This window comes from Phaethon aethereus (assembly GCF_964289735.1).
Source record: "Phaethon aethereus genome assembly, chromosome: 4".
NCBI classification, from domain to species: domain Eukaryota; kingdom Metazoa; phylum Chordata; class Aves; order Phaethontiformes; family Phaethontidae; genus Phaethon; species Phaethon aethereus.
In genome coordinates this window covers 59,765,520-59,909,698 of record NC_138578.1, presented here as the reverse complement: position 1 = coordinate 59,909,698, position 144,179 = coordinate 59,765,520, and the positions used below count along the sequence as shown (strand labels likewise).

The 144,179-nt window shown below is 40.3% G+C and overlaps 2 protein-coding genes across 4 annotated transcripts in view; both read left to right on the top strand.

Annotated features, from left to right (window-relative positions):
• PGM2 (phosphoglucomutase 2) overlaps positions 1-11,194 on the top strand; it is a gene marked incomplete at its 3' end in the record, with an annotated part of 21,459 nt that extends 10,265 nt beyond the window's left edge. The window contains exons 6-14 of the mRNA XM_081999588.1: positions 641-834; positions 1,991-2,180; positions 2,873-2,970; positions 5,467-5,647; positions 5,767-5,860; positions 6,718-6,847; positions 9,380-9,569; positions 10,183-10,316; positions 11,092-11,194. Of these exons, the coding sequence (XP_081855714.1) occupies positions 641-834; positions 1,991-2,180; positions 2,873-2,970; positions 5,467-5,647; positions 5,767-5,860; positions 6,718-6,847; positions 9,380-9,569; positions 10,183-10,316; positions 11,092-11,194 (1,314 nt within the window). The remainder of the gene's footprint in view (positions 1-640; positions 835-1,990; positions 2,181-2,872; positions 2,971-5,466; positions 5,648-5,766; positions 5,861-6,717; positions 6,848-9,379; positions 9,570-10,182; positions 10,317-11,091) is intronic.
• Positions 11,195-29,183: 17,989 nt separating this feature from the next.
• Positions 29,184-134,132, top strand: TBC1D1 (TBC1 domain family member 1; the record flags this gene model as incomplete). 3 transcript variants are annotated; one of them, XM_081999582.1, is made up of 21 exons in its annotated part: positions 29,184-29,600; positions 76,678-77,211; positions 80,251-80,340; positions 84,040-84,144; positions 84,799-84,931; positions 86,358-86,449; positions 88,075-88,185; positions 90,762-90,890; positions 93,688-93,774; positions 95,479-95,729; positions 97,409-97,537; positions 99,912-100,031; positions 101,212-101,351; positions 112,162-112,347; positions 113,506-113,667; positions 116,580-116,738; positions 123,510-123,754; positions 124,200-124,359; positions 128,600-128,769; positions 131,655-131,825; positions 133,932-134,132. In XM_081999582.1, the coding sequence occupies 21 exons, from the start codon at positions 29,184-29,186 to the stop codon at positions 134,130-134,132; spliced, it is 3,792 nt and encodes a 1,263-aa protein (XP_081855708.1). The 3 variants fall into 3 exon arrangements, with proteins under 3 accessions (XP_081855708.1, XP_081855707.1, XP_081855709.1); XM_081999581.1 differs by having other exon boundaries at positions 95,479-95,768; XM_081999583.1 differs by lacking the exons at positions 97,409-97,537; positions 99,912-100,031.
• Positions 134,133-144,179: the final 10,047 nt, after the last annotated feature.

Sequence of the window (144,179 nt, the reverse complement as noted above, 5' to 3'; positions counted from 1 at the left end):
AGGAAGTGTGCAAACAACTGTAAAAAAGTAAAACATAATAAGTACCCCTCTTCCTGGATATGACTTGCTTATCATGGATGTGTAAGCAATCAACAAAAAGGCAAAGACTACAAATAATGAACATCTTGAAACTTAGTTGAATTTGTGTTTGCTGTTGTGGCAACACTGCTGCTATAGGCAGCTGCAAAGGTTTTGTGTCTTTCTCCTTCATTTTTTCTCTTTTGTGGTAAATGTGTTTCACATTTGCACACTCTTTTCCTCTTAAGAATTCTTCTATATATAATGATTATACCTAAAAATCTGGAAGAAAGTATATGAAATAGCATGGACAAAAATCCCAAGTCTGGCAGACAAGCTCATACTTGAATCTTCTCAATAAATGAGCTGGGTCATGTTTTGTGTTTCATTATGGATTTTTGATATCTTCTGATAAAATTAAACAGCTTTTTTTATATAGAACAAAAATGGGTTGCAAGAGAAAACACTGAGAATATGAACAGAGGAATGCTCTGGGTGTACTTAAGCCTAATTTACTGTAATACTCTACCAAATGTAGTGCAACTTAGCCAACAGAAAAACCCAACAAAGCTATCCTACAATGTTAATGAACAAATACTCACTTACCCTATTTATTATTTAGGTTTACTGGGAAAATGGTGCTCAGATCATTTCCCCTCATGACAAAGGAATTTCTCAGGCTATTGAGGAGAACCAAGAGCCGTGGCCTCAAGCTTGGGATGACAAACTGATTGACAGCAGCCTGCTACTTCATGATCCGTATGCCATGGTCAATAAGGAATATTTCAAAGACATACAGAAACAATGCTTTCACAGGTAACTGGTGTTAACTCCGTTAAGAACATGGGGTTTTCCATCTAGTATGTCAGTGGGGCAGTTTAAATTGATGGAAGTCAGGGCAGCAATGATCCGGTTCTGTCTGTGCCTTCTTGTCATCTTTTGTGGTGGCACCGGCAGCTGCGTGGTGACGTAGTAAGCCAGTTCATGAAGCTGGTTTGGCAGAAGTCCAATCCAGCAAAGTGAGCGATTAGTTTCTGATTATATCATCTCCCTTTATTTGCATGACTACACATCAACCAAATGCCACAGCAAGACTGGGGCTATCTTGTGCAGCTGGGGGTGAGCTGACACTGATGGTCCAACAGACCAAAATGGGCTTCTAAGAGAGAAGGTGACCCAGGCTGTTAAGCGAGTTCTGGAAGAAGGAGTCTTGCTCTGTCATTCTAACCTTGCATGTGCTCCTGGTGGCCCTGGGTGCCTTGCATGAGCCTATTCCTGCCACTTGCTCTTTAAAAAGCTTTACTCAGCAAAATAAAGTGAGATGTTGCTCTTTGTGATTAACAAGTAGAATTGTTTATGGATTAAACCATCATCTAATGATGAGCAGTAATCTGTTAGATCTGCTTATTTACATCAAAATTTTAACCACCAGTAACCACGTTCTTATTCTCACTAAAAGTCAGAAACTAGGAAATTTGCGCTACGTGAGAAATTATGTGGCTTTTTCAGAATAGGATTTAAATGGCTCCTTACGAGTTTACATGCCTTTAGGTATGTTCTACACATTCAGTAACATACTTCATAAAAATGAGTGTACTCAAATGAGGCAGGCTGCTGTCGGTTCACTGTGTTCACAGTCTTTGGAGCTGGTTTAAACGCCAGAGTTGAGGATGAAGAGTTGTCTTAGTTGTATTTGTTTTCTACTCGCCTCCTCTGGCATGCATAGAGCATACTATCTTTCTAATTCCAATGATTTGCACCTACCAGGGCATTAGATATCAAGAGTGACTCATATTGCTAGAAAATGAGGCGAAGCCAATTTTCAAGTCACTACCTTTAAAATCTGACCTACTTTAATCTATAATTTTAATAATGATATAGAATACTGAGTCATATCTGTTTCCAAACATCATCAATTTTGTGCAGAATATTCTTCCATATCCAAGTTTACTGTTAATCTGTTTTATTTCAGGAATATAAACAAGAAAACAAACCTGAAATTTGTTCATACTTCGGTGCATGGCGTAGGTCATAAATTTGTGCAGTTGGCCTTCAAGGCGTTTGACCTTAGCCCTCCTTTTGCTGTTCCGGAGCAGAAGGATCCTGATCCAGAATTTCCCACAGTGAAGTATCCAAATCCTGAAGAAGGCAAAGGTGTTCTGGTAAATAGATTTAAAAAAAAAAAAAAAAAAATTAATAGTTGCAATGTCTTTCAAACAGTGTTTCCTTTCTGGCAGTATTCATGGCTATTAATACTGGTTGAAGGTCTATTTTGTTTCTCTTTCGTAGCCTTACATTTAGACAAGAGTTAGCTGGTATCCTTTCATTGAAATTTATAACTGTTTTTGAACCAGGCAGGTAATAATTAACTGTCACTTTAAACTACTTTGTCCTGCACTCTAACAGAATGGGCAGCATCTGCACATACAACATAGTGATACAGTTCCCTTAAAAAATAAAATAATAATAAAGAAATCTTCACAGTTGGTTTTGGAAAGTTTGTACAGTTTACATCTGAAATACAAGGACTAAATTGTTCTGATATGACACCAGGACCGGGCAGGGGAAGTCCTGAAAGGCAGTTAGAATTTCTGCTACACTTTGTTATTGAAGAATCCTGTTGAATCTAAGTAGCATTTGACTCAGGTTGCAGAAGTGGAATGATGTAGGTGAAGTTAAATATTCTGACCTGTGCTCTACTGCTGCTAGGCTTGAAGTTTTGGGTTTCTTTGTAGAGATATTTTGGGTGTTTGAGATTAAATAATTTTCCCAATTTATTTAAAACCTATAAAGATAGTGAAAATATTTTTTGGGAGTATTAAAATTCACCTGGTCTTGCTTACCACTTTTCCAGACCTTGTCTTTTGCTTTGGCCGAAAAAGATGGGGCAAAAATCATTTTAGCAAATGATCCTGATGCTGATCGACTTGCAGTGGCAGAGAAACAAGAGAGGTATGGTAATAAAGAAATGCAAACCATTTTCATTTTTTACTTAAAGGCTAGGCTCGTTTGGGGGATTCTTTCTACCCATGTTGCAAAGGAAGGTAGAATAAGTTGCAGTAGTAATTTTTGGACTGAAAACACATAGAAGTGTGAGAGGACTGTATGAAGCAGACCACAGTAGGGGCAGCAAATGAAATAATGATTAATATTAGACACTGTAGAGAAGCCTGAATAAATACTTGACACACTGTACTTGAGGCATGCACAGAAGCATGTGAATTGTTGTGATTGTGCTATACCTTTTTAAAGGTAGGTTTTCAGTTAGCAATTTTTCACAGAAGACAGATAAACAGTCTTTCATACTATGTTTATTAAATAATAACTTGAATATTCAGGAGGACTTCTGTAGTTCCCTGATAATCTCAGGAATAGGGAACATCCCTGTTCTTTAGTATGAGTTCCTTCTTTCTCAAATACTGTTAGACGAGACATTTTACTAACCATTAGATGATTTGGGCCTCTCTCGCTCAATTCCCCACTTCTGTGCAAAATGATAGGTACCTGCATTTCACCTTAAGCTTTGTCAGTGTTTGGTACTTTTCAGTATAGCCATTTGCACTCTCTCCTTTAAGGACCAGCTATACCTGCATGATTTATCTATATATATCGTGTCAGAGAACAGGATCACAAAAAGTAAACTTGCTCAAACAGGGGCTTCTCAAATTTTTCCATATGTATGGAATGTATGACCTATAGTTCTGACCCAATATTGCCATCCCCTTATTTCATGCCCCCCCGGTATGCTGTACTTCTACAATTGTTTGCATTTCTGTATTGTGGTTATATTTGATGAATGAAAATAAGCTGAAGTACTGCACTTGTTATCATCTACAGATAGTGGTGTTTCTCTTTTATCTACCTTGATAAAGCAGAAACTAATCTGAGCTGTTAGAAACCATAAATCTCTAATAAAAGGAAACGTCAAGGTTTTTAGCTCAGAGAGGAGCAGAACAAAAATCTGCCTCTAGGCCAGCAGCAAAAATGATGTAAGTGAATTCCCTGTGCATGAGAGCCAGAAGAAGGACATAAAATCATGGCAACAGCCCTTGGTACCCAAGGGATAAGATGGGCACCTACTAGATGTCATCAGTGATTGTGGATGATGCAGATATTTGAACCTGTATCACTTAGGCAAATTCCAAAAACCCAGTAAAAGGAGACAGTACAAATATCCATTTTTGCTCACCAGATAATGTCTTTTGGTCTTGTGGCAGCTTCAAAGGTGGCACTGTTTTCTTTGGGGCTTGGGGTTTTTTTTTTTTAACTCATTAGCCTCACAGCATGAACTAAGGAGGCTTCTCTGCCTTTAAAAGAAGAATGAGCTAATTGGCCCTCTGCTGTATCTCGGGCAGTGTTAGCTGAAATATCTTTATTTTAATGTTTTTGGCCTGTGCCAGCCTCAGTTGGCAATTAAGCATTGAGGAAAAGGCTTAAAAAGCTTCAGTTTGTGCTAGTTATGATGGGTTAAAACAAGAATGCAAAATCACTCCTATTTTTTATCTAAAAACTTACACCTCCCTTCAAGCCTTTGGTAGCTGTAAGTTTATTGTATTTATTGCCATTGAGAGCGTGGTGCTCTCATTCTGCTACCTCTTTGCTAATTGTTTAGCCAGTCTCAGTTGTCTCCTAAGTTTCAGTCCTGCGTCCCCCTCTCAGACTTCTGCTGTAGCTGTTCATACACTAATCAAATATTAATATGGACTTCTACAGTATCTGTACTTCTTCTTTGACAGAAACTCCTGCTAGAGCACACTCTCTCAGCGCTCTTAAGCTAAGTTGTCGCTGTGCATTGCTTTGTGCCTGTTGGCATCAATAAATGCAGGAGACTGAATCTGCTTCTCTTTCACAACAGGTACTGTTTCTGTAGGTCTTGGTTTTTGTCAGTTTGGCGGTGTCTTTGTCCTCTTTTGTGACTGGGAATTTTTGGGCAATTTTGACATCTGTCTTTCCTTTTTTCCTTCAATTTTTTCTTGTTCTAGCAACACATCAATGTTAATCTTTTTTTACCTGTTTGCAATTTTTTCCAATCTTCTCAGTGTATTTGTGATTACATAAGAAGTATTTGTCACTGAGTCAACTCAAAATACTGATCACTTGAGAATTGTATTTTCGTGTCTCTGTGCTTGTCTTAATCACTGATTTTATAATTTGTCTGCTGAATATGTTTGTTTTACTTAAAATATACTGGAAATATCACTGTTTCATCTTTGGATGAACTCAAAAGCTGGGACATCTGATGGAAGAGGAAGGCAATCACTTCAGATTTTTTGGGGGGAGTAATTTTTTTGTTTGTTTGTTCATAACGAACACATGATATCTTGTTATTGTTACTTGGAGTTCAGATGCAGTGGTTTATATGGAAGAACCAATAGATTTATTTTTTCTCCCTCCAGTATTATCTTTTGATTTCATATACTTTCTAATTCTTTTTTTTTCCCCCTTCAGCGGTGAATGGAAAGTGTTTTCTGGAAACGAGCTGGGAGCTCTTTTAGGCTGGTGGATCTTCACTTGCTGGAAAAATCACAATAGGGACACTTCTGCCATTAAAGATGTCTACATGTTATCCAGTACTGTTTCTTCCAAAATCCTAAGAGCAATTGCGCTAAAGGAAGGCTTTCACTTTGAGGTAAGCAACATGTTACATGTTATTCCATGCTCTTTTATTTGCTTTCCTACACAGTGTCATATCTTTGTAAAACTTTGCTTTTATTTTTAATGCCTTTTTTTTCCTCCTCACTGCTGTAGGAAACACTGACAGGTTTCAAGTGGATGGGCAACCGTGCCAAACAGCTCATGGACCAGGGAAAAGCTGTTCTGTTTGCATTTGAGGAGGCTATAGGTAAGAAACAGAATATTATGTTCTGGTATCCTGTAAAATAGTGAAAGTAGGACTGCTACAAAAAATGGCAAAGTAAAAGTGTCCTCAACACAATGGGTGTACTTCCCATGAGTAGTCAATAATCATCCATTTGGCTGATTGGTATCGTTAGTTTTAATCCCTTTGTATCTCTGCTTAGCACAGACTATGTTGATGTGAGCTAGGTGTATATATCTTCAGTAGTATGGCTGTGGAGACTTGGACTGCAAATTCTGCACAAGCTATTTAAAAAAAACAAACACATTTTTCAGACTTCAAATTGAGTATGTTTACCTGACAGTTTTAAGCTCAGTTTAAATGTGAATAAAATAAGTAAAAACTCCCCCAAATTATACTTGTAAACTGGAAAGCCCTGAATAAAAGGTATGAGTTCGTGAGAAGAAAATTGTAAAGCTGTAATGCTATTTCTTGAATATCTTAGTACCTGAAAAACAGAGAAAATGTGAATAATTTCACAGTTAATTATCAGTGTTACCATGTAAGGGTAATCACGTTTGGGACAAAGTGCTATACTTGCATTGTTCCTGCAGTGTGGCATTTCTCTTTCATGAGAGCTCCAAAAGTACTCAGGAGCATCTGGCACTGATATGATACAAATCTGTCTCTATCTTGAAATTCCATTAAATACCTTGCTTATCTAAAATTAACACTGATTAGTGTGATTTCCACTTTTGGTTAAACTCTAAAATGCCCGTACTATGGTAATGTGCATTTCTCCTTTAAAAGACGTTGGTTTGATTAACTCTGCACAACCTCTCCCCATTTGATCTTATTTCTTCATAAAAATATATCAACTATATAAAATTTTCTTTGTTTAGGGTATATGTGCTGTCCTGCTGTTCTGGACAAAGATGGTGTCAGCGCTGCTGTTATAACTGCGGAGATGGCTAGCTTTTTGGCAGCCAGGAATTTGTCTTTGTCTCAGCAGCTGAAAGCTGTCTATGATGAGTGAGTTTGATTATAATTGTTTAATTTTCAGATTTGCTCCATTCCACATACTGGGGTTAATAGGGACCCAATAGCAACCTATAGTATATGAAGAAATAAAAATTGGGTTATTAATCTCTTAGAAAGCGCTCCTTCCTCATAGGCATGAACATATTTATGACTTTGTTTTCTGTTGTTTTAAGGTATTTTAAAAATAATAATATTACCTTAATAATTCCCTATCAGTTAATGAGATTTTTGAGGTATTTTTGCCTGCTTGTCTAAACGGGTTTTTCCCTTTTGGGGAGTTTTGCTCTGGGATCCTTTTATGGAAGATTGGCCTGGTTTTGGCTAGCAGTATTGCTGTGTTGTAGAGATCATAGTACTTCCTGCTGCTTAAATGTGCCAGACACCCAAAAATGTTGATGGCAGAATGGGTCTAAGTAGCTCTGTCATATTTATGCAACTCATAGAAGCCAACTTGACTCTGTCCTGCTTGCAGGGCTGCTTGTGATTAAATTAATTCTAGCTGACTCTAAAGTTAGGCCTTTTATTATATTATTCTGTCTTTTTTTGATGAATAGTATATGTCAGTTGTTGGTTGTTCTTTCTCTTTCTGCTCCTGAATACTAAGATTTCAGCTGATTATGCAGAAGTGCTGTGACTGGCCATAACTATTGGCTATATGTAGCTGGGTATCCCTCTGAGCGCTTTTAATATGAAGGACGACTTTTGTTCTTTTTTAATGTGTTCAAAGACCTACAAAAAGTCAATAGCAAAGATGGCTATTGGATTTCATGGGGCAGGGAGTGTTTTTGTGGGGGTTTTGGGTTGTTTGTTTTAATGGAGGGAGCAGCACAAGCTGGCTGATGCTCTCCACCTCTTCATGTCTCATAGACACTAACAAAGGAATGGTGGAACCTGCAGAGAGACTCATGGAAAACTCCAGCCTTGGTGCTGCTTGTTTTACCAGTCCTCAGAGCTCCCATTTGTGTGGAACACTAGCCATGCTTGTTTCACCCACTGTTTAAGAAGGAATCCAATAGCAAAGACTTTCTAACATGCTGCATAAACAAACTGTGGTATTTATCAGCTGTTGTACATGGCAGAAGCTTAGGTGGGTTCAAGCAAACAGTAATATAAATGCATGGAAGAGGAATTAATGCCTAGAGCTGCAAATATAGCATCTGACATGAGAATTCCCTTAATTACTCATAGCTGGAAGTGTATATTCAAAGAATTACCCTTCTCTGGCTCATGCTTTTTTTTTTTGTTTAAAAAACACCTGCTTCAGGTTGCCTTCAGAAAATTTAACTGAGTGGAACTCATCTGTGCCCCAGTGCCACTGTGTACACAGCCACTGAAGAGGACTCTAAAAGTCAGAGCTCATTTAGCATAAAAGTAGTAGTGCAGACTGCAGATGCACCTCAAAGTAAAATGTCACTGCACATAGTCTCTCTTTGTGGAAAAGCTACAGGTACAGGGAAGGATACAAATCTGCCTTGTTAAATGGATGCTTGATAACTAGAACTGGCGCAGGGGGTTCTTGTTTTGGGGGGTCATTTTGTGTGTTTGTTTGTTTGTGGCTAGTATAGAGTTGCAGTTTTCTACTCCTTACTACTTTATTCTTTGTCAGATTTGTCTTGTGAGTTGCTGTTGAAGCAGAAGAAACTCTACTCTGTATTTTGGAGGTGTAGAAGCGGGGTCCGTTCTCAAAGAAGTAAATGCGGATCAGGAAAAGAACACCATCCTAGCAGGCTCATCACTTCTTTCAATTATAGGATATGTTTTGTTAATTCCCTTGCTGGATTCTCAAGACTGTTATAACAACTATTGACCTTCATGATATCCATTCTGGTATAAACACGACCCTGTTTAAGGAACCTTTCAGGTTTCTAGTGTGAACATTCCAGTACTAGTGAAAGATTCTTCCCTTCAGATTTTCTGTGGCATCACGGATACTCATTGGGTGTTGATCTTTAGTAAGAGGTCACTTAGACAGCCAGTCCAGGCTTCTGTGCTTCTCAACAACATGCTGTTTTGAAAAGTCAGTGTTAGCAGGTGATTTGTCTTTTGATGCAGATTCTGTATCATATTACCTGGCAGCAAACACATAAGGTAAAGAGATGATGTTCAGAACAGTTTGGTTTGGTAGAAACACTTTAATGCGAGAGCAGCTTCTGAAGTGTGATTGGAAAAAAACAGTCTAGAAAAGATCAGCTGGAATCCAGTCAAAGAAGCTATTTAGATGTAGTCTGTTCTCTTCCTATGGTGGTTAGAGCTCTTGAAGGCAATAATGGCATCTTTTTCCTTCTGGTTTAGCAGTAAACTTTCTCATTTTAAATCATTAAAAGAAAAAGGTGTCTGCACAGAAGTTTCTTTAAACTATGTAAAATAGGACAATTAAGCTGTTGAGGCCTTTTTAATGCTACAGTTGGGTGAGCATGACTACAGTATATATTCTTGCTTTATAGAAGTTTGTATAATGTATATGGTGTACAACTCTTAAGAAGAACATTGCTTCTTCCATTCATTAATATTGTGTCTTCACAGATATGGCTTACATATTACCAAAGCTTCCTATTTCATCTGCCATGATCCTAAAGTTATTCAACAGCTTTTCGACAACCTTAGAAACTTCGATGGAAAAAACACATACCCAAAATCTTGTGGTAGATTCAAAGTTTCTGGAATAAGGGATCTAACTACTGGGTATGACAGCAGCCAGCCAGATCAAAAGGCTGTAAGTATATTTTTTTAATTATATATAAATCATATAAGTATGTATATATACATATATGAAAAATTCTATGGAGAAACACTCTAAACATTATGTTACACCCTGAGTCTTAAAATAAGCTAGATTGGGGATGATTGTTTTGTCTTGGTGGGAGGAAATGAAGGTGGGGTGGGGAGCTGGTTTGGTTTTGTGGATGACAGTCTGTAAAGGGAGGTAGGAGGATCTTGCTGTTTTGCTACAGCAATCTCACATTATTTTCTTGTAAGCTAAACTCTCTGCTGAGATGTGACTTTGGGTTCTTTAGTTTTGCACAGTCCATGTTTCTTTTCCTCCCAGGAAATGCCATCACAGAACAATTTCTATTTGCAGTCAAAATGTTGACTAGACTGAAATGAGCTACCTAGCCGTCATGTAATGCTGCCAGATTCTAGGCTGAGGGTAAGGCTGTCATTGGCCTGCTGTGATCTCAAGTCCACAATGATGAAGGAAACAGAACAAAGCTTAACTTTAGTTGATCCTTTAGTTGCATTCTACGACATCATCATGGGTTTTGTCTTAAATTCATTATATATAGTCATGTTCCAAGCTTCTAAAAAATTGTTCTTGCTATTTCTAGATACTTCCCACTAGTAAAAGTAGCCAAATGATAACGTTCACTTTTGCTAATGGAGGAGTGGCCACAATGAGAACCAGTGGGACAGAACCAAAGATCAAATATTATTCTGAACTTTGTGCACCTCCAGGAAACAGGTATTGTCACTTACAGCAGTAAATGCCATGTAATAGGGGCTGTGTGACTTTCTGGTATTGTTTTGGTGGGGAAGGGGCTCTCCATGATCAAACAATATTACTACAGTCATTGTTTTAGTGAATGTATTTGCGTAAAGCTTCAATTCTGCAAAACTTGTTGACGCATTCTTGTCACTGAAATTCCTTTGAAGTTGGTTTCACATTCAGTAAAAACAATACCAAGAAAAACATTCTGCCTTAAATGAAAGTAGACATATTCACTCTCTTTTTACAGACGTAGTTGCTTTAAACTTGCACAACTATATATAAAGTGTTCTAATATATTTTAAACCCTTTTATGTTTAGTAATTATATCCTTGACTAACAGCCTTGGAAATCGTATCATCTTAAAGATAAGCTTAACTTATGTAATGAAAATAATGCTTTCTCACAGATGAAAATTAATCTGAAAATACTGTTACAAGTTACATTTCTAATCATATACATTTAGTAATAGAAGATCTTCTGAACTCAAACTGGTTGTTCTATTTTAGTTTATATTATGGGTTTATGCTTCTCCATAGTCTTAAGTGCCTTCATGCATGCCAGTTGGAAGTGAACATCAGTGCATTACCATAAGAAATCAAGTGTATGTACTTCTAGCAGTAAAAGAAAATGTTTGTCTAAAACAGTGCAACAGACTTAAAAATGCCTCCGACTGAAAATGTGCTTTTCAGCTTTTTAGCTTCTCTACTGTGACATTGTTTTCTGTATTTGTGTGGATTTTATTTCTCAGTGATGTTGAGCAGCTGAAGAAGGAGCTAGATGAATTGGTCAACGCTCTTGAAAAACACTTCTTTCAACCAGAAAAAAATAATCTTCAACGAAAGACTGAGTAAAATAACAAAGTTACTACCTTAATTGTTTTTTGCAGCATTAGAAGTGCATTATTTAAGAAGTAATGATTTTTAGGACCAAACATCTGAGAACTCAGACTAAAAAGACTTCTGCTTTTGTTAAGAGTTATTCTGGGTACTCTTGGATCTAGTATCTTATTTTGAAAGGCAAGTACCTTTACCCTTAAAGGACCAAAAAACCCTGATCAGTTGAACTAAAAACTTTATGAACTAAAAGTTGACTGCAAATGTATTTCGATCAAAACTTGTTTTAATTAAATATTATAAGTAATATCCTGATTTCTGAAATGCAGCCTGTTTTGTGGAGTTTATTTCTTTTGTGTGCGTGTAATCTGGTAATACTATGCAACTTTATTTAGGTTTAGATTTGCAAAGCAAGCTCTTCCATTAACAACAGGTACTGAAAGCCTGTGGTGAGACTTTGACAAACTTGGGGCAAATGTTTCAGAAGTGGTGATATTTCTTGGGGATTTTGGCCCAAATAAACAAGAACATCACAGTGAATTGGCTGAAGAGCTATTTGCTGTGGGACTATATACATCATATTTGAGGTTAGAGATACTAAGTGTACTAAACTGCCTTTTAATGTCATGAAATACTAAGATAATATATCTACATACAGCACCTTTCTGTTGCCGCATTGAACTATGGATAGTTAGTTCGATGCATACCTCCATCTCAGAGCCTGTCATACTGTATGCTACCATGACTTGGTGCATAACTCTGCATGTCTAGTTTAGAGCAGACATTGCCATTTTGTTGCATGCTGTTCTCTGCACTTGTAGAACCCGAGAGGTTTATTTGGAGGCTACCAGTTGACTTTGATACAAGGGGTTTCTGCATTTTCAGTACTTGTTTTGGATATCAGTGTAGCTCTAACAGCCCCAGTATGTGGCAAGAGCTGAGAAGAGAAATTAAGCAAGAACCTTACCCACTGCTCCCTAACCCCGCTATTGCAAAGGTTCCTCTTTTCTTCTTTCCCTGCTCCTCAGCACATGAGGTCGTGCTTTTCCCTTACCTTCATTTCACATCTCCCTACTGCCCCTTCATAAATGAAGGAAAGATTAAATTGAGACAGCTTGTGGAGATTGTATACTCTAGTACTGAAGTAGGAGAACAAAGCTGAAAGGAAATAGCTCCCGTGTGCTATTGCTCTGTCTCTTACGCATTGGTTAAAAGTAAAGAGCAGAAGGATGAGAAGCAGAATGGAAGATTGGAGCACCTGATTCTCCTAACTTGTCCTTAATTTGTTCCTTCTGCCATTCCTGGTAAATGCCTTTCTATGTGGAACATCCTCCCTCAAAGGAATGCTGTCTTTTGGGTGTGTGGGATAATGGTTGATGTAGGGTGTCATGTTCAGCTGCACCAGTTCTGGCAGAGTAAGTAGAAGGATGAAGCCTGCAGGGGAAATGGAGTCTGGTTTGGTAACTGTAAATTATGACTTGCATACATTCATAACTATAGCTACATACTTGTTAGAAATGCAAAACTTTAAAGTTTTTATTATCGTCCCAGAAGTCAAGTTCTGTGTCCTTGTTATTTTCAGTACAACTTGAAGATTGTACCAGTTGTGCTGCTGGGTACGGGCAAAGAACCTCTTGGAAAGCTCAAGAAACTTCTCAGCATCATGACAGCAGGGATGCAAGTGCCATTCGTATTCAACTGTGACTTGTTTCACCCTGCATGCAGATGTGATTGCTTCTTCAAGGAGTAGCACTTTTTAGCTGGTGGCATTGGGCTTTTTGGCTTCTTGGTTGTCATCTACTGCAATCTAGTACCAGTCTGTCACTACCAGCCTGGCATATACACTGCTGAATGTCCGTGCCTGTCTCTTCCCCTTTTCCCCCCAACCTTCCATGGGGCTAGACACAGGTGTGTGGTCCCCAAAACAGAGAAAGGGGCCTTATTTTGAGGTACAGGCTACGTGAGAAGTGGAAGGGTAAATGTTGGGCCTATACGCAAATTTCAGTCTTGGTAAAGCTGAACATGTGGCTTGTGACTTAACCACAGGCCACCCTTGCAAAACATTGTTTCCTGCACTGCATCGTAGCCTAAGCCTCAAAGCAAATGGCTTTTCACAAGTTCCCAACCCTGGCTGCATGCTGCCTGGTTAGATGATGTTGGTCAGTGCTTCTGAGACTGACTCGTTTGTGGTATCCAGCCTCTGTGTGATCACTGTGGACTGAAGGTCAAGATGAAGACAGGCCACCCAGCAGCAGCACCTCTGCCACAAGATACAGCAGTAGTGGGCATACCATGCTGGGGTGTGCATCATCTTCTGGCATGCTAAAGACAAAAGCTTCTTGAAAGAAAAATGCTGAAGCAAGAGCTGTAGTACACATATGATAAATGTAAAACACTTTCTTGGCAGCTTAAGTAGGCAGAGAACAAGCGGTGCTACAAACCTGTGGCATATGGTGTGGACTCTGCAGCTTCTACCTGTGGTCCCAGTTGTATTTGACCTTAAACCACAGTGTAGATGGATGCACTGCAGCTGGCTGGGCCAGCTGTGTTACTCAGCTGGTGCGATCCCCAGGAGTGGGGGGGTCCCAAACTGGAGGGCACAGGCAGAGGAGCAGTTCTGCAGGAGGCAGGCTGGGGCAGCACCTTCAATTTGGGCCCTGATGAGCTATGCCCAGGGCAGGGGAAGCTTTGTGGATTGGTACAAGCCTGCAGCCCTGGGCTTCGTCAGGGGAGCTGATTCTCCCCTTGTGCTCTGGTGGGACCCCACCTGCAGTACTGTGTCCAGCTCCAGGGTCCCCAGCACAGGAAAGACATGGACCTGTTGGAGCAGGTCCAGAGGAGGGCCACAAAAATGGTCATGGGGCTGGAACAGCTCTCCTATGAGGACAGGTTGAGAGAGTTGGGGTTGTTCAGCCTGGAGAAGAGAGGGCTCTGGGGAGACCTTTTTGCAGCTTTTCCATAAATAAAGGGAGCTTGTAAGAAAGAGGGAAAGACACTTTTTATCAGAGCCTGCAGTGACAGAACAGGAGCTAACAGTTTTAAACTAAAATAGATTTAGACTGAATATAAAGAAGAAATTTTTTATCATGAGGGTGGCGAGACACTGGAACAAGTTGCCCAGAGAAGTTGTGGATGCCCTATCCTTGGAAGTGTTCATGGCCAGGCTGGATGGGGCTTTGAGCAACCTGGTCTAGTGAAAGATGTTGCTGCTTATTGCAGGGGAATTGGACTAGATGATCTTTAAAAGGTCCCTTCCAACCCAAACCATTCCATGATTTTTTTCTATTTTCATTTGTAGTGTGGGAAGTCTCGCATTTCTTTTGTTACAGAATGTGGTACAGGATGCTTTACTGAATTCATGGGGAAGGTCTGAAGACAGTAGGGTTACAGGTTCTGAATTTTTTTATTGTTTACTTATCTGAACATCTCCACAGGCTAGAGATGTTTATTTCACATCTGCCTCTACACGGATTTTGCTAGTGTTTCCTCTCCCTAGGAAAGCCATCTGTGTTCAGCCTTCAGACTCTGTCAAGGTGCTTCACTCTTGAGGGATGCTAAGGATAACCACCTGGCCTGGTCCCTCCCTCATGTTCCTGTGACAGGCTGGGTTTCTGCTGAGCTGTTGCTGTTATTTGTGGATCAATCTACATGAATTAATTACTACTTCTGTCCTGCCTGGAGATCTAGAGCAGGCAGTCCCTGGCAGTGCTGGGGTGGAGGTGGCTGCCTGACTGGTTCTGCTAACATGCTTATAGTAGGGCAGTGATGATGTTGCTGCACCTGTTGCCACTGTCTTCACCATTCTGCTTCTATCCCTCTCTCATCTTCCACCTAACTGATCCCCTAAACTGGTTACATCTACCAGGTACTGGTACAGCAAGACTGTCATTTATTGTCATCAGGTTGAGAACTCCTTTTTTTAGGTTATACAGAGGGTCTTACAGAGCAGGTGAATGTGGTATAAGGCAAGGCAGAAGGGCCTTTACAGCCATCCCACAAAGGTGTGCTGTACAGCGTGGATGCACTTGGAGAGCTCCGCAAGTGTCTTAAGTCTGGCAGTGGGGCCACCAATGAGTTGATGTATACTGAGACATCCTTAAGACGGCTTTAGAGCATCCTCAGAAACAAGACGGATATGGTCAAGATGATGACCCAATCTGTATTATTCTGTCTTTCCAGGGCAAGGAATTTACTTGCTCCGTTCCCTGCTTTGTTCCAAACAGGAGTTCACAACAACAACAACAAAAAAGCCCACAGTGGTTTATCAAGGTGATTGAACAATTACAACAAACTGCAGAATTACAAGATGAAACTTGTTGCTAGAGTCTTTACTACCCTTGTCTTGCATCAGAGAAAGAGGATCTAGAACTGAAATAAAGAACCGAAACAAAGGCAGTAAGAGTATACCAAACAGAGAAGTTAGTATTGCAAGTTGGAATGGGTGTTAAGCTACAGCTTCTTCACAGCTGGTCTAATTCTGCCATTAAAATATTGTATAAGATAATGAAGCCAATTTAGAGATGATTAATCCCAGGACAGGCATTATAAAAACAGACAAATGTAATTTGTGAATAACCAGCCTTGAACTGGGAGCATAGGCACTAATGCTTCATGCAGAAACAGGTATTGCTGTGACTAGAATAAAGAATGCTTGCAGCCTGGACTGAACTCAAGTGTAAGGGAATCCCTGGCTACTCCTAGGGAAAGACACATCCCTAAGCTACTAAAACCATGTAAAATGAGCCTGGGTTTTATAACAGATGAATACACATATTTCCAATGAAAGTTGTAAACATTTGATCCTATAAGGAATCATGCCTATGGGGCTAGGGGAGACTGAGGAGAAATTAGCATAGCACTAAAAGGTCTGCCACCCCCCACTCCCCCCCAAATATAGTAATGCTTTCAGAGTAGGCTGATGGACTTCACTGGAAGGTTATTAGTTTGTTTAACTAGTCACAACTTAAATCCACCCCTGACTTTTATTTTTTTCAGTAAATTTTATGAAACACACTGGCTGGAAGGAAGTAAATACATTTCATCTTCCTTACAGGCTGTGAATTTAGTCCACAGCATATTATGAAAACCACAAGTATTGTACTGCAGCTGCAGAGGATTTATTTGAGATTTTTGCTACATAACAACAAATCATACAAGGATAACTGGAATTCACTATAAAAGAATATTTACTATATAAGCAATTATTTTCATATTATACAAGTATGTGTTTAAATCTGTAACTAATTCACCTACAAAGTGAATTTACCTTTCTGTAATTTGCCTTTCTGGAAATGAAGTTTCCTGCTCGCTATTGCTTTTCAAAGTTACAGTATTCATGGATTTTATTTGGACACACCTATAGGCAAACCTTATATCCTTGTTTAACGGTCACTGTGAATAGCAACATTAAAATCATATTAAATTAACATTTATTAAGCACTAGCATAAGTCTTTACAAGATTGGGGACTTTTAGGATTCTGTGGCTGAAGGCACCTAGATGCCATACATAAATCTAAAAATCTAAAAATTAATTGTAAATAAAAATAATCACCAACAGAACTGTTCTCTGCCCCTAAGTACAAAAGTAATCAAATGAAACTAAGCTGAATTACTTTCCTTCATGGTGTTAATATGCACTATATAAGCACTCAAATTCATCAAGGATAGTATTTCTGCTCAACTTCCAAGTGGAAGCCAACATTTCTCTTTTGTATAGCAATTGCCAGGTAACTGAAATGAGGTCACGCACCATCACAACACTGTGCGCAATGGGATGAGCCTATTAAACTGTCCAATCATATCCTAACACACACCTAAATAAAATGTAATATAAACGATGGCATAGCAACAGCATCTTCCAAAGAAAAGAAAAAGCTTAAAATACTCACACAATCACTGGGAAGTAATTTTCAAATGTATTTATGGGAATAAAGGGGGGGAAGGATTAATCCTGACATCTGAAATGTGCAAAAACACAGAGACAGCAGCAGACAGGATCTGTAACAGTAGCTCAACTCTTTCTTGACTCTTTACTCATGATTAGTGATAACAGAAAGCCTCTTGTCTAAGAAGATAATCACTAATGTTGCTGGCATGCATTCCTACAGCATATGAAGTAGGCAAATGTGCTATAATAACAGTTATCATTTAAATTTTGTTTATGAAATGTCTGGAACTATATATAAATAGCATCTGGACATACAATGTCATTGGATAAGAATGTAGTACTTCATCCAGAGCTCATTTAAGTCAAAGGACTGCAAAGCAGTTAGTATCGTGCCCTTAATAAGGTACTAAACAGATTTACATGAAACAAATCACAAAGAAAGACTTAGACTGTTTTATGTGACAGCAAAAGAAATTCATCATTATGGGCAATCCAGAGGGAAAAGCACAGAGGCTTATAATTCAGATGAAGCACAATGTAGGTACCTGCATTCAAATTCATAATCCAAAACGTTCCTGCTCAACTGCTGCCCAACTATGGAGCAACTTGAACTCTGAAAGCATCTTGGGTGGAAACTTAAAACCTCCCATTTGTCTTGTGGTACTTCAAAGGGTGAATCCACAGTCACAGCAGCCCCGAGTTCTGCCCTCACCTGTGGCCAGGCACATTCAACCTAAATTTGTACTGATCGACAGTCCCCCCCCCAACTGGGATCAAGTGAGTAGATGATTCTCCTCCTTAGCCTACAAGAGAGGCTTCATTGCCTGCATGTTCTCATAGTGTGCCTCTGTATATTCAGGTTCTGTACAAAAGGCAGTACAGAAAGGCTTCCTTTCTACTCGGGCTGAGTGGAAAACAAACTGGTCTTCCTGCCTCCTGGATAAACAGACATGAAAGACGGAGTGACCTTTTTGTTCTTCAAATAAAGTACCTAAATACCTATCTTCAGGAAAGTGTGGATGTTGAGTCATGAGAATGGGGGACTATACCTTCCAGACCTGATAGGTTCTAAAACCAGAAAGTGAAGGTGACTTTATGCACAATCCCATCATCTACATTTCTGTACCACCTTACATAGCTCATGAGCTACATGACATTACAGTACCCTTCTGCCAGGACAGACCATTGTCGTGGTTTAGCCCCAGCCGGCAACTAAGCACCACGCAGCCGCTCGCTCACTCCCCCCTCCCCCAGTGGGACGGGGGGGAGAATTGGGAAAAAACTCATGGGTTGAGACAAAAACAGTTTAATAGGTCAGCAAGAGAGAAGGAAACAACGATAACAACAACAATAATACCGACAAAGGAATGTACAAGAACAAGCGATGCCCAATGCAGCAATTTCTCACCACCCAGTGATCGATAGCCCATCTCCGAGCAGTGATTTCCGCCCCTCGGCCAACTCCAGTTTATGTACTGGGCATGACGTTATACGGTATGGAATACCCCTTTGGCCAGCCTGGGTCAGCTGTCCTGGCTGTGTCCCCTCCCAGCTCCCCGTGCACCCCCAGCCTTCTTGCTGGCAGGCCAGCATGAGAAGCTGGACTGTCCTTGACTGCTTAGCAACAACCCAAAACATCAGCACGTTATCAAGAGTTTCTCATCCCAAACCCAAAATATATCCTCACGCTAGCTTCTGCAAAGAAAACCAGCTCTATCCTGGCTGAAACCAGGACAACCATAAGGAACGGTTGCAGCTTTACCACATGGCTGTTCAGGAGCACTCTTTGTCCCATGAGAGTTTTTTTTTCCCCTTGTTATCACCAGTCACACCAAAGTCTGTTCTTATCTAAATGCTTTTTGTTTCATCTGATACAGCGTTAAACTCTTTCTCATGCATTGTTTCTCTCTGCACACAAACTGATTTCTGTCATAGCACTGTTTTAAATCTGTATTACCAGCACTGTAACGAATGGTTACTCACATGTACACTGCTGGAACATGGTGGAGTTTGCTCCAGATGCTTCCTGTGACCTGTGTGTTTCTCCACTCTATCTCATCGGTAATATGTTGTTCTTATTATGACATTTTCATCTGTTGTTGAGCTGGTGACAGACGTGAGACTAACACCGTCTAAAACCGTTGACATATCTTGTATTTTTATTACTTGGACTTTGTAGTTAGTTTTAATAAAAAAGCAAAATAGTTGAAAATAAATTTATCACAAAATGTTGCAAATGTTATACCAAAATTTCCTTTCTTTTTGAGGCACTTACTTAGATACTATATTTTTACCACACCTTACCAGTTAGCATTATAGAAATTGGCTGGATTAAACAGATAATGAGTGGCTGTTCCTGAAAAGTTTTTCAAGGTGTTTGTCAAATATAAACACTTCAGGTTTGTTTTGTCTCCTATTAATTGTAAGGAAATATCTTACATCTACTTCACTGAAAAAAAAGGGACTTTTTTTCAAAATTAGAACAAATGGAACTATTAAGCCAGTATGTGTAGTTCTTATAGTATGTAGTGAAATCCAAGGCTTTTCATTTTGCTTATGAAATACTGTATCAGAACATGAGTAATTTGACAAAAAGTCTCTGCTAGGCAAAGAATTAAAACATATGAGCCAGAGATAACAGGAAAAATAATAGAGGGCCCCATGAATGAGTTTGAGCACAGTCTGATTTCTTTCCCAGGTACCGAAAAGGAGAAAGAAGAATGGATTTGTATTTGTATTTGTGGTGCTCTAGTATTGACTTCTGTTGTTGCTCAGGGATTTTCCAAGCAGCAAGAAATAGTCTTGTAGGATCCTTACCTGTTTCATTATCATCTTCTGAAAGGCAACAGTGAAGTAGTAAAAAAAGTCTTCCTAACATCATTGGTTGGTAATTTGGGAATGCATGAACCTTGGCTGTCTGGGTGGGGACTGCAGTTCACTGTCTTCTAGAACATGATCACCAGAGGCATGTGGTGCTCATGCAGCAGGCTTAAAATGAGCAAAAGGACACACTTGTCTTAGATACTGAGTTTGGCGGGTGATAACTGGAGTAAGAGAGTTGTTCTTAGATGTGATGGTTTAAAAACGTGAGACTGGCACGGCTTGCAGAGAGGTGGCATTCCTATAGCCAAGGAGCGTAAAGGATGTCACTGAAATACTATTCCCGTGGCTGAAGGAGAAGCAGCAAACATGAACCGTGTACAGATTGGGAACATGCTGCTTTCGTACTTCGATTGACGCATCAATGATTCGACGGAACTACACCCAGCAAGCACAAGCCATGTAGGTACAACCACCATACACTTTGCAAGCAGGGGATGTGCTTACATTCCTAAATGTGTCTTGTTTTTCACAATCTGGGGCAACACTGTGCTTGCATTTGGCAGCTTACTTGACTGTTTCCCTCACAGCACAGCACATGTGCAGCAGCAGGGCAAATTTTCTTCAGAAAGCTCTGATTCTACAAATGCACACAGGCTTAAAAGCAAATCAGTGGTCTTACTGCCAAGAAAACTTGAAATTAATTGAGTGCAAAAGTGGTTTGCGGAAGGGGAATGTAGGGTGCCTTGGATCATCTGGAAAATGCACTTGCAGAGGAGTGTAATTAAGTCTTCGGATCTGTTCATTCCTTATCCTCTCTGGCAACTGAAAGACCAACCAGTGCCAACTCTTGCAGTGATTTTTTATATATATATATGCGCGCATGTGTGGCTTCTCGTGCGTGGGAGAAGCGGGAGGAAGGCGGGAAGGTGATCCGGAGAAGGCGAGCCCGCAGAGGCCGCCTCTCGGCCAGGGCCGGGCCCAGACCCGAGGGGGGACTTGACCACTTCAGATTCCAATTTTGTGAGCAAAGTCCCCTTTGAAAAGCGGTTCCCGCCTTAACCTCTGCGCTCGCAACTTCGGCTGGCATCGCGACCCGCCCGCGCTCGCTACGGCGAGGCGACAGCGACGCGTTTTCTGCGGGAGATGGAAGGTGGTGGCAGACACGCGGGGCAGCGCCGCAAAAATGCTCCTCGAGAGGGACGAAACGGGGGGGGAGGGGGGAGGGGCCTCAGCTGTCCGCTGTCGCGACATGGGCGCCCGCCTGTCGCCGGCTGCCTGCCGCCGGCCGCCTCTGGCGGTCGCCTGTCCCTCTCCGCCCCCGCCGGGCCGGGGACCCGCCGCCTGTTGCTATTTTTGCCCGCGCTGGCGGGCGGGAGGAGGGAGGCGGCGAGCGGCAGCCGCTGGGTGTCCGGCCCGGCTTCCCCCGCCCGGGCCGCTGGCAGGTAGGGGCGGGGCGGCCCGGCCTCACGCCGGCCAGCAACAGGCGCCGGCGAGCAGCCCCCTGGCCCGGCCCGGCCGGTGCCCTGAGGCGCCGGTGTGGCCTCTCCTCCCTCGGCCCGGCGCCCGGCAGCGGCTCTCTGTCCCCCCTCTCCCCTCAGCGGGAGGTGGGCAGGCGGCGCCTGGCAGCCCGTGGCCGCTGCCCGCCGAAGGCACTTCCTTGCAGCGAGCACATCCTGCGGCGGCGAGGCGGCGGTAAGCGGCAGCCGCTCAGCCCCGGCTCCGGGCCTGGCGGGGGGTGGCCGGGGCCGGGGCGGCGGTGGGGGCCGCCGGGCCCCTGCTGCGGGCGGCGTTGGTGGGGTCGAGCTGCATTTTGGTGGGGGGGGAGGAAGGAGGAAGAGCCGTTTCTAGCTGTGAGGAAGTGGAAGAGTTGAGGCGAGAAGTGAGGCACCCCGCCGCGGGGGGCGGCTGCGGGCTGGCGGGGCGGGTCCCTGCCCTGTACCCAGGCCCTGAGGCGGCACAAGCCTCCGGCCGGCCGAGGGGAAAGGGCCGTGAGGCGGGTGATGGGTCCGGCCCGGGGCCCCGCTCCGCGCTCGCGGCGTGCGTAGGGCGGGCGGCCGCCTTCCCATCTTTCGCGACAGGGTCGCCCCGTCTGTCGTAACGGAGCCCCCGGTGAAGTCGCAGCAGTTGCTGTGGGGATGTGGGGACGGTGTTTCGGCGGGACGGGACGGGGCGGGGCGGCCGGGCGGGAGGGAGCGGAGCGGGGCCGGCGGGTTCTCGGCTCCCAGGGTCCCGGGAGAGCTGGCTCCTCGTCAGAGTAGCCAAAAAAACCCGCTTGAATTAAATCTGCGCTTGACCTGATGCGCCACGGTCTGCTTTTAGTTCTTCTCACTCTTGCCTGCACCTTCCTCGCCCATCAGTGCAAAACCGCTGGCTGTAACGCGTCGCGGACGCTGCGCCTTCCCACAGCAGCACATAGTAGAGTAGAGGTAGAACTCACCTTTCCTACAGTGGCACGGTTGAGTTTAACCTTAAAAATCCCCACACTCTGGTGCAGTATTTTTATGGCCCTTTAAATTCGCGTCCTAAATTAACAAGGGAATGATCTCTTGAAACCGCGCTCGTGAGAGGTATGAAACAAATGTGGTTATTTATAGTGCAGTTTGAAAAGATTGAGACCTTTGTGCGCTGGGTTGTATTTGGGAGAGAGGCTAATATGGCAGATCTGCTGTAGGAACCTTTAGTATTGCAGATGGTGGGATTTGTGCCTGCCGTTAAGCCCGGAGATTGAATGGAACATCGTGGGTCAAAATTAGTAAAAAATATACATCTCCTGAATAGCAGATACCTCCAAGCTGATGCATATGATTATACTTCTAACACTTGTAAGTGCCGAGATAGAAATTCATCACAGCTTTTTTTATAGAAATGCTGACGGTCATAGGCAATATGCAAAAGTAGAAATGCCTGCAGGTGAGAAAAATGACAGGCTGGAGGGAATGTGAAGCACATTTAATTATATGTGGATGACTTGACACTTTTTTCACTTTACAATTCGGTTAACTGAAAAGTTGGATGCAAGTATTTTGGCTGTGGATGTGCGATTGAATATAAAGGGAATGGCATTCAGAATGTAATTTACCTAGCAAGCCCTCTTTTACAAAGACTTTTTTTAGTGCATTGTGGTGGTAAAACAGCCCAATATTTTGTTCAGGTATGGATGAGGCTGACTCAGAAGTATCCAAGTTCTAGCCTCAATCATCAGCATATTAATTTCTGTGGACTCTATTAGGGCAGGAACATTGAGCTATTTTCTTCATTTGACAGTTGATTATGAACTTGTATGTTTATAATCAAGAACATATTACCATTTTGCTGGAATTTTTTAATTAATAGTCTGTTTATTTTTTTAACCTATTTGAGGAGTGATATAAATGCTGGCTGAATCGGTAAATATTTTAGGTGTGATTATTACCACAAAACCAAATTATTTGCTCAGAGTACATGGTGGAACATTATTCAGGGCCACATCTGAAGCTGCTGACGGCATTGAAAAGAGTCCTTTAAATGTTAACCTTTAATGCATACGAAAAAAGAATGGAAATTAAAAATAATTTGAGGCGAATTGACTTCTGGACTTGCACATGCTGTTGCCCACAGCAAGCCATAGCTCCAGAAGGAAACAGCATATAGTAAGTAGCTATGAGGTAAAAAGAACATCCTTGCAACAGAAGCCTGTGTCATGATTCCAAGTGCCAGTTTGAGTTAAATTAAAACTATTTGAAAACTGAGAGCAACCTGTTGTATGATATCTAAATAATCTTATCTACCTATAGAAAACAGGCCAAAAATGTTGTTTGAAGCATCAAGAAAAAAGAAAAAGCTTGCAGCTAGCTACCCCATAGAACGATCTAATGGATACTGTGTTGTGATACCAAAGAGAGACATTTCATGCATATTGATGGAACTATAAGAGGACCTCTTCTCAGCAGTGACCATATCATGACATACCTAATACATATTCTCATTTGTGTTTTATAATGTTTCCTGCTAGGTGGATAGAGAAATCTGTCAGCATGAGTGAAGACAATGTAAATCTCAGTCAGGGATCAGACGGAGAGGGAGAGGAGTGGTATTTAGTTCTGGCTTGCGTTCCAGAGCTCTGGCTGCAGGCCAGGTCTCCTCATAATCCTTAAGTAGTATGATATTTCTGCTAAAATAATCAGCGGTGAAGTGCAGTCGGTACCAGCGCCTCTGGTTCCATTTTTTGGCATGGTTCAGCACTAACGCCATGCAGAGAAGAGCTGAACAAACTTGTGCTCTTTAAGACCAGCTGTTTTTCATGACACCTTGCTATATGGTTGGAAGTTTTGCTTAGCTTCTGGAGGGGAGAAAGAAAACTAACTTACAGAAAAAGATTGCTGTCATGTCTGCAGCCTGGTGTGGAGTAACTGCAGAGTTGTCTCTCAGATGAACTGCAAAGGTTGAGGAAGCTGGGGTTTTTCTGTTCAACAACTCACGGGTCAGACTCCACATTTAATCATTGATGCATGGAAATTCTGACTGCTTCCTTGTTTGACGCATCTTCTAAACTCAGGAGTTCTGCTGCGGCTCCTGGCACTCCAACTGCTACCAAACCAGGTGAAGAGCTGTAGGAGAGTGAGGGATTGCTTAGATCAATAGTTATCTATGCTCTGAACAAGAGCCTGAAACTTTTAGCCACATCTCTGTATTGATTTTAGTCCGGGCCAGAAGAGACAACAGAGGAAAGATATCTCTTCACCACTACTTTTTTTTCTGCCTTTTTTTTTTTAAGTTGTGTGTATTCTTTTGGTTTAGAACAATCTCTCTCCCTTCTTTGCCTTTTTTTCTGTATTAGTTTGAGTCCATCCCAAATCTCCCTGGTTTTCCCCCAGCTGCCAAAATCTGATTTCCAGTACCCTACCCTCCCAGGTTAGTAACACAGTCTGTTCTTGGTACCCCATAAGATTTTCCTTCTTAACCTTGAGAGAAGGTGAATTTTGAGGAATGCAGTCCTGCATGATGCACAGCAGCTTAAGCCTGTACCTTCATGCAGGAAGAACCTGGGGTCCAGAATGGCAGAAGTACCAGTTTTTGTAGCTGTCCCCTTCACGCTGTCCTGCCATCACCCTGACTTCTCTCTGAAGTGTCCCTTTTAGTTTCTGGTAACATAAAAAGATGAGAATATAACTTAATTTGGGAGAACAAGAGCCATATATATATATATATATATATATATATAAAATTTAAAACACAGTATCAGATTTTGCTAGAACAGGACTATCAGCGTAGTGTTGCATGCTTTCTAAGCCTGCTCCCCAGGCTTGGGGAAGTGGCTGGGTTGATCGCAGTGTGTGAGAAGTTGAAGACAAAGAGCACGCACATGTTCCCATGTGTGTCTTTCATACTAGTGAGTCAGTCTGGCATCTCCTAGTATAGAAGGTGGGGTTGGATTTATTAGTGTGGTTCGTATCATATGTGTGACAGTTTGCCTGGCTGTTTTTATGCCTGATGGAGCAAATACAGCTAAATCAAAGCACGTTAAACAGTGGCAACATTAAGATACGGTTTAGAGAATTTTAACGTTTCTCAGACAGCAGCAAAGCTGTTAGCTGAGGAGTGCCACTCAAGCTCTTCTCAGCTCTAAGTGCAAGGGCAACGCAGATCCTTCAGAAGATGCCGATGGAGGGGAGAAAGAGGAGCTGTCCCAGTTACGTCCCTGAGCGCAGGGAGAACAACCGGAGATGTTCAGCCTGTGTGCGGAGCAAAGCCTGGCAGTCTTCTGCCAGCCCAGGGTGGCAGAGCTGAAGGGCACTTAGAGCTGTCAAGGGAGTATCACAGTTTAGGTGGAAGGAAACAAGTGGGCAGGTTTATTTTTATACCTCTTCTGGTCTTTCTTGGATTGCAGGTAAAACAAACGTTGGCTTTGAAGGAGCTGTTTGTGAGTTAACCAGTCAGACACTTGGGAGGAAGAGGAAGCATGTTCAAGCCTACTGTACTAATATGGACGGTAAACTGGTACAGCACCTGCAGAGCCAAGTTTCAGAGGGGATGAACTGAGTGGTGGCAACCAGAGATGGGTGGAGGAGCCAAAATTCCAAGTGGTGGAGTCAGGGCAGACAGAGACAGGCTCCGAGCGTGGACAATCTTTGGTTATAACGTGTGCTTAATTTTATGGCTGGGAATAGGCCTGTTGAGATGAACAGAACTATTTTTAGGTGTAAATTAAGCATGTACATAAACACTTCATGGTCTTGAAGTAAAATCTAGTCCTTGGTGTAAACTTAAAGGACATTAACACTGGCAGCACAAAATTGGTATAAGTAAATTCTGGTGGGATTTGCATGTAGATTAAGATAAGGATGACAGGAGGAGGAACCAAAGAAAGAATGGCTGGAAAAGGGAGATGGAACATGCAGAACGGTAACATACGGAAAGATGTGGGTTAGATAAGGAGACCTTCTGACGTTGCTAAATTTGTGCTCTGAGAAACTGCACTTTTAGTCCCTCTTAATGTTGGGAAAAAACCCTAGCATTCTGACTTCTAGTTAACTGTTTTGATTTAGTATTAACTGTTTTTCTTTAGAAATAACAAATGCAGACATTGGAGTATTTATGCTGTTGACTTTGCAAGGTGTTTATTTTGTTAAGAAGAGATGAATGCCAAGAATCTTTGCATTGATATTAAATACATTCCAGCAGTACAGTGTTTGTTGAAGTATGAGAGAGTATCAATCTGTTTTTTTAAATACTGTTCAGTGTTAGCATGCAAAATAATGTATTATACTGTGATATTTATTCCTATTTGAGACTGCAGTGCCTTGTAGGTCTGGGGTAAAAAAGCATGGTAGATGGTGGTACTCCAAATGAAATTTCTCTTCCTTGAAAAGTTGATTTCAATGAGGATGTTGTATTTTTACGTGCACTTCATTTAATTGCATTTTTTTAAAAAGAGTTTTGAGAAAACACAATTGAAAAATTTAGTTACAAAAAGTATGTGTCTAATAGGTCATCATCCGTGTGATAGCTCGGTTCTCCTGTTTTCAACTAACAATGGAGTTTTCTTAGGCTTTCTTATCCTGAGATTATTATGCATGCTACTAAATGACGAGAACACTAGAAGCTAAAACCTCAATTTTTATGTGTTTCAGACTACACACCATTGTGGTTATGAATGAATCCAATCTTTCCTGCAGTTGCTGAACTATTTTTCATTGCTATAGTTAGGGAGAAAAAATTTGTAATAGTGCCTCAAAGAAGAGACAACTTTGATTCCTGACAGATGCAAAACTATAATGATAATTGTGTTTAGCACTCTGTGTTGATAAGGTCTAAAAATGCTTCCTGAAGCTGGTCTCCATACGATGCAATGCATTTATATTAATCTTAAACATGGTTGTTTTCTTGCTTGTTTGTAAAACCAAAAAAAAAATTTGAAAGAGAGTTGTAGCATAATTGAAGTGAGGCACACAAATTCTGGATTTTCTTGGCCCTTTTTCCCACACCTTCCATACACAGAGGTTTATAAAAAGGCTTGTAAAAAAATTGTCGTACAGATCTAGAATGCTACTTACGATGATTTCTTCAAATAATGTCTTTAAAACCTGCACTATTGGATTCTCTTGCTAAATTTGGCATTCTTGGAACTGGTAGTGTTGCCACAGAGTTCATTTATCAAAAGATGTGAAAATTACAAAAAAGTAAATGTACCCAAACACGTGGTTTCTGCAGTTCTCTTGTTTTTACAGTTTGCCCGTCACTGCAGGAACATTTTTCACCATTCAGATATTGGTTGCATTTTAAACACTTGTTTAGTTTCATATTAATTTGCATCTTGAAATTTTTTTTAGTGTTCTTTTTTTTTTAGTCCTCAAGTTTCCTTTCATTTTCAACAAGGTGAAGCACTGCCAGAAACTCAGCTTGAAAATACTTTTACAAGGACAAGTAAAGGTTAAAGTTTAATGAAAACTCATGAGAAAAATACTGCTATTTTTCATCATGTTTGTAGATGAACAGAGACGAGAAATAATGTTGCCACAGTAAGCAGATGCCATTTAATAAATTACTTGTTCAAATATAATTTAAAATGTTTTGTAAGGAGTTCTTGAGACTGCTCATGTTGTTTTTAGTAGTTTTTTTGGTGGGAAACTCTCAGAGGGCTGAGGATAAACTAGTCTCATGGTATTTAAACACAGGCAATTGTAGGCCTGTCAGCTTCTTATCAGTCTTGCACAAAATAATGCAACAGCTGAAACCAGGTTCAATTAATGAGGAGTTAAAACATGGTAGTATAACAAATGCCAATCTGTGTGTTTTTATAGACTATATTTTGCAAAACAAAATTGATAAATGCAATTATTGAATTTTGTTACTGAAACTACTAATACGTAATAACAGTAGTAGTAGTAGATGCTGAGTATAACAGTGTTGTATGTAACTTGGTTCCACTTGATATTTTGAGAAATTAAGATGATATAATACCAATGTGGCAAACCTTAAGTGTTCCTAGCTGGCTGACAGGCCTTAAAATGCAGTCATGAATTGTGAATCATCATCTGTTTTTTAGTGGGATGCTGTAAGGGTTGTTGCTCATCTGCTATTTGACAGGTTGATCAGCCATCAGCTGATTGCTGCTACCTTTTTCAGATGATAACGATTTCTGGGGTGTTACTTAATGAAAAGGGTAACAACCTCATGGGGTAACAGCCCATGACCACTGGCAAACTCAAAGAAACAATTCCATGTTAGTAGCCAAATTCAAAGTCATCCGCCTATGAACAAGGAAGAAGACCTTTTTTTTTCTTTTTTTTTTTTTCCCCCACATGTGGAGGTGTCTCAGCATGCAGTGACTTCAGCTGTCATAAAGGTCAGAATAGCTCAGCTGAGTTCTTTCTGCGATAATAGGATTGAAATAGGCCAGTGTGATCCGCTCGTGCCTGCCCAGACACAGCCTAGAAAGAATGTGTGTTTTTGAGTTTAGTTACTCATTAGATAGTTTAGCAAGGGTCATAAAGCAACTTTTTTAAGTCAGGACTGACTTTATTCCAAGCAATGTGTTTAGTGCTATTATGTTTGTTGGACCTGAAATAGTAAGGCCCAATGTAGGAGAAACATGCTAGGTAGGTCGTGGTAGATGATCAGTACGTCTCTTCTGATGTTAAGCTATTAAATATTTGTGTTACTGACAGTTCATTTTTAATAGGATTCCAGCACCTACATAACTACTTCTTTTCCTTTCAGAACTCTTCTCTTCCTTAATCAAAGGAACCAACTAGATACTGTCATTCCATGGAACTGAAATACTGGTGAATAAATCCAGGTTCCCTAAGGACTGTAAAATGGAGCCAATAACATTCAAAGTTAAAAAGTATCAAACACCTAGTGATTTCTCGGCAAGTTTCAGTCTCCAGCTCATTGGTTCTCTGCCAGTGCATTCCCTAACTACCATGTCAATGCTGCCTTGGATTGTGGCAGAGATCCGGATGCTCAGTACAAAGTCTTCCAAAGAAGAACCCAGCGTCAGCCAAATCCGACTTTATGTTTCACCAGCGAGCTTGCGATGTGAACCAGACACGGGGAAAATCCAGCAGTGGGATCCCTTGATTTGTTCAAGTTTGTTTGAATACAAGCCACAGCATGTCCACAAACTGATTCACAACAGCCATGATCCAAGCTACTTTGCTTGTCTGATAAAGGATGGAGCAGCAAATCAGCAAAGTATCTGCTATGTATTTAAAGCTGATGATCAGACAAAAGTAAGTAAAAAGAGAAAAAAACAAAACAAAGCAAGCAAACCTCAGAATCATACTGCAGAACTTGTTCTTCTACTATCATGTGTTTTAGAGTATGATGTAAATATGGAAGAGTTGATGCTATTGCTTTTAAAATGTAGTTGCTTTTGTGCTGTTTGAAACTTTTCACTGCAGTGTAAGATCTTAAGCTTCTATTTGCAATTAGAGACTGGATCTCACTAAAAGTTACTGACAAGCGTCACTTTAATTGATGTTAGTGGTTCAGTTGAATTTTAACTGCTCAGTATGTGAAGCAAAAGGTGTGTAAATCTCCTGTAGGATCAGAGCCTGAATTTCATCGGCTTAAAAAACACTTTGGTTTGGGATATGGGCTGAAATCTTGGCCCTCAAGTAAGTGAGAGTTATTCTGTTGATGTCACTAGGGCTAGGATTTCACCCTTGAGTCACTGTGAACTTTATCTAATCCTACGGTCAGACCTCTCAAATTTCTGTTTTCCTGAGTTGAGACCTATGTGACTGGGAAATAGAGATACCTCCTTTCTCAGAAGGAGGAGGGGGGGTAGGGTGGAGCTTCCACATGTAGCATACCTCCAACCACAGGACACTGTGGAACCTCTTCCTAGCTCTGTAATCCAGAGAGCCTGGCACGTGGTCTCAGAGAATGGGAGAGAGGCCGCAGAGCAGTGCTGTGACTCTGTGACATGCAGGCTTGCAGCTTGCTCAAGCTCAGTTTTGGCTCAGTATGCATTTCCTAGGAGCAAGTTGTGTCTTTGCTGAAAAGGTGGAAGCATTAAAAATAGACGATTTTTTGTTAGAGAGTAACGTGAGACAATAGCTGTCATGAATGAGTAAGGTGAGTAGGATTTGGCACATAGCTATTGTGATCTACTGGGGACAAAATGGTGATGTATTCTTCACCTCTTTAGGAAAACAGCATCTTGCTACATGCTGCTTGCTTGACTCATGGGAGATATCCTGCTGAAGCACCTTAGAAGTATTATGTGAATATACACCGCCCATGGGATTTATGCCAACCTGCCCAATAGCAAAACATTGTATAGTTCCAATTCCGTAGTCTCAGGTTTAGAGCTCAAAACATATGGAAACAGCTTTAGTTAAATTCTCTGCCCGCACCCCCCCCCCCCCCCCCCCCGATAAAAAGGCAGTTCTGGTAAATTAGAAGACAAATACATTGTAAATCATAAGCATTCAAGTGAGAAATCCTGTCAAGTTAAAATGTAGAAATTTATATATGTAAGGGAGCAGAAATAAAGGATGTTCCAGGACTTGGCATTGAATAGAAGCTGGTAAATGCATTTTGCAGTTTGCTTATGCACTTATTTTTGTGGCTTGTCATTTTACAGGATTATGGTTAGTATGTAACACTGATCACCTCCAGTACATTTTCTTTTGCAACAAAAAATTGAAGTACTTTTTCCTCATGTTTGATCAAATTCCTAGACGTTTTTGAAATGAAAGAGAACAAAGTAAGTCTCTAGCTAAATTTACAGCCGCATCTACATGTTTTTGGAGACAACACACAGAATTTTTGTATGCCTATTTTAGCATATGCCTAGACCCAGATTCACACAGCTGTCTCTCCTTTCAAAAACTACCCTCCACCTCAAAAGGAAATTGAATTCTTCTCTCTTGTTTTCATTGCAAGGCTTGTTTCTCTTCCCTTTTGCAAGCTAGGTTCCTAATTAGGAGGTAGATACCTAATTGGCATTTGCGGACCTATGTTTTAAAAAAAGGATAATGAAAGTGCCACGTGTTCTTATCTTCTAAAGTGAAGCCCTACCTGTTTTACTGAAATTCAGTGTGGTGGCTGATTAATCTACTTTTTAAGTAAGTCCCTTATGTTTTATAGGATATTGTTACTCTGCCCTGGATATTGTCATACAGTGCCTTGTAGCTAGTATCAAGAGGAGTGAACCCCTACCTGTTTTGCAAAAAACCCAGCTTGAAAGCACAGGAGAGTACTGTAACCGTTGTTACAATTTGAGGGAGCTGTTTGTTAAAAGTGAATGAGCTGGGATGAAGCATTTAGCACTATGTTGCAGCAGCTTATGTTCAACTTCAGAAGACATGAATTTTAGGATCATAGAATCATTTAGGTCAGAAAAGACCTTTAGAACATCAAGTCCAACTGTTAACCTAGCACTGCCAAGTCCACAACTAAACCCTGTGCTTAAGCACCACATCTACATGTCATCTACATACCTCCAGGGATGATGATTCCACCACTTCCCTGGGCAGCCTGTTCCAATGCTTGACAACCCTTCTGGGGAGAAATTTTTTCTAATAGCCAATGTGAACCTTCCCTGGTGCAACTTGAGGCTACTTCCTCTTGTCCTATCGCTTGTTGCTCAGGAGAAGTGACCAACACCCCACCTGGCTACAACCTCCTTTCAGGTAGCTGTAGAGAGCAATAAGGTCTCCCCTCAGCCTCCTCTTCTCCAGACTGAACAACCCCAGTTCCCTCAGCTGCTTGTCGTAAGACTTGTTCTCCGGACCTCTCACCAGCTTTGTTGCCCTTCTCTGGACGTACTCCAGCACCTCAGCATCCTTCTTGTAGTGAGGGCCCAAAACTGAGCACAATATTTAAGGTGCAGCCTCACCAGTGCCGAGTACAGGAGGACCATCACTTCCCTACTCCTGCTGGCCACACTATTTCTGATAGAAGCCAGGATGCTGTGAGCCTTCTTGGCCACTTGGGCACATTGGCGGCTCATATTCAGCTGGCTGTCGACCTCCAGCCCCAGGTCCTTTTCCACCAGGCAGCTCTCCAGCCACCCTTCCCCAAGCCTGTAGCGTTGCATGGGGTTGTTGTGACCCAAGTGCAGGACCTGGCACTTGGCCTTGTTGAACCTCATACAGTTGGCCTTGGCCCATCAATCCAGCCTGTCCAGATCCCTCTGTAGACCCTTTCTACCCTCAATCAGATCAACACTCCTGCCCAATTTGGTGTCATCCACAGACTTACTCAGGGAGCACTCAATCCCCTCATGCAGATAATCAGAAGCAGCGTGGCCAGCAGGTTGAGGAAGGTGATTCTGCCCCTCTACTCCACTCTAGTGAGGCCCCACCTGAACTTCTGCATCCAGCTCTGGAGCCCTCAGCACAGGAGGGACATGGACCTGTTGGATAGGATCCAGAGGAGGGCCACAAAAATTATCAGAGGGATGGAACACCTCTGCTATGAAAAAGGGCTGAGAGAGTTGGGGTTGTTCAGCCTGGACAAGAAGGCTCTGGGCAGACCTTATTGCAGCCTTCTAGTACTTAAAGGGGGCTTATAAGAAAGATGGGGACAGACTTTTTAGCAGGACCTGTAGCAATAGGACAAGGGGTAATGTTTTTAAACTAAAAGAGGGTAGATTTCCACTAGACATAAGAAAGAAATTTTTCCCAATGAGGGTGGTGAAACACTGGCCCAGGTTGCCCAGAGAGGTGGTAGAAGCCCCATCCCTGGAAAGATTCAAGGTCAGGTTGGATGGGGCTCTGAGCAACCTGATCTAGTTGAAGGTGTCCCTGCTTACTGCAGGGGATTTGGACTAGATGTCCTTTAAAGGTCCCTTCCAACCCAAAGATTCTATGATTCTGTTTTATGATATTAAACAGAACTGGCCCCAATACTGAGCCCTGGGGAACACCATTTGTGACCGGCTGCCAACTGGATTTAATCAACTGCATTCACTACAGCTCTTTGGGCTTGGTCTTCCCTGCAGTTTTCTACCCAGTGAAGAGTATGCTTGTCCAAGCCATGAGCAGCCAGTTTCTCCAGGGGAATGCTGTGGGAAGCTGTGTCAAAGGCTTTATTAAAGTCTAGGTAGACAACATCCACATCCATCCTCATTCACTCAGCGGGTCACCTTGTCATAGAAGGAGATCAGTTTAGTCACACTGGCCCTTTGCAGCCGATGAGACTCGGCAGATTCCTGTGTTGGCACTCTTGGTCCTGAGGACTTTTTTTTTTTAATTTGCTTCAGCCCTGTAAAAGAGACACAGTAGTCCAGATAGGTTTAGTCACAGAGTTTATGTGATCATGACAACTCTTTTTCCAGCAATCTTGGACATCCAAACTTTTGTTACAATTGCACTTCATCTATTTTTATTTGGAAAAAAAACCGCACCACCCATGGTTACTAATTACGATAGTATTGTGAACTGCAAGAGCCACATTTCTCTGTATCTGCATAGATAAATCTGTATTAGGGCTATGTTTGACAAAGATTTCTCAGATTAGGTCAGGTCTGACTGAGGATTTGAAGTAGAAGGTATTTTATGGTTTTGCAAGTAAGTTCTGAGTATATCCCCACCTTTAGGATAAGTAGAATAAAAGAGGGCAGAAGGATGTCTGTGGGAGAAGTATACTAGGAAGATTAGTATGTTAAGGCAAAAGCGAATGGGTAGAAGTCTAAGCAGTGAAGGCCTTTGAAGAGGAGGACAAGAAACTTGAACTTCGTGCAGACAGTGAAATAGCACTGGAGGTAGTAGAAAGTACAGAAAACCAGGAATGGTTAGGCTTTTAGCATCAGCATTGCAGATAGACAGCAGACCATTAACTGAGTTGTACTCCTTCATATGTACAAATTGCGTGAGAACATATACTTGATTAGTGAGGGATTATTTTACTGTTGAATGTGAAAGCATTTTGTAAATGGGAGGTGATTTTTTGCTGCATAATATGTAGCTAAAATCTAGAATTGATGGGCGTGTGGCAATGCATGCAGTGTTTTTCCTGGATATGAATACATGGCTGTTAGGTTCGTTGTTGCTCTATTACCAACATATCCACTTTAGAGAACAAATCAGTAGACAGGTAATTAATGCTAAATAATGTCAGGATCCTTTGCAAGGAATTCTTTGTTCTGCTTCTCTTTAGAAGTGAAAGAAAAGGAAGTGCCCTGTTGTGGTCTTTGTCTTCGCTCTGTAGGGGATGTATAATTATTTCTGTTGCAACATCATGGCAGTATACAGATCACTTTCCCTGCTGGTGTGGCAGTAAGTAGGGAAGGATGAAGGAAGCTTTTCTGTCAAACAGCTTATTGGCACATTGCTTGAAAACAAGCACATGCATATAGAGATCATTTCACTCCACTTAGTACTAAAAAGACATGTTTGCACTGCCTACGGGGAGCTTCTCTTATGGATTACAGTCCCCTTTCTAAGCAGATCTGTCAGGTACGGTATCGGGAGCCTTCCTTCCTTCTTCATGTATGGAAACTTCCTCAGTAAGTTTCCACTACTTACAGATACTGGAGTTTCTTATCCCTTCACCCTCATTGTGTGGAGGTTCTGATGGGGCCTCATGATTGAGTAATTTCTGCCTGAGGGTGGGGCTGAAGCATTAATGCATATTCTTTGTAGGTGCTCAGGAATGGAACTGGATTCAATTACATTGCTTGCAGGGAGCTTATGAAGACTACTGATAGGTCATATATGGGGATTACGCATACTGTGTTGAGTAATGGTGGTGGAAGCTGAGGAAAAATTAACTTTCCAGTAAATCTGTGCTTGCAGGATAGTACCTTCATCATAAGAATGTAGCCTTGTTGAATGGCTTGGCCAGAGTCTTGGGTACTGTAGGAGTGTGACAGTTTAAATGAAAACATATATGCTACCAGCCTACGTATCGTCCCAGTGGCCGCTGGTCTGACATTTGCTTACGTTCTACAGAAATGTGATGCTATTGACATCACTGTTGTTGTTGAAAACTATATACATTAAAAGTTATTGGCATTTTTGTCCTACACTTTAGATGTGGTCATTCGAAAGTGTTTGGGACTGTAGGTGAGGTGTGCTCCTTCCTTCACGAGCTTGTTCTCCACAAACACAGCACCACTCCTTCTGTAGGACGCCTCGCTTTAGCACATCATGAAGCTAATGGCATACTGTCACGGGATATCCCTCTCCAGCAGATACAAAGTTGCCAAAACATTACAGAGGAAGCCTAATTTCTGTTCTTATTTTCGGTTTGGAAAAGTAATCCCACGTGCCATTATGTTGATCTTTGGTGTATCAAATGATTTATTTTACTTAGGTATGTTTAATCTTACTTGATGGATGTTTTGGCTGGCAAATGGAATACTTGTCACTAGTTTATCTGATAATGCCCTGGGCTAGTTTAGATTTACGGCAGGTTAAGGTTGTCCTGTCCTTTCTTATACTTTTATATTTATTGTTAATAAAGAATAACAGTTCTAAAAATGGTTTCACAGAAGTCTGAGTCAAAGAGGGCATTCAACTTCAGGTGGGCTTTGGCTTTCCTAACCATGTCTCTGCATGCTCGCGCAGTGTCTGTATATTCCTCTCAGGTTTTCTGTCCTTGCTTCCACCCTGTATATTCTCCCTTTTTATGTTTGAGTTTTGCCAGGAGCTACTTGTTCGTCTGTGCAGGCATTTTTACCTGACTTCCAGGTCATTTCAATGGACTACTCTTGAGCATGAAAGAGGTGGTCTTTGAGTAATGATTAGCTTTCTTGGACCCTCTTCCCTCCAGGGCATTTATTCCATGGCACTTTCTCAAGTAGATCCCTGAAGAGGACAAAATCTGATCTTCTGAAGTCCAGGGTTGTGATCTTCCTTTTTGCCCTGCTTCTCAGGATCCTGAACTCCACCATCTTGTGGTCGCTGCAGCCAAGGCTGCCTTTGACCTTCATACCCCAATAAGCCCTTCCACATTGGTAAGTATGAGGTCCAACAGAGCACCTCTCCTCATCACCTCCTCTGTCACTTGTGTCAGGAAGTTGTCATGAATGCTCTCTGGGAACTTGCGAAATTGATTATGCCCTGCTGTGTTGTTCCTCCAGCAGATATGTGGGCGGCTGAAGTCCCCCATCAGGACCAGGTATGTGAACATTAGGCAACTTCTAGCTGTCTGTAGAGTGCCTCATCCACCTGTTCTTCTGGTCACAGGGTAAAATAAATTCCTGTATGCAGAGCAAAAGTCAGCAGACAGTACTGTCACCTTTTTTTAGTGAAGCAGATAGTCAGAATGTTTTAAAGTTTCTTCTTTTTTCTTTCTGTGGTAAGAAGCTGAAGGCTTAGAGGATTTGAGGGAGAGCCTAGAAACCTGAGCCTGACATCTTGTAAGGAGAAATATTTCTGTGACGTTATCAATGACCAATGCAGAACTGGAGTATGAAGAAATGTAAAAGTTCATTTCAGATTTTGAAACAGTTTAGTTCTTTTTTTTTTCTTTGTTTTTTTCTCCCCAAGAGTCTGGACACAAGTTGTCATAACAGCCTGTGATCCTGTAATATATGCTTGTGTTTACCAGAGCTGTTAATGTTATAGTGGCAAAAAACTGGATAGGACTGTTCTTTTGTATTTTATAAAGAAATATTGATAGCAATTTAAGCAGGGTTATAGCTGCACAAGACAAGCACAAGTCTACTTGCTTCTTCTAAATCTTCCTTTCTGTAGTGTCATAAATCAGGAACAGCTTTTGGCCCGGGAACTGGGCTTCTGGCAGCTGCAGGCATGTTGCCATGAGAGTTGCAGTGCCCGTATGGTTGCAGAAGACTGGGACACCTGCTCGAGACCTGACCCTGCTCATTGGCTTTGTTTGTGCCAAATCTGCCCCATAGCAGACACAGATAAGCCCCATCCCCTTACACTGAGGCACTTTTTAAAATGTAGCACTTGCCCTGTTGTTGAACTGTGTGGTTACAGCAGTGATCTCTCCTTTTGTCAGAGGTCTTCATTTTTTTGCTCCACCAATTGCTTTAACAGTTACTACGTTTTTAAACAACCTTCACCTACTTTTATGAGTTATAATAGCTTATGCACTTAAGTAGATCATGCTGTATTACCTGGAATGCAGTACTCTCTGTTCCATGTTGTTTGTGATCTGATTATGTGCTGGAGAAGCTGGTTTCAAATAATCAACGCTCTCTGTGAGGCTGCACAGAGCTGATGTGAGTGAACTTCACATTATTCGTCTATAAAAGGAATGGCAGAGGCCCAGTGAACTCCAAAACAGTTGTTGTTTTGAGGCTTAGCTTCGTGACTGAGGATTCTTACACAATTTGTTTTTACATTAGACTCTAAGATACGGCCTTACTAAGTATCTAATTTTTAATAGCACCATTTTCCTTTCTTAAAAGAATTCAGGCAAGATAATTTTAAAGACAGAGGTGATTTTTTTTCTACTGTATATTACTGCCTGGTCAGTCTATGGAGGTTAAAACATGGTGATTCTTTTGCAAAAAGCATAAAGCACTGAAAGAAAATGAGGTAACAACTTACTTCAGTGCAACTGAAAGCTTAATTTTTCTGTTTTCTGCCTCCTATTCATACTCACCTTTAGGTTTTTTAATGGAATCTTTGTAATTGCAAACTGCTAGCACTGCTTTTTGGTTTAGGAAGTCTTTCCTGTCTCCCAAATGCTAACTGGAGAAATTAATATAAAAAACAGAGGGGAAAAAAATCCAACAGAACGAATGAAAAATCAAATACATATTTGTGCACATACATAGTTTGTGTATAAAGTAGGTCAAAGTTTACCGGTGTAGATAGAGTGTCCTATGTAACGCAAATAGCTGGCTGTGCTTTAGACACTCTCGCAATTAATCAGGCTTTATGCTTGTCCTGAGCCTAGAGCATAACTGTGACTACATCAGCTCTATCCTGGGATCTGTTCAAAGGATTCATGTATGTGAACTCTTCTTTCAGGGAGCTTTAGTGGCCAGTGACCCTGTCTCTAGCAGCATTATTCCAAGCTTTTATGGGGCTCTTGTCAGACCCCAGAGTGACTTTGTGACATCCTGGCTCAGTGAAGTGCTCCTTGTGTTCACCTTCATTTTATAAGAAATATTGTGTGATTTCCCTCTGCCTCATGTGTGATTGCCACATGGAGGAAGTAATTTGTGCAATACCAGTGCCATTTTCTGTCTTAAAGTCAGATATAATATCTTACCAAGGAAGATGAAATTAATCACATGGTTTGTAACAAGAGATGCCTATTCCATCTTGCAGCGGCAGCAACATAAAAAGTTATATTTTCTTGTGATTTCTTCAGTCTCCTAAATCATACAGAAATTTCTGCTACAGAATGACTAATAAGAACTCTTACTGTGACTTCAACAGTATAGTATTCTATATCAGATGACATTGTTAGCGTATTTTTCAACTTAAATAATATTGAAAGTAGCTGTGTGTTACTTGTGCTGTCATGTGCACTTCATTTTAGAGCCAAAGTTCATGCCAAGATTATTTATTATTCCTTCACTTTTTCTGTTGGAGATTGTAGCAGAAATACAAAACAGTGGAACTGGGGCTAAAACATAATTAGCGGATTTGTGATGGCTTCTCATCTGACTACTAACCATTCCTTTTGCTTACAAGGTCTGATGCTTGTAGCCTATGAAGTCCAGTACAGGTAATTTGAGCCATAACATCCAAGCATGCTCCAGAGTTACAGTAGAGCTTCCTTCAGAAACTTCTTCTTCCCATAGAGAAGAGGTTCCTTACATATTTCTGAAGAGAAGCTCTCTCTTAACATCTTAGCCTAGTCTGAGTCTAGCTTTTGGTGGCCTTGCACTCCCTTGGTTGCCGACTTGCACATTCCCATCCTTTCCCCTACTCTTATATTATGCTATGGTATCACTCAGTGAGGCAGTTGAGAGTAATTTAAATATTTCAAAAGGAAAAGTGATACAGTTTCAATTAAATTAGCATCCTAACCTTATCACAGAACAGTTTCATGAGCGCCTTTGTGAGAGTCAGGGAGGAGCAAGGCCACACTGTCTAGAGCAGAGATCCCCGATTCAGTCAGTCTTAAACTGCCACGGGGTTTTAGTTCAAGTGTAATATCTGATGATACACTGAGGAGATCTAATAACTGTTCTCTGTCAAAAGAGGCAGTTCTGTTACTCTTTTATCTTCTGATCCATCCTTTGATGTACATTCTCAGTGTTTTCCCTTGTGCTGGCATTGATGTTTGTCCAGCTCTCTGTTGAGCTGCTTTAGGGGCTAAGGTGGTAAAAAAGATGAATTGCATTCTGCTCCAAACCAACTCAGTGCACCTCACTAGATAACCTTAGGTGTTTTGTTAAATTCCAAGTTGACATAAATTTGGAAACTAAAGTGAGAACATAAGTAATTTGGGACAAATTTTTCTTGGTACTTTCACAGGTAGAAGGTATAAGTAGAGTGCAGCACCAAAGGAATTGGGCTGTGCAAGGGAAAACCTAATGTTGTTTCTTTGTATGGTAACATAGATCCAAAAAGTAGGGCTATGAGGATGGAGGTGCACAGGGAGACTTGCAGGCTTACTTGGCCTCTGTACACAGAGCCAGCTATACAAAGTGTTACAGACTTTGAAGTCTGGCCTGCTAGCATTGTGTGAGACAAAAGATCACTGTGTACCTGCACAGTGAGTCCAAAGATGGAGTAGCCTTGCTCTAAGAAGACATAAACAGCATGGGAACAATCTGTGTGCTGGTAAATATCTTCTTACAGTCTTGTGTCTGCTGCTGTTATGGGAGTGGGAATGGAAGGCTTTTAGTACGTTTCCATGATTTACACCTAATTGTCTTAAAAGTACTAGTGAACCTGCTCCTGAGGGGTTGAATATGTTGTGAAATGCTGTCATCTGACATTTTTACATTTTTGTAGCTTCAATCTTACTCTGGCACTAACTTTCTGGTAGTCATCCTGTGCTTTGTTTAATTTTCTCAGCTGGAATAATTTCTTTCTGCTTTGCTGAGCAATACCTTCACCAAGAAATAAGTTAACCCTCTGTGGCCAGCTTCCTAAACTTTGAAAGAGTTTGGTGATGCTCTAGTCTTCAAATTTGATTGAAAAGCTTGAAAGTAACTTAGTGTGGAAGATGAATGTGAAAATTTGAGGATTTGTTGAGTCCACACAGTTCTCCAAGTACAGTGTAGGTCTTCAGTTGAGAGGCTGTTTATCCATGTGTTACTCCAGCACTAAACATGTTAAATTCCCCAGCTTCACAAGTGGTAACAATAGCAAAATAGGTAACAGCAAAGTTATTCAGCTCGCCTTACTGTAGTGTAGTAAAGTCCACCTTCTGCAAAGATGTTGGATGCAATACGCACAAAGTAAGTGAATGGGTCTCCACATCGCCTTGCAGGCTAGTCAGACCTACGGCTTCAAACCAACTCACAGCCAGCAGAAAATTCTGGACAAATTAAAAAAAAAAAGTATGAGTTGCAGCTGTGGAAGAGTCCTGAGTGAGAATGAGTCTAGAAACCCAGGTTGCATATACAGAATTAAGAGTTCAGAAAATACTGTTTGATTTATGTCAACGTTGAATATTAAGCTGAATGTATGCTACTACAAAGAGGAGTAATTAATCGTAAAGCAACTAGAATATATTTGCTGCAGTTACCCACTGCTGTGGCTTGCTGAAGTTAATTTAAGACTAGGGGACATTTGAAAGAATGCTGCCGTACTGAGCTCCAAACAGAAGTGAGAAAGTTTAATCTAGATTCAGTAGATGTTTTTTATTTTTCATGTAATTAATTAATGATCTTAAGTAATATAAAGTAGGCACAGTTGTGATGTTTTAAAATTAATTTTGTGGGTACCTGGTACAGTGATAGTTGTATACAATTTAAAGCCAGAAGGTATATTTTAGAGTGGGGGAAAAAAACCTGCTTTGAAAAATAACAGTTTTTATAAAAAATCAGTTTACCTAATACAGTGTTAGTGGCACATAGAACAATAACATATTGAGGACAGTGTAATTTAGTTAGTGAAAGAGAACAGTCAAAGCATGTACAATCTGTTTCTAAACATGTGGGAAGATAGCTTTTGTCAAACATATAAATAAACAGAGGTCATATCTGTCATGTAGGTTAGCACAATCTCTCCAGACAGACTGAAGACTGGTTCTGGCATGAATCAGATTGTAGGACTGGGTCCTACGTTGGTGATCTTTCCTCAAGACCAGTAGAAACAAAACTTTTCTATTTTCTCTGCTTCACAAGTCTCTCTGAAAAGCTTGGGCTTTAGTTCACTTGGAGCTACTTAAACATGGACATTCACATTCAGGCAATTGTATTTTCTTTTTTTCAGATTCTAAAGTGGCCTTAATGGACAAATTCAAGCCATCCACATCTAAATATGAAAATGCCAATTCATAAATTATGATACTGTGTAAATCGTCTTCCTGAAATAGCTCATTTTTTTAACATGTAATCGGCCTTTCATTTAGAGTTTTGCCTGCATTGGGCTGACATTTATGCAGGGCCCTCAAGGTCATCAGATGTGGGCTCTTTGGCTGTAGTGGAGCAGAAACCAAAGCAGAGGAGGCATATATAACTGCTGTATTTACTTTAGCAGCACAATCTCCCATCCTGTTATATGTCAAAATGAATAATGGTAACAAATCACTGTTGTAAAATCAGTGCTTTCCCTTAGCTGGTGTAGACACAGTTGTTCTATATTTCTGTTTTTTTACCCTCTCTGTGGACATCAAGTTATGGGAAGGGCTGTGGGAAATATTTTCCTAAAGAATGATTTGTGTGACTGGACAAATACAGGCTTAAATGGATATGTGTGTCTGCCCTAAAGGTTGATCATTGAGGATCTGATACAAGGATTGAGTGGATAATGCCAGTTTATACTTGATTTGTCCTTTGTATGAAACTGCTGGTTGATGTGGCCTTCTCCTTTCTTTCCCACCCTCCCCCCACTTTTCCCAAAGCAACAGTAATTGAGATCTGTTGCTGGTCATAAAAACAGCTTCATTGTTAGTGATTCCTCTTGCATTGGGTTAAGTTTGATCCTTCTACATAACTGATGGAATGCTTTTCATTTGCAAGCTTCTTGTTTCAGCCTTTAAAGAGCCGTATGAAACTAGTTTCACACATGCAGAGTGTGCTTAAAAATTGTATCCTTAGTAATCATGATGTACTGTGGCTTGCTGAGTTGCTTTGTTGCTTATATGCTGTACTTCTAACGTAAAGAACTTTCACAGGAAGAGAGAATAAAAGATAAAATTCACAACTCTTAAATAATTTGAGATTTCTGGAGGCCACATTCAGCACAAAGGTGAAAAGCATAGCTTGCAGCTAGTAGCTGGTGGTGTATTTTACATCTAAACCTGAAGCTAACTGAAATGGAGGTGTTTCTTTGAGCGTCTAAAAAGCAAATTGTACATAAATATTACTTCTGAGTCTTCGATGCTGAAAACCTGTATGCACTTTAAGTTCAGGCTAGTTCCATTGAAGACAACAGAAATATTTGCAATAATGACATTGAATGTGCTTATAGATACTTGCTTGGTTAGCACCTAAAATACCTAATACATTATTCTGCTTGGTTTTAGCTTCAGATTTTTTCCAATGACAGTTATGTTGTTCATACAGGGAAAAAATGGTTTCAAATTTCTGTAATTAATTCATTTAGAAAGATTTTTAATGGAACAGAAGCACTCTTAAAACCAGATAAAAAGAAAAATGGTAACTATAATGCATTAACATATTCAGGATGATTAACATAGTTGATTCAACACCACTATTAGGAAAATTGGGTTCCTTTCTTTGATTAAAAATGCAAATGAAACTATGACGTATGTCTAGGAAGCAATAGTGTACTAAAGTCTTAAGAAGAGCAACGCCCCATTCATGACTTTGATTCTCTGCTGACTAGAAAACCCCGTTCTGACGTGCATCTGCAAGTACAAATAGCATCGGTCCCTGCAGAGATCTCTAATTGAAACTGAACTCAGAGGCATTTCTAGAAGCTGTGTTAAGACGTTAGGGCTGTTTTAGTTTGACCTGCAGTCCAGCAGCGATGAGACATGTTCTTTTTCCTGGTTTAAGTGCATATTTCAAAATGGCACAATAGTGGGCAATGATCTGCTGGAACGAGGCACTCGGATTCCCAAAGCAGGACCGGGATTTAAGAGCAGCAGTTGCTTCTGCGGAGCTCTGTGCAGTATTTCTGCTTCCGCAGAGCACTGTACGGCATTTCTGCCAGTACCATTTTCATACATAACCGGGCTCTTAGAAAGTTTCTTTAATTGCAGGAAGTGAAACTTCGTCGTTCTTAAAAGGCGTTAGTCACCAGAGTGCGTAACTCCTTCCCGCCCCCCCCCCCCGCCTCCCTTCACAACAGTTTGCATAGTCACCGCGGTTTAAGATGAGGTGTTTAAGTGCCACTTAGTGGCTGTCCAGAGCAAATGTAAGATACTGCTGTAGCTGTGATAGTTTTCGCCTCTCCTGCTGTTGCTTTCCACCAGCCGGGGAATTTCTCTCCTTACCTTAGAGGTACTGAAGGCTTAATCTAAGACTGGTTGAAATCAATTAAAAGACCTTTTCTGTAAGAATTTCAGTATCGTCATTTCCATTTTACTTTCTTTTCCCAAATTGTCCTTTTGGAGTTCTGTTTGGATTCTTCTCATGGTTTTTTTTTTTTGGCAATAAATGCCCATAAAAGTAAAAGTATTGTAATGAGTTGATATTTTACTATGCAGTGAGCTAGCACAAGAGCCAACAGTAAGTCAAGGTGCTGTCTCTAGAACTGAAATACTACTGTTCCTGGAGTTTATTCTTGGGTACTAAAGTTCACAAAACAAGACACATGCTTAACTGGGGTTAGTGTTTGGCATCAGCTGATACTCTGGGATGTCTCAGTTCCCCTCTGCAGAATATCTGATAGAACATGAGCTCTCAGTCATTCTGAGCTTAATGTAATACATCAGAGGACAACAAACCTCAGAGTGTGTGCATTGCTTGTGTCCAGGCTTCGTTTTTACGGGGAGGAGGTTTTCAGTGGACATTCTGCTTGGTAGGTGTGTACTGCAGAAGGCATGCTTCAAGTTTTTCTTTAAAATTAAGTCTTTTTTTTCCCCTCTATTTCAGTTTTTGTGTTTTAGTAGACTATCCGTATGCAAGCTAGGATTGGAAGAGTCAGAAAAGTTCCAAGGAACCTCAAACGAAACATAGGTTTTTGATTTATAGGTATGTTTCTTGTTTAAAGTTACAGAATACAAACTGTCAAGGTCTCAGGATAAATTCCTTCAAACAAGTTGAGACTGTGCACTTCCAACAAGCTGTATAAAAACTACATATGTGACAAATTTTCCTTACCTGGATAACACTCAGTGACCTGACTTTTACACACACACATATGCACAAGGCATGTCATCAGCTGAATCAGACTTCCAGGCAGTAGTCTTAGCTGGAGTTCAGTCCCAACTGGGTTGTGAGTGAAATTAAAGCACGTGTATGGGGATTACATTATGGATCTCCAACGAGAGAATGTAATACTTGATTGTTATTTTTTTAAGTTCTTGCTGTATATTACAGCTTTTTGCATGTTAGAAACCAGCTGGGGGAATGAATTAAAGCTGGCCTACATTCTACTCATAAATTATGATTGAAACCAACAGGACACTTGAGAATGTATTACATCCTGGGGTAAAAGACCCTGCTCAGCTAACTTCTGAGGTTCACTTACTCATTTGGGTCTTTGTGTCTGTGAACACATTCAAATATCTGAGCTCAGACTCACGAGTTGCAGTGGTATCTGAACTTACCAGATCGCTTGAGTGAAGAGTTCAGCTGTTCAGCCAATCTGTCCAGCTGTGTGCAGGTTTCTCCTGGAATGCCAGAATTCCCTGTTGGTACTGGCAATACCCAGGAGGAAGGAAATGGCAGAATTAACCCATGATTATTTTACTGTAACTTTATTTATTTCAGTAGTATACCACATGTCACAGTTTGGGCTTTCTTCCTGAAAATGTGTGCACATTTCCCAAGTTTCACCTACTCCAGGAGTCTTACGTGACATGACGCAGCTATCTAGCATTCTCAGTGATAAGACACAGTTAAGGAAACCTGCAGTGAGGGAATGCATTTGGTCTGCGTGGATCCATGGTTGTGGGAGAGCTGACTCAGCGCGTAAAGGCTTCCATTGTTCTGGCAGAGGAGCGGAAGCGTAGTCAGCACATGTGGCCAAAATATGCAGTGGTGTCTTACAGTAATATATCCTCAGCCCTTTGAAGCGATGCAGCTTTATCAAAACCACAAAAGAGCCGTAAGAACAAATCCTGTTGCTACATTTTAGAAGTGTCTCTATTGTGTGTTATATTTCACAAATGTTTTCCAGTGTGTTTGTAGGAGTCAACTGAAATTGGCTTAAAATAACTAAATGTGGAGTGTTGTTTATAATGAAACTGGGGGCTACAAACTTGTGAGTGGAAAGCTAACTCATTTGTGGGGAAAGTGTTTTTTTTCAGATCAGCAGAGGCAGTGTTTGAATCTTGGTTTTAAAGATGTTTTATTGCCATTTTCTGGCTTTTGCTGTTACTGAGAGACAGTATGACTTAGCCAAAAATATATAAAATCACAAGACCAAAAAATCAACATCACTGCTAAAGATACACTTGATGGGTTAATAAGCCCTAAGGAGAGGGTAGGAAAGGGAGAGATAAGAAACAGTAAGTTAGAAGTGTGTGCAAAGGAACATTGCTGATAAAATTTGCCACTCAAGACCACTGAGAAGGAACATAACCAACAGCACAACACATCAAAGTAAAAATCCCAGGTAATTTAATAAAAAGACAGTTTTATATGCACCACACCAAAGTACCATACATGCAAATCATTGTATTAGTAGGTTTCCAGCAGTATTCTCAATTCCACATGACACAGGAAATACCTAGGGAAGGACTGTGCTGCAGCTTGTAATCAAATGAAAGGCTGGTGATGAGAAGCGGTGCAGAGCGAGGGCCGGGCGGTTTGCTGCATGCACTTCTTAATCAGCTGCGAGGGGCTGCTGCGGTTCTCAGCGGTCTGCTGCAGTTATCCCACCGGAGTTTTGTCCAAGAGCACTGGAGCAGGGAGGCTTACGATATGAGGGCAACATTACAGAAATTAAAACTTCTTCAGCTTGATTCTGGAAAAGAACAGGACAATACGGTATTTGTTTCCTCTTTTTGTTATCTATGATTAAGATGCGTAAGGATATGGTAGCAGTTTGGTCTGTGATTTTAGTGGAGGGAGGATTGGATCCATCTCAGATGAATAGCTCTTACACCCACCTGCTCATCATGTGTAAATTGCAGTATAGCTCCATTGATTGTAGGTAAGTTCTGGATCCGCCACCTGCTGAGAGAGAAACCTGAACTGATAGTTTTTTTATTGTTAAGCTCTTTCTGGCAAAATCGAGAATATTATGCGTTGGGGCTAGAATGGTTAACACTTGAAGTTTTATTCTAATTTGCTTTTTTTCAGTTTACTGAAATGGATGTTGCTTTAGAGTATCTGAACTACAGTAAAAGTCCAATAGAATCCCTGTACTGACTATGGGGACTGCAGCTGAATTTGGTTATGAGAAATCAGTGTGCTTTTGGCATATGTCAATGCTGTTCGAAATAGATTTATTAAGTTATTTAATAAGTTGTGGAGAACTGAGAGGACTGGCTACTTTTTATAGCTCTCCATACAGTGGAACTTGATACATTTTCCTAGTTGTCTCCTGTTGCAACTGAAGTACACAAAATAATATGCCTAGGGCAGTGGGACTATTTTTGTGTTTATAGTTAATTATGTGAACAAAGAGCTAATTATAACTCTGTAAAATTATGCATACAAAATTGCTTATTTTATATTATTCATTACAAGAGTGTTCTAATAGGATAAAGTGAATGTGGACATCTTAACTAACATGAAGTCTCATGTCATGGAAATAGGCATTCATAGTATATGTATCTCCCGTAGCACATGGGGAATCAATAAATTTTATAATTATATTTTGATTTTAACCAGTCAAGTGAGAGTTGTCATCTTCTGTTCATAGTCTGGTTTTCCTCAACACTTTCTAAGACTTTTTTATACTACGTAACTTATCCATTATTGGAAGTGCTTAGTATTTAAATTTTTTTCCCAGTGTGAGGCAGTGCTTCTCCACAAAGGAAATAAGACATATTTTCAAATTAATTGTCTTTCTTCCCATTTGAATGACTTGGGTTAACCATATAAGTTTCAACATCAAGGAACTCTTTAAGTATAACCTTTAGTTAATTGCATTTCAGAAAATACTTCTTAAACTTTGAGAGTTTGTTTTTTTTTTTTCTCCTGAGATCTTTCAGTGCTTGCTGCAAGGAAACAGTGGGAGGCTGGAGGAAAAGGGCACAAAGTCTTTCTATGGCCATATAGAATCAGAGGATCTTTGGGTTGGAAGGGACCTTTAAAGGCCATCTCATCCACCTCCCCTGCAATAAGCAGGGATCTCTTTGACTAGACCAGGTTGCTCGGAGGCCCGTCCAACCTGATCTTGAAAGTTGACAGGGATGGGGCATCTACCACCTCTCTGGGCAACCTGTGCCAGGGTTTCACCACCCTCATTGGGAACAATTTCTTCCTTATATCTAGTCCCAGTCTGCCCTCTTTTAGTTTAAAACCATTACCCCTTGTCCTATTGCTACAGGTCCTGCTAAAAAGTCTGTCCCCATCTTTCTTATAAGCTCCCTTTAAGTACTGGAAGGCTGCAGGAAGGTCTGCCTGGAGCCTTCTCTTCTCCAGGCTGCACAACCCCAACTCTCTCAGCCTTTTTTCATAAGCAGAGGCGTTCCATCCCTTTTATCATTTTTGTGGTCCTCCTTTGGACTCTCTATATCTAGTGCTAGTGGACATTAATCTCCATTTAATTGTCACGTCCTTCATGTCCCATTGTCAGGGGGATTTTTAAAATAAGCCGTCTTGCATCATTAATATTTTATGGTTTATCCAGTTGTGTCAGAGTGTGTGTGCAGATGCGTGTCATCCCTGTGGCAGATGCTGCTCTCCCCCAGAGCTGCCTCAGCAGCCTGGAGAGCTCAGCTAGTTGTCCCTCAGCTTGGTGACACGGAGATGACCAAGTAATATTGCCCTGCAGGGAGAAAGATGGGAGGTTTCCAACTGTTTCAACCGCAGCCAAGGCCTAGATGATGATCTCAATGGCTCAACCTGTGTCTTTGTCATTGCACAGTGGGAGCATCCCCATTTGTTTTGCGCTCTCTAATCTGCTTCTGCAGTTCGCCAGTTTGCTTTGCTTGTGCTCCACTCTTCCTGCTCCAGTTTCACAACTGCCAGAAAACCCTCCAGTGCAAAACAGAATAAATGTGTGGAACGTCTGATGTCTCTGCGTGGCAATTCCCCACTATGCACTGACTTACCCCCATTGTTCATTTGCCACATTGTCCTTGTGGGGTTTTTGCCTCAACTATGCAGATCGAAGTGATCACAAGTCTGACTGGACTTACTGCAGATTCAGGCTGTGGGTTTTTTGCTTATTTATAGAGATCTGATCAGTTGATCACAATTGGATCACTCAGCAGTGCACATTTGATCTTGGTCAGATGCAGACATACAATCATGCTTGAGTGGAGTTAGTCAGAACCCATGGCAAAGTTCCTGACAGCTTTAAGCTTTTTGTTTGCTGTCTATGGGAAGACAAAAAAATACTCAGTCCAGCATAAAGCTTGCCAATCCAAAGTTTACTCATCAATGTTTTTGGAAGTGTTTGAAGTGGCAAGATGATTTCAATCCAGATGAGCGTTTCGCATCAGATGGCCTTAATGTTTATGAATGGGCACGAAGACCCTAAAACTACACTGATTATGTATTGGTTATCTCTCTTTCTTTCTGTGTAATGTCAGTTTCCCTCTGTACTTGGATTTTGTGGGTACCTTTTGCATGCATCATGTTTGTTGATCAGATACTGTACGTCTAACAGTGTCCTTTTATCAGCTTCTCCTGCTGTAGCCAACTTTAGGTGTTGAAGGTAAAACTACTTTCCTCTGTTTTAGATTCTCTGTAACACTCATTCTAATGCAAAGAAAAGGTCTCTTATGGGAAGATGGGTTCTGCATTCTATGAGTAGTATTTTCTCCAGTCCTCTGATTAAGGACTTCACCCAAACCTTTCTACTCTGAACTTTCTGAACTGAATGCTAAGAGATGATCCATTCCATTCAAGACTGGTCAGCCCAGCATCTGCTGTCTCCCAGAACTGCCTTAGAATAGGGCATAAGAAAAACAATCCATTTTCACTAGATGGACCTTTCCCAGGGAAAAAAACAGCATCTGAACACTTCTTTGTCCAAAACAGACCCACAGGGAAGAATCTTAAGGCAATGGTAGCAACTAGGAAAACTACTTCAATCTCATGATGCATTTCATCATCTAATACTCTCATGACCTCACTCTAGTTGATCTAACCTTGCCTGCAGGACAGCACTTGCCCAGGGAGGACTTTATTCCACTGTCAGCTGAGCAACATGATCTTTGGGCTCTTGTGCTTCTCTGTTACATAGCGTAGGATCACCTTTCACTTCACAGATCCCTCCTTCCCTCAGTCCTCTCACTGAGATCCAGGACCCCAAATGAGCCTCAGCACATGGTAAGCCTCTTATGCTCTGACACTCTGTTGGAGACAGGATGGATACGGGGAAGAGGACAGATAACCCATCACCTGCTCTTCATTCCTGAGCAGGAAATGCTAGTCACTTGAATTGAAGCATTTTAGTAGTGAGAAATTTAGTGGCTGAAAAGATAATCATATAAAAGCTAAAACCTAGAGGAGAGGTTGCAAAGGGCTCCACTACTGAGTCAGTGCCCAGCACTGGTGAGGAATTGTTCTCTTCTGGCTGCCACGCAGGGAGTGAATTGCATGTTATCTCTGGGCACCCGCCCAATGTCTTGCGTTTTCCGTATTTGCTACTGGTTAGCAGATAGGCCAAACACTTCAGTCTCCACTTCTAACTCACTACAAGTACAAAGAAGATTACCCAAAACATTGTCATTTCTGTTTCCACTGAGTATCTGGATACCACCAAGAAAGTCATCCCTACTTGGAATGGGAAGGGTTGAGACAAGACTCAAGGAAATCCTCACGAACAGTGAAAACTAAGTAATAAAGGATGAAAATTGTGGGTGTTTTCAAACAAAGGCCAAACAATGGATACTGGTAATCACTGGTGGGCATATTCTTTTCTTGCATTTTTTCAACTGAATTTATGAAGACCTTCTCGTGTACAGAGAAAGAAGAGAAATGAAACTTGTAACAGTGAATGTGGGCAGAGGGCATAATTCATGAGAAGAATAGCTGCCGAAACATGTTTAGGTACAATTCAGTGGAAAAAGCTTCAAAAGGGAATGGAGTCTGCTGTAAACTCACCACCAGAGTTAACACAAAAGCAACAGGAGATGACAGTTCTCAGGTAATACAGTTGTGGCTATACCCTAATGCAAATTCTTGTGAGACTCCATTCAGTGGTGACATACTGTGAAAACTCGTAAAAATATTTACAGCCATTAAACCTAAAGAAAGTTGAAATTGGAGGAGAGTGAGTCAGAAAATACTCCTCTTGAGTTAAAAGGTTGCCTGTAGTCTCCTTTCTTCTTAATATTTCCTTATATCTCACATCTCTCCTTATCTCCAAATGGTTTCTTTTAATACAGAGAGTTTTGTTGGAGGAGAAATGATGGGGGTATTTGTGTATGTGTAAATGTATGAAGGACATCTGTAAAACTGAAAGATCATCTTTCTGACAATGTCAGCTCTAAGTTGTAGCTTTGAAGTATTTTAATTGCTGGTACTTTAAAAACACCCACAAATATCTTGCTAATATTTTCCATGATAACACGGAACAGTTCATAGGAACGAGAGGTTTGTTTTGTTTTTTAAAAGATCATACACTTAGATAAGGTGGTGTCAAGTGCTACTTGCTGTTTATGCAATACAGATGTCATTCCCTGGCCCCGAATTTTTCCGTTTACCCAAAATGGATATATAGTATTTTTGGAGAGACAGTTATTTGCACAAGCTAAACTTAAAATAGAAAAATACAGAGGTTCTGTTTTTAGAAAGTTGAACATCCTGAAAAATGAATGCAGTTATTGTTCCTACTACATTGCTAAATCTATCGTTTTTTGGAAGGTGAACAACACAGTGACGTTTTCATTTACACTGAAGAATTTCACACATTACCAAACATTTTTATATCTGAACACTTAAGGCTAGCTGCCAGCTGTTTCCTAAATGCCAATGAGTGTGCCTACCCCTTCTTCCTTCAAGGCTGGCAGATACCATCTCCATTTAATAGATAAATTAAAGCAGAGCAAGCGGTGAAGTAGCACGTCTGAAAGTCATGTTAACAACAGAAGTTGGAGTTCATTTGCTGTTACTCTGTCTCCTAATTCAGTGTTTTCACTCTAGGAAGGTGGAAACCTTCCTTCTAGGTTTCAGAGTACATTTAAAATCATACAAACATGACTGTAACAGTTGCATGCAACAGGTTTATAAGCTAATGGTGTGAAGTAACACACTGGGCATGGCTCCTTGAGCCAGTTGCAGTCAGGGCAAGAAGCCAGATCTCCTGACTGACATCAGTGTTTAATGTGGACTCAGAGGAGATGCGTGTGTTGTTAGTTTAAAACTGTGGAAGGGTGCCAGTCAGGAAGGGGGAGCTGGAAAAACTCACAAGCAGGCAGGATCTCGTCAGAGAAAGGGAAGAAATAATTAATTAGAAATAATATTGTTCACAGCCAGTGTTAGCGAAATGCAACTCTAATGCTACCACCAAATGGTGGATGTGCTGTCCAATTACAAGCAGCACATAATGAGGAACATTCTGCCTTGCTCTTGCCCGCAGTTGCTCTATGAAATAAAAGCAGACGCAGTTCTGTACTTCAAATGGTAATACTTCTAGTGTTCGTGTGAGGTGCCTAGTTTAAAATCCTGAGAACAGATTTCATTTATTCATGTATGTGCTTTATACATCATGAACAGTAGCAGCAGTGGAAATTTCTTCCCTCTATCATGCCAATAAACCTTTAGAGACCACCATCAGAGTGACTGTCAGTCATATTTAGTGATTTATTGGGCTTATGGCTAAGAACATCTATGCAATCAGACTGCCAGTGACTGCTATTGTAATGACAGAATGAGCCATTGGCCGTCCTTGTGAATCACCTTTACTTTAATCTGCAGATCTATTAGAAAATGGATCTCTATTCTCCGTTTATGAAAATATGCAATGTATTTGTTACAGTTTTAATTCCAGAAACTGTAGCATAGATTGTAAGTTGATTAAAGACCAGGTCCAGGCAGGCTTTGGTCTCTCTAACCACGAGAAGGTCACCGTAAGTAAGTTGCATGCTGGTTTATTAGCTCATATTGGTTAGTTTTTTGTGGCTCCCTGGCAAGTGTTGCTCAGGAAAAGGATTTCAAATTGCCGCATCAAATTTCTTCCCCTGATTATCTGTGTGTCTTTGAGCAAACCAACGAAACTGGTTAAGACTTAGTTTTACACATAAACTAGTATTTAGCTAGAGAGTGCTAACATCCAGTGGCAGCAGATTTCCCCAGTCCCACCACTGCCAGCTCAGCTGGGCCATGGTGCTGGCAGGCCAGGCCAGGCCAGGCCAGGCCTGCATATGCACTGCCATGCACCAGCTCACACGTCCACCGCTGTCGGATACGTCCATTCTCAGACTGTCAGCAACGCGTCGGTTGTGACAGAGACATCACGCTTCGCTGATGCAATCCTTTGCTTCATGCCACCTTTCCTGGGTAGCTGTTGCTGTTCTGCATCATCGTTCTGGTTTGTTGTTTTGTGATGCTCTGTTCCTCAGGAGGAAGTGGATGGAAGTGTCATGCTTAGGTACTCAGATGCCACAGGTACAACCTGAGAAGAACTGCTTTTGTGTTGCCCCCTCAGCCCACCGTGGCCGGTTACCAGACACACAGCTGGTGCTGCGGCGCTCGCCAGCACAGCGTTAGGAGGTGGTACAGCTCTCGGCGGCTGCCTCCTTTGCTTTATGTGAACCAAATCCAGGGCCACAGGCTCATGCAGTCTGGGACAGGGGACAAAACAGCCCCTTTTCTGCCTCAGCGTGCTGTGAGACTGGCTCTGCTTCTCCCCAGCCCGTGTGCGTGGGTGCCACTCTTGTGCTCCAGTGGACATTTAATAACTTAAACGATTGGGACAGCGTGGGCTCAGTCTAAGCCCAGAGGTTACTCCTTCAGCACTGAACGTGCAAGTGCAAGCACATGCAGGACACGCTGCTAGTGGGGTGACTGTCTCGGTGAGAGTGTGTTTGGGCAAGGTGAAGAGCTGAATTTGGCACTCCGACATCTAACTTTGAGCAGTTGAATTTTATTGTGAAGAGGTGCAGAACAGACCCCTATGTTTTCCTGTTACAATTGTGCCAATCCAGTTCTTCACTTTGTTTCTGTGAGGTGATGGAAAATAAAGGGCTTTTTGTTTGGGGCCCAATGAGTTATTTCCTGTGAAATACAAGCCTTCTTTTTCCTAATTCTGTTCCCTTCCTCCAAACTGAGGAAACTGAGTTGTTTTCAGGCAGCTGTACAGCCACCGAGTGGATGTGTGTTCACAGGCAGTCCAGTCGGAGTGACAGCAGGAATGAACACCCGTGGCAGGTAACATCCCTTGACCTGCCGGAAACGTGCGTACCAGTGCCTTGTGCCATACTGTTTTTTTTAATTCTGTTCTTCGACAGCTTCTCTCTGGAATTATTGCTGCTAGTGTATGGTGTCAAATGCCATTAACGGGTGAGCCTGACTGAAGTGTGACATTTCACAGTGCTTTCAAACAGATGATTTTTTTTTTTTTCGCTTGATCTTTTAATGTTAAGCCTGACTTCGGCGCCAGCGTATTCCCGGGAAGGTACACCGACCGCGTGGGATTTGGTTTTAGGGTTTTTTTAGTGGTTGTGAATCCTGTCTTTTGCGCTGCGTTACGTGAAGGGGCACGGCAAGCGGGGGTCCCGGCGCTTCTCTGCGGGGGCCGGGCGAGCGCGGGCCAGTCCGCTCCCGGCCTGCCGCTACGGGGACGGGCGGCCGCAGCCCGGCGCGGGGCGCCCCGGCGGAGGCGGAGCGCGGCGGAGGCGGGACGCGGCCCCAGCCCCCGGCCCGGCCCGGCCCTTTCTTCCCTTCCCTCCCCTTCCCGCCCCGCAGCACCGCAGCAGCAGCGCGGCGACCTCCCGGTCCCGCCGGCCGGCGCCCGGGGAGAGGCTTGGCGAGGTCGGGCGGGCTGGCCCCCGCTGCCGGCGCATGAGGCGGCGGGGGGAGGCGGCGAGGAGCGGCCGGAGCGCCAAGGATGTCACCGTTGTTCAGCTGGGTGGCTAAGGTAGGCGGTGCCGCGCCCGCCGTCCTCCGCTCGCGGGAAAGAAAGTCCGGCCTAAGAGTTTGCAGATGTTCGCGTTTCGTTTCAAGGCAAGTCACCCGTGCCTGGGAAGGGAGCAGAGCCCCGCTGCATTGTTCGGCCGGGGGCGCGGAGGCGCGCTCAAAGCCAGCAGGGAGGGCAGGCTGATAGATCTCGAGGCTTGGGTGGAGGGGTTAAAAACGAAGCTGCAGGTCTTGGCCGGCTGCTCTGCCTCGCTGCGGAGCTGTAGAAGGGGAGTGCTGTAATTAAAACCGCACAGAAGGTGTGGTCTTACCGCCTGCTCAAGTCCAACGCTTCTGGTGTGCTCCGGCGAATGCACAACAGCACTCTGAGTGTTTGTTTTGGACTTTTTCCCTGTTTTTTTGTCATACTCTGAATTATGAAGAGCAATAAGTCAGCTTTCAATGGGAGACTTGTTTAAGTATGACAACTGTGTGTGTTACGTGCAGGCTTCTACATCTGCATGTCTAGGCCCTCAGTTGGATTTTCGTCTGTAGCTGCAACTACATGTGGATGTAAAGCAGTAATAAGTGGTTAAAGAAATCTAGAATATAGTTTTTAGCTGATGTTTCGAAAAAATCTTTTTTCCAAAGTAACAGTATTCTAAACTTAAATTGGGCTGTGTATGATACTCTGTCATAAGGCACAGTAGAAAGTGTAGAAGAGGACAAACAGGTGAAACAGCTGTATCACAGGTAGGAATCAGGGGTTCCTTGGAGGAATTATCTGGGGGGAAGTAAAGACTTTATCTTCAAGCTTAACAGGCAGCCTAGCCTACTAGGCAGACCACATAAAACCTGGTTCTTCCTTCTGTTTTGCCAGGTGTGAATGGTCAGTTGCTTAATCACTGTTATGCATCCTTCTCCCTGAATATGTAACAGGAGAAGGGAAGATAGTAAGAGAGAAGTGCTTGATGAGTGACTGTGTTAGCTTCGTGCAGATTGTTGGATAGAAGGATGTGCTCTATTCTGTCTTAGAAGGACCCCGCTTGATTTTAGCCATACCCTGAAAAATAGAAATGTATCCTTTCCTTTTCCCACTTGGCTTTTTTCTCTGTGTAAAGAGGTGCTCAGTGGAACGCTTGTTAAAGTAGTTCCCTCTCCTGTCATCGCAGTGGCTCTGTCTTGTGGGTGCCGTAAGGCCTGATTTGCCGTGTTATCTGAAGGAATGCTGCTGGCTGATTTCCATGCTGACTTTTACAAACATGCCAGTGTCCTATACAGGTGGCTGCTGTCAAAATGAGTGATGCTGTTGAGTAAATACTTTAGGGATGCCACCATGGGGTCGCCCGTCCCCCCCCTCGCTCCCCCCCTGGCTGTTTGCTTGTCAGCTGGACAAAGCAGCTAGTCAGAGAGGAGTTAGTCTTGGAGGAGGTACAAGGCAGAATGTGTAGCGCACAGACTTGGCCACGTTTTTAGAGGGAGTAACAGAAGCTCTCGCAGAAACAGATTTCTCACTCTGCTTTCGGGAGTGCTTTCTGGGCTTTCAGAACTAATTATCGCAATGCTGGTTCATTGCAAGTGTTCAGTTTTATTCTTTCAGTGGCCGTTAATCATCACTGCTAATTTGGGAGGGAAGGCAAAGCAGTGTATTCAGAAATATAAAATGAGGCTTGTTAATGGAGAAAGCTTTCCTGCCTGCCAAAGTCTGATCAGTAAAAATGTGGGAACTACTGCTGTAGGCTTTCAACACAAATGCAAGCCTTTCCAGTTTTTATAAGATGGTGGCCTGTTCCAGAATGGGGAATGTCCGCAGGACACAGCGGGGAGGAAACTGCCCTCCCTGAAACAAGGCTGTCCCCCTGCATCTATTACTTAAAAAGGAGTAACCCCCCATCCAGTAACGTGTTTAGTGTCACCATGCAAGTCCCCAGGCCCACAGATACTTACAAGCGAAGTAATTTACTCCCACATGCTATGGAATTGGTCCCTAGTGTTTGTATAAAAATTACGTTTTAATATGTCTTCATTACAGGTTTTTACGTGCTGCTTTACCCAGCTTGTCTCCTACCTACACGCAGGCTCCTTGGGGATGAGTTTTGTGGTGCTGCCAGGCCAAGTCGTGGGGCCCGTTCTGGGCTGGAGGATAAAGCCCTGCTTGTGTCGTATGCGGGTCGGTGCTGCCCACATTGGCCCTATGGACGCTGGCTAAACCAGTTGCATGATGACTCGGTCGATAATGAGTTCTTACCTGTTGACTTGTTTTAGTCTCCTAAAATTATTTAAATAGAAAAGTATAGTTATACCTGTTTTTCCTGCATGGTTTTAAACAAAGTCAGACAACTGACTTGAGGGAAACTTTTGACTAAGCACCTTAAAATGTGGTTTGTTGGAACTGTAAACTAACTTTGCAACCTTTTGGATGGACAATACAGTCACTTTTGTAGATCTACAGATACCTTAATCTGAATTCAGTTTAGTTCACTGCAATAACTGTTACTAAAAGTAAAGAAATAATTTTGGAGTAAAAAAACCCCCAAAACTTTCAGTCTGCAAATAAAAAAAATAGCTAGAAATGCAGATTTTTACTGATCTATGGTGTACCTGCACACCATTAATTCATTAGTAGGAGATAATAGTACAATGATAGTTGTTAAGAGTAATTTTATTTGTTTCCATCGTGTTTAATACAGCTTTAGTTTAAGTAAAAGAAAAAAGTTGAGTGTTAGTTGTCTACAATTGACTTAATTTTATAATGCAAGTTTCTATTCAGAAGTAGTTTGGCAGAAACCAGAATGAAAGAATTGATTACTGAAGAAATAGAAAGGAAGAAACAGTTCTTAGTGTAATAAATTTTAGAAATAGAGAATTTGAGTAAATGTGTCTTCAGATTCGCAGCTATACATAGTGTGTCTTTCTAGTTACAAAAAAGAGCACCATATATAATATAAAAGCTGTGTTTAGCTTCAGCTTATTTTGTCTAAAGCATTATAAACCAACAAGGAACCAGTAAGGAAAATGACTAAGGTAAAATGCAAAGCAAGGTTACATTATTTAAATCAATATTCCTTCTATAATGATTTTGCTGGTATGGATCAATCAACCCTGGTCAGCTGCCTCCAATCTGCAGGACAGCAGGTGGGAAGTGGATGCTCCCAGTTCCCTCCTGAGGGGAACTGAGAGGAGCAGGGTTTCTCGCTGCAACCCAGGGAACCTCTGAGAATGGGCCACCAGGACTGGCCAAAGAGGGTGGGTTTACAATGTAGCTGTCCCCAGCTGGCTTGGCTAATCTTGGACTGAGAAGCTGATCGTTTGGATTTCTTCTGCTCTGAAGATCAGATTTTAGGGTATATTCACAATAGATGCTGTGAAATTCCCAATAGCAAAGGAAGAAATAGGTTGGGTTTGTTGGGTTTTTCTTTTTTCCCCAAGCACTCCTGAGTCAGAATTGCTTGTGAGCTTTCTTCAGTTTGGGAAGCTCTAAAGGCAGCAAAAATTAAGTTTCTACACTACTCAATGCAGCAAGGCTTGGTGACTCGGCTTGTGCTGTGAAACATTACTGAATGGAAATGCCACTTATTTCTCTTGGAATCGCCATATAACTTAATATGCTGTGTTTGAATTGATCTTGCTGATGTTTTGCTGTTATTTCTACTATTTTCTAAATAATACAGTGCCTAGTAGACTTCTGGGGGAGGATGCATGGGAGTGACAATCTACTTCTTAGTTTCAGTCAGAAGCTACAAATAAAATTAATTTGCCTCTGGAAGAGAATGGGAAGTAATGAGAGACTGAAAAATCAGGAAGCCCAAGAAACGCCCCCCCCTCCTTTCTTTTCCTTTTTAAGTGTGTTCTAAAAGGGCGACCTTGGCTTTTTTCCTGGTCTGTTTTAGGGTATATCACACTCATTTATGAGGATATTTCATTCCAGCTGTACTAACATGTACAGCAAAGTTGAGCACCTTTGGGTGTCTTCAACCTCTCACTGAGTGACTAGCATTTTAGCCAAATGAATCAGGATTTGGTCTCTTAAGGCACCCTCATAACTAGGCATTTTAACACTGTCTAAAGCCCAAGAAACATTGACATTTATTAAGCCTGTCTTATTTTTAAGCCCATCTTACTTCTAAGTTGGTAAATTATTTGGGGAGATGAATAAACGGTGGTGGTATCCTGTGGTGTACTACACTTCCTTGTGCTAGTGCATTTACCCCCAATAACACTTTTTATAAATGAATTTGAATACTTGGGTACGGCGTGAAGAATCAGAGAGTTAATAGAGAGCTAGTGTAAGGGAAGAACTGGGAATCATTGGGGAGGGAAGGCTCAAATGCCATGGCTTTGCTTGTAGACGCATCTCCTTGAAGCCACTGAGGCTGCGGGTAGGGCTGGAGGGACAGACCCTCGCTTGTCTCCCAGGCCGGATGCCGGCAACGCAGCAAAGAGAAAGTTCAGCTTTCTGGCAGGGCTGGGTTTTGCTGCCCGCCTTTGCACAATGCCCCCGTCAGAGAACACGAGGTTGCTGCGCAGTGTGTTTCTCCAGGTCGGTTTTTGATCGGGGGGAAAAAAATTGTTCTTAGCAATTGACAGCTTTCAGGTAAGTGCAGATTATCACAAAATGCCGAGCAGCTGAAATGCAGTTTTCTGTATGCCAGTCACTCCCTACCTTCCCCCACAGGGGTCTGGGCGATGACCGAGGAATACGCACTCAGCATCTGAAATGAAGTCAGCCCTGTGGTGAAACCCCTCTGTTACTCAGCAGTTACATTCCCTTCGGAGCCGTTTGCTTTTATTCTTCGTCCTTCCATTTCTTTCTCTGCATGCCAGGCCTGAATTGCACCCGCTCTGCTCTAGACATCCCCAGTTTGATGGGAGAGGCCCAGGATACAGTCTGGCTCACATGGCTTTTATGTGGCTGGGCAGATGTAGTAGGGCAGTCCCCTCTGCATTTGTAAGGTACGTTACAGGTGCTGAGCAAAGAGTAGGGCTTTTGGTAGTGAAATTCCTGGCCGTGTAGATTGCAGCTTACCAAGCTTTTTGTCTTGAATCATTTATGCCTTTCTGAATTAATTTCTTATGAGTATCTACTTTCGGGTTCATGTTGACCTTCAGATTTAACATAAAGCCAAGCCTCACGAGGTAGCTGAGCTTGCTGTTTTGTACAGGTCCTGCCCTCTGCAACTGAAACGGGACTTTTAGGCTCCAGTCAAAAACTGCTTGCTTTCCTGTGCTGAAAAACTCTCTGGAAATTAGTGCTATTAGCTGTCTTCATGTGGTTAACACGTTTTGGGCCAAACCAGTAGCAAAATTATTAGTAAATCCTGCAGGATCAGGGAAAACTCCAGGTCCCGTCACAGATGGATGGTACAACTAAGGGTTTGTTTGGGTTTTTGCCATATGTATATGTGGCACCACAGTTTAACTTTATTTGCTTTACATTTGATGATCTAAAATACTGTTTCGCATCATAGCCTGCTTTTTTGGAAGGCTGCTATAATGAAACAGTCTTTTATGTGCACTAGAAGTGTTTCTGAGAACACAAAAGCAGCAGTTTGGCTCTGGGTTCCCCAAATAGAAATACCTTTAAGGGAAAAGTTGGGCAAAGCACCTCTTTCTTGATCCTGCGAGGTCAGCTTGCAGGGCTGGAAGACAATTTCAGTTTGTAATTTCCTGTCATCCTGAATATAGAAGCTGCAGCATTTCTGAGAAACCTCTGCTTTAAGGGGATGTTGGAACATTTTTACTGTGCCAACTGACAAATACTTAAGATTTTAAAATAAAATGGTTTAAAAGAATTCGTAAAGTTGAAGGAGCTGAGGTTGTGTATGGCGTACAGAGGTTGACTAGTGACTGAGCGAGTAAATCTTCAATAGAAACACTGTTAATTGAATTACAGCTTGGTTATATGGTATTTTTTTTAATTAGAAGCCTTTACAGCGTAACTCTTCAAGCTGAAATACTCATGGTTGGCAATGTCTGAGGAGGAAAAAAAATATCTCCACCTTAGTTTTGTTAGTATTTTACATATCAGTAAAGATATACAAAATATCTCAAGTGACATGCCCAAATAGGAGCTTTCTTACTAACTTGTATGGGGAGGTAAGGCAATAGACCTGGAAAGAGCAGCTGGAACTCAGAGAGCAGAAGCTGAGGCAAGGACTGACGTTAACCACTGTGTATCGGTTTTATCACCGAGTTATTTGTAGAGTTGTATCTGAATTTTTGGTTATTCTTGCTTTCTAACCAAGTTACAATAACAAATCCTGAGATGAATGAATGCATAAATAGAAAATTTTAATAGGAGAGATTTAAAGTAAAAATCTTTCTGAAAAACATGGTTTGCTTACTGAGGAGCAAGAGGGAGGTTCAGGCACCTTTACCCTGTCGAGGTGGACTAGAGCATAACAACTGGGTTTCTGATACCTCTTTTCTCCTGTGTCTGCAAGTTCCAGACCACTATTCCCAGATCAGTATTCCTAGGCCAGGTGTGTGAAAGCTGCAGTTATTAGCTTGGATGAAATCCCCTGTAGGTTGCATCTATGTTAGTAAGTAGCGTACGGCAACAGATTGTTCAAGGGAAACTGCTGGGGCTGAGGACAGGTTGTGTACCTAGTTCAGGGAGGTGGGTTTTTTACTTTGGACTAGCTCCAATTTGGTGCTGTCAGCCGGGTGTCTGTTTGCAGTGAAATGCATCACGAAATGAAGGTTTAGTTCTATTTAAATGGACATCAGTTTGGGTGCTTTGAGACCACTCCACAATGCAGTCCGTCACACGAGAAGTGGATTGGGAGAATCCACTCTCGAACATGTTCCTGGTCCAAATTAAAATAGTGAAGTAGTCACATGTATATAATACTTGAGAATCCAGTTAGAGAAGCTGAGCAAACAGCATACACATGGCTTTCCATTAGATGGCCCTGATGCCAGGAATGGGGGCCCATCAGAGAATTTTTGTTTTATTGGGATGTTGACATTTTGGCTACTACTTTGTGAGAATTTCAGGCCTGAAGAGGTTGTCCAGAGTCTCTATGAGGTAGACTACTGTCTGTCACTAACTGAAGCACTGTAAAGAGAGTAAAAAAATGTATTGCCTTCTATTCTCAGGGCAGTGTTCATGTAAACACATTTAAAAAACAAAACAAAAATTCATCTTGGCTGAAATATGGGGAAGCTTCTTCCCAACTCAAAAGTTGCTGGCTTTGGACATGTGAATGCTTCTCCTTGTGCCTTTACAGCATCATGACTGTAATCAAAAACATATGTTTTTTCCAGGGGGAACCTTTGATATGCAGTAACCAAACAGGATTTTCAGGTACAGATATCCTTGTGAAATTGCAAGTTTGGGGAGATGAGACTACTTGTACATAGTTACGCAGGCACACTCCCAGCTTCTGAAAATGGCAAAGCTGAGCTAAACTAAACAGCCCCTTTCTCCTTCAGTCAAATATTTTGGGGGTTTTGTGTGTTAATTTCAAGGAGCTCTGTAACCAAATATCTTACTTTTATTAGATCTTAACAGTTGCCTCTCTGCATTTACTGGACCATTGGTCTGCTGCTATAGTACCAATGAGGTGAGCTCACTGAAGCCGTTGTCATGGAAATTTGGATGGTTAACACTAAGTGTTTCATGCTGGTTTTGTTTCTTTGGACTTTTTTATAGCTTCCAATCTCCTCAAATGCAAGCTGTGAAAAAGAAGGTTTGTAGAAGTGCTATGGAGTTTTAGACAATTATGTACAAGAGGCCTGTCTTTAAAACTTTTGTGGTAGTTACCCAGAACCTGAACCAAAACTATGTGTTGGAATTTCAGATTTTGGTTAAGTCCCACTGGAATATAACCTGTAGGATTTAGCACTCTGTGGAAGCGATTGACATTTCCATTTGACACACAGTCATGGGAGGCTGACTTTTCTAGACTTCGGGCAGGAGTGTTGATCTGATTGAGGGTAGAAAGGGTCTACAGAGGGATCTGGACAGGCTGGATCGATGGGCCGAGGCCAACTGTATGAGGCCAAGTGCCGGGTCCTGCACTTGGGTCACAACAACCCCGTGGAACGCTACAGGCTTGGGGAAGGGTGGCTGGAGAGCTGCCTGGTGGAAAAGGACCTGGGGCTGGAGGTCGACAGCCAGCTGAATATGAGCCGCCAATGTGCCCAGGTGGCCAAGAAGGCTCACAGCATCCTGGCTTCTATCAGAAATAGTGTGGCCAGCAGGAGTAGGGAAGTGATGGTCCTCCTGTACTCGGCACTGGTGAGGCTGCACCTTAAATATTGTGCTCAGTTTTGGGCCCTCACTACAAGAAGGATGCTGAGGTGCTGGAGTACGTCCAGAGAAGGGCAACAAAGCTGGTGAGAGGTCCGGAGAACAAGTCTTACGACAAGCAGCTGAGGGAACTGGGGTTGTTCAGTCTGGAGAAGAGGAGGCTGAGGGGAGACCTTACTGCTCTCTACAGCTACCTGAAAGGAGGTTGTAGCCAGGTGGGGTGTTGGTCACTTCTCCTAAGTAACAAGCGATAGGACAAGAGGAAATGGCCTCAAGTTGCACCAGGGAAGGTTCACATTGGCTATTAGAAAAAATTTCTCCCCAGAAGGGTTGTCAAGCATTGGAACAGGCTGCCCAGGGAAGTGGTGGAATCATCATCCCTGGAGGTATGTAGATGACATGTAGATGTGGTGGACTTGGCAGTGCTAGGTTAACGGTTGGACTCGATGGTCTTAAAGGTCTTTTCCAACCTAAATGACTCTATAATTCTGTGACTTAAGAAAAATATTCTTTCATATGCAAACACAGTTCATGGAGCTGATGCTGTGTTTTATTTATAAAGTACAGAGTCATATACAAAATTATTGTAGGCTGTTATAGTTCAGGCAGCATTTTTTCTCTGGTATTTCTAAAGATTTGATAATGCTTTCATATGTATTTTAAAAACAGCACAAAAAGGCCCAATCCACTTGTATATTAGGTGTGGCTGAGATACCAGCAGTCCCTAGTATTGACATAATTTGGGGCGGGGGAAGAAGCTGGCATTAAAAGGAGTCTTTCCTTAAAAATCTCTTTTCCATCCCTTCTTACTGCTTTCCTTCAGCTAGTCCTTCAATGTGTCCTGCAGCTTAGCTGCAATTCAGTGTTTGGTGGTTGTCCATCTGATTTACCATTTTCTAAAGAAACCCAGCCTTAACTTGTGGGGAAGAGTGGAAGAACAAAAAGGAATAATAGAAAATTTGCTGTTGGAAGAGACTAGGTAGGCTTAAAATAGTAATTTCATAACCCTGAAGAGAGAACAGATTCTGAATTTTTGTGTGTGTATTGTTACAATTTCTGTCTGAATAAAGTACGATGTGAATCAAATTTTATATTTGTTAAGTGGTTGTACAAATAAATAGTAGCAGCTCCAGAAATGCTCATGGTCATGGACCAACATGTATTATTGGGAGTCTTTGTATACACTCTTACGGGTATATTTTTTTATTGATTATAGTTCTCCATACATTGCACTACCACGCAGGCACTTTGTTTGGAAAGGTGCTGAGGCTAGGTCTGTGTGATGACTTCTAATTTTTTGTTTCCCATCGGTACAGCTAGCTTGCTCTGACTGTAGTGATGGAAGAACATCATTACTATTTTAGGAAATACCTTGAGAATATTTTCCATTTTCAATCAGTCTGGTACTGTCTTTTCAGTGCTGTGATTTTAATTTTTTTTCTTTTTTTCCTGCATTGCTTTCTTACATAGGAATAAGAAGAATTTTGAGACTTGCACTCAAATTAGTGAAGTTCCCTGATTTTCTTCTCTTGTTGTTCATCAGTTTCATCATTAGTATTTCCAGACTCCTGTCAGGCCTCATGTAGGACTTGGATACTGGTTGCTGTTATGATGGCATTTATTTAAATAAAGCAGATGATGCAGGTAAATTATCTGACTGTGGTGTTAGAGAAATGTTGGTAATACTGTGGTACAGCTAATGGGGAAGGAACAGAAGGATGAATTTCAGCTGTTACTCCTTAGCTACTAGTATTATCCTAGATGAGCGCTGCTGCTGATCTTAATTAGCAGCCCCTGCATAAGCCAGGTAATAGTGCTGAACTGAGGTGACCAAAAAAAGTTTGTTGGCACAGGCTGCAGATCTAAAGATCTATGATTGTAGGTCTGTAGTGAATTTGGTACAGGACAGAAATGTGAGAATTTTTGTCAGCAGGGAGAACCATCATGGCATTTTCATAATCTGAAACACTACTAAAACTTCTCTTATGGCTTCTTGTTCTTAGATATTTCTGGGGTGGTACCTTGGCTTGGCTCTGGGATAGCTTTCGGGAGTGATCCCATGGCTCCACTTGTCTCGATGGTGCCTTTTATCTATGTTTTGACAACTCATCTCCATGTAGGACTGAATGTGCAGCTTTATCTGAAAAGGATCTTGGTTTTTGTGTTGGGACATACCAATTCACTATTGACTGTCAACACAAGGAGCATGCTTGGCTGCCCTGTAGCAGCTAAAGTGACAAGAGAACAGCCAATGAAGATGCCAACATTTAAATGAAGAAATGAGATCTGGTTAAGATAACCAAAAGCACAAACAAGTGATACGTAGTGCTGTGTGGGATGGTATTACAGGACTGCCAGAGGTAGGATAGGTACTCTACAACCCTGCTCTGCAGTTGATGCATTCCTGTAACCCATGATGGCATTTGCAATGAAACACTGTCTTGCCAGGCAGTCTGTAAGTGAACGGCATGTTTTCCACACTGATCATCTTCCTCCAAATACGTTGTTAAATAACTCTTTCAGATACCTATTATCCCATCTGTTTTTCCTTGCTCTCTTCACTTTTCTACCACACTTAGGATCTTAGTGTAAATGTACTGGGTCTCTTACAGTGGCTTTCAAAGGCACCCGATATAAGGATTTATTGAGTGACCACTCTACAAAAACATCTTTTCCCAAGTTCGTTCGTTCTTCTTGCAAGATTTCTGTCAAATCTGGATCAGAGAGGAAGAATAGAATACATAGAAGTTGAGCTTTTCACCTACTGTAAAATTTTAAGACAGCTTTATCTTTTAACGGGAGGGAAGCAGAGTCTAATTCATCTATCAGCAGCAGGAATTGGAAACACTGACTTTTTAGGACAATGATACTTGACTCTGTGGAAGAAAAATTGGCAACTCCCCTAATGTGTTCTGGCTATGTCTTAAAGGAGGTGATCTTGCTCTTCCCTTTTCTGCCCAACAACATGGCATTGATAGCTTCCAGTAAATGCAAAATATCCTAAGGAAAGCAATGTGTTTTGCACTGTCCTTGGTAACAGTTTAGCAGCTATTGCCAAGAGACTTAAAACATGAGCCAGTTAAACTATTGTAGCTAAATTTCTTCAGAAAAAGCTGAATAGTTTTAATTAAAATTACATGATAAATGTTTTAAAGTAAACAGTCCTTAATGATTCACAGGAGGTCAGTAAGATTTCTGTGCATCATTAATTTCAAAATACAGTCTAATTCTGTAGGTTTTCCCAATTTCCCTATGTGCTGCTTCTGTAATGAGTAGAAGTAGAGGGCTGTTTAGGTGTATTGTTCTTGTTCCTCTTCCATGGTATTGAATGCACTGTACATTAGGAATGCCTTGTAGAAATCAGTAGCATTAAACGTAAATTTTATAAAACTTTAACCTATGTCAGTACTATAAAATGTGTAGATATTCTTATTCATGTATCCATCAAAGGCTGGCAGACACCTTATTTTTGAATACATTGCTATTTTGAGTGGTTTAGAATGTATTTTAGAAAAAATCATGCAAACTAGTATCAACTACAGGTGTCGATTTCATAGAAGTATGTAGTTAATTGACAAGTTTGAATAATCCCATTAGACCTTTTGATGAGAATCCATAACTTAGAAGGCATATCTTAGAAGAAAAAACCAAACACACCATAACTCAAAAAGCCCCTAGACATGAATCATAGAATCATTTAGGTTGGAAAAGACCTTTAGATCATCGAGCCCAACCATTAACCTAGCACTGCCAACCTCCTTTCAGGTTTCCCTCAGTATTGAAGGTGCGGCCTCACCAGTGCCTAGTATGGAGAGGACAGGAAACCATTGAGAAACCAGGGGGATGGGAAACCATTTGTTTTACATTTGAAAAGGACTAAAACTGGTGAACTAAATAACTACTTTTTCTTAAATGGAAGTCAGGATAGTTTTCATGGGATGTTTAACCATTACTTTCTCATCCTATTCTTCTGTGAGTTGAGATCTACTCCTGCATGACAGAGCAGCAAATACGTGCTCATCCACAAGCAAATCAGTTCACCAGCATTTCATACTGTTCAGACAGAAAGCTGGAAAAAGCTGATCAGCTTCTACACTCTGGTTCCCTTGAGGCCTTTAGAAGTTTAATGTTTGAGTAAAATTCTTCCAATGAAAAATGTTGTCTGTCCCTGTGCCTTCCTCAGCAGTGCTAGGGAGAAGGACTGTGGGGTTGTCCCTTCCCTCAGGAAGTCTTACTTTGTTGTCACAGTGAGAGAGATTGTCTTTCACTCCATTGCAGGTAGAGCGAACTTACACATTATGTCAATCAAAAGCATTCATAGGATGATTCTCCCTGTGAAAACGTCAAAATAGATTTTGAGGAGAGGGGATTTTGACACATATTTGGATCAGCTGTCTAAGAAGGTTATATTAGAAATAACTTCAGTTGTAATGAAGACACACATTGCAAATGGAGTTTTCCTCCCTTCTTGTTTGGAGGTGGGTATTGCTAAGAAGGACAGAACAATTTCAGGCTTTATATCATTTGAAAAGAAGTTATATTCACTTCTGTTTTACTAGCCCCTATTTTGCCAGTTTTACCAATGTTGATAACTGTGACAGAAGCCTAAGAGCGAAGGAGACCAGGAGAGAGCCTGTATCCTATTGTACAACTGGAATTTGATCTGATAAATACCTTTTTTCCCCAAAATGTTCTTAGCAACTCAATTCCTATTTTAAATTCTGTTAACTGCCTTTCAGTTAAAAAAGAGACAAACACCAAAACCACAAATACCCCCCCCCCAAGAAAAAAACCCTTGTCCTGAAAGTTTTCAAACACCATTGCTGTCTTTTTTCTGTTTATAACTATCTAAGAATAGGCTTCCTTCTGTTTCCTACCCCATAGCCTCCAGTTCAGTCCCAGGCCTGTCTCAACCCTGTGAAGGGAGCTGCTTGCAATAACCCCCTCCCAAAAAGGCATTGATCTCTATTAATAATGAATGAGCACAGGTGTTTCTAGCTCTTACTTTACAACAGTTACTACCTCCTTGTTTGATAGTCACCTTGTAAAATGTAAGCCAGGAATCTTGCAGGTATGATCAGCAACCACAGTTATGTCTTCAAGTGCTGTTTTCATTTGTGAAATTGTGTGAAAAGAAAACTTTGAAACAAAAGATGGAGAAGATAACACTATGAAGATGTTAATGTGCTTTTGAAATATCTGTTGACTTGTCTTTTTTTCACATTTGTTGCTTAAAGTTTATGGTACTGAATGGAGGAGCTGATGAAGCAGTACAAGATGAAAAGAAATGGTTTGTATTGCTAGGACAGAAGAGAACTAGGGAAAGATGAATTAATGAACACCATATGATGAGCCCTCCAGGTACAGAGCAGAGCACACTAATAGGCTTCCCAAAAGTAGATTCTGTAGGAGTAGCCCCTTCAGATCCAGTCAGGTGCCACCGCATTCAGAGCTGCACGAAAAGCCCACAGAGACTTTCCATCAGCTGCAGTTTGTTTTTTGGATCATGCATTTTCATGGAGGAGTGGGGTGTTGTCCAAAAGTAAGCTGAATTCTGGGACATGGTGCTTTATTTATGGAGAGTAGCCAGGTGTTGTTGTATTTTGGGCTTCAAGTAAGGTATATCTTGAGAGCATGTGGAAGAAAACCTTAAAGTGTATCGGCAACATGATGCATCTCTCTCGGGGAGGAAGCACCACCACAAAATAGAGCAGTCCCACTTTACTAGAACACTGAGTACAATTATGTTCTATTTCTGAACTTGTTTACAATAATCTATAAACTGATTCTGCAAATATTGTTTTTTCAGAAAGGAAAGAAAACCTTTTTGTGCCTCTTTAAATTGCATGGAGTGCTCTCCAACTCACCTGACTTTGCAAAAAGTGTAACCTGTTCCATCAAGCTGAGGAGTCATGAGGAAGGCTCTCAAGCTGAATTTGTTTGTAATATTAAAAGGAATGTGATACTGTGAAAGTGGCATACAGTACTCGCAGCATCAGTCTGCATTACTTGTCAGTCTTCTGGAGGCAGCACTTGATGTACAGGGGAAGTCTAGTCACCTTTATGGCCTTTTCAGATAATGTGTAAACTGTAAGAGTATGTGTTGCTATGCGGAGCTCCTTTCTCTGTGCTTACTGTGTCAAAGTCATCTCAGAGGACACTAGTGTCACTCATGCATCATGCTCCAAGTCAAAAAGAACTGGATTTAAACAGATGGCTCTCTTCTGCCTCACACAGAATATCTTTTGAATTTTAGTGCACTCTTCATCAGCTTCTTACGTACATCCCTGCAAAATTTGAATCTTAGCCCCATTGCCTTCACTTATCCCATTCTCTGTATAATGCCCATTCAAACCTACCTAAGCAAACTATGCTCGCAAGTAGATACATGTATGCTTTTCCTTTCATAGGTCTGTGGCGGTACTACTCAGCCATTGAGCTTTCCCTTACTGAGGCTGAAATGGCACCTCTGTTTTGCCTCTGCAGGTCTGGTTTCACAGTCCTCCCAAGCCGCACGCCTGCGGTGTGGTTAGCCATGCTGGCTGCTAGCCAGGATACCTTTCCCAGCCTCTGGTTGTGCTGACTTGTTCTGCTTTCTCAAAAGATATCCACACATTCTCTGGTTAAATGAAATACCTAGCGCACTTTAGGTACTAGAGAGAGAAATGAGCTAGACCAACATGTGCAGATGGTGAAGCTGCCGAGAGTTGCACAGTTCATAGTTCTTTTATGAGCAGCAAAGTTTTGGATCCTACACATTGAGGCATGAAGTCATGGAGCAAAGGTGAACTGTCTCTCCATGCCTCCCCCAATCCTAAGTATTTAGGGAGCTGGTAGTAAGAATCTCACTTTGACTGTACCTATGGTGCATTTGTTATGCAAAGAAAAAACAGCAAACTGACGAGAGCTTGCAAAAGATGGTTGTCATCCAGGGACTGGAGGAGCTATAAACTTTCTGCCTCTCTTTCTGAATTAAATCTTGGTTTGAAAGTGGCTTTGTGGGAAGAATAAAAGTCAACAAATAGCAAAGGAAGAAAGCTAATAATGAAAGTACTCCAAAGAACTGTTGCTTAGGCATCAAGGGGTGAAAATTTGGAGAAGGGGAATTGAAGTTAAAGACTCAAGAAGTCAGTGCAATGTAGGAGGCTGTAGAGCAGTCTCCAAGCAAGATAATAGAAGAAAAAAAACCTGTGAAGGTCTTTCACTGAAATTAAAATGAAGTTGAAAAGTTTGTTAGTCTTTTCTACTTTGAACTTCTACTGATGTCAAAGTATAAGGAAATATTATTGCTTTTAAAACTTCTTTTATTTCAGTGAGAGATGAAAGACTGTGGTTTTGTGCTATAAATTTTTTAGTTCATTCTTTGGTTAGACTAGTGGGCAAGACTTCTCACAAAAGAAATCTGAGATGATTGTGTCTTGCCATTCCTCTCCTGGCAGTTACAGATTTCCCACTGGGAAGAGGAGGTCATTGGGGTTACTTGGAACTCAGCTGGATGTGACCCCCAGTGTCTCATCTAAGTTTGAGGTTGGATCTAACTGGAAAGTTTGCCTTGCTTTGTGGGGAGGGCCTGCAGCATCAGAGGTCACTTCCAAATGAAATTACTAAGTGATTCTGAAAGGAGAAATTGTACAGGGTCTCAATTAAAAAAAAAAAAAACAACCCACAAACAAAAACCTAACAAAACAAACCCCCAAACCCAGTGAAATCTAGAGATTAGAATCCATTAAATCAAAAAAATGCCGAACTTAAATCCATTGAGTGGAGAAAACTGTTCAAAAAAAGTAGTTGACCACTAGTGTGGGTTTAGGGAGCGACAACGATGGGAAGCGTTGATCTCTGTTTTATTACTGCAGAGCTGTTTTGCTAGAAGTGTGCTGAGAACAGACCTACTGCTTTTTAGTACGTATCAAACTACGGAAATCAAAGATTTTATGTAGTCTTTTAAAAATGCAAATGAATACTTTCATATATCATCTTCTTATATATGTTGTGTATGTCTCAAAAATGAATTTTCTTTCTTCTTTTCTACTACTTTAACAAAGTAGTCCGTGATTATAAATACTGTATCGGTGACAAAAATATAGCTGTCTGTCCTGATACAACTAGATGGCTTCTCCAAAGATACATAGCTGTGGATGCTATTCTTCCTGTAGCAGCACTGCCTAGTAAAGTAGAGAAGGAAAGATATTAACAGCAAACAATAGGTTAAACTTCTTGACATACTGAGCCTGCTATAGTTAGGAAAAAAAAAAAAAGGCAAGTAAATGCCTTTAAAAATAATTCAGATAATATTTCCTCTGGTAGTTGAGTTGGCAGGGAAAACTCACTTAATCAAAACATCTACTTGTTTCAAGAGCTGTGTGAAAGATTGTTAAAGCTCTGTTCCAGCTGGGGTGATGTGGGGTTTTCTGAGGTTCAACTCAAGATCTTATCCTAATGGTTTTCAGTCTCCCAAGAATTTACATAGTCTATTGTATAAGATCAGTTATACACAGGTCTGTCTTATGTTAAACAAAACCACCTACTCCCTTGGAATAGGTGAGCCCTGAGGCCTTATGCAGGGACAGGTACCTTTGCAGGTACGAAGACTGAGTGGCATCTAGATCATCCCACCTTCCCCCTCCTAGTTCTGGCCAGTTGATATATGAATGTGACATGCTTTGCTTTCCTACCTGCTGTGTGTTAAGGAAACAGGGAATCTTTTTTTAGTCTGGCCTTGTTTACCAAAAGGCAGCTGTTACATTAAGCTGTTACTGGGCTTTCTTCATTAAAATAGTTTCTTGCTCTTTCTCAAATCCACTGGCAGACTAAAGACATTTGACATCTTACTGTGTGCTCGTATGTAAACTTACAGGGTGACTTCCGTTTGCGTGGGGAAAAATGCAACTGCAGTTTCTCTTTCTGTGAAGGGAAAAAGCTGTTCCTTGTTCCTCAGACGCAGTAATCCTATGCGTGCTTAAAAATTATTGCCTTCTCTCATGATTTGCTGCATGGTGTAGAAGTTGTAGCTGTTTGTCTAGTAACAGACTAACGTGCATTAGGAAGTTCTAGGTGTTGGTTTGTGTTTTGCTAGGTTACACAAGGCTCAAGTCACAAGAATACTGAGCATTTCAATTCCCTGCTTTGACTCTGCAAAATAAACATTCTCATCATAGCAGAAATAAAATGGTATACTTAAAAAACAAAAAAACCCCCACCCCCTCCCAACAGTCCAGTGTTAATTTTAGTGGTTATAGATATGTCTTCTGCATCTAATTCAGCTACTATAAATGCAAAAACTTTTCCTAATACATTTCAGTTGTGCCTTCTGTTCACCAGTCCTGTTTGGCCCAGAGTGAGTGATGAGAAGGTTCTGTGTTTGGTAAAGGTTCATCTTGCTTATGTTGTTGTTCCCTAAGTAATTTTGTGGTTTTAGGGAAATGATTTTAGGTCATCAGCAGTTGTTTATCTGATCACAGAAATAATCTTTATCCACTAATTACATATTTATACTGAGAAATAAGTCAGTAAACACTTCAGAATGGAAGTACGCTAGAAAAGAGAATTTTTGCAGCAGGAAGTAATCATACATGTGTGCAACAGTCATCCCCCACTGTCTTAGCACGTTCAGATTAGTAGACACAATTACCTATAGGTCTGTATAGGAGATGTTGGTATCTAAGTCATCTTGCTGAGATAGAATGGGACCTCTGGAGCTCATCTAGTTCAGACCCCTGCTGAAAGCAGGGTTACCTAGAGCAGGTTGCTCAGGGCTGTATCCGCTCAGAGTTTGCATATCAACAAGGATGAAGACTCTGCAACCATTGTGGACAATCCTTGATCCTTGCTGCTTTTTGGTACAAATTGAAGAGCCATAAAACCTGATTCTGTTTGCATCTTAATTAATTGCTGGAGGTTTGCAAGAGATACAGTTACTGCTCGCCCAGCAGCATGCTTCTTAATCTGGAAAAATTCCATCTGTGGTTAATAAACATTTGTCAAGATAGAACCTACATTGTTTCTTTTAATAATTTACAATAATTATAATATATTTATTTACTTTTAACAGATTTTTTTTTTTTTCCCTTTCTCTTTTTTTTTTTTTTTTTCCCAACTAATGTTTACTTGATCTCCATAGAATCCTAGAATGGTTTGGGTTGGAAGGGACCTTAAAGATCATCTAGTTCCAACCCCCTGCCATGGGCAGGGACACCTTCCACTAGACCAAGTTGCTCAAAGCCCCATCCAGCCTGACCTTTTACACTTCCAGGGGCATCCACATGGGGCATCCAGAGCTGCTCTGGGCAACCTGTTCCAGTGCCTCACCACCCTCATAGTGAAGAAATTCTTCCTTATATCTAATCTGAATTTACCCTCTTTCAGTTTAAGGCCATTACCCCTTGTCCTATCGCTACATACCCTTGTAAAAAGTCCCTCTCCAAGTTTCTTATAGGCCCCCTTCAGATACTGGAAGGCTGCTGTATGGTCTTACCCGAGCCTTCTCTTCTCCAGGCTGAACAAACCCAATTCTCTCAGCCTGTCTTCATAGGAGAGGTGCTCCAGCCCTCTGATCATCTTCGTGACCCTCCTCCAGACTTGCTCCAACAGGTCCATGTCCTTCTTCTGTTGAGGGCTCCAGAGCTAGACACAGTACTCCAAGTGGGGTCTCATGAGAGCAGAGTAGATCACCTCCCTCGACCTGCTGGCCATGTTTTTTTTGATGCAGGCCAGGATATGGTTGGCTTTCTGAGCCACAAGTGCACATTGCCAACTCATGTTGAGCTTCTCATCAGCTAACGCCCCCAGGTCCTTCTCCTCAGGGCTACTCTCAATCCATTCTCCATGCCTCCTGTATTTGTGCTTGGGATTGTCCTGATCTTCATGTACATGGCCATCTTCATGTACTCAGGACCCAGGTCTGTTTGCTGAGGGAACCAGAGTCAGAGAACACACAGGAGCACGTGGATTCTTCATTTCTAGATGCGTAAAAGGCCTGGAACAGTACAGGTAGATGAAAAGAGCACAAATCTTGATCAGGCCAAGAACAGTTCCAGGGAAATACATACTTTATTTTTTTTCCTCATTCGTCATGGCGTCTTGTCTTTACTAATAAAAAGAGGTTAATGTTTAACATATATAAGGGTCACAGGGAAGTGAGGTGGCGGTTTGCTACTTCTGCTAGAGCAATGACTGCATCAATTGCGTAATCAGAAGTAATAAAATTATATTAACAGGCTGTAAATTTTTTTAGGTTAATAAGCAGGAACAGAGGAGTCAGTGTTTTTCATTGTGTAGCACAGAAGCCGGATGTTACTTACAAATGACAGAATTCAAGCCGTAGCATGTGTGAAAATAAATAAATAAATATTCCCCTTTGTTTTCATCAACAGGCCTGCTAGGTCTCCTCAAACATGAAGTGTACTAACTACTGTGAAGTCTTTCCCAGGGATGTAGCATCTTTAACTACTGTCTGTATGTAAAGTCCAGCCACTGCTGAATAGCAATTTTGTCCATGTCCAAGGCATTTGATAACAAAAACCATTGAAGAAATCAAATTCAATAACCACACATCTGTGATGGATCCCAAGTGCCTTGTCTGGGCTTTAGCTCAGTGATGACCCTTGCAGTGGAAACCCTCCTTATAGTCATCAGCATGGGTGGTGCTGGGGGACCTTAACCCTGACTGAGATGGTGGCACAGCTGGCCTGGGTGAGGGCTGACAATCCTGGTTTTGACGACATGAGCGTTTTCCAGGAAATAACCTCATTCCTTCGCTGTCACTTCTGCCGCCTCAGCAAAAGCAGAGATGGGATCTCAGGTCTCTCTGTGTATTCTGGGCAACTCAGAAGTAAAATTGCCTGTGGCTGCTGAGTCCAGACACTCCTACAAGAGGAAAACGTGTTTATTAGAAAATACTAAAGCAGTTGCAGCTTGAAATATGGGTAGAATAAATTTTTATGTTTCGCTGTCATCCTGATGTGGTATGCGACTAAAAATTGGTTCTCTGAAGGAGTATTGGGTAAATAAAACTGAGGTGAACCTTGAGCTCTTTGTGGAGCAAATGCATATAGTCTGAGGTAATACAGATTTGTTATACCATTACATTCTTTTTGTATATGATTAAAAAGTTAGGCACGATGCTGCCCGAGCCCAAGGCTTTCTGACTGATTCGTGACATAGCTGAGAACAGACTTCTGAAGTCATGACCGTGTTTTCCTACCTCTCTCCCATTTTCTTTGCTGGGTCATTAGCTGATGACTCATGCCTTGTGCTTCAAGGGTGAAGTAATGCTTCCTGAGTCAGCTTATTTATTTTGTACTTACTGTCTTAAATCCGCTACCTATGTCTGTGTATCTATCTATCTATTTGTATTTCCCTGTCTGTAGAAAGAATCTTACTGAGGTCTTTATGACCACACATAATATAACCATTCAGTTTTCACTGTTCAACCTTTTTTTTCCCAAGTCCTTTGTTGTTTCCTGCGTTTGTTTATGTGTATTATTGCATTATGCTTAAGCAGTAGATAACCATAGAAATGTCTGAAAAAGACAGAGTTCATGTCTCCAAAGCATTCTTTACATTTAGGGATGCCTTTTCTCATAGGGGAGATGGCTCTTCTGGGCTGCTGCTTTATTCTGCTGCTCCCAGACTTCCTTCTGTACTCTCCACAACCAAATACCTGTAAGCAAGCAAGCTCCAATTGACACTTGACAGGAAATTTGTTTTGTCAGGAAACTGGCACACTTAGCATGGATTTTTCTCAAAGTAATTTGGGGAAATTAAAAAGTTGGCAGAATTATCTGTTGTAATCATAGATGGTGGCCCCGCATTTGTCGTTATGGCATCAGCACATGCTGCAGAAGAACCTTAATCTCCAAGGGCAGCCAAAGCAGTGGGATGTAACCAAGCATCAGCCTCGCAGGAGCTTAGCAGATAGCATATGCATGTTCCTACCTTATAACCATATCTGAAACTGTGACCATTTACTGTTACTTAAAATATGCCGGATGGCAGTTCAGGTTTTGTTTATGATTACATCCGTGGGCTGTAGCAGACTGCTTTCTCATACGTGATGAGAATACCCTGCAAGTGATGCTATATGTCGAAGTAATATTATTTGGGAGTGTCATCTAGGGTGGTAGAATAAAAATTAACATCTAAAATAATGAATATGTTTCTTTAAAAAGCACAGCTATTTACGATTACATTGTTATGGTAGTTTGGTGTTTGGGGGTTTTTTTGTAACGTGCTATTATGAAGGCGAAAGCAAATTTGCAAGGGACTCATTAATCTACATGACATGAATGCTTGAGTAAGAGAAGGGAGTGAAAAACAACAGAGGTTAAATAACTTTCCTAATTAATTAGTTTGTGGCTTCTCTTATGCTTTCTGAAGTATTTTCATCTCTCATTTTGAGTTTGAATTTGTCATGTTATACTTCTTGCTTCAGGTGCAAAAGTTTTACTGAAAATACAGCATTACAGGAAATGAAGCTCTTTTATCAAAGTGTTGATGATGGTGAACTCCTGGCAGGTAGACAAATGAGCAAATCATCTAGTCAGTGTTTAACTTTATAATGTGTCTGTTGGACAAATAGAAGATCACTTCAACTGGTCTTTCAGAAAACAAAACCAAATTAGCCTTTCCAGAAAAATAACAGCAGGGAGCACCTTAGTGTTGCAACTTGTTTGTCATAAAGCACTAGATGCTAACGTGTTTTTTTTTTTTTTCCCCCTTCCTGTAGGTGCCTGAGATTATAAGCTCTATTCGACAAGCTGGAAAAATTGCTCGTCAAGAAGAATTTCAGAATAATCTCTCAGATGTTGAAGACCCTTTTGCCAAAAAGTTTGAGGTGCTGTTCTGTGGACGGGTGACAGTAGCACATAAAAATGCACCTCCAGCACTCATAGATGAATGCATTGAGAAATTTAATCATGCAAGTTGTACAAAAAAATCAGATTCCAACTCATCGTCCCAACAACATGAAACTGCCAATAACTTCGGAGGCTTCTCTTTCAGCAACAAATTTCGATCTGTCTTCCAGCCCTTAGTCAGTGAAGAGGAGGAGAAAAGGCCAATTAGGAAGTCCTTTTCTCAGCCTGGGCTTCGTTCCTTTGCTTTTAAGAAGGATTTGCAAGAGGGAAGCCATAGGAGTAACAGCTTTGTCAAGTCTTTTGAAGAAGATGCAATTTCACTGAACCTAAAAAGTCAACTTATCTATGGACACAGTGTTGTGCAACCAACAGACATTGCAGAAAACCGGACGATGTTGTTTATGGTAAAGCCAGATTTGCAGCTCTTGGTGGCATTTTTGCATCTTGGAGTTTGGAGTGGCAAACACCAAAGCAGATGTTCTGACAGATGGCAGTTACTTCTTTAATAACTTAATTGCAATTACCAGAACTTAACTTAAACATGCCTGTTTCTCTAGAAAGCATTACCAGTCTGTGTAAATTGTTTTACATAGTCAAAATAAGTTTATGTTAAAGAGTTTAAAACAGCACTAGCTGGAACACTGGGCTTCTAAAGATGGCTTTTAGAAAGTTACAGCCAATTAGTAGGTAGTTATACAATTGCAAAATGGTACGTACAATTACACTAACTAGTAACAGCAGAAATAAATTTCCAGGTGAATGAGGTACCTGTAACTAGAGCAGAAGGACCAAACCATGACTGGGGGCTAGTAGACTTTATATGTCATGATAAGCAGTGTAATTCATGAAGGTGTTCCTGCTGCCAACGTGTCTGTGTAACAATGGAGTAGTGTAGTAACTTCCTAGGCTACTCCACACCTGCCTCCATTCCTGTCCTGCTTTTGTGTGGCTACCAATGCCTTTGCCTCTATAGGTGAGCAGCAGAAGTATTTTTCAAGATCTGAGAAACAAGTAAGGAATGTGTTATATTCCTCATTATAGATAAGTTCTATAACATATTTTCTATATCTGTATGTTATGTACATAATACAAAACTGGAACTGATGTTGTGATGGCTGGCTGTCATAAGTTCATCTTGGATCTGTCAGCTGCTCTTGGGGCTGGGACAGTAATAAAGTGGAGTGGTTGCAGTTACAGCAGGTTTTTTGGAGGGGGGAAAAGAGAAGTGCTGCTTTAAGAAGGATCGCCAGTGTTATGTCTCTAACAAGTAACACACAAGAAAGAGGTGTAGTTAGCTATACTTGATTTAAAACTTCTGTTTAGTCCTGGCAGGCTGGCATCAGAGAGGGAAGTGGAAGAAGGTGGAGAGAAATTTTGTACTCCAGTAAAAACAATTCCATATTTACTTTCTTTCCCTGAGCATGTATTTCACACAGGAAATACAGACAACCTTTATAATAATGCCTAATTTTTAAAACAAATCCTGACTCCATTATTAATTCATGGCACATAGAGAGATTATAGATGGACTGCTTAGGTCCAGATCCTCTTCCTCCAGTGAGTGCATTTTTAATTTATATTAAATAGATGCAACAGTTCTCAAAGACACATGCAGCTTCAGCCTGAATATAATGTCAGTCACTTGCTGACAGGCTCATTTCCAAGCCGCGGGGCTCTGCCGGTCCGGCTTTCTATCTTGCGTTGCTTTTTGCCTGGGAAAATACTGTTTAGTATGCGCAGTTGTATTCTTTTGCCATTCAGCCAGTCTAAAGTCGGCTGAATATAAGGAAGTGAAGTAACTGTGGTTTGTGCCTCCAGTATCCACAAGCTTGCGGCTCGTGGCAGAGCTGAGTTTATTGATTATCCGTCCCCCGTGTTCAGCAGGTTCTGAGTAAGAGTACGCATACAGCCTGCGCGGATTTTCACCTTTGCTCATCGGTTTGTGTGTGGCTACATATGAAACACTTAAAAGTAACTTTATATCTGGAGGAAAAAAATGGCTTCTGTTTTTTCAGTTGAAGCTTTTACTTGGATTTTCCCTAAGACTGCAGCAGAGGTTGGTGTATGAGGTGTGAATAATGTTCAGATGAGTTATCTGCTGACTCTCCTGACATGGTTCAGACAGTCCTCATTTTGGTGTCTATTCCTGAAGAACTGCTTTCCTAGCCAATTTCGTAGGATTTTAGGGTTTTCTTTGTTTTTATAGGCTTTTCTCTTGGCTGTATTTTGGGCAGGTGAGGGGTGTATTGGGGTTTTTTTTCCCCTTGTTCAGTTGGCTTCAAATGATCTCTGCTACCCTGTGTGAAAGGAGTATGTGGGTCTGAGCTAGCAAGGGGTGTCTTGCTGCGGGGAGGGGAAGGCAGCAGTGAGGAGGAGGAGGCTGCTGAGTAGGTGTTGGAAGGAATAATCTCATGAACACATGGGAGGTCAGCCCAGGGGACAATACAAGGAAACCAGTGGGGAGTTGGGGAAAATTATTGCGACTGGTTGAAGTCAAAGAAGAGGTGCTACCTCTGTGTGTCTAATAATGGTCTACATCTCGCTGATCCATTTACACACAGGGTTTCCCCCTTCTCCCTTCCTTAAGAAATTACAGGTATATTGGTGCTGTTTATCTTTTTATGCACATCTTGTGGGATTTGGTAGTGGTTGAAGCTTCAGCAAGTTTGTCTAAGTCATGCTCATGAATGGATCCAGATTCTACCCATTTTCCCTAAAGTCTGTTACAAGACTTGTCCTTAGCAGACTTTCTGATGTGCTAGAAACTATGAGGACTTTAAATTTTATCTGTTAAAATGTTACAAAGATGTTGCCAGAAGCTGAAAACTTGGAAAAAATAGTTTCACGCTTTGCCCATCAAACGTTAGCATCAGCTTTTGGAACACTGCTGTACAAATAGCCTACAGATTAAATTAAGTTAGAAAATATAGTCCAGTAAGCTCATTTTTATAATTTGAATTAAAACCTTTAAATTAAATGCTATGTGTATCTTAAAAAAATAAATAGAACGCTAAAAAATAATTAGGAATACAGGTGGAGGCACACGCTTAGGTTTAAATTTTAGGACAATTTCATTAAGTAGCTTTTGGGAATATGGTATGTGCCAAACCTGCAGAAAGTAAGAAAAGGGAGTGTAAGTATATTTTCTAAGTGCAAAGTAAGTTACTTGTGGTATAATATTACTCTCGTCGAATTAAACACTGTTCTCAGTCTCTTGTCTCAAATGTGAAACTAAATCTCAGTTCAGTAATGTGCTGAGCTCTGAATGCCAATTCAATATTGTTTCAATATCCTCTCTTTCTCTGGTAATAATACACGAATTGGTCTAAACATACAGGTAGAAGAAAAATAGAGATTTATGTCCGGGAAACATTTTTATAGTGAGACAAAAGGAAGTGTGGTGTTACTTGTTATCATCTTGCTATTTATTTTGCTCTTTTTAGATTGGCCAGTCTGAAGTTTACCTTATCAGTCCTGACACAAAAAAAGTAGCAATTGAAAAAAGCTTTAAAGAAATATCCTTTTGTTCTCAGGTAAGATTGCACTGTATTCTTTCTCTCTTTCTTTTGTTTAAATATTGTCCATTTGGGAATGCACATGTACTACTCCCTCCGAGCATTTCAAAGGATTCTCACGCCAGCAATTTCAGTAATTGCTATTGACAAGTTGCTAGTTAATCAGTAATTTTGTAAAACTGTCATTCTTTTCTCATGCTTTGCATTGTAATTTCTGAGAGAGAGACTCATTTCTGTGTGTGGTGGATGAATAATACAAGCTAGAAGGAACACTCTGGTCAGCTTTGGTTTGAGATTTCAGCAGGCGTGATTCACAGTTGTGCAAGGCTGGGATTCTCTGAGCTATATTTTTCAACAAGTGATAATGAAAGGAGATAAATGATATGTAAGAGTTCTCTGAAAAATACTTAAAAATTTTTTTTCCAAGAGTATAAATTGCATGTGTGTCAAAGAAGAGAGCCCGCTGCTATGCAGAGGTAGTGCGTGTGATGCCCTGAAGGCAAGCGTATTTCAAAGTCTCCTCATTCGCTATTAATCCCTGTTCCTTGTCTCACAGCGTTTGCTTCCCTCTCCTCTACTCGTTTTTGTGGCTCTGACTTTGATTTTGCATGGATTATGCGAGGCTGCAATTTATCTAATGACTTACTTTGAGTAGTGATGTGTTGAAAGAGATGCAGCTTGCACGTCTGAAGGTGCAGTAGTGGCGTCGCGTAGGTTACACGGGCGTGTGATTCGCACTCAGCTCCTGCGGTGGCCGTGAGGGCGGAATGGTCACCGTCACATCAAGGACACGGGACAGCTCGGCCGATTGCAGCACTTATGTACGGGCAGCTGCGCTAACTGCTGGCGGGTCCGCTGTGCGGGAGCGGGGGACTCTCCTCTGCGGCTCGCTCAAATATCAACCTGCAGACTGAAATGGCTGTTCATAAAGACATTTCATAGGCCAGTTGCGTTTGATAACTAACCAGTGTCACGATGCAGGGATTTGTCTTTCACTGGCCGTTTTCTGTCCTGCAGGGCATTATTTGTGTTTAGTTTGTCTGTATACCAGATTTGATTCAGTTTAACTGAATGGGGAAATTGAATTTAATAAATTAAATTGGGATAGAGTCCTTAGAGAACACTTAATTCCTTTAAGACCTGTTGCACATAATTTTAGTTTAAACCTTTAAGTAATTAACCTGAACTATAATTATATAAATAAACTTACATTTATTGAGGAATGGATGTTTCCGCTGGCTTAACTAAAAATTCACCTTGAATTAAACCAGTGCAACGCTTGTTTGTATGGTGGGGCTTGGGTGGGAATAAGACCTAGTATACCAGGATGTGAATTCTGCCACTCTTTCTTGCACTAGGAACTATTTTGCACTTGGCTTACTCACATAGTGCAGGTCTACTCGCTTTTTTCCCCCAGTAGGCTTATTTACTCACTTTTAAATATGAAAAATATGAGTTGCTGTTACTTGCTTCTAGTCGTTTTAGATTTTTTTTTCCATAAATTACTTTTTTTTTTTTAATTTGATGAGGGTAGCTTTCATCACTAAAATATCCAGGTACCTATTCCGAAAATTTCAGAGTAAACATAAGTCATTTGCATGCTGTCAGATAAAAAGCTTTGAAGAGAACTCCTTGATCACAGAAAAATCTTTATCCCCATGTTCCCTTAGGCCATCTCCTTAGGCAAAAGCTAGTTAGGTAGACTTTGTGACTTACCCTGAAGGTCAGTAGATGGTTGTGCTCCTCAGAGCAGTAGGAGTGAGATTCTGATTGAATTCTCCCCTCCTGTCTGAAGAGTGAGCTACTAGGCAAATGTTATGTCAGTTGGGCAAATATTGGTATTGGGGTACAGAGGACTTTTCCCCCAAGTATGCACATTTCAGAAGACTTGACGGAACCATCTTATGGACCATACAGGAACTTTAATAATCTTTTCTTGGCACTGGAGTTAAGTTATAAGGGAGATCAGAATCAGTACTTAATTTCCAGAATGCCCAATCTGTCAGTGCAATATTATAATGGCAGAAAGAAGTATGGGAGTGGTATCTGAATTAGCTAATCTGAACCAGCTAAGAGTGTTTGCCAGCTCCTGGTACCTCACAGTTTTGTGGGCAGGGCCATGATCACAGCTGGGTTACCTTCACCGAAGCAGCTGGGTTTTCAGGAGAAGAATGGGCTTTCAGAAGAAGCAGCATGGGCTGGGAGGTTAGAGAGGGGGCTCAGTGCATTCTGTACACATCTCTGATGTGGATGATGGAGGGAGAGAGCGCGCAGGTTGCATCAGCCTGTTCTTGCTTTATCACATAGCTGCCTGCTAAAATACTTAGCCTGGATATCCAATGGAGCTGGAGTTGAAGAAGCTGCAGGCTTTACATCATTTGAATGTCCTTCTGATCTTTTTGTTCTAATGGCGTATTAATGCCCGGTGTTTGTGTAATAAAGCCTTTGTTATCTATATGTAGTAGTCACACTCCAAAAAACAGGTATCTCCATATACATTAAATTATTTTCCTTCATTCAGCTGTCATGCTCTGAAGGTTTATTGTTAGTGTTTCGATTGATAAGACAACATTGTTTGGATTGCTTAAGGATATTGGATGCTATAGCATGTTCTTTTACACCTGGCCATTCTGTTTTATAGAAGTATTCACTTTTTATGCTTTTTAAATACTTTTTTTAAGGTTTTCTTCATGATAAAAAGTCAAAGAGAATGTTTGGTGATTCTTGCTGTCTTAACAAGGAAAAGCAAAAAAAAAAGCCCAAGAAAAGAGTCCTGCTTGGCATCTTCAGATTGTTTAAATTTCATTGAAATTTCTGATTTACTGTGATTCATCATTATGGTTTTGGATACAACAGTTTATTGCCTCTCTTTACCTCACTTTAATATTGTTGTGCCATGATAGCTAGAAGGTAGTGAAATGCTGCTGAGGGTAACTGAACTGCTATAAACAGGCTCTACCATTGTGCATGTAATTCATTATCAGAAGTTGTTTGGTTTTTTTACCATGAATGGTGCACTGAGGAGACGTGCACTGGGATCACCTAACTCTACTCATCGGAAAGTCTTTTCATAAAGAAAAAAAATTCCCAGCAATTAAAAACCCTTCTCAGCATTTTACTGGGATGTACTGTTTATCTACTGTTGCAAGTAGATTGTGCCTGAATTTGCATGCCTTTTAGGAGAAATAAATGCTTCCATGAGTGATCTTTAAGTAATATATTTAACCATTTTCATTTCTTAACTAGTTAAGCTTTTCTTTAGATAGAAAAAAAAATTGTTTATCTATTTTTAACTATTGCTTTGATTCTTCTCTTACAAATCTAAAGCAATTGTTGACTGCTTAAGCAAAAGAGAAGAAAAACAGAGCAAACTTTTTCCCCCTGCTATTTCCAATATTCAGTAAAATACATTTTGAATGGTACTTATTCATTCCTGTAAGTGTTTTCCACTTGATCTGTTACAATTCAGTCATTTAAAAAAACAACCAAAACCAACAAACAACCTCTGACTTAAGTGAAGTTGAAAAGATTAATGTAGTAATAGGTTCTGTAACAGAACAGATTTTTAATGGCCAGATGACTTTAATGTAGCTCTAACAGAGATATGTGACCTATCTAATGCTGTTGGGCCTTTCATGCTTTTGTTACTGGAAAAAATACAGGTACAAAACATTGAAAGTAAATATGACTGCTTCATTACTGTTATTTTTGTGCTAGGGAATTAGACACGTGGATCACTTTGGGTTCATCTGCAGAGAGTCTTCAGAAAATGGAGGCTTCCACTTCGTTTGCTACGTGTTTCAGTGTACAGATGAAGCACTGGTAAGTGAAAGAAGAGACGACCCTAATAGAATATTAGGCCCTAAAATTCTTCTATTGCTTCATGCTCTGTATTTTGCTGAATGTCTTCAAATCTTCCTCCACTCAGAAATATAATTATTTCAAAAATGTAACTAACATAGCAGTCTGCAAAGGAACTTTTATTTTGAAGGCAGAAGTTAAAATCACAGTTAAAATCCAATAAAACTTCATTTCATTGCACAGACTAAGTCAGCAGTGGAAACCCTCTTTTTTGGAAGAGGGTTTTTTCATAGTGTGTCTATTAAGAAAATCAGACTGCACTACTGTGCTCTAGGTCAGGCCAGTGTGTCACAACTGCAATAAGCTGCTTTATCACAGACAAGAAAAGGTTTCTAGATAGAGGTAATATCTTTATTACTGTAGTATCTTTATTACTGTGGTAGACCACAGTAATAAAATTGGGTGGTCTGGAAGAGATGCGACTTCACGATGAGTTTTGGCTTGCTTGTGTATTTTTGTCCAGAAATGGCACAGGAACAGCTTTTCTTTTTAATCATAAGCATATTCCCAAACAAGTGGCAGTGTCACTCTAAAAGTCTGTTGTGTTTGTGTTAAGGAAAACAGAAGCTTAGTGGAGGAGTGAAATTCTGTTCTTTTGCACTCTGTTCTTTTCAGGTTGATGAAATCATGATGACATTGAAACAGGCTTTCACCGTAGCTGCTGTGCAACAGACTTCCAAGGCACAGCCCCAGCTCTGTGAGGGATGTCCTATGCAAAGCTTGCATAAACTCTGTGAAAAGATAGAAGGTGAGGTTTAAAGAACTTTCTGGTCGAATATTTTTTTCTACCAATTTTATTGCGGGACAATCTTACATGTGAAACTCTTAAGGGAATGAATGCTTAAAAAGAACTTGGGACTTGGAATGGAGGGTTGAAAGCCAGTCTTTTTATTTAGAGGACTACAACGTAAAGTTATGTATAAGGTAGTAAGAATTTTCTAACACAACTGAAGCTCTTTCCTTGTATTTCAGTTGAATTTTTGGAAACTAATTAGGAGTCTAGATATTACTGAATTGCAGCTAGCTTGGCTTTATTAACCATATAAACGCAGATGACTGTAGATCAGGAACTTCTCAAGAATATATGCTGCAATAGCTATGACCTGCTGTGCTATTGAATCCACTTAGGTACTGGCATTACACTACCACTAAACGTGAACTGAGCAGTGAGCTTTTAATACATGTTTGTGGTGTTGATCTATGCTCCTTCATGAAAATGCAGCAGTTAGAATTGTAGCTGTTGCCCAGAAAACAAGTTCAAGACAAAAAAAAACCCCTCTCTGCATTTCAGCAAATTTCACAGTTAAGTTTTGTTCATTTAAGCAATGCCTGGGGTGAATAAAGGGCAACAGCAGCTTGTCAGATCACGTGACAGTAGCTTGTTGGACTAAAACCTATCTAGTATTAATTTGATGAAACTGGAGAACTTCCAAAACTACTTTTCACTCTATTTTGGTCTTCAGCTAGAATTTCAGATTTTTGAGAAATTTCTTAAAGGCAAATGATTCCTAATGCCTTTAACGATGCCATCTGGTTAATCATATCTTCTGCTTCTGAAGGAGAAATGCCATCATCAGAAACTGAATTACAGTACTGTTGATGGTTTGCTGTTTTTCCACAGAAAATAGAGGAAAGGAATTTAATCTGGGATGAGAGCAGAAAAAAATAATCTGAATGAAAGAGTAGTCTGCTTTAGACTGTCAGTAAATGTTTTCAGCAAGAGGCAAAGCAAGAACTTCACCAACATGCAATAAATTTAGTCTTTTTCAGAAGAGGCCAAGGCATATCAATTGGAGAAAATCAATGGAAATTAATTTATACCACAAGCAAAATCCAAGCAGTACTGCATAAAACACCAACAAAGCATTCTGCTAAAATGCAGTAGTTCATGGGTTTATTTTATCTTGTGTGATAATGGAATCTTCAGCTAAGAGTATAATCCTGGTCTGTGCTCAGTAAATCTCCTCATTGCAGAGTTCATGTCCCTCATTTTAAAGCCATGAGTTCAGGAGTAGCTTTAAATTAACCTAGAGTTCTTTCTAATGCCCTGTTATGAAATCAGTGCAATGGGTCAGCTCAAATAACTGATGAGCTTTGGCTTAAATTGTGTGCCTATTTGTGTGATTGATTAATTCTGACAAATTTGACCCTGACATTTTTGTTCCCCTTGGTAGGGTTACACCCTTCTAAGACTAAACTAGAACTACAAAAGCATCTAACAACACTAAATAACCAGGAGCAGGCCTCTGTTTTTGAAGAGGTTAAGGTAAGCTTTTTGTTTCCCACAAGATTTTAAAGCGATTGATGTTTTTTGCTAACATCAGTGTGAAGCACCAAAATTACTTTATTTTTTTTGTGAATTATTCATTATCTTTATTTAATAGACTGTTAAATCACCTTGTGCTTTAATTACAATATCATTATTTTTCTAGAGCTGTTAAAAACTTGTCTTTTGATGAAAATGGCTTATTTTACTCATTCTTCTTCTCCGAATACTACTTGTTTTCCATGAAAATGTTGACTTCTCACTGAGTAAAACTGCACACATTTTTTTGTGGGTACAGGCAGTAGCTTGTACTCTGAGAACATTCAACTGTTACTTTGACCAAAACAAATTACTGTAACAGTCTCAGATCAGAAAATTTCCTGCCTAAAATTTATCCTAGATCTTGTAAAACTAACTAAAAAAGTTTACCTTTCTATGCTCTGAATGAAATCCATTTTAGCATAGAGGAAAGCATAGCTGGATTTAAGACAGATGATGAACATTGTAGGAAATGCCATTGGGCTTGGCACGCTATTGAAGGTTAGGAAATTTCAGACTTTTTTTAAAAATAATGTTTCCTTCCTCTCTTGAGTCATTTCAGTCTCTTTGTGTGTTTCCATGTGGCAGTTTATCATCCAGTACCAAATTTGGAAGTTACTCTGTGGGAGCAGTTCTATGAGCTAAGTAATTTCTTAGTATACAGCAGCTATCTGGCACTGTTGCCTTTTATTATTCTGCACACATTTTAACAGTCTAAAGCTTCTAGTAGTCACAGGAAAATGTTAATTTCTTTTGGTGAGAGTCTGCAAATTATTACCTTGGTAAAACCAAGAGTAAAATACATCTTTCCTGCCTATCTTTCTCAGATTATTTTTTGAGTTGGGACTGCCTGAAACTTTAGTTGTAGCATTCTTACAGCTCCATATGTTGTAACCATGATTTGCATTTTTACATAACTGTCTGTCTAAGGATATTTTTATTAATCTGGTGTGCTACTCTGGCATTAGCCAATTCATGCTGTATCCTCTGCTTTACACCAATAGGCTTAAAACAGCATATGCTTTTCAAAAGTTAGGTGTCTGGGGTTAAATTCTATAATAAATTGTTTAAAAATATTTTCTCTTACAGTCAGATATAAATAGAACACAGCAGACACAAATATGTTCACCTTGTGTGCTAATTTTTAAGATACCTATGTCATTTCCCAAAAATGAAATGTTAATGAGAAGGATTTCAAGGAGAAGGGCTGTGCACCATAACTGCGAGACAGTACTTCATGTGTGCTACAAACTCAGAACTACAGTGTTTTGGTTTTCTTTATATCAAAGGCAAATTGGCAGAATTTTTTTTTTAAAGTCTTTATTTGCCTGTGGTGATTGGATACCTCTACATGTCCTTTATCTTTCATGTAAATTCTGTCATGTATGAAGTGAGGACAAGTGTTTTTCTGGCTGTGTTGCTGCTTTGCCTGGGACACTGGTGTCCTCTGGTGGAGTGGAGTGGTAGCATTAACCGAGGTAAACTTCTCTCACTAACCTCATACTGACAGTGACAAAATAAAAAGAGTAAATATTTGCTGTTAAACAAATGTATAATCATTGTGCTTGTGGTCTTCTCAATTAAAGAAATTAAGACCAAGAAATGATCAAAAAGAAAATGAGTTGGTTATCTCTGTTTTGAGAAACATGTATGAAGAAAAACAGAAGGACCATGTTCATGTTGGAGAAACAAAACAGGTAAGTAATCATTCAGTTTTAGTTCCTGTAAGGAGGAGCCAAGAAAAAAATCTTCCATTCCATTTTTATATCTTTCCAAAGGGAAATTTCCATCACTGGCATTTTGGAATTTCAAACTGTAGGCAGTGGTGAACACTGGTTTTTCTTATGATTTGTAGGCTATTGTCATGCGCTAAAACAGGCATATCTCGGGTTTTGAGGTACTCGGTACAGACTGATTTCAGGCCTAGAAGACAGAGGTGCAAACAAGGTAGACCACTAATTTGGTTGTTTGTTTCTTCTCACTACAATGAAAATTCAACATATGTGTGAGAATATGTAATGAATTTGTAATTGCTCTTAACCGATCTGTAGCATTTGCCATCCCGCTGTCTGTCGGTGTGAGTCAGTGTCCTGACAACACACTGGATTTCATCCTTGATAAAGACAATTTCATTTACTCGATAGCTGGAGGTTATTCTTGTGTGCAAACCACCATTTGAAGTGGCCTGAAGAAGGAGTAGCTGAGGAGGATTGCCGCAGAAATAGCAGTGCAGTCTGTTATCCATTTTCAAAGAGCTGAGCTACCTTTCATTCTGTATCACGTTGCATTAGTGCTGTTTAATTGGCTATTTATACAGCACAGTTAAGTTTTTTCAAAAGGGATTAATAATTTTGGATGCCTTGGTTTGTGACTGACTAACCTGAGACACCTCGGGGAGGTCTGTGTTTAAGAGAGGATCAGCACCCGTTCTCTGGAAACTTTTAGTTACAATTATTATACCCTCTTAAACATCTTGGCTGTCCCACGGCTGCTGGCTGGTAACTCCATTGTGATGATTGCTGTTGGCTGTTTGTGATATAAACTAGCAAATGAATATATGGAGAATAATTAGACCCCTGATGAAATTGGGGAAATAGCAGCAAGTCTTCATTTACTATTTGTTCACTGTGTTGATCTCTTCTGCTTTTATGGCTTACTGGCTAATTATTGACCTCCCTAAGAAAGCAGGAAAAAAACTTTGCATATTTCAGTCTCTGGTTTCTTGTCTTGGGCATCTCACCAGAAATAAGTTTTTAAGAAAAAAGCATTGTGGTTATGGCATGAGTGGAAGAAACATTGCGTGAGGTCCTCTATCATCATACCTGAAATATTTTTATTAGGTCTAATGCCAGCTGATTGTCAAATTGTTGTCAGTCACAAACGGCTTGGAAATAGGGATATATGAAGCAAGGTAATATCTTAATATGTCTTCAGTGTGATCTGAAAATTCTGAAGGCTTGCTGCAGTCTGTTTGCTCAGTTCCTGGAACCAAAATCGGTTAATCTAACACTTGCAAAGATGCCAGTCCTCTAAAAAGAGAGTTGACTTGACCTCAGTCCATCATTTGTCTTTGCATAACATTTTATATTTACTTTGATAATTTATCTCCAGAGCTGTATAATAGCAGATACCTTTGAACGTGTACTCTGGCAGTGTAATTTGTCTCAGCAATCATTAATCCATGACATCCTGATGTCCCTGTTCCCTTCTTTTCTGCATAGGTATTCACTTTTGTGCTTTTCATCACATTTTTTATTTTAATAATTAATTTTTAAATCATGGGAGGAAAAAAATGAAATGTGATACGAGTACATGGATCTTATTTCACAAAAATTACCTTGAAAATAAGTGTCTTTTTATAAGAACATAATAGCAGGCAGCATCTGATTTGCCTTTTGAGGATAATATGAATGAAGGCAAAAATTAAGTAGAGAAGCCTGTAACTTTTTTGTACTAGAAATAAGATGCTTTAGAATTATATCTAGACAGGACTATTTGGTCATGGTCATGATGTGCTATTCAGCTGCCTGCATACTAATAGTTACATAGATCAAGTATTCAGATCTCCAAAATTAGGGCCAGGTATAGAGGGCTACGATGCTTGGCAGCCTCAAGATGAATCCCCAAAAATAACACTGAAAACTGGGCCCTGGTTTCTGCTGCAGGTGTTAGATTTGGATGGTAATATTTGCATCATAGTGTCATTTTTGTATTTGCTACACTAGTCTTTGCAAGCACTAAAAATGGACTGAAGTACGTACTTAAAAAGCCAAACTGTGAGCTTTAAAGTGGAAGTGTTTCTGCTGGTATATAGAGATGTTAGATTGTTATACATCTTCCTGTCCCTTAGAAAGCCCCATTTTAATATAATGGATACACTTGCAAGTTCTCATTAATTATGAGCTTCATCAATTTTGATTAATTTCTTGGCTGAAAAAAAGTAAATCCATCACAAATCTCTAATCTTTTACACTTAAACATTTAGAATTTGTACAATTGTACTTTGTCATTAAATAAAATTTGGCAACATAACCATAAATCCCTGTCAAAATGGCAATTCTTCTGAAGCATGCTGCTACACTCAAAACATTTCCTTTAAGAGATTTCCTGGTCTTACGTTAGGATAGTTTGTTGAACTTCAGTAAAGTATCAGTAGAGAAAAAGGCATGAAAAGTCAAGGACACCAGGAGAAAGTATTGATTCAGTGACTGTTCACTGAGATTCTGCTCGATGCTGTTGAGTATTTCACATTTATGTTTTTAAACACTTGCAGACTTCACAACCCCCTGCTGAGAATGCTGTAAATGAGGTGCCCAGCAGTGCTCCAAGATTCAGATTAGATATGTTAAAGAACAAAGCAAAAAGATCTCTGACAGAATCATTTGAAAGTATTTTATCACGTGTAAGTATCTTCAAGTTTATTGCCTCTGAACACAATTTCATTGTTCTGTTTGTTTGGATGATAGAAAAGTCATATTTGTTATCCTTCCACGTTGTAGTCAAGTGGTTATTAAAGGCACAGTGACAAAAATATTTGAGTGTACCTGTCAGAAGAGGACAAAATAAAGCAGGGCTTTGGTAGAGAGAATACCAAGTCATGGAAGAAGTGTACTAATCGCTAGATAAGAAATAGTGTATATAGGTATTTCAAAAAATTAGTATGAAATTGAGCATGCGAACTTACGAAAAGCGACCATTTTTTTATTTCTCTTTCAGATTTAGAAAATATAAAAAGTAATTAGAATTGTTCACTTCTCTTTATGTAGAAGGAAATTATTAGGGAACTGACTAAGCATTCCTGATGAGATAGTATTTATTAGTGACACAAAACGGACAAATAATGGGGCATCTGAACTTTTAAATGCTAGAGATTATTTGAAGGCGAGGAGTGTAAAGAACTTCAGAAGGCACTAAGAACATGCAGGCATTTATGCAATATCACATCAGGTAAAATTCTTCGTAAACAGTGTCTGGCAATACCTATTAGTGGGAAAAGCTTGAGCTCCGATGAGATAGAGATCCCCAAGAAAACATGTTGGGAAAATGTTTATCATGAACAGATGGCTGAAAATATCTGCTGGAAGTATACAGCAGTGATTAAGAGAACAAATCAGATGTCAAGGTTAAGCACTACATAAACCTATGGAGTGTCTTCTCATTCAAATATTCTTTGTTTTGCACCTCATGGGAAAAGTCTGAGGAAAATAATAGCAACTTGGAAAGACTTCTGCTTGACAAAGGCTTAAAGTCAGACCTTCTCCCTTTTAAAAAAAAAAAGAGAGTTGTGACAGAAAGCCAAAGAACACCTATTAAGGAACAGAAATTGGGCATTCTCACTTCTCATCAGCAGACAGTTAAATTGAAGCAAAACCTAGTACACTTTATTGTCTTTTGTGACAAAACTAGGCTTTCAGAGCTTATTTCAGACATCGTATCTAACCTGTTCCCATGAAACAAACGATGGCAAAAGCATGTTCTCCCTGTTATAATTCTGCATATAGAGAGGATTTTTAGCTGAATATGTCCTCATTACTTCATTACCTCATTACTTCCCAGCTAGCATTTCTAGAGTTCACCCCCACAAAATCCTGCAGTGGGTGTGTTTGAGATGTGAAACATAACATTAAGTTTTGTTACAGTAACTGTAGCAGTTACTGTTCTAATTTTCACCAGTTTGTCACAGAATCATTAAGGTTGGAAAAGACCTTTAAGATTGGCAAGTACAACCGTCAACCTAACACCACCATGCCCACTAAACAATGTCCTGAAGTGCCACGTCTACATGTTTTCTGAACACTTCCAGTGATGGTGACTCCACCACCTCCCTGGGCAGCCTTTTCCAATGTTTGTCCACTTTTTCCATAAAGAAATTTTTCCTAATATCCAGTCTAAACCTCCCCTGGCACAACCTGAGGCCATTTCGTCTCGTCCTATCACTGGTTACTTGGAAGAAGAGACCAACACCCACGTTGCCACAACCCCCTTTCAGGTAGTTGTAAAGAGCCATAAGGTCTCCCCTCAGCCTCCTCTTCTCCAGACTGAACAACCCCAGTTCCCTCGGGTGCTCCTCATAAGACTTGTGCTCCAGACCCCTCACCAGCTTTGTTGCCCTTCTCTGGACATGCTCCAACACCTCAACATCCTTCTTGTACTGAGGGGCCCAAAACTAGACACAGGATTTGAGGTGTGTCCTCACCAGTGCCGAGTACAGGGGGACAATCACTTCCCTGCTCCTGCTAGCCACACTATTTCTGATACAGGCCAGGACGCTGTTGGCCTTCTTGGCCACCTGGGCAGACTGCTGGCTCATACTCAGCTGGCTGTCAATCAGCACCCCCAAGTCCTTTTCCGCTGGGAAACTATGTCCAGACTGGCGTATGCTGTCTTCATGTAACACAGCTATATATTGGTTGCATTTTCACTGTCATGGCTGTTTTGATGGAGATTTTTGATTTTGATCAGATTTGAGGCAAAACATCTTGTCTGAGCATCAAGGTGAGAATAGTCACTATTGTGAATAATGATAACATTTTATATTTTTACTGGGAATAACAGTTCAAAGAGAACATAAGCCTTAGCTTCAGAACATAAAAAAATGATACCATTTAATGTTAGGAAGATACAATTTCCACAGTTGAGTTAGCACATAGGAATCCATCAGTAGGTTTCTTGATATTTCTCTTGGTTACATGAAAACATTAGTTGTACAAATTATACAAAAATATTGTTGAACAGAACAATTCTGATTTGCAGGCAATGAAATGATAATACCATAAATTATGTTTTGCTCTGTATTAAATGTATATGGTTTTAAGTCCTTTGTAATAGATGGCCTTTCTGTTGCTTTGTATCTTGGTAAGAAGTACGTAGTGTGAAAATTCCCTGTTTGGAATACGGAAGGTACTTTAACGGTAGTTATAGTATGTACGTGCAATATGTGGTTATGTACATATTATGGAAAGCATGTCATTGCCCATGAGAATTCCTTAATTCCACAGGATCCTTTAGAATGTCAGTGACCATCCTGGACAAAGCCTCTGTTTCTCACAGCGGCAAAGCCTATTCTTAGGCATTTCAGGAAATTAAATTTGAGGCTATCTTTGAAAATTGCAGATTCTGATGATGCTACACAAATCTCTTTGGTATGCCCCGTATATTATAGTCTTAACTGCTGCTGTACTTTATCTCTATCTCTACAGGGCAGCAAAGCCAGAGGTCCCCTGGACAATTCTGGTGCTGTGGATTTGGACAGCTCCATGTCCAGTACCTTGAGCAGCACCAGTAAAGTAAGTAAAGCCTCGGGTGAATGTACATATTTAGAAACTTCAGATAAGATTCCTGAAACAACCAGTCAGATGTGAAATGCAGTTACCAACTGCTCATATAACTGTTCTGTTCCAACGTCTTGCATTTTGTTTTGATTATTTTTGGGGAGTAGACAAGCTAACTTTGTGAAAAGAAAGAAGCTCCAGAACAGCCAAACAGTATGACAAAAACAGTATCACAGAGTAGGGAGGATAGGTATGTACTTTTCTTCCTACCTGTAAGAGTCCTGCTGCCTCTTGCTGATCCATAGGGTGTGTCTTTATTCCTGTGCGGAGTCCCTCTGAGGGTGATGGGGCTGCATTCTTTGCAGGCAGCCTCTTGGATCAGCCACTGCCTTTCCTTCCCAGCCCCAGCTTGCAGCAATATGTGAGTTTTTTAGAATTTGCAAATAATTTTTCATACATGTAACATGCTAGAATGTGTGCAAGTACTCTGAGGGACGAATTGAACAAAGTAACTTCCCAGTTTACTCTGGTAACAGCGATTCAGAAATAAGATTAAGAAATAGCAGTCACATGTCAGTACAATGGTGATGTGTAGGATGCTGTTACCTGTAGATAACATCGGAGATGTTTCCGTACTTTTTGACAAGATGGGACTCATAGTACACCTGTGTTTCTGTTCTCCAGAAGTTTCAAGTTGCTTTCAGGCCTTTTGTTCTGTTCACCATGCTATAAAAGAGAGCAGTACAAATGGAGCTCCATTTGAATTAGAAATGCCTTGTACTGTATATGAACATATATTTTGTATGTAGATATCTTATCATGTGAGTCTGTATATGTGAAACAAACTATTATATAACAGCATCTGAATCTTGCAACAACGTGCAGCAAAACAAATGCAATTACCACACTGCTGATTCTAAGCTGCTTGGTTTCAGCCCTGAAAGAACATACTGTGAATGCAGGATTGCATTCATAAGAAACATAAAACTAAAACAAGAAGTTGAGTAGTGTTCCCCTTTGCGTGGTTAGAAAGCTTTTAGTCTGAATAAAACAATACAAATGAACAGCATAGAAGAAGCCAGTCTTCTTCCCTGGAGGCAGCCTAGTGCTCTGCGGACTTGGCTGCCGCTATTCTGCTCTACTGCCTAGATACCTACGGAGACCTGACTTCAGGTAATCAAGACTCTGCTCTTTCTGCTTATGTTTTTGAAAGAATGGCTGACTCTGCAGGAAACATGTGAGGTGGGGAATGAAGAAAAATGCATGGTTTTGGACTGAAACAGGCATCTAGTCATAGGATTAAAGCTCTTTGTGGGAATCTTTAGATAGACAAGAGTAATACTATGTTGTTTGATCGGGTGCTAAGTATCTAGCACTCTGAAATTCCATCCTTTTCATTGCTGTCACTCTTACCTAAACCTGACCCATCTGTTCTGTTCTGTCCCCATGGTTTCTGAGTAGTACTCAACATACTGTAAAATACAATTACTCTCAAAGTTACTTTTTCTCTGTAAAATGGAGACTGATTTGTTGACCTAAATTATTAATAACAAAGACTAAAACATCAAAGATTCTTTCTTTGAGCTATCATGATAAAAATGTGCAATTTTGAAGCAGGTCTCTGTGGAATGTGAATCCCACAGCCCCAGACATGGGACTGCAACCACAAAGATTGATTTTAAGCCCACGTATCGATAACCTTATTTTTTGTACCACCAGGAGCCACCATTGTGTGAAAAGGAGAAAGACAGACTTCCTACGCTTCCTACAGAAAACACTGTCAGGCCCAGTGGATCAGTGGGTGATCTCCCCAGCGACGCAGATGATTCTGCTGTTGAACAGTCTGTTACGTTACCTCAGCAAAGCTTTCGGAGGCGAGCAAACACACTGAGTCACTTGCCAACAGAAAGCCAGGAATCTCTGGCACCTGTTGAAATATCTCCATCTGTTCCCCAAAGGAAACTTATGAGGTATCACTCAGTGAGCACAGAGACTCCTCACAAAAGAAAGTAAGGCTTATTAAAAGCAGGCTATGATTTTGTTTGTTGAGGGCATATTTGGGGATGATAATTGCATACCAGGTATGTCCTCTTAATGGATAAGAAATGTATCGCAGCAGTGTGTCACTCTTTGGAGGTTTGTAGGTATTCTGTTTAAAAACACTTTTAGCCCTGTTTGCTCCATAGGGGTGAAAAAACATGAGATGTGTAGTTCACAGTATATGTCACAAAACTAAGTGTAAGCGCAACATTGGATTGCTCCTAAGGGTTTTGATTACATTTTTGCAAGCAATATTCATTAATATTTGTTGTTTTGATCTGCAAGCAGCATAAATAAATGCTACTTCTTGTTGTCTACTTTAGTGAAAAATCTATTAGCATTTGTGATGCTGAAAACCTTACTAGTTGATGAATTCTTATGTGACTTTAAAATAACACACAAAACTGACATAAATTGCCTAATTGTTGATAGAGGTGAAGTTCCTGTCTAGCTTTTCAGTGAGCCTGTGTAGAATTTACTCGCAAAAACAAGCTACTGCTTGCCTTCGTGCTAATATTCTTCAAGCTATCCTTCAAAAGTCTGCCTCTACATCTCTAAAGTCTCCTTTTAACTTTATGGCAGGTTTTTCCCTCCCTCTATCTGGCTTTTCCCAATTACTATGGAAACATTTCTGTCTGTAAGCTTCTGTTTTACTGCCAAAACTGCTCATTTACACAAGTTAGTAGGAAATCTGTATGTGTTCCAGCTCATTTTTCCCTGCAGGAGGCAGGGCAATAAACGAACATGCCTGAAATAGGTGATGACAGTGGAAAAAAAAAAAGACGATTATAGTATTTGAAAGGAAACAACCTGGGTTGCCTTTTTGTCCCTGCTTTGAACCTTTTTAATTCTACAATACTAGAATGTTTTTGTAGTGCAGTGTAGGACTTGTGTTGTTGGCCTGTTATCTTCATGAGAGTTGCCCTGATGCTTGTAGCTGCTTGTTCAATCAGTTCTTATCTTACTATAGGAATGCAGCTAGAAATCTAAGTATATTCTTAATTTCCTTGGTTATTTCTATTGTGTTTAATCATGTAGTTTTAGTATGACCTGAGTGTGTGCCTGCTCCCTCACATAAACCAAAAAGAAATCACTGTTCCTCCCTTTTCATAGCAACTGTACAGAACCAGGGGAAATTGAAAACTTAGAAGAAAAGTACACTTAAAGTTCTCAAAAATCACTGGAATGATAGTCTTTATGAGTGTTTTTGAACAGCTTACCTCAATTCATAAATGGTTTCAAAAGTGTATAAATAAATTCAATTCTTCATGTAGCATTTCAGTTCTCATCCATTCTCGATCATATGCCTGACTTTATCATAGAAACCAAAGGGAAGCACATATGAGGGGGAAGAAGAGGGTGTGCATGTTTGGGACTTTGCTGATTGGGTTAAAAAGTTGAGCCGCTTACTCATTAACTGTGAAAAACATAGGAAATGGCTCATTTGTATATGCCAGGTCCCTTTCAAAGATTAGAGAAAGGATTTCACTTCCCTCCCCCCACCACTTTCCTCTCTTACTGTGTTTTGTTTTTTGTGCTATCTCAACTCCATCGCTCTGGTTGGAATCCCACTATACGGTTTGAATGCATCTGTCGGCGAATCTAAAAGTTCTTCTGGTCAACTTGCACGTTCTCCTACTGTAGCTCGTCTTAATCCCTCGGCCTCTTCGCCCAACTTTTTTAAATACCTAAGGCATAATTCAAGTGGAGAACAAAGTGGGCATTTTGCACAAAAGAGGTGAGCTAGCACCTGTACATAGTTTGGGGTAGGGTTTGTTTTACCATGTCATAAATATGAAGCTCTATAGTGTAAATAATTAAAATAATTTAATATAGCCTGAAGGTGGTAGATTTTTATGGGATGGGGAACTTTTTAACTGCTCTACTACTGGATGTAGAGCTGCTACGTACATAACTTTTTGTTTCAATAAATAAAATTCTTTCAGACACATGGACACATGACTTTCTTTAGAGCCAGTTGCTCCAAAGCAACTTGTTGTTATGCAGCAGACAGCAGCACTGCTTAAATTGTATGAGGGATAAGTTGCCAAGAACCTGTGATCCAGCCCACTCTGTCTCTCCTGAATCATTCAGGTCTGTTCTGCTTTGTTCATGATAACACAGAAACATATTAATACTCTTTTGTGCCTGATATTAAAGGCAAATTGACTAAGTTAACTAAATGGGGCAAGAAATAGGAGGACTGTGGAAAGCGGACATAAAAACCCCCACAATCAACCAAAAACCACAAACAAAAAAACCCCACACCCCTGGCTCCCCCTAAAGCCCAAGAACAAACAAACAAACCCCCCCAACCCACCAGCTCATTTATTTGTCTTGCTTACTTTGAGCAATATCAAATGATACTTTTCTGTGCCTCCTTTCTTAGAGCAAAAATATGTATAGAGAACATTGAGAAAAGGACATTAACCCATCATTTCCCTGAGAACCTGAAACAAGTAGCTCCCTAAAAATCTTAATTGTGAAACCCCTTCTTAACCTCTTGAGCTAAAACTGATTATTTTAACTCAAAAGGCTAATGAGACCAAATGTTCTTGGAAGTGCTGTCAACAGCGCTGGCCATTGGCAAGCAATTTTTGTTGCTGCTTATTGTTTGTTTTTGTTCACTTGGGTGAAGGTTCCCTGTTTCCCCAAGATGCTGATTCTTCTGATCCTGAGAAAATACTGAGAACCTTGTTTCATCAGTTTCTTCAGTTGTATTTTCTGAGTACTAACTAGCATCTCTCTTAATTTAGCTTCACCTCAGAAGTATGGTATAGCTCAGGGAAGGGAATGTGAGTCTAAAATGTGCTCTTTACTCTTCATTTTAGTAAGATTTTCTTGAATCCTGAAGGTTAAATTCTCAAAAGTAGATTTTTCCAAGTAGATTTGGTAATGATTCTGCATGCACAGTAGCAACAACTTCTTCCTTTTCCCTGTCATGTAAGGGTGAATATACCATATGGAACCTCCAAGCAGCAAGACTGAAAACAGAAATTGGCAGGGATATCAAATGGGTTAATGAGTTTAAATCAGTAACATCAAACTGCCCAAGTTGATTGTAGTCTGTAAGTGAAATTGCCATGTAATGGTGATGGATTTACAATGCGATTGTAAGTGAAACCTGTTTGCAGGGCACACTGTGCAACAGCCTTATCTTCTTCATGCTCAGTACCATTTACTAAAGAACAGCTTCACTTCATACTAGTGATTATCCCAGAGTATTCCCCCGTCCCAGTCACATGTTCAGGAGGCAGTGCTAAATGCTATCCAGATATATCATTATGTTTTATTAGAAACAGCTCTTTCTTAAACTTAGTTTTTCAGGAGTAAATGTTCCTACTCATGCATTTTTGTGTACTCTTCTGAGAAAAGGTCTTCTAGTATCATCAGCCAAGTAATTTTCTATGTTTTCATTCCATGCAGAAACTTTTCGTTATGTGAATTGTTCTCACTTCCTTCTATTAACCTTCTTCTGAGTATGTTGGGGGTTGTTATTTTAAAAGAGCAAGCAGAATTATGTTAGCCAGAAGACTGGTGATGAAATTTGATAAGTGCTCCTGTCTGTTGCATAAATAGAGTCACAATCCTAAATTATCAGTCAGAAGGCTCAGCTTTTAACTTAAAAGTTCCAAGCTTGTCTGAATAAAACCCTGTTAATGCTTTACGAAACGGTTTTTGCCGAAGTTCAGTTTTTCATTTGCCAGCACAACGATGATTAGTGTCAGGTTTTCCTAACCTTTTCCCCCAAACTTAGTCAGTCATTGAAACTGATATTTAAGTAAATGTGCAATGATAAAGTCGGCGTCAGTTCTTATTAGATTAAAGGAATTTACTTGAAACATGCACTAAAAATCTTGGGATATAGCAAAGAATAACAACTTTACTGGAAGTACATTTATTTCTATTGGAACATTTTAGTTTGCCGAAACAAATACGTATTTCAAAGTAGCACTTTTTTAGCAATTTCAATTTTGACTTTGGTTTCCTTGATATTCAGACCTTCAGGATTTAGCTGCTTTTTGTTTGAAACTTAGCAGTATGTATTATTTTTATTCTGTGGATTTATACTTCTTTGTTCTAAACTATACTTTTCCCAACTGCACTCTCAGCATCTCCTACCGTACTGCCTTAAGGAAAAAGCTTCATTCTTCCTCTTCTGTGCCAAATTTCTTAAAATTTCTGGCTCCTGTAGATGAAAATAACACCTCTGACTTTAGGAGCACAACAAGGTAGGGTTCTCTCTTAAAGCCTGGGGGTAAAACTGTATTTTCAAAGGTTTCTTTGTCTGAAATATTTCAAATACTTCTCACACTTGCAAAACCTGATTTGTGCAACAGTTCGCTTGCATGTATTCTGCATGTGATTGCTGTCAAAAGGGTGGAGCTAGCCCAGACTCCCATTAAGATTGCAGAACTTAGCCATTTTGACGTTGTAATGGTCGTGCAACTTCCATCTGTGTACTTCTGTGATTATTCCTGCCAAAGGACTGCATTAGCAGTTTTCAGTTAAGAGGATATACATGGTTCATCCTCAGCAATGTCAGTGTCCTCAAATTGGAAGGAGAAGATGGCCTGTAAAATGCTCCTCCCAGTTGTTGCCAGAGCTATTTGGAGTTCTTTTATCCCTTTCAGCTTCAACAAAGACTCATGCAACCATTTAGCCAACAGCTGGAATAAAGCAATGAATAGTTTAAAGATGTAACGGGTGAAAGTTGTTAGTGGGACATTTAATAGGAAAACAGCATTGCTGTTCACTGTTCCATTTAATATTATGAATAAACACCTCTATATGTAGTTTGTGGATTACATCAAAGGAGTAATATCCAAGGTTCCTGGATACTGTTCGCAAGTTTTTTTTTTTCAGGTGGTGACTTGCGAACACAAAGGTTAAAAGTTTTGCTTCAAGTCTGTGTTGTGAAGATGTACTGGGTAATATAAATATATTACATACCCAGTTCACAGGAAGTTGGAAGTTTAGTTGGTGTTTATAAAGCTCCTTGATGTCTGCTGATAAAAGACAACAGCAGTTCTTTGTGTCTCCTATGAATAATTGCTAGATTTTGTGGATGGCATTTAAATAGTAGAATGGTAAAGATACACTATGGTGAATGTGTCGTGTTTAATACACTGTAGCGAAGAAAGCTGAAAGTTAATTAAAACAGCAGAAAGCAGATTGCATAGAGCTGCCAGCCCCTTTTGGTGAACCTAAGTGATGTTTGCAGCCTTGTAAAGCCGCTGCCACAAAGCAAGCTTCACCTACCTAACACGAAGAGCTTGACCCAGCATGTGCACAGCACACTGCACTCCTTAGTTGATGGTTTGTGTTACTGTATTCAGTGAAGACTGTGTCACTGTTACTAGCAGATTTGGATAACCTACTCACAAGTCATTCTGTGTTCTGCAATTTTAGCGACTACGAATCAAAACACAGCCAGCAAGCCATTGGCGTGGACAGCCCTGTAAGGACTCGACGGCATTCATGGAGGCAACAGATATTCCTACGAGTGGCAACCCCACAGAAAGCGTGTGATTCTCCCAGCCGATATGATGGTAAAGTCTGTATTTATTTTCTCCAATGGATGTTGTTAGTGGATGTAGTCTGTGACGTGTGGATCATTTTGTCTACTGAGTGGACATATTTGCCCGGTGCTCTGTTTGTACTCTTTGCAGTTTTCTACCTACTTTTTGGTCGTGCCAAGCTCATCAGCTGTTGAGTTTTTATTTTTCAGCTTCGTATGTAGCATAGTTCCGATTATGTCAAATTAACTAACCAGAGATGAAATTATTTTTATGTGTACCATTTTAATGAGTTCTGGGAAAAAAATGTATCGCCAAGTATTGCTCTGAAGAAAAGATGAAGCTTCTATGTCATCTTTCCATGCTGGAGTATAGAACTATGGACTAGAAAAACTCAGGCCTTGCAGAAAGAATTAAATTAAAGTTCTCTAGTGTGTACTTCTTACCAGACTGAATTTGACCTCAGGTATGCTGCTCCAGTCTGTGATTCTTTGCCACTTGAGGCATAGTTACCCACTGTTCTCATATTTATTTCCTGAAATTCTGTAGAGCTAAAGAACCACAGACTTGAGAAAAAAAATCACTGCACATGACCATGCAGGTGCATCGTTTTACACATCTCACTTTATGTGACCCAGATAGTAGAGCACATGCTGAGGCCAAGAATGTCTCAGAGAAGCTTGTGTCTGTAGAAAATGGTCTCTGGCTCACTGAAGTTTGACTCTCACAGCTTGAACTCTACAAGCTCTACCTTCTGATTGATCTCTAAGGCCATTGTATAAGAAAAAAGAAAAATTATAAGGGAACAGGAGGGAACAGTACTTTATAGTAAAGGTAGTAAAAAGTAACCATCTTAATGTCATGGAGACGTTTTTCTTGCATCTTAAAGAGAGACCTTGATTAACTGGACACCACACATAACAGAAGGGTTTCTGCCACTAATGCATTGCTTGCAACATGATTTGACTGACAATGGGGTAAGCTGTATACGGGCATAGATGCCTCTCAAATTTAGTGTACTTCAAGGTGAAGTGATGTCAAGAGCATGTTGTGTAAACATACATGTGAAATGCTTTCCTGTACTTCAAGGCAAATGAAGGAGCTGTTCAACCTCAGCTGTTCTGTGAAGCTACATTTTTTGCAGGTTTGATGCATCTTCTTGTGGCTGGAATAGTCTTACTTGTTTTTGAAAGCCACAAAACTTTCCCATATTAAATAGGAAAAAAAACCCCAAAACTAAAGTGCCTATCCAAGCATTTCCTCTGAGACATAATAGCTGCAAGATATAATCTTAACAACCTACAGCTGGATAAGCAGAATAGTTGGAGAAACAAGTGTGGCCAAAATGGAAAACAGGAAGTGCTATTAATAGGAGAAGCAATTTAAAATATCTGGCCTTTTTCTTCCCTCTTGTTTTCTTTTTCTGTTTTTGTTCCAATGTACATATTCAATTTATGAACAGAGGGAGAAAACTCAGAGTTTGTAGGGGGAGTTATTTATTACAAGTATTGTTTTTTTCCACAGTTGTGTGCATCTCCTGGAACATTTCTGTCAGTAAAGGATACTCACTCATGATCCAGTCTCTGTAGCCTTTAAGAGAGCTGTTGTACAGATGATCTTACATTTGACTCACCACCACAGTTAACTTAGTAACCTCTGTAGTTCCAAAGTAAATATAATTAGCTATTGTTCATCATCTTGTTCCTCATTCTTTCATCTACTTCCAAGGAGAAGCAGCACATGCAGTGGGGTTTATTGATTTGATGTTATCCATACTTTTTTTTTTTTAAAGGCTTTCTTGCTCTTTTTAGACTGATTTCCTTTGGAAACAGAATTTATGCAAAGAGCTTATGCATCATCAAAAGATCAATTTCAGCCAAATTGGACAGAGAGCAAAGAAGGTTTTAAAGATAATGTGTTTTGTCATGTTCTGCAAAAGTAAGCATGAAGAGAGGGAAACAAGGGAACATTCATGAGTTTCCCTTTATAGACTGTGACTCCACTGACCAATTTCTCTATTCAAATTCAATAGCCCACACACCATTCCAGGGTACTCTGCAGGAGAACAGTAAGAAAAAAGGCTATGGATTTTTTTGAAAGTTAGTAAGTCAGCCAACCAAGAAACCCACATCTTTGTGAGTCAGAGATGATAAAGTTTTTCAAGCTTAGTATAGGCTGCTTTACTAAACTTCGTATTAAACATAAAATCCACCAGTATGCCTGAACTACATGTTGATTTGACCACATGTGGGCAGGCACTGTCCACTGTCAACAGAAAGTGCTCTGTGGCTGTAGCTTCTTTGGGTTGTAATCAGTAAATATGCATGTGTAAGATGTCACAAGAAATAGTGACAACTTTAAGCTTTATACACACAGAAAGATCTAGATCCTGGCATTTGTGATTCCTTTTGTATAGGCACGTGACGAGCTGAATCTCAAGATGAATCATGTTCATGCCACTCTCTGTGTGGTTATCACAGCAGGATATTCACTAGAAGTTTAGGAAAAAAACCCCAAGCCAGAAAACTGGTATATAGCTTTTGCAGAAATTTTGAGCTTAATCTTATGAGGTGCTGAACTTGAGAGATGTCTGGGGTCCTGGATTTGCCCATGAAGCTGACAGCACTTTGAGATCCAATGTATTGCACTTCTGGATCCTTTACTACTTTAGGAGGTGCTCATAAGTAGTTTGAGCTAAAACTTCATTTCCTGTAGCTCAGTTGGAGAGAAAGGATTGCTGGCTGTGCTCTGGTGATTGCATCATGTATTACCAGGCAGAGACTACAGTTTGTTTCACAGACACCATTTTTTAAAAGGAGGGGTTTATGATATGTGAAGGAGAGTGTTAATTTCTTACTAGTTCAGGAGTAAAATGAAAAACAGTCCTAAATCAGTAGAGTTTAAAAAAAGTATTGCAAATAGATGCACTAGAAAGCCATTTATTCTTGCCAGTTGAGATTCCTGCCTTGCCTGACTGCTGGACTCAATCCAGCCACACTCAGGCAAGGTGAGCGCTCTGAGACAGCAGAAGGCTGGGGTACAGGAAACCATTACTTCTGGTTGTTATGGGAGCAATGTCCTATGTGCAGGCCCTCCTCCAGCCACCTCCTGCTTGTGGGTGCTGCTCCTTTCCCCTTTCCCCGCTGTTTTCCCTTGCTTCTGTACACAGCTTTACAATGAAGCACATTGGAGAAGCATTATGCAATTTGCTGCCTGGCAGAACAGCCGGGTGATCTCTGGTGAGCCTGAAGATGAGGCTGGTCTCCAGTTTGGAGATCTAGAATGGGTTTTCTGCATACGTGAAATGATCTGTAGAGATTTTTATTGCTTTCCATCTGGTAGCTGGAAGTTTGCAGGCTTGAATTGTGCCAGTTCTATTGTAGCAAGCTACGGTTCCAATGTCCAACCTCATCTCCTGCTGTTTGCCGCTTCCCATGGAGTGGTTGTGCTGCTGTGGGTGGTGTGGAGCACTGGGAGGCAGCGTTTCTCTCACCATGTATCTTGTCCTCTTGTGTCTCACAAGACGCACTCAGTGTCTTGTTCTCCGATATTTTTCTTTTCTTTTTTTTTTTTTTTTTTAATTTGTGGGGGTGGAATGAGTGTTGTATCCTGCAAAGCACAGAGATGGAAAAAGAGGAACAGAGTTCACTTACAAAATGGATCACACTTTGATCTGTTACAATACTATATTTCTTTTGAAAGAAGGTTTTCATTAATCTCTCTTTCTAAAGTTTTTTTGGGCTGTTTTCTATACATGAGTACACAAAATCCACTCTGGCTCTCCCACTCACTGTCTTAAACATTCTAAGTAATAAAAGTATTTCTTCAGTTCTTTGATTTTTACCTTTATACCTGCCCACTCTACTTGCAGCCAGATCTTCATACTTCTGCAGAGTCTCTCTAACAAGAGCCTCATTCTGTGGCTCTGCAAATGGTTTAGGACTTCCTAGTTCTCTGTCTTCACTGCTGAAAGGGTGAAGGGAACAACTTGGTGATCATTTGAAACCTGCTGAAGGATGGGCTCACTCAAAAAAGGTGATTGGTTTTCAGTTGGTTCAATTTCCTAGCCCCACTCACAGTATTACAAGCACGAGGCAGGCAGGGACGCGTCTCGGGAAGCTGAGGGTGGGTGCTCTTACCCTGCTCAGGAGCAGGACACACTTAGGTCAGTGCAGGGTGAACATGGAACTTCACCTTGCACTGCAGTGCAGCAGGATATTTGCAGACTTCTGTTCAGCATCTGCAAATCTCTGCAGTGGACTATTTTCACTACGATTTTTACATATTGGCTGTTCAGAATTGGTCATAGTGGGAGAACTATTTTGCAGATTGTCTGCAACTCCCAGCAGACTAAAGTCAAGTGCTAGATTTAAAGGGAGTATGAATAGTTTCTGAAAGAAATGGTGGGAAAGTGATGGTGCTTGTTGTGAGCTTTCTTGCTGCGGGAGGTGTGTTGGCAGTAGACAGCAAGATTTTTATAACGGCTGTGTCAGTTTTAGGTTGGAGAATGGGTGATTTGCTTTAAGGTGGGCAGTGAGGTGGAGTTACATGTTGAACAGTGAAAGAAGTTGCAATTCAGAGGAATGAGATGCTTGGTATTGCGTAGCAGTACTCAAAAAATAGGTTCAGATGAAAAAAGGAACTTTTGGCCAGAACAGCTACATAGTATTTTACAATTTGACTTGCAAAAAAAAATTATGTCTGAACGTACAGGAAAAAAAAACTTGATTCGCTCATTAAAATTAATTGAATTTCAGTCTCTGGCAGACAAAGATAGAAAACTGTTAAACCCTAAATGCTGAAGAAAAGTTTGCATTTGAAGAACTGTTACTGTTATTAACCAGTTATAGTTAGCACCTACCTATCTGTGTATGTGCTTACCAGTGAGAATTATATCTCTTCCATTATTTAAGCAAATATATTTTCAAAATAATTTTGTAGTAGTATTGCAAATACTGTAAGCTGGGGCTTTAGCATTCTATACTTAGGATGTTTATGTGGGGTAAATTATTTGTAATGTGTCCTCCAATATTATTAACTAATGAATAGTTTTATAAATGCTGTAATAAAGCTAGTTTGTTAGAGTTGATTACTCAGTTCTGTCCCTCTCAGTTGATTTGCAGCATAGGTGCTTGGCTGTAAGCAGCAAGTACCACATATAATGTGTGACAGCCTCTGTGCCCATTGAAATATCAGGGCATTCATTTCTCAGGGCTTGGTAATTATTAGTCAATGGGGTGAATTTGGAGGTATTGATTACTTTTTAAGAAGCTCTTGGCTTTAAAAGAAAAGCCAAACTCTAAAGCATCTCTCAGAGCTGATTTTAATCAGTTGTACAGAAATACACAATTTTTCAAGAATTTCTCATTCAGCCATTTCCTTAAATTGTATGTCAGACTAGAAGAACTTGTTGCTTCTTGTGATTCTAGATCTGAAGCTTTCTGGCAACAAAAGGCTCCTAGTGACATTACCACGTTGATTATGAAGTCAAATATTACAGAGATCTGTGTCAAATAATAGGAATATTATATCCTTGGTTATAGAAGTTTGCAGCTCCTCTTTAATTTTGTATCACGTATGAAAGAAGGTGTTGCACTACCTGAATGGAAGATCTGAAGAGAACTAACTAAGGATGTTGTAAAATTTTGGGCAATTTTAATCTTACATGACTGTGAAGATTCTCAGTTGTTTGCTAAGCTGATTTTTGTAATGTTTAAAATGCAACAAAGATAAATAGTGTAATGCAGAAAATAAAATATTTAATGGGGTTCTTCCATCCACATTCTCACTGTATCTTGCCTGACTTCTTAAGCCTGGAGAGCAGATGTGACTGGTAAACACTGCATTTAGAGAGCCATGTGTAAACAACTCCATGGTGAGGATAGCATTACATTCTAGCCTCCTCCCTATTAGCTTCCTATAAAAATAAAACAGGCCCTTCTTTTCTGTGTGAAGTGTTGCAGTTTCTAGTCAAAGATGAATCTTGTTACCTTGTTTTTGGTATTTGAGTTTGGTTAGACTAAGTGCTTCTGAAATAATGTTTTTTAAATTTAGTCTTTTAGGTGGGTTTGTCACTTCTGTTGTTTTTTACTGTGTGTGGTTTCTCTTAGGGTTTCCTTTTTTTCTTGTTTTTGGAAAGCCTTGTTTAATACTGAGAGTGGTTGAACAAGAACCTATTGACCAATTAAATTTCTTTCTATTCAATTACAAATGTAAACTTACTGTTGGGACTACTTTAGCTGGGTGGAACCTGTGCAAGGACATTAATGCTCTGTATTCATTGTAGCTTCTCCTGGAGCTAATGAAATTTCCTGTTTCTGTCACTACCAGTCAGATACTGTCTGTTTTAATTACTGCTGCACTCATTCACCAGCTTTGCATTTACAAACTTTCTCTAGTGTCGTCCCTGGTAGCAATATACTGTGGTACTTTCTTCATAATCTTTTGTACTTTGTTTTGTGTGACATCTTTGCACATGAGAGGTTTTTTGTGTAATGCATTTGTTGATCCTTTTGGAGTGTAGGGATACTCTGCATCTTAGGATTGAAGCACTGCCACACAAAGCCAAGGAGCTGGGTATAAATGAATGGATCTGCTGTACAAATTCCATCTCAGTCCACTGTTACTATTGGCCTTGTCTTTTCTTGGGTAGTATAAGCAATGGGAGCATCAGAGCAGTACTCCTGAGGTACGTATGGATGCACTAGTACGTTTGTGCAGCGTTTCCATCTGCTTCATGAACAGTTTCATCTGTAGTGCGTTACCTTGCACAAGTTCTTACAAGCACAGGAAATCTGGTGGCTTTCCCAGTGAAGTACACTCTTTCTCAAGGAACACTTAGTTTGGATCCACAGACTTGTAGAATCGCATTGCGCAGAAGAGTAATTCTGAAGCGTAGTCTAAATGAACTTCAAATAGAAAATAACCTCTGTGTTGATCAAATGTAATAATAGTTACTGAGTCAACTTGTCCGATTCTGAACCTGAAAGAGTGTAAGTATGGTAGGCCTGGGGAAGTAGCATGTATGGAAGTAGAATTTTATATGGAAGCTACAGGGAAGGGAGCAACATATTTTAAAGGAGTACAGGTCAAACGTGGAACAGGAGTCAACAAAAGCTCATGAGGTTGGCAGATGAACAGGGAAGCGGTCTTTCAGTGTGTGCTGAAGTGTTCAGATCCTGCTTAAGTGCCCTTACTAATCTTATAAAAGTTTTGATGGCTGCACATCACTTGTATTTTAACACATGGTGGTTTGGTTCAGTGGAACGTGAGCTCCCAGTTATGTTCAGTTGAATTGCTCTACTATTTATCTTTGTTTTCTCTGCTATCCTCCAGATCACTTGTGCATAATAAATAAATATTCAGTTTCTTGTTACCATATTTCTACTCCCGTCTGTTTTGGATGTGGAAGCTGGATGGCATGTCTGTTGATCACCCTGTTGTATATTCATGGAAATGGGTTAGTGCTGACTTACCAAATGTCTGGGTTTTTACTTTGCCTTGAAGGGATTACCTGCACGTTCCACGCCCCCACATACTCCTTTACCAGCCAAACACCTGATGCAACTCTGCGAACTTTAGACAGGCCACCTGAGCAGTTAAACTGGTTCATTTAGGTTTCTATACATCCTGCTACATGCCAGCATGGAGATGGGAGGGAAGGCAGGTTGTGAATGTGTTGCACTTTATCAGAGTAGACTTTAGACTTTCTGTTAAAAAGAAAGATAAGAAGAAAGAAAGAAAAAAAAAATAGAGAAGGACCTGCCGTTTGGAAGGCAAAATTAAGTCTAGGACTCTTCCACAGAAGAATTAGAGGTAGGGTTGATAATCATAATTGTTCAGCCTATAAAATTTTGTAACCTTTCTGTCTTCTATTATAGACTTAACCATTTTGAGTTAAATTTCTTTTAGTGAATACAGATCTTATCAGGTTAATCGGTAATAGACAAGAAATTTTCAGTCTAAATGGAAGCAGGACCATGGACTTCAGTAATTAATGCTTTGCAGGGGTTCAAGTGTTGCCACAATTAGTTTGATTGCTGGAGGATGAGAAGTGAGTAACATCTCCTGATAAATTCGAAAGTGATATTTTGTTAAGTTGGTACTTGAAGACCAGTCCACAAAGTTTGCACTGAGAAGGCAGAATGTGCATGTTATAAACAGGAAGATTTTAGGTCTTGGATATGTTCATTCTTGCTTTAAGAATGCAATGTTTTTAATCCATTTCTTTATATGTGTTTTGGCAGCCTGTTTTTTTTTTTTGCAAATGGGTAACCATAAACTGTCTCTGTAGATAGTCTGGTATTTTCTAACACATACATGCATATATATACATGTGTAAAACCAGAATACAGATCTGACTCTTCAAGGACATCCATAAACCCCTGAGAGGATGTGTAAGGTGAGAAGGGATTTGCTTCCTCCAAGATGTACATACATTCTATATTGGATGCTATAAGAATGTAATAAGAAGGGAATGGACTACAGATAGTGTACATTGGCTAAGGGTGTGCTTATCTGGATCACTTTTACTCTTTGCATTAATATTTGGTGACCGTTTTCATTAATTCCTCTTTCTTATGGCAATGTTACTTTGTGCATGTAATGCAACCTTAGAGAAAATGAAATACTTTCCTTCAGGATGGTATTTTAATTTTTTAAAGTTTATTATTTTATTCAAGCAAATTAAGGCAGTTCTCTACCAGCCTTATCCTTAAGAGCATTTCCTTTGTAATGTTCTTTAATAATGCACTAAGAAAAATCCGCATGAAAGCTACTGTATGTACAGAGCATTGTTGACAATATAGTGTGTACATCAAAAACAACAATCAAATCAACACAATTTTCCTTTAATTGTCAACACAACTTGAGAATTATCAAGTGTGTGTTCCTCCTCTACCTGATGACATTTACCTAAACCTCTTTTATAATTGCATATCTTTGCCCAGGGAAGTCCTTTCCATTTACCTGTAAAGAAACAAAATAAATGAATGTTTCCAAGTTTCTTTTAAAGGTTATTATATAATTTCTTCATTGTATTGATATTTTTCATAACCACCTGTATTTTTTAATGCTTCTATCAGTATTTCCTACTTCTCTTTGCAACAAATAGTGATTGCCATTAAAGTGTCAAGTATTTGTCCTTTGCCTAATTCACATTCCCATGAAGTTCTCTGAAATGCTGTAGATACCCAAAGTTTGTGTATCCACACTTACATCCAGAGTGCAAGTTTCTAAAGGTTTTATTTGTGCTGCTAGCTGAAAATGTTGCATTAATTTTTATATGTATATTTTAGCCCTTGAGTTTAACTGTGGTAACAAACAAATAAATGTTGTATAAGGAAATAGGTGGTTTTGGACCCACCCTACTTGTCTTTGACTCTTTGAGAGGAAAAGATTGGCAGTGGCAAAACTTAGAAAAGGAGAAGCCAACAGCTGTGGAGGTTTCCATTCTTGTTTAGTCATCTGAGCTTAGTTGTGCGAGTGCCTTTCAACAAGCAAGAAAAGAATAGCTGCATATGAACCATGTGAGTCAATATGTGGTAGCTTTCTGAGCAGATTCTGAAGGAGTGAAAACCTTCCTATTTTGTTACTTTGTAGGGATGAGATAATTTGTGTGTGTGAGTGTTTAATTAAAAATCTTTATCATTATGCTAGCCAACGATAAAGAAATGGACCACTGAGCTACCACACAGAATAATTGTTTCAGGTGTGTCCCTTCTTCAGGAGCTATTTGAAATAGCTTGCAGAGATGTACTTGTCCTTGGCTGGAGAGTCTGGGGAATGGGTTTTGTTGCACTGATTTTAAAGCATTTGCATGCATAACTGGTCAGCCTGTCCTCGGGGGGATGTTTCACAGGAATTCTGTTTGTCTGAAGGAGAAGTGCTGTTGCAATGGCTTTCCATTTGGGATTTGGTAGGAAGAGATGGGTGGTTTTCACCATTTATTTTAAAGGTGGTGAATTGAGTAATTTTTCTTCTAGGTACGGCTTGTATCAAAGACTATTGAGCCTTCAGAGAAGCTGTATAAAACAATAAAATTAAGTGATACTGCAGTGGGCATTGAGAAGACTTATGTTTCTGATGTCGAGAACTTGATTAAAAACAATGTTGTTTACCCTTTCTTTAAAGAGGAAATCTATTTTCAGTTTGCCTGAGATTCATTTAATGTTCACTTTCTTTTGTAGTGATGCATGCTTGACAGAAAGATACATTTTTGGCTGAAGCCAAAAGAAAAAGTGAAGAAGGTTGTGACATGGTTAAAAATTAGAAGTGAGAGCAAGCATGTGTTAGGTGCCTGTCTCCCCTTCTCTGTGTTTACTTTAAGAACTGGTAATCATCCCATTGCATGGCCTTAGGTGTGGTATGTTTGTCCAGCTAAGGGTGTGTATTTGTTAAACATAGTTTAGAGATTATTCTTTAAATTGTATGGGTGCTATATTTGATTTGATCTGCTATTTCAATCATGCCAGGTTTCAGCTGTAGGTTGTATTTTTGCAATTTCTCAGACCTGCCTTTTCCTTTTTACTTCTGTCCTTGTAAAGCTGTAATTACCAAGCCATGGTCTTGGTGTATGGTACAACGTTTTCATCGGGTTATAGAAAAAAAAATGTTGTAGGATTTGGTCTGTATGATTCTTACTCAGAAGCAGCTTGTAAATCTGCTTGAAACTGGTGTTTGGGAAACCTTGCTCGGTATTGCTATCTCCTATATATGTATGTATGTATATGTGTGTGTGTATATATGTAGATATGTATGTGTATATATATATGCAGTCTTTGAAAATGTGTCCATTCACCTATTCATGAAATCCAAGTAGTTTACAAGCTTCTCTCTTTTAAAGATTACTCGGAATTGGGAGAACTTCCACCAAGATCCCCATTGGAACCAGTGTGTGAAGACGGCCCCTTTGGGCCAGTGAAAGAAGAAAGGAAACGGACACCCCGTGAACTTCGCGAGTTGTGGAAGAAAGCCATTATTCAGCAGATACTGCTCCTCAGAATGGAGAAAGAAAATCAGAAGTTACAAGGTTGGTGAAGTTCTTGTTTAAACGCTACTGCAATACAAGTTCACTTCATGCCTTTTAGGAATAGATATCTGACATATTTCTATCTCATCTGCACTGCACCTTTTTTCTCCACCTGAGCTGAAAGACCTCTTCTATTTTTTCAATCTCATGACCTGCAAAAATTCATCCACTGTCCCAAAGGGTGCTTTATTATTTCGTTTATATGAATGCCATTAATAAACCCTTTTTCCAGGTACATTCCAGTACAAAAAAGCCCCCACAAAAACAAAACTTAAAAGCTTTGCCAGGAGTTCCTTTGAAATTGTCACTCCACTTCTAAACTTTGGAATTAACACTCAGCTACAATATTAATTTTAATTTTTGACATGGTTCTTTTGATGCTTTCCCAGCTATAGATTAATTATTTTTTTAACCCTTTTTAGATAACACATGAAGATACAGTGTAATATTCTTATAACTGTAATTTGGGAACATCACTGGTTACTACAATGCATTTCCACTCCAGGAGCTCTGATGATCTAAAATGTCTTATTTAAGACTGAGTTACACATTGACCCTTGTTCTGGTTTCTTCAGTGGAGACTTTGAGAGCCTCACATGTATATAGTGTTTATAGTCCTATTTGTGTTCAGGGTTCTGAATTTTTCTATACTTGAGCTTTCCTTTTTATGTAGTCTATAAAAATGGACATGTGAATGATCACCTATAAAGTAATTTTTTTACTTTGCCATTACTGTTATGGAGCTGTATGCATAAGGAATAGATGACTGTATTGGGTTTGTATTTTTATTTGGTGTAGGTCTTCTGCACTAACTTTTTTTAAGAGCTGGGAAATTGAAAAATCCTGTTAGGAAAAATCTTGCATTTATTTCATTAGTCATCATCTCTCATGTTTCTTCATATTTAAGAGTTGACTAGCTGTAAGGAACTGAATTTAACAGACCAAACACAGTTAATTTTGCATATAATATCTTTAAAAAAAAAAAACACATACAAAAAAAACCCCAAAACTAAAGCACCCCACAACCACAAAAATTTAGATATGTAATGTTTCAGTATTAATAGGGTTTAATTTTAGGTGGATTGCATGATGAAGTTCTAAGTTAAATTAATCCATTTTACAAATAGTAAACAATATTAACATGATACCATTTCCTAGCTTCAGAAAACAATTTGCAGAACAAACGTCTGAAACTTGACTATGAAGAGATCACACCATGCTTAAAAGATGTAACTTTGATTTGGGAAAAAATGTTGAGTACACCTGGAAGGTCAAAAATTAAATTTGACGTGGAAAAAATACACTCTGCTGTTGGGCAAGGTAAGCACAGTTTGTTATTTTAAGTTGCTCAAATGCATGTAAATTGTACTAGAAAAGGAATAGGGTGACCTCTTAACCACTCCTTATAACCAGATTCTCACCATAGCTGTTCCTCAGGTTGCTGACTAAACAAGTAGCAGTGTTTGGTGTCTTCATGTTTATGCGTATGCAGTTAACATTCCCTTTCAGCAGTAACTACAATTGTATTACTGGAGTTAAAGTACCTGGTATTCATTTTTGAGTAACATTTGTCCTTACAGGAGAGTCATACGGTACGTCAATGTATTACAATTGTTGCAATCTGATTTTATAAGTTAAAAGTTATAGTTAAAAGAAAAAAGCCTGGATAATGCTGAAGTGACTGTGTAAAGAACTGAAGAAACTGTCTGCACTATTACCTGGAAATTCTCTGTTCCAGCTGGGCTTGTATGTGTGTATACAAACAGCATACATGGATTATCTCTGTAGAACTGCTTTTTTTCCTGAGTTCAGCAACACGTTGTACCTGCAAACACCACTTACAGACTTCCTCACAACTGCAGGGCTGAGCAACCAGCCTCTCTCTCCACTGCATCAAAAGTGACATAATCTAAGGACTTTTTTAAATGTTCTAAGAAACTGGGTTGTTAGTGTTATCTGTGCCATAGCTGGACCCAAAGGCCTTATGTTCGGTGGTGTATGTAGCTGATGGTAAAGATGGCTACTCCAAGGAGCTTTTTATAGTTCTATACAAAGCTTTCCAATGTGTAAAGAAAGTCTCAAGAATTCACCACTAGCAGATGTTTAATATTTTAAATATTGCACCTGCCTATATGTAATCACTCAAGCAAGTTAAACTAAATTGTCCATTTCAGACGACTAGGCACGTCTAGATTTCTAACAATATCAAATGCCCCAAACACAAATCTCTGTAGAGTAAGGAAAGCTCATTATCACAGGTTTCCTTCCATTCACGTAGGTAAAGGGCTCTCTCCAGTCAATATTTGAGCATGAAAAACTTGGTTTCTGTTGATAGTCCAGAGATGCAGTCCTGTGTTAGAGTTCAAAAGAAAACTTAAAAAACTTAGTATGACGGGAATAAGTAAATAACAAATAAAGCCCTGCTTAGTGGGTTGCTAATAAGAAGCATATACCAGTAGCCAGCAGATGGGGAAATTATCACTAGCTCTTGATGCTAGTATCGTGTTCTGCTCTCTAGAGCCCAGTTGTGTCAAACCAGAGTTCTTAGAGTGATGTCAAATTCCATACATATGCAGAAATGAAAAATGCATTTAAATTGAGTTTAGCAAGTTCTAGTTTAGACCGAAACCATGAAAAATAATTCGAGTAAGCAAGGCAAACAGGTAAGAAATGCAGGTTTCAATAAGCATGGGGCTTAAATTAGGATAACAAATATGTTGACCTATAATGTACACTGTAGTAGATGTTTAAATATAGTGCATCTTTCATTTAGGAAGTAGTAAACTAAATACTTCATTTTACATGTATGATGCAGCATACAGAGAAAAACTTAGTATCAGACTGCTTCCTTAAAGGGAATTTGAATACATTTGTAATTTTGCAGCTGTACATGTGCCCTGTTAAGCCAGTTCTACTCTATGTGACGCATTCAACCTCACTGAAGCTAATGTGATTTTTGATGTGTATCTGAAGAGGAGAGCCTGGCTCATTCAGTGTCTGAAACAGCACTTCCACTCACTGTTTCACGTTGGAGACTTTTCAATAATTGGGTTTAAATTCCCTAAAGTAATTTACAGAAACACTCTCTAAATACACTTGTGATGTGGATTCAAATATTACACATTTCTACTAGCATTTCATTTTCAAGCAATTGTCCGTGGATTATGATAGTGTAGTAAAAATAAGTATTGCAGAGATAAATTCATATCCTTTTGTGCTTGTATGAGAGAAGGAAGTTAAATTGGTCTAGTATGTGTTGTTATCTTTCCATGTAAGTTGTATGCTTGAGTCAATTTTGATTTCTCCTATTGTTGTCGTCCATATGTTACATATATGCAAAAAAAAAAAAAAAAAAAAAAAGGCAGTCCAAAAAACTTCCAAGTTATTTTAAATTGTAATGTCTGGTTCAAGTACATCATGGATTGGACAGAATACTTTCCCAAACAATAGTGTATTGATCTCTTATGTCGATGATTTAATAGTGCCAGTCTTGTGGTGAATAAAGTATGCATGTAACAATAAACTTTCTGTTACCTTCAGAGCTTTGCATATAGATACAAATAAAGGTTACCATTACCTATGTGAAATAGTTAAGTAGCATCATCCCTTTTTATAGAGAAAGAAATTCAAGCTTCAGAACATTTTTATGTGTACCAGTCCTTCAGCAAATCAATAGCAAACCTAGAAATACAATACTTGCTGTCTGACTATCTGCCTTCTGTTGTAGTCTCTAGATCACATCTCATTTGTACTTGTTTATACTTTTGGTATGTGTGCACCCTACCTTCCTAAAGTTTACTCCTAACAACAGTGTCAGTGCTATATTAGTGAAAAATGTTCTATTGCAGTGCTTTGTTGTATGCTTTACATGGAAAAATGCGAGATAAGCACATAATTTTTCAGAGACAAGTATTGCAATTTTTGCGGCCTCTTCTGGTACTTCTCATACTGGATTTAAGTGATAACCTTAGACTTAGGCAGCTTACCCTGTTTCTACCTTAAACCTCTCCTGTTAAGATGCTGATGTCTTTCATTGGTTGAGGAAGTATAAGCACTGTAGTTTGACCTGCTTCTATGGTCTGCTGGGGGTAGCAGATACGGATCTAGAAGATAGGGATCTGCTTGCATATTTGGCAGATACTGATCTTCAGTTCCTCAATCCTGTTAGCTTAACTATAGCTGAACCCTCCGTATGAGTACCAATTACTGTTTTAATGACTGACTTTTCTCAGGAGTACCACGTCACCACCGTGGGGAGATCTGGAAGTTTCTAGCAGAGCAATACCATCTTAAACATCAGTTTCCAAGTAAACAACAGCCAAAGGACACACCTTACAAAGAACTCCTAAAACAACTAACTTCCCAGCAACATGCAATACTTATTGACCTAGGTAAGTACAGTCGTCTGAAATTAAAATAAGGGTTTTATGATCTCTGGAAGAGAAGTAGATAAAAGAAGGTAACACACAAAAAGCCTCTCACCATTTAATAATAGGTTGTTGGTAAAAACTGCTTTTAATCTGGTGTAAGTGAGAACTATTACTTGACACCATTAGGAAAATGCAAAATCTGCATTCCAAGCACAAAGGTTCCTTACAATATGTGGCAATAAAAGATTGTTAGATGTAATTATAATGCATCTGTATTTCAGATATTGACAATGAACTCCACAGACCCGTGGAATACAAATTGTCAAGAAAGGAAATCACTATTTAAGTGCAGACTGTTGAATAACATGTGCTATTCATTCCTGATGTCCAGTGTTTGCTGTCTCTGTTAAACACTTTTACTTGAAATAATGCAGGTTTTGCTTTTTGCTTTTTTTCCTTTTTTAATGTGTAGTTGCTAGCAGTTGGTATTTTTACTTGTATTAAAACAATTATGAAGGAAGCTCTTTTTAATAATAATTAAAAAAGGCTCTTTTTAAGGCAGGTTATTCACACCTAATTCACTGTCTAGTTTTAAGCAGTAGATGGCTTCTGATTTAGGGATAGTGAGTTGGTCTGTGGAGGCACATATACTGTTTGAGTGTAGTAGAGAGAGGTTAGGAACCAGGGCTCTTGAATTTGAAGTGACTGATAGGTGGGCTTCAGGCAGGCTTTTGGTCTTCTTGAGTAGAATTTTCCATTTTCTCTCACATTTATTGTTCAAAACTCAAAAAGCTTTTTCTAGTATTAGAAGGAAACACAAGAAAGGAAATCTAAATGGAATGAAATGATTGTTTTAGGGTAGGAGCAGAAGAGATTGCTCCAGATAATTGTAAAAAAGCAGTCTTCATATAGCTCAAAAAATGATGCGATTCTTAAACCCTTCTTTTACTTTTTCCAGTCCTCTTCCTTGATCACTTTTAGTTCCCTTGTGTGAGATTGTCTTTCATTGATTGCCACTTGCAACTGCTAGACTAAGACGATAACGAAACCCGGGAACAGTTAATACGACCAAAAGTCAGTATGCTCTGTAAGGTGTGGATCAGTATTAAACATTGTTACTGCCTCTGGTTGCTGCTGCTCCCGGATGGTTTTATTAAGGTCTGTATCAGTACCAGCGACCTCTCCATCTCAGAAGCTCCCACGAATCAGCCATTTGTTCTGTAGACCTCACAGAGGTACTTTTTGGCATCCTCTCTGTCTTCTCTCTTGAAGGCTGATCCCTTTTCTCTCCAATCCTGCCCCCAAGCAGTGTGTGACTGCTCCTCAGCTGGGTTAAATATTCTGTGGAATCTGTTGCGGTCATTAAAGCATTTCTAACATGACAGTAATTATTCAAATAGATGTGACTGTTGAGTCAGGTGTTCACATGTCTAACCTTTACCCTGGCAAAAGTATTTGTGTTTGAATGTAAGCCATCTAATGCAAGTCTATAACACCTCACTGGTATATGGCTGTATCGCAAGTTTTTACAGATAATCCACAGATTATCCTCATGAATATATGGTTGTGGATATTTTTTAAGATACTCTTCTCTCCTCCTTTTGGATATTTTAATTCAGTTTATTGTCTCAAAAACCCAAAGCTGGTGTTTTTCCAAGGGGATCCCAGCTCTTCTGTGTGGGATAGTCCTTTGCTAACTCAGTGTTCATTATGCTCTTTCATAATAAAGGAGAAAATTAATTGCTTCTTCCAGAGCATGATTCCAGAACATACAAAAGGCTTGTGTTGTAGGACTTTTGGTTTGGGTCTGAAGAGTTGTGTGGGGCAATTTAAGAGGTCCATGACTAAATGAATTTGCCATGAAAAACTCCATCAGGGAAGTTAGGCACTGCAAGCAACCAAATGTCATGTGTTAGAATGATAAAAATGTGTGGGAAAATCTGTACTTGGTTTGATCTGAATGATTAATACCTATTGTATTATTTTCAATTCTGTCTTTTCTGTAAAGAAATAGTCAGAGTTGTCCCATCACACTTCTGCTCTTTATAATTATTCAAACAGTATTTGAGTACTTTTAATTGCACATGAAAGGCTATGCCTCCTTTCTTCCACATGGAAGAATTGCCTGACAAGGGATCATCTGTACCCAGAGCTGTCCAGGGGCACCTATTTCTTAATAACTCAGCATGCAGACTATCTTCAGCGTGTAATGAACTATCAGAAGATTTGCGCAGTTTAGATGGTGACCTAGGCTTTGTATGGTAAATGAGAATATTTTCTCCTTTTTTTGCAACACTTGGTGAAGTGAGTCAAAATATCAAGGTAGTGCACAGAAAAAAAGAATCTGGTGGAACAGGCATGTTTCTGCAGAAACTGGTGTGAGCTGAGGTGGGGAGGGTGATGGTCGATGCCACCTTCACTTTCCTCTACTTGACAGGCCTTCCAGCTTTAGACTTGGCACTGGGCAAGGGAGTAACACTCCAAGGAGCCTTAATGACAGCTGGGAATAGGCATTTGCAATGTATGTAAATCGTTTCCCTCCAAACTTTGTCACACCAATTCTAGGAATTCCCCTGGATGGCACAGCACCAGAAGCAGTCTTCTGTTTTTGAGAGAGACATTTGTGTGCAACCAGAGATCATTTGCTAGCAAGTACCCATCAGTGAAGTCAGCAAAGCTGGTGTTGATATCCCTGGCAATGAACGTTGGGATTCTGTCGCACTGAAGTGCCTCAGTAAGGAGTGAATAGTTTGGGGCTGGGTTAGTGAATTGAACACCTTCAGCAGAGGGGAGAGGTGTGGGACAATTCCTGGGCAGTAGGGAGCACGGTCAGTCTGAGCTTGGTTGGCTCACACAGCAGACTGGGGCTTGCTGGCTCAGCAAGCTGTTGATATTTTCTGCCTGGTTCTGCTTGTAGAAACAAATGACTGGATGTGTTGGCAAATGGGTAACTGCACAGTGGCTTTCATGCAAAGTGTTGTTTTTGCGGCAGAGCTATTTGCTAGCCCAGTAGTTGAGGGAAGGATCGGGCCCTATTATTTCAGTAAGATGAAACTAGGAAGCTGAAGGCTTTGGTGATTCACATTGAAATAGAGTAGCGCTGCACAGTAACATAGCATAACTGGGTAGGCAGCTAGAAGGAATTTGCGTGTTCTGACTTGTGTTCCTTCAGGCTATCAGAAGTGTTTCTCTTAAACAGATCTTTAAGAGTCCTTCTGAAAGCATGCGCTTTTCCCTTGAGAGAAAAAAAAACTTCTTGCAACATGGTATAATATTTGAAAAACCTTCCCCAAATTAAGCTAACAAGGTCTTGCTAAGACAGTATGAGCCAAAGCCGTAATAGTATTGCACGTGCTTAGTTGAATTGATGCATCTTCCGGTGTAAATAGTGCTTCCTGAGAGTGAGAACGGCAGTGTGCGTCTGGATGCAGAGGTAAGGTATAGCAGCTGCTTTCCTGGCCCAGTTTATGTGTCACAGTGCTATTTTATTAAGTGGACAAGAACAAAGCCGCAATTCCCTCAAGGCTTTTTTGTGTATTTCCTTTTGTGGCCCCACCTGCAGAACCTCTGCAGTGACTGGGGATTTCAGGTCCTGAACACCCAAGTCATGTTCAGTAAATGATTTCTTCTCTCAATAAGGTAGGGTAAACTGAGTTCCAGATGCTATCAGTGTAGGAAACCACTGTATTCATCACTGAGTGTTTGCTGAACACATTATAAAATTATGTTTTGTTTTATTACATTTCAAAAATAAAGTAGTAGGTACCTACCTTCTCATTCTGGTGCTCTTGAGGTATCACAGTTCACTTACAGTCTCTTTTCAGCAGGGCCAGAAGTAGTTTGCTCCTAAGTAACAGCTAAAATTCTTAGTTAAGTCATCACCAGGGCACTCAGAAACAAATCGCCTTGTGGGTTTAGCAGTTCTGCTCCTCCTCCATTTACTGTTTTTAGAACTTCTTAGCTTTTTTATTCTTGCTCAGCTTGTTACTTTCCTTCATGACTTGTATGAAAGGACCCTTGCTGCAATAGTGAGGCCATACAGGTCTGCCTTTAGACCATGCTGTAGTAACTTGTCATTCAGGCAGAGGTTTCCTTTGCAAAGGAACACGAGCTCCTTCTCATTGGGAGGTTAGAAATATTTCTTCTGTAACGTTCAGCTCTGTGACAGCCTGGCCAGGGGAGACCTGCTCAGAAACTGAATGCCAGTGTCCCATGTGACAGACTAGAGCAGCTACCAGATCGCAGAAGGACTCTGCCCCGGGCTTCATCTTCTTGAAACAGGAGCTCTGATGTTATCTGGCAACACAGCAGCATTCCAGGAGCTAAAGGGTGGGGTCGTATTTAACAAGTGCACAATGGGAAAACAAGCTCCACTTAATACTAGAACAAAGGAAGTATTCAAATTTCTTCTCTGTGGAGGTGTTTCACAGGGGAAATCTGATGGGGGGGGGCTTTAATAGAAATTAAAATAGTCCCTTTTGGAAACATTTTCTAAAAACATCTTTAAAAGTGAAGCCTTTAAAGTGTCTGTTCACGGAATCACAGAATGGTTGAGATTGGAAGAGGACTCTTGAGATCATCTAGTCCAAACCCCTGTTCAAAGTAGGGTCACTTAGATTAGGTTGCTCAGGATCATGTTCCGAACCACTCAGGTTTTGAGTATGTCCACAGATGGAGACTCCACAACCGGTGTCTGGCCACTCTTACAATAAAAAAAAGACTCTTTTCTTATGTTGAGGTGGGATTTCCTGTATTTCAATTTGTGCTCATTACTTCGTGTCCTGTCAGTGGGCACTACTGAGAAGAGCCTGGCTCCCTCTTCAGTCCCTCACACTGGGTATTTGTGCATACTTATAAGATTCCCCTGAGCCTTCTCTTCTCCATGCTGAAAACAGTCCCAGGTCTCTCAGCCGTCCTTCATAAGAGAGGTGCTCCACTCCATCATTTTAGTGGCCCTTTGCTGGACTCTCTGGGGTGTCCATGTCTCTCTTGCACTGGGGAGCCCAGAACTGGACACAGGACTCCAGGTGTGGCCTCTCCAGTGCAGAGCAGAGGGGAAGGATCACCCGCCTCCGCCTGTTGGCAACACTCCTCACAGTGCAGCCCAGGATACTTGCTGCAAAGGCAGGTTGGTGGCTCATGTTCAACTTGCAACCACCAGGACCCCCAAGTCCTCTTCTGCAAAGCTGCTTTCCAGCTGGGTGGCCCTCAGCATGTATTTGTACCTGGGGTTATTCCTCCTAAGATGAAGGACTTTGCACTTTCCTTTGTTGATGTTCATGAAGTTCCTGTCAACCAGTTTCTCCAGCCTATCGAGGTCCCTCGGAATGGCAGCACTGCCCTCTGGTGTATCAGCTTCCTGCTTTTGTATCATCTGCAAACTTGCTGAGGGTTGGCTCTGCCCTATCATCCAGGTTGTTAATGACCCTCCCTAATCAGGGATCAGCTACAGGCAGCCTGTGTCAAGTGTTGGTTAGAAGCTGGCAGAGCTAACCTTACCACAGCCTCAGCCTTACCTGCCAGCAGCAGCACCTTCAGGTTCCCAGGAGTCCCCGGCCATCCTGAACAAAGTGTCCAGATGCTCAAGAAAAGCGAGCTGAAAGAAGCAAAGCCCACACAAAGTGCCCTGTTTGTTGGCTGCCTCTTTTAGCTGCACTCTCATATAGCATGTATATAGCATGTATCACAGCACATACATAGCTATGCAATTCTTGATATTGTAAGGGCTGCAGAAAAGACAAATTGAGTTTTTATTCGTTGAGTAAATATTGTGGGTCAAACCAATTATCCAAGTTAGTTGGATTGGTTTGGTTTAAGGACATGTGTGTCCCAGCTCTGTATGAAAGTTTACAGATAAGCCAGCCTGCAGTGGAAGTTGTTGTCTCGTTCCAGAGCTGAAGGGCTAGAAATGGCTCAGTTGTACTCCTACAGCTCTGCAATTAGTACAGTTTACTTTAAGCTGGGATTTAGAGAGATGTGGGGAATAGATCCAAAGCCCATCACTACCAAGAGAAAGTTTTGCTCCCACAACTGACTCCCACTCTCCAAGCACTCGTCACTTGTGCTGCTGCTCGTGGGACGCCTTCTGGAGCTGACACACCTGAGCGACAGGACAGAACAACTAACCCCATGTAAAAGGGGATTTTTCTGCCATGTTAGTGAACTGGATCGGCTCATGGAAGAGTTTGAGCTTCATGCTGCAGGAAAGAGGACGGACCCTTAAGACTGGGAGGGACCAAGGCAAGGAGGAAGGTGACAAGAGACACATTTACTGGAAAGAAAGACAAGAAAAGAGAAAGGGAAGGGCCCCCAACACAGAGAACACAGATGTTCTGAGTCTGTGCCTGTACCCTAATACTTGTCTAAAAGCCAGCACTTCTTAATCGGGAAGAGAACTGGGTGAGTCATTGAGACACTGAATAGAGTTTCCTCCTATTATAGGCAACCACCCTCTTATAAGCCCTTTAACAAACTCAAGGGCCAGTCTTAAGAACCAGTTACTCAGCTGTTCCAAACAACAGACTGTCCCAATCCCAGAGCGTGTCTTCTCTGACAATTACTAAATTAATTTTGCAACTACTGTAACAAAACTAATCAGAGAAGCACTTATCTATAAAGTATAAGAGTCAATAGTTCTGCATAGTTAACTTCCTTATGGTCTTGCTGAAGGTTGACTCAGAATCTACCTTTCAGAAGACTCTACCTTTTGAAAGACTGTTTAATTTGATAACATGGCAAGTATTTTTTTGTTTATTTTTTAGTTTAAGTCACTAACTTCAGCTGTTTTCACAGGGCGCACATTTCCAACACATCCATATTTCTCAGCGCAGCTGGGAGCTGGGCAGCTGTCACTCTACAATATTTTGAAGGCCTATTCACTTCTGGATCAGGAAGTAGGATATTGCCAGGGCCTTAGTTTCGTAGCAGGAGTTTTACTACTTCATATGAGTGAAGAGGAGGCTTTTAGAATGCTAAAGTTTCTCATGTTTGACATGGGCCTGAGAAAACAGTATCGTCCTGACATGACAATTTTACAGGTATGATTTCAATTTTTCTAATAAAAGGGTGCTAATGTTAAATCATAATAATGCAATGTAGGTCGCATTGTCAAAATCTGGACTTGAACTTAAATTCAGTTCTCAAAAACGGGAAAGGATAGTCTGGGAAAAGAACACATCATCTTAAATGCACTGGTTTCAAATAAAAAGTCTGGGAAACTTTGAAAACCATAAATAAGAAGAGTTCTGTTATGTGTTGTATGATGTTGAAATGACCCTGCAAATGAACCTGTCATAGGCTCACAGATCACATCCTGGATCTTTTAGGTGGCTTCTGAGTATTTCTTTTCTTCACATAATTCCATCCAAATATCAATTGACAGATTTCTTTCACTGTTTCCAGTAAGAGTGTGAAGCATGGACATTGCTATTATGAGTGTTAAAATATGTTTATCTTTAGTCTCTTTGTTTTTATTCCATGCAGATCCAGATGTATCAACTTTCTCGACTTCTTCATGACTACCATCGGGATCTCTATAACCACCTAGAGGAACATGAGATTGGCCCCAGCCTTTATGCTGCTCCCTGGTTTCTCACCATGTTTGCCTCCCAGTTTCCCCTCGGATTTGTAGCCAGAGTGTTTGGTAATTCTTCATAAAACTTCCATCTGTTCCTTTTGAAGTCTTATATTTGGAATCCTGTTATTAGGAATAGCATTGTTTTCCAACCTGTTCCAGGCACCCAGAGAAATATTTTACTTACTATTGATGAACAGAAGAACAACAGAGGTCATCTTACAGAGCATGTAGTATTTGCAGTAAAATGGAATGAGAGAGGAGGAAGGCATGTGACAGTCCCAAACCATCCTGTCTTTTCATCCTCATTGTTACCTTTTCCCACCCTCTAAACATTTGTAGAGAGGGTGTAAAATTTGATGCCATGAAAGCATGGTAATACGACAGTGGCACTTCAACACTGACAATTAGTTTCAAGCTAAAAATAATAAAGGCATCATCTGAGAAATATATCTATTTACTCCATTATCGTTGTCTCCAACAGCGTCAGTGGAAAATTATTTTGAGGGTTGTGTTTTTAAAACACACACAGAGATGACCTTTGCAGTTTAATCATGGATTTACTCTGCAGAAACACAGGAATTTCAAACTAGTATTTCTTATCCTTACAATTTTAGCCTGACTGATAGTCTCACTTCTGGAAAATGTTCAGAAGCATATGGGGTTTAGGCTCTAAAGCCACTTCTGTTACCTATTTTTAGAATCCTCAGAAGGGAAGTTCTCTTCTTTTAATTACATTTAAATTATGAATTTACCTTGATGCTATCTTATGGACATATATTTCATAGATTAATTGTTTGGTATTTGAGAATATGCTTTATTTCCTTGTCAATTGTTCGTTTTTCAGTTTCGTTACGTGGTACTGGATGATGACGAGGGTAGATTGGAGCTTTCGCCCCAATTCCTCTCTTCTAACGAGAAGCTATTTTTGTTTTCCTTAGTCACTCTCACTTAAGAGTGAAGTAATGAAGCAATCATTTTTTAGGTCAATTAATATTGACACTTTCCTGACTTAAAAAATTATAGTCTCATCTACCACAATAACAAATAATGAATATAGATTCCAAGAAGAACCGACAAGAATCCAGTCCTGTTTCTGTTTAAGGACGTGCCAAAAGTAGGGCTAGAAGAAATAATGGTGAAAAGGATGGTGTATAGCTAAGCAGAACTACATATCCTGTGATTAGCACCTTAACTCCAGGGAAAACAGCATTTTTTTTTTCCTGGAACAGCTCAGAGTAGGCTAACGTACATCGCCAAGTATCTAGCTGACTAATAATCTGTAGGAATCAAATGAAGTGCTGTATGTGAGTGTCATATACTGAGTTTATAATCAGTTCATCTTTCATTGTTCTTAGTCATTCATAGTATTGTACATGATAAGAAGAGTCTTTGAATGGGACATTTGACTGCAGTGAGAGTATAGAAGTGCCTTGTGTATACAGTATATTTGGATTTCTGTCTTAATACACAGATTAGTATTTTATCTGTCATTGGAGGATTGTAGGACTTTAAAAAGCAAAGATTTCACATTAGAATAGAAGGCATAGATACATGATCTTCACAGCACTGTTTTTAGGTCAAAACCAGAAAAGCATGTGTGACTGAAACTGTCACCTCTTAAAAATCTGATGTTTTTTAGAGAGAGAGTCCAGCATGACCAACACTTGCAGCTTTTAACGTTTCAAAGTATTCAGTAATTTCCTTAAAGCAGTGTTTACTTGAACTATGTAAATCGAGAACATTGGACATTCTTATACATTAGAAAGTAGAATCTCACCTTCACCCATGCTAAAGACTCTGAAGCACGAACCTAAAAAAGGCTGGAGCTGTCACTTTGCTCGTGGCTGTTGTTAGCAGCGTGGCGTGTTAGGATACGAACAGTTCTGACCCATATGTTCACACACTTTTGCAGAACACACATGTATTTTCATTGCTCGCTTATTAGAACCCTTGGGGTGAAAGAATGTCGCCTTTTAATGTTGAAGTAACTCAGCTGTAGGTTACTAAGACTGTAAGATTCCATTGCCGTTTTCTAACATGGTATCTTTGAACCCTTGATACTTAAGGCCCCACTGCTATTTAATAATATAATTCTTACAGACTGCTTCCTTTAGATTTCCAGGGAAATTCCAAGCATACTTAATTCCAAGCATCTTACAAGCAGTGTGTAAAAGAAACGGGCTAGAAAGAGCTTAACCCAAAGACTGTTTTTGGAGTCAAATAGCAAACCTCCTTTTTACTTTTTAATTATTTGTCCAAACTTTCAACACTTCCCCTGAAGATCCCTTGAAAGTACAGCGTTAACAAAGATGTGTTCTTTAATACCCCTATTTACTTACTAATGGAGGATACTTGGTAGAATAATGTTTATTTTGTTTCAAGATTGTAAATAAAACTTGATTATTTTTTTTTAATCCAGTAGGCTGCCAGTCATGCTGACATTAATTTGGGTACCTTCACTGTACTGTTGTTGGCTGACAGCCCACATAACGAGGAGTGGATAACAAACAGGTCTTTATTTTAAATGAGGGGGGGATTTCAGCCATATATTACCAGCTTAGCTCATACAGACGTTCGTTAACAACTTACAGGTCACCTTGAGTTAATCTACTTGTCTTTATGGGGCAGGTGCTGAATCATAAATATGCATTATTTCCAGCTCCGTTTTTTTCGCTTTGTGTTTCCTAGTTGTTCTTCAGCATTCCCTGTCCTAACACAGAGCTTTTCCTACAAAGCATTTTCCCATAGTTTTCAGTCTCAATAGAGAACTGAGGCAGATGCCTACTCTGTTACCACTTTTCAATCATTCCTGCCTTTAGACTTCACGTTGAATCAGAGCTGAAAATCTTACAACGTTTTTAGGACAAATGGCGGCAAAGTGCAAGATTTATGGTTAGTTGTTACTTGCGCTTTTCTCAAAGAGAAAGAGAGAGAAGTGAAATGATTTACAGTTCAACATCACAGGCAAAAGAGCACAAGGTGGAATTTCATTCTGATACAAATTTGGAAAGAAAGGTTGCTTTTACTAAGAAAGGCAGTTAGCCAGTGTTTCCATATGTTCTTTACTACATCAGAAATACCTGTGGGTTTGCTAGTAGTTGTTTCCCTTACTGTGTGGTGGTTTTTTCCCCCCTCTCTCTATTCTTCTTTTTTTTAAATCATTAAGACATTTATTTGGTGTTATTGTGCTACTTTGTAAGTGATTCTGACTTCATTCACAGGTTCAAATACAAGGAAGGGAAAGAGCAAGAGAAAAGACCTTTAAAAATAAAAATATATTTAGGAAATACAGAATAAAACCACAGTATCTTCTCTTCCTTTTCCACCTCCACAAGTATTGTTTCATATGTTAGATGCTTTTGCCAGTAATGAGTCCCTCAAAATCAGGAGCTGATTCTGAGTTATAGTAGCAGGAAAGTCAAATGCAGGGCAATGCTGTTTATACTGTGGACAGTTGGGTTTGTCAAGATGGGTTTCTTGTCTGATGCTTTCATTGCAGTCTCCTATTTCTTTCCTCTATAAAGACATAGGCAATGTGTAAAGGAAAAGAAAAAAAAGGAAGTTGCATTGAAAAGGTCACTAGATAACGTGGTTTCAGTGCACTTGAATGTATGCCAGGTGCTGTCCTCGCAGGGCCACCTGCAATATTAACACTTAAGCTGTATTACTAAGATTCCAGGGTATGTATTAATGTAGCTGCTAGAATATTAACCTAAGTGGTTGAGACACATATTAAAAAAAAGCACATGCACATGAAACTGGAGGCTGCTGGAAAGTGCACATTTAGCCTTATGTACTCAATATTGTATGACTGAGATTTTGTAGCTTTCTCCACCAGATGAGAAAAGAACAGAACTTCAGATGTTCAGCTGTGTCTTCAGATGTATTTTTGTCCGTTGTATTAGCAGTTTTAAATGGTATTGGCATTAGAATTCCATTCAAATTCAGATTCCCATGCACATCTCAAAAGAAAAAAGCCCACAAAACTATTACATGCACAAGAAGTGGCAACACTGACTAACTTGATTACCTGGTTTGTTGTGTATTTAGCTTAAATTTGAATTGGATTTTTTGGATGGATAAACAAGTTAATAATTGATTGTGTTAGTCAAATGTGCTATTCACAGTAATAATCTTGATCGTACAAAACTTCTAAAGCCATAGCCACAGTAATAAAAGCATGTGTCCGGCAGAGTATATCCAGATTGCCCCTATAAGAAATTGTTGTCCTTGGACATCTTACTTTTCTATTATTCTTGTCAAAAGATTACTTGCCTGATGTACTCTGTTTTCTTTGTTTTCACAGATATGCTCTTTCTTCAAGGATCAGAGGCTATATTTAAAGTGGCTTTAAGCCTTTTGGGGAGCCACAAGCCCTTGATTCTGCAGCATGAGAACCTAGAAACGATTGTTGATTTTATTAAAAGTACTCTCCCTAACTTGGGGTTGGTACAGATGGAAAAGACCATTAGTCAGGTATGGAATAATCTGAACATAGGAGTAGTATTTAAAGAAATGCTTTTTTTAACAAGTTCTTGACAGAAAAACCACAATAGTGAATCGTGTTACCTCAAGCTGAGAATTCTGTTATTGTAGTTCTGAAGGTGTTGAAAATTTTTTGAAGTAGACCTTAATTTTTGGAAGTATATGATTTAATATAGTACCTCTGTATTCATACATCTACATGTTGGTTATGGTCACTTTATGAAGCCTTTAATGAAATGGAGCTCACTTTTTTTTTTCCCCAAATGTGCATAATGGCTGTTACTGGGAGCAATATTATAGCCCATATGCAGTGCATTCCACAAAAAAAGCAGCAAGGGTGGCTAGAAGCCTTCTGAGTTTTCCTGTCTCCAGAGAATCCTGCTCTCCAAGTCTCGTTTCAGAAACAGTTGACCTTACTGAAATCAGAAGCCTCCCTACGTTGACTTTGACTGTACTGGCTTTTGTGGTGCTGGTTCAGTGTGTTACAACAGTGCCTTTGTATTTCTGCTGGGAGTACACGGGGCGGTGCAGTCTCTTGCAGTGAGCAGTGACTCTAGACAGCAAAAACGGGGAATCCTTGATATATCCTTCTTAAAATGGCAGACAAGGAAAATGATGCCATATTGTTAAGCTAGCAGAAGGCTCCAGATGATAACTATAGCATTTGAAAAAATCACAAATTATTGAAGTTAAGGCTTGCCTGTTTAGAAACCCTACCTGTTACACTTGACATCTAATTTGCAGCAGGCAAGCAGAAGATGGCTTTTAGTCTCTTTTTCTGAAGGCCTTTTGTGGTCCAGAACATGGAGGGGGTACTGCACAGAACTGCCAATGCCTGCCACTCACCCAGGGCTGAAGGAGCTCTGCCAAGCCCGTGGCTTGACAAAGAAAGCAAACGGCAGCACGGTACCTCGCAGAATGCTGCGAGGGGCTCCCTTCTCCTCCCTGGCAGCAGAGCTTCCTGGGGACATGCGCTCAAGTTAGGATCAGAAAAATTGCTTCTAGTGCTTACTGTCGAAGGAGGGGAGAGCTAGAAAGCCTGTGCGAGGGGGAGGAGAGCAAGCGATTTATAGGGGCAAAGGGGATCGTATGTTACCTGCCAGGCTGAAGTGCACAGCGCTGCAGAGACTTGCAGTGCTTAGGCGACCTGTGGAAAGCCATTGGCTTTGAGCAGAAGGAGGGAGAGATGCTCTCTTTAGGCAGCTCTGACTGCTCTAAATTTCAAGGGGGCAGGTAGAAGTGAGTTGAAGGGAGAGCAGTTCACCTTGCTTTGATCTTTGAAGAGAGCGGCTGTTTGACCAGCCCTGCAGTCCATACACGTTACACATTAGCCCATCCTGGGCTAATCCCCATCCTCCTCACACCTTCTGCAGCGTGGCCGTTGGCTTACATGCCCTAACGTGCCTTCACTTAGCTAGGTTTCAAGGCAAGCTTTTGATTTGCCTCATGTTTCCCCCCTTTCAGATTTGATACTCTGGGTATGAGAACGGGAATTTCCCTCCCTTTTCAAGAGCTCAAAGGCTAGAAGTGGCGGAGGTCATGAGAGGAACTAGTGTTCTGCCCTGCTGAATTGCACCATTTGTTTTACTGAAATTTCAACAGCGTGTGTTCTCCAGAGATGCACAGATCTACAAAAAATGAAAGTTCCATATGTGTAACCAAACTCAAAGTAAAATTGTATTTTAGCCTTCTGTACTTAGATGCTCGGTATGTGTGTTTCTGCTGCTATACAACTACTTGAGAGAATTTTTTTAAAGCTTATGTAACAGGTGTCAGAAACATTTCATAAACTGATGTTTTCTTTAACTATATCCATCAGTTAAAGTTTTGTAGACAAAGCAGATAAAATAGGAAATAATTCTTGTCATTTCAACAGGCATTTAAGATAGGATTTGCTATTTGCTATTCATTTCCAAAAGGAATAAAGTACAAGATGTTTAAAAATTAAGAATAGCCCTTGAACTTGTATTCTCGGACTATTTTCCAGGTGCATTTTTAAATCCACTTTTGTTTCTACTATGTTCTGTGATTGGCACACTTGTTCTTTTGATTTACCACCTCTTCACTGCTTTCAGAGGAGATAACTAGCTCAGGGACATTTAGAGTCATATTTCCTGAATAATTTGAAGGCAGATGTTTGCCAAAACCTAGAAAAAGGAACATACAATAGCATTTTTTTCCTTTGGGTCTGTGCAGCTCAATTTATTTACACTCTGTGCAACTCAATTTATTTATCCGCTTTTAAAATAAAAGGTTTTCTTAATATTCATGTATAAAACTGAGCACTCATTTTTGTGATTCATAGTTAACAATAATAGAAATCTACTTTGACATTACGTAATGTTTAAGTGCATTGGTGTAAGGATAGATTATTTAATTTTCTTTCAGTCTCTAGGAGTACCATAGAATCATGAACAAACCTAGCGATGTTTACTGTTTTTCATATAAAGCTTTCATTCTACTTAGCCTTACACTTGTACCTGTGGCACATGGGCTTGGACCACACTTCTCTAAAGTGATATCTAATTCTGAGTATGTCTAGGAGGGTTTATGCCAAACTGAGATGCGTTAAATTTGAAATCTAAAAAGGGGAATACCCTACAAAGTCTACACTTCTTGAAAACTTCAGTGTGACTTTGCTGAAGTCAGGCAGCAAATCAGTCTCAAAGTGTTTTAAGTGGATCTGATGCCAGTATATTGCACTCTACTGCCTCAATCTTTCCATTTCTAGAGTAGAAAATGTGAATGACAAAAATTAAGTCCTTTTTTTAATGCAGTGATTAGATATCTGAGTCTAGACCCATAGATTTTTAAAGCATTGAATGAGCTATGTCTGTGATCCGCACAGCACCTAATAATATTTTTATATACAACAGGTGTTTGAAATGGATATTGCCAAGCAGTTGCAAGCTTATGAAGTTGAATACCATGTGCTGCAGGATGAGCTTATAGATTCATCTTTAAATGACAATCAGAGACTGGATAAATTAGAAAAGGCAAACAGTAGCTTGCGCAAACAGAACTTTGATCTGCTGGAAGAACTGCAGGTACAATTTATATTTCATATTTAATTAACATTGTAATTTATCGACCTTTTCAGAAGAGACCATCCAACACTAAGGCACAGGAGAAATTGGTGTTTAATGCAGTGACTTTAAAGCATAGCCACTTGCAATTTTATTTAATTTAGCCTTTAAATTTTAAATGCAGAAGAAATTCTGAGAGGGTGGTGTATAGAGCATATGCTTACAATTAGTGGAAAGTTGATTCATCACACCATCTCTTCTCTTGTAATTAAAATCATAGCTGTAGAAGATGACTAAAAATGCACAAAGTGCTTTCTCAGCTTCATTTTTGCATTTTCAGTCACTGCTTTATTACAGCGGAGATACTAGTCTATCACAAATGGGAAAGCTAATGCCAGTGTCACAATTTAGAGAGATATCAGATATAGGATACGTTGTCTATAAAGACATACTCTTTCTTAGAATTTTTTTTAACTATTATCCAAATTGCTTACAGAATATGTGAAATAATAATTTCTAGTATATGCTTGGTGCCTGTTCAGTCTGCAGCTTTTTCAGAGGCAGTACACCTGGCAGTACATCTCTGTAGGGGTTATTCTTTGCTTAACTGTTCAAGAAGACAGCTTTCTGTCTGCTTTGTAAGAGGACATTTGTTATAAAACTTTTGACCATACATTTAGTTTGATGGAGAAGGGGACTTCAAGAGTAAGAAGCAGACATTTCAAACCTCTTGATTATTGTCAAAGACATGAACTTTGTAAGATAATCGGTGAGGGAAGGAGTTCAGGCTTTGCCACCATTGGTCCTGTATCATGACCAAAGCTATGTGACTGTGCAGACTTAAATTGCCTCTCTTAACAAAAATGTGCTTAATCTGTAAATTGTGATCCTGTGAGATCTGAACACATTTCAGGTTCTAAGATGAGCTTTAGACAAGTCAGAAGAAGAGATACTTCTCTGCAAGATATTTTCAGAAAGCTTCAGGCACATGGGCAAGGCAATAGTCGAATGTTGCATGGGGGAGAGGGATTTCCAGGATGCGATTCAAGATGTAATTTGCTATAGATACCTGCATCAAGGGATCTTCCACCCCCTCTTGCCCCTAAAGACTTTGCAGCCCTAAGCAGTTTTTTACAAAGCTGTTCTCTACCTGAGTGCTGGCAACATCATAGTGGGGAGCTTAGTTGTCTGTAGTGTTGGAGCAATCCCTTTGTCTTGGAGGTGGGCCTCGTTAGTCTTCATTTCCTATGGTGAATGGTGACCCATTGCTGATGGGAGAAAAATGCATGACCAAACAATGTGGGTCATGGTTTGTCAATATTTTGCCCCCAAAGGCTAACCTTTTATACCCCCAGAATAACATGAAGGGTAGTGAGCTCATCAGAAAGGCAAATACTTCCCTGAAAGCCCAGACCATCCAGCGCTGTTGTCTCTGATGTTATCGAGTGCTGAAACACATCTCTGCTTTTGTCAGAGTACCTCAGCTGCAGATCTCACATGATGAGGTTGAATGTTCTAATGCTGGTTTGCCATGAAATAGAATGCCCATCCATGCAGCCTTTTGAAGGAGAATTTTTGGAATTTTTCAAGATGTGTTGTCTCTTCGCATATTGCACTAAATCCCCTTTTCTGCCTTTGCCTCCAAATCTTGCATTTGTTGGACCTAATGCCGAGGTGAAATGAGGATCCAGCAAACAGGCTGGGTTGTCTTTGCTTTGCAGAGGATGTGGAATTCAACAAATAATGGCTGGCCAAAAATGTCTCCCAATTGACCCATACAGAGGCATATCTTAACCTGTAGTTCTTTGGTATATAATTTGCAAACTTAGTAACTTTCTAATTTCATTACTTTGCATTATATTTTGAGTTTAATTGTGAACTAACTAAAGCAATGAAATTGAAAGAGGGAAGTTTCTTGTTATAGACGACACCATAGTTGTAGTCTAAAGTACACAGATCTAATAACATTTATACTTGCCTTTTACGTTTGCAATTTTTCATCATTTGGAAAGTATTTTATATGTATTAACTTATCTCAAAAATAGTTTAAAGTTGGCTTCAGTTATTAATAATTTTTTTTTCTTTCCCCTTCTTCCTTCCCCTCCTCCTTTCTTCTTACTTTGAAAGGTGGCTAATGGAAAGATCCAAAACCTTGAAGCCACAGTAGAGCTTTTATTGACCAATGAAGTCAAATTGAAGCAGTCCATTCTCACTCTTGAGCAGGAGCGAGCAGCTTTGCTGAAAGCAGTGGAAAAGATGCAGAAAAAGATTGGTGATACAGATGGGAAGCCTCTGCTTACTAGACAAGAACACATGGATGCTGACTGACATGCACAAGTGTAATGGAGCAGAGAAGCTGAGCAAGAAACAAAGGGAAGAATTGGGTCTTTTTGTCATGATCCATGGGGATTTGACATCGTCACCTTCATTGTACATGCCTTACTGTAGCAAAGCAAGATATGGGCATGGTGGCTTCCCATATCAGAGAAGCTGGTTTCTCGGGGAGAAGGCTCTTTTTTCTTAGTATGTAGAAATACTATGAACAGTAAGAAGCCACATAATAATAAGCAGGAGAAACTTAATAGGGCATGCAGTCATACACAATATACTGTAAGGATGTCATGGATTCTTGCATAAGTGCTTCTAAACCTAAGTGCTTTGTGTTTGTTACAGATTTTGTTTGTGTGTAGATCAGCACCATGTTAAATAGCACATCCTTTAGAAGGTCCTTTGAAGACATATGGCAATGTAAAACCTTTGAATGGATGACTGCCCCATTGCAGCTATGCAGTGGTGACATTTACAGAGAGTTTTGTGATTGGAATTGAGATATTTTTGACAGTGTAAGTCTCCTACAGCTTGACTGGGATCTGTTAATTATGTTGTTTACGCTTCAGAAAACTGCTTCCTGATGCTTGAAGGTGTCAATCTGTTGGACTCCAGAGAGCTGGACTTCATCATATGTAACTATACATAATTGGGGGTTGCCATCTGTTTTTATAAGTACATTGTTTTAATACATTTTTTGTTTAACAAATGTTAATTTTGTGTATTGTTAGTTGGCATTATCTGATAAACATACTGTATATAGTAACGGCATTACGCTTAACAAAGTACACTGACATTGGTTTGGTGAAGCCTATGACTCTTGCAACATCATCCAAGAATGAATCTTCAAGTTTTACCTTATTTATTTCTGATCTGCTGTGTGATGTAAGACATCACAGTAATGCCCACTGTCATTTTTTCCCCTTTATTTGGTACTCTCTGCCTGCCCACCCACCCATCCTCTAGGAAATGTTATTCTTTAAGACTTTTTCTGAAGTAGTGGAAGCACTTCAAGAGCTTCATGTTGTGCTAGATACGCTTGAACTGTTTTATAAAGGGTATGGCAGTTTGAATTAGGACACAATTCTTTTTACATCTTTCAAGTAAGATTACACATGTAAAAAAAAAAAAATTCTTGCTTTCCTTATATACAATGAAAGTAGTTTTTCAGGCCAGTTAAAGCACCACTGCTACAAGTGCAATAATATCCATGGATACCCAGTTGTTTGGGTTTGCTTCAGAACTAGGAATAGTGCCATAGTTTTCTTCAGACCCCAAGCCCGGAGTTAATAGGCATCAGTGCTTTGTTATGGTAGAGATTCACCCAGGAGATGCGATTTTTTTTTTTTTCCCCCTTAATTTGATGTTTTTATTTTTAAAATTTCAAAGCACACAGTTTTTTCTCTGACTGGCAATGTAGAAAAGGTTTTGTTTTGCTTCTTCCTTTTCTCGTGCAATTCCCCCCAGCACATTGTGGTTTTAGTTTAATAGGAGAGCTGTAACATTCATCTACTGTGCAAAACAAATACCTCTGTGTAGGTCAAAAAAAAAAAAAAGAGAATTTACTCTTCAATTTCTAGAAGCATTGTTTGACTCTGTAGTGTCTTAAATATGTCTGGTTCTTGCAAATCCACTCTGTATTCACTTAGCATTGAAAATCCAGATAAATCAATTATTAATCAATTTACCTCTTAGTCTTGTTTTTTTATTTGGAAATCCATATTGAAGCTCATGCTTCATGTTTAAAATCTTGTCATAATGGACCTCATAGTGTTAGAGCACTCAGTAATCTTGCATTTTTACAGCACAGTGCCATAATTTATACACTGACTTTTTAGCAAGAGCAATAAAAGAAAAATTAATAATCTATGCCTACCTCTATGTTTGTACATTTTTTGACATTTAAAAACAAAAACGTAGTTGGTGGGGTGACAGTTCAGAACCATGTAAGATGAGACTTTCCTGGAAGTACAGTACCATCTACTGTGTTTATTAAGGGAAACTTCTTAGTCCTCAGACTCTTCTAAATATGCTAAGGATCCAGATGTGATCTTGGGACCTGCATCTCCACACGTTGGCTAAGGTGAAATACTTTTATATATGTTTCCGGAGATTATTACTTAATATAATCTGAGAATGATGATACAGTGCCTGATGTGTGGGAAGGTCAAAGCACTTTCGTAAAGGCACACATTACAGGTCTTCCTGTGTTTAGAGTGAGAATTGAGTCACAAAGAATCTCAGTGACTTGCACCAAATATTTTAGTTTCTCATTGATTGCTGGCACTGAAATCCAGGTCTTTTAAGTTGTGGTCAAGCTGTCTTGCTGGTTGTCTGCAAGATTGTTCCGGAAGGTCTGTAACATGTACTCTGTAGCCAGGTGGTGCTCTGCCAAAACAATTGGGAAGTGCAGTTGCTGGAAGCTTGTCCTTTCCTGGCAGCTATACTTCCCTCCCAATAACCCTCTTAGTCCTTCTGAAACACATTGTTTCCTCAGCAGGTACCTTCTCTGCAGGTATCCACCGCTCTCCAGCTCTTGCTTGAGACACTGGAGTAGGGGCACTGCCAGCAGTCCTGAGTAGGATTGTAGTATAGCATCACCAATCAACCAATATTCTTGGGATTGTTTTCGAACACAGTAGTAATCTTTGCAAAAAGCTGCCATTACTTAGGACAAAGTCAGGAAACTGCAGCTAGTAGGACTCTGAATGAAGGACAGTAATCTACGTAGAGCACAGAGAACAACGCTTTTTCTCCTTTGAGATCTTCTTTCACCTTACAGTGGAGCAAGGAGCTGAATCAAGTGTTTTTGACTTCAAGTCCACCACAATAGCTGCTGCAATTCCACCATAATGAAACAGCCTGCTATGCCAATATGGCAGAACAGACCACCACCTCTTTCTTAGCCAAGTCAGCTGGGACAGTGTCAGTGCCCTTAGTGCATTCCCCTCTCTCCTGGGAGGTTGGCTGCTTAATTAGATACTGCACCTTAGATAATGCAGACATCTAGCTCTGAGGCACTTCTGGCCTCCAGCAGCTTCTGGCTTCAGTGCCTGCTGGCCTTGCAGCGATTCAACGAAAAGCTGGAAGAAGCCAGGTGCTTCCCGCCCCCCGCCACCATCTCTTGGGGGCTGCATTGAAGCTGAGGCTCTTGTGCTTGGTCCCTGCCTGAGCTATGTTGCAGCCACACTTGCATCGAGCCACCTACTCTTGTTGATCCTGACCTACAGACTTGGCTTCCTGGCTTGACCCCAGACCTGCCGCACCACCATGGTCTTTTCTGGTGACCTGGACTGTTGACCTCCCTTGCTTGTCCTTTTTGGGTATTGTGGGACTGCCCCCTTGTCAGTAGGTTTCTCCCCTTGCCTGCCTGCCTGTCACCCTCAGCTCCCGGCTCCCTTTCCCCCTCAGGGCAAAGCCTGCCCTTGCTGCTCCCCAGCACAGAGCCCCATTGTGCAGCTCAAGTTACTCATGTGCATCGCTTCTGATTCCAGTGCTGGGCTGGTCAGAGCTTGCTCAGGTGCCTCGGCATGCCACTGCTCTTCACTGAGCAAGCAAGCCAGTTCTCTTAGCGCTTGCTTAAGGGACCTCCAACACAATGGTCACACTGTGTAAAAGGGCTTTTACTAGACTTCCATCTATTTCAAAATACTGTGATCACATTCTTTTCCACTTCAAACAGTGCACCGTATTTGCATGCTATGTTTATGACAGCAAAAAAGCGCCTAAAATGAAAAGGATAAATTTTGACTACAGCTGGATGAATGCCATGATCACTGGAGGCATCTTAGATCATTGCGCAGTATTTATACTGTGTCACGCCCTGTGATGTGAAATAATTTTTCTTTAACAGAGCTTTACTAGAACAGGTACGTGGGAGGGAGAAAAACGCTGGCAGCCAAGCTAACCGTCGGGAATGTAATCCAGGCATTGCCTTCGGAAGGCACATGTGTGGCTTCCACCCACTAAGTTTTACATAACCTAAATTAGGGTGGATCACTGGGTGCTCATTTGCTCATGCAGCTGCCAGAAAGTGTTCCTTTCATCTAAACAAACCTGAGGCTGCAAGAATTCAGTGCCCCAAAGTAGGCCTTTTCAGCATAACCCAGAGCAAATAAGTAAGTATTTCATTATGTGGAAAACTCTACTTAGTCCTTTGTAAAAATTGAGTTTTTCTTCTGTCTAATTGTATCATGTATTTCCATGGTGTTAGAAAAGCTTTGGGGTTATAGATGCTAAAAGATGATGAAACTCCTTTTACAGAGAGAATGGAGATGATTAAAACGGGGCTTCTGGAGAAGCTTGTACTAGCTCCCTGTCCCTTGCTTTCCCCATGGAACATTTCAGAACCCCAAAGAGATTGTATGAAATTTTCCTGACATTTCTAAAGTGTTAGATTTCACAAGTAGAGATTGCTGCTACAGAAAGAGATGGAAGGAGGATTCTGCTTTTGATTAGGAGTAAAATGATAAACAAAAATGTTGTGACAACAGTCATATTGGTCCTAGGCGCAACTGGATGCCTACTTCTTGCTGTCACTGTCTAGCACTTCTGTAACACCTTTCATTTTGTTAATATGTTATGCTAGACTACTTGTCTACAAAGGAGATGATAGATTAAAATATGTTTTTCATTTTCCAGCTAAAAGCGGAATATGCTGACTACCTTTTATATCTGTCTGTTCTTTTGTTACTAATGAGACAGCAAATTTCCATTTCTGACTGGTTATTTGCAATTCAATCTAATCAAGTTGGTCCTCAAGAAAAAAAGTCTTCTTGCTACAACTTGATTTGCCCTAATTCTCTTGAAAGTGGGTTTTTTTTGACTGTTTAACTAGCATTTAAGAAGTTTCCAAGTTCTGTTTTCTGAGATTTTTTTTTCATAAACTGTTATAGGATGAACAAACACTCCTACATGGAGTCTTCTTCCAGGTTTCCAACACCTGATGCTTAGGATGTTGTTGTCTCTGCAGATAGTGAAATGTCTTGCAACATCAAAGATCTGGAATTGCCAAGGTAACAGTTGACTCAAAGAGCATGTTTCTTCCACATATTAGTCAAGATGAACTGAGTAGCTGGAAGAGTTGGCCACTGATTGGGACTTTGAGCTCATGAAGCCATAGATTCTTGATGGGATTAGTGGTACATGTATGTCTTCCCAGCTCATTATTTGCAGTTTTCTCTTAGGGCATATCAAAAAAAATCTGATCCCAAAACAAAGTATACAAAACCTGAAATGCGGTTGCTGTTTAGTATTTAATGGCCTGCTACACCAATTGTGTCTAGTATTTTTTGGTAAGGAATCTCAAATGGTGGTTTCAGTGGTTAGAGACTGAGGTAACAGGCAGATACAGAGGAGCAGTGAACTGTGCAATTGGCAAAGTCGTAACATAATTAACAGTAAGTATGTAAGTAAGGAATAATTATAAAGCATTTGGAGTGCATTCTATACAGTAAACTTACCAAGAAGGTTGTTAAATAAATATTATGCTCATTTTGAGAGAGGGAAATACTAAGATGCTTATTAAAAATTGAGAGAGTTAGACTGTCAAGCAGAGAGTATGTAGGACCAGCCATGATAATGTCCTAATGTTTTCAAGACCTGCAGTAGGATGTCTAACATACCGTAAAGAGTTATGAGTGCAAATACCATTGAACTGGGAGGCAATACAAATCCGAGCATAGTGAAATAATCTGGATAAGCGTCAGAAAACCTTCAGGGTTTTTTGGAGTTCCTGATGGAGTTCACAGAGGCAGGCCTCAGTGCAGGCAAGGTTTCTCAGATGAAGAAGATATGCTGTTCTTCTCAAACAGTGGATAAAGTCAACTAAGACTTGACCACATAACCTAGTCATCGGGTCAGGAAAGGTTGCTTCTTGCTGGAATGTAAAAATAAAGGAAGACTTTTTAATATGAAAATGTCCTCCAACAGACTCTGGCATATCTCTGGGGTACACTGAAGTCTTCATGGTGCTGAGAACAAGGTTCAGTTTCAATAGTACATAGAAACAAAAATTAAATAACAAGTAGCAACTTCCAGTTATGGACACTTTTGCAACATGAAACCTTACTGGGGCTGAAATGAAGACAGTCCATGATGCTGGTCTATTATCATAAGGTCCCTGCTTGAAGCTTCTCTTCTTGATACCTGCAGCCTACCTTACCTTTAACAACAAGAAAAAGGTATTTATTCACAAAATCTGTATTTTACTGTTTGTCAAATCTGTAACCTTAGCTTTATTGTTTGATGTTAAGCTGCTAAACTCCATCAACAGGCTAGAAAGATTGCTTTAATGCACTGACTTTGCAGGAAGACAATAAAAAGGATGGTGAGACAGAACATAAGTAGATGTTTTATCCTACCTGTACAGAAATTGTGTCTGCAGAAACTGCAGGTGGCTCACGCTGCTCCTGCAGGATTTAATGTGATTGTGTGATGGGGTCATATATAACTACTGACTTTAATATTATTGTATGCTAGTTTAGATGTTCTGACTAGCATGAAAGGTGCCTTACCAAGCCATTATCCTTACTCTGGTAGCTGCCAAGCTCTGTATTGTGTAGCAAAATAAGTCTATACTGGCATAAATTAAGCACACATAAACAGCATGTTCTATCCTCAGAACATTTTCAGGCATCCAAAATTATTGGCATTTATCTTTAAAAAAAAAAAAAAAAAGGGCAACATTTCAGATTCTCTCATAATTTGTTCCAAGCATCCCAGTTCCAGAAAGGAGTACTATTTTAACTGGGGCAGATTTTTACAAGACAGGTTCAGATTAAGGCAACAATTGCTTAAAATCGTGGACAAATTAAGGAATATATATTTGGATATATATATATTTGGATATTTGAGTGGATCTGCGCTAATTATTTTCTGCTGAGTGTGTGTCCCAAGTGCAGTAAATTCTTGTTTCCCCTTTTTTAAAGTTTCATGCCTCAACAAAGGATAAAAACTTCCATTGTCAGCTTTTGCTTAAAAAAGAAGTAGGAGGTTCTATGATTAAAGGAACATAAGTGTATGTAAGAGAAGGAGGAAATGAAAGTTTGAGAAGCAAAGAGCTGACAGCAGGGATTTACCCAACCCCTTTGTACGACCTCCAGAGAGAACCCGTCTCACTGCTGTGGCCTACAAATTTCAGGACTTTTTAGTCACTGCAGTGTGATCTCAGAGGAAAGGTTATAATATACTTCCCCTTGAAAGCCCCTTCTGTATTCCCCTCCCACCAGCTATTCTGTCTTGCAACCTAAAGATGGGACATGCATGTAACACAGACCGAAGGCAAAACATCTGCAAGCTTTGTTGTCTGTCAAATTAACCAATATGTCATGATGAGCCAACCAGTCAAGAGGAAAAATACCAGTGGGGACTAAGGTACTCACTTCAGCTTGTGGGGTCCGCAAGAGTCACCTGCCCTGTACTGACTCCAATCCTCTGCATTTTGGTGAAGTGTATCTTCTGGAAAACCGTCAGCATATGATCCAGCAGGCATCAAGAGATGATGACTCTTCCACTTTCCATGACAGTTTGATCTAGGAGAGAAGGTCAAACAAGAATGAAATGCTGAAAATTATAAACAGGCATCTTTTTTTTCATCAGGCAGATCAACCATTGGAATAACAAGTTCTTAAAAGATTTTATGTTTCCTCCCCTATTGCCTTCATTACCAAGTATTGCTCGGCAGTTGTTGGCACTGTCGGCCCTCTCACCTGTACTGAGGAAACCAAGGGTGTGGGCAGTCTGAACGCTTTTACGCATGCCAGGATCTTGCTTTTTCAGTCGGCGACTGAAGGATGTAGGCTAGACCACACCCCATTCCTGATGCATGGTTTCAAATCTAGTTCCTCCCTTCAGTTGTTGAGGCTACTTTCTTGAGTACTGTCCACACTTCTCTGGAGGTACATTGAAAAAAAGCTGTCTGTGATCTGAGATATACTGAACCTACCAAATGGGGTAGTTCATTTCACCTAGAACCCATACCTTACTGCTCTGCTTCCTCGCCAAGTTTATTAGTTTGGGCTCAGTGCGGTCCTGATGGCAGATACGTGATTCCCAGTTCGGAGTTTGTGCCCAGCAAGCTTGGAGTACAGAAGGAGCTCACTCATGTCAGCCTACACCATTCCATGGAGACATATCTTGAGTGTTACAAGGTCAACTTCAAGGCTTCCTCTTCACTAAGGTACAATGACTATGCAAGAACTGTGAAGCATTTTTCCAGCTCTTGACCATTTATGTCGTGGGCTTCTGTACCACCTTCTATTTGTCGTAATTGTTGGAAGACAGGCACATGTGATGCATGTATGTGATGCTCCATCCGTGGTCATCTGCATGCCCCTGGCTAGTCCTTAGTCCCTTTAGACTATGTTAGACCTTCTTGTCCCAGCACGCCCTACAAATTCATGCTAAATTTGCTGGCAATGACAGTGGATCTTAAGGCCTTTTCAGTTATGGCCATTTTTTCATAAGCCAGACGTTTATTCTGTAGCTATGGCACAGATTATTTATTTCCAGTTGTGGAACTTTAGCCGCTATAACTATCAAGACCACTCAGAAGCCTTTGTACACTTGTATCTTCTAAAGGATCACCTGTGAGGAAAAAATTCTGTAACTACATTTCTCATCCCCTTCTAGAAGTTTGCAAGATTCACTGAAGTTTCCAGCTGGGAAGTATGTACATCATGATCACCCAGCTTGCCCCGTTCCCAGCGCCCACTGCTACACGGGTGGGCAAGGCACTGGGCTGAGCCCAGATCATTAATTGAACTTTTTAAAGGTAGGAGCAACTTTTAAATGTAAGCAACTCAAGAGCTGCCAACTCTGTGAGCCTACCAAGCTGCCTGGACATTCAGCATACACTAAGGCTACCAAACTGACCTAATTTGGAGGCAAAAAAGCAGTATGAGTTGCACAGGAAGTCAGATGGAATTGTGAAAGTATGTGCTGAATATTCCACAAAAAAAGGCCAAGCTCATTCCCTTGCCTTAATTCATTTGGCTATTTATCCTTACCTTTTTCTGCCTGTAATACGAGAGCGCGCTTTTTCCTGCTCTCTCCAGCCATCTTTTGCAAAAGGATCGTAAAGCTTCAGGCAATTAGCCTGGCTATGTAGCCATTGCTGTTACTGGATGAGGTTTCAAAATTAAACAGCTGCCATACCCAGAGCCATCACAAAAATCAGGCTGATCATAATATGGGCTTACACTGGGCAGATGGTAACTATCTTCTCAATCACAGGTTTTAAGGACTTTCTGTCTCTCAGATCTAGCATATTCTGTCTGTGTAAGGGAAGAAACACCAACATCGTGAAGTATTACCCTGCTGCATCTTACCAGGAAGGGAATCTATTTGATTTTAAAAAGAAAACCCACAAAACTTTTTGCAGAGATTTAAACTACTTTGTTGTTGTTGTTGTTGTTTCATTTTACTTTTCCTTTAGTGCCTGATATTAAAGGACCCAAATTTATCCCCAGGGGGGAATGTAATCATCTATTCCAACATGAACAGGATGGTAGCCTTATTAATCCTACCTCAGATAACAAACTGCCTCTGGGGGAGGGGTTCCTTTGTTGTTGCTGGGTTACTTTTTTAATGTGTTTATTACCCTTGGAGTTTAAGACCTAAGCTTATAATCTCCAAAGCAAAGCAGCGATTGTGACCCCAAGCGAAGGAGGTGCTGTAGTGCTGTTGTTCAGTATTATGCAACCTGCTGAGTGCTGTGCAGAACGCTTCCGTCTCCTCCGGACATCAACTTCTGCGAGACGTAGTTTTTCTAAATGATACCAGGTGCTGTACAGTAAAACCAGGAGAGTAGAGCAGCTGAACCAAATTCTTGGTGCGGCTCTTCACCCATGCGCGTGTTGCTCCAGGCAGACACCTTCTACAGGTGCAAATGTGGCCCTAACCATGGGTGGATTTAAAAGCATTCGTTGACCTTGGTTTTTCTAATCAAACTTCCTAATTCAGCATTTGAGTGCTGTATAAAGTCCGTATCCCCAGCGGATGGTGTGTTTTCCTAAGAGTTAACTTTCACCTAAATTAGAGGATTTC